Source organism: Ranitomeya imitator, chromosome 3 (genome assembly GCF_032444005.1).
Source record: "Ranitomeya imitator isolate aRanImi1 chromosome 3, aRanImi1.pri, whole genome shotgun sequence".
Classification (NCBI taxonomy): Eukaryota; Metazoa; Chordata; class Amphibia; order Anura; family Dendrobatidae; genus Ranitomeya; species Ranitomeya imitator.
Genome location: NC_091284.1, coordinates 843,813,738 through 843,935,633, shown reverse-complemented (window position 1 = coordinate 843,935,633; position 121,896 = coordinate 843,813,738). Strand labels below are relative to the sequence as shown.

The 121,896-nt window shown below is 52.8% G+C and overlaps 1 protein-coding gene across 2 annotated transcripts; it reads right to left on the bottom strand.

The window, feature by feature from the left end:
• Positions 1–6,251: 6,251 nt before the first annotated feature.
• TRIM3 (tripartite motif containing 3) lies at positions 6,252–98,070 on the bottom strand. Of its 2 annotated transcripts, XM_069759612.1 has the most exons (12): positions 97,940–98,070; positions 64,543–64,685; positions 55,644–55,878; positions 45,499–45,650; positions 42,716–42,896; positions 41,774–42,497; positions 34,207–34,310; positions 19,486–19,653; positions 17,169–17,349; positions 17,014–17,084; positions 16,654–16,794; positions 6,252–7,880 (listed from the first exon to the last, which is right to left on the bottom strand). In XM_069759612.1, the coding sequence occupies exons 2-12, from the start codon at positions 64,653–64,655 to the stop codon at positions 7,728–7,730; spliced, it is 2,223 nt and encodes a 740-aa protein (XP_069615713.1). In that variant the 5' UTR covers positions 64,656–64,685; positions 97,940–98,070; the 3' UTR covers positions 6,252–7,727. The 2 variants fall into 2 exon arrangements, with proteins under 2 accessions (XP_069615713.1, XP_069615714.1); XM_069759613.1 differs by lacking the exon at positions 64,543–64,685 and having other exon boundaries at positions 97,940–98,063.
• Between the last annotated feature and the right edge of the window lie 23,826 nt (positions 98,071–121,896).

The window sequence follows — 121,896 nt, the reverse complement described above, 5'->3', positions numbered from 1 at the left end:
TTGGGAGATGGTGAGTATCGCCTGGTACGGGGGCAGTGGGACTACCAGCCCCGGGAAGGAGACCTTGTGGACTGGGGCAATGTATTTTGACTATCCACCCGCAGTTAGAAAACCATGGATGTAAGGAATAACAAATAGTTGCAAAAGCAAATGTTTAAGGGGAAGGGTGTGTACACTTCTGCCCATTCAGGGGGCTGATCCCAGGGAGGAGGGAAGAAGCCACATGTTTATTCATGGAGTGGGGGAGAGTGACTTAGAAGGGAGAGGATCTAGGATGAGGTCCTAGAGATCAGTTGCCAGCTGGGCTGGACACACGTGCTACTGTTGAAGGATTTGTCATCTAAATTTCAGAAACTATTAAGGATTGTGCTGCTAGATGAATGCACTTCGGGTGTGTAACCTGTGGCCTAGAGGAACGTGCACTGTGACTAAAGACTATACTGGAGGGAGATACAAAATCTGTGGGTCAACCAAAATTTAGGATACAGCGAGTGTTACAGAACCCCCAGCACCAAGAATATGTTATGCAGTATATATTATGTATAATAGGTTCCATGTGAAATGCATCAGTCCACAGGCTGCGCCCCTGGACAGAGGGGACAAGATATCCCCCACCTTTGTAATTCCCACAGTAAATATCAGCAGGCTCCGGCCCCCTGCGGCGATTGTAATGTATGTCTGGCCTGTTTTTTTCTATTGGCCTACCCTGTGTATCTGTGTTATATATTCTGTGTGCGGTAAATAAAGTGAGTTCTTTTACACTGGAAATACGTGGGGTAGCAGTCAGCTTTTATATGCTCTCACGTAACCAAGGAATTCCAGCCAGCGTCTTTCATTTAGACTCAAGCCAAAACAGAGTGGACCTCCTGAAACACGGGGTGGATGATGACAAAGATCTGCAGCATGAACCTGCTCGATGACAACAAAGATCTGCAGCATGAACCTGCTCAATGACGGCAAAGATCCACAACATGAACCCGTGCGATGACGACAAAGATCCACAGCATGAACCCACACGATGACGACAAAGATTCACAACTTGAACCCGTGCGATGACGACAAAGATCCTCAGCATGAACCCACGTGATGCCAACAAAGATCCTCAGCATGAACCGACGTGATGCCAACAAAGATCCTCAGCATGAACCCACACAATGATGACAAATATCCACAGCAACCCACGTGATGACGACAAAGATCCACAGCATGAACCTTCTCGATCACGACAAAGATCCACAGCATGGACCCACACGATGACGACAAAGATTTACAACACGAACCCGCGCGATGACGACAAAGATCCGCAGCATGGACCCACACCATGACGACAAAGATTCACAACATGAACCCACGCGATGATGACAAAGATCCGCAGCATGAACCTGCGTGATGCCAACAAAGATCCTCAGCATGAACCCGCGCGATGATGACAAATATCCACAGCATGAACCTGCTCGATGACGACAAAGATCTACAGCATGAACCCACACGATGACGACAAAGATCCATAACATGAACCCATGCGATGACGACAAAGATCAGCAGCATGAACCTGCTCAATGACGACAAAGATCCACAGCATGAACCCGCGTAATGCCAACAAAGATCTTCGGCATAAACCCACACAATGACGACAAACATCCACAGCAACCCACGTGATGACCACAAAGATGAACCTGCGCGATGATAACAAGAATCCACATCATGAAACCACAAGATAACAACAAACAGCCGTGACATAAACCTGTGACATGATGACAATGATCCGTGGTATGAACCCACGTGATGACAACAAAGATTCGCAGCATGAACAATCGCGATGATGACAAAGATGCGGAGCATACACCTGCACGATGACCACAAAAATCCACGTCATGAAACCGCAAGATGACAACAAAAATAGTAACAGTTATTAAGGTTGAAGGAAGACTTTAAGTCAATCCAGTTCAACCCATAGCCTAACCTAACATGCCCTAACATGTTGATCCAGAGGAAGGCAAAAAAAAACCATGTGGCAAATTGTAAGCTCCACATTGGGGAAAAAATTCCTTCCTGACTCCACAAACGGCAATCAGACTAGTTCCCTGGATCAACACCCCATCAAGGAATCTAGTGTATATAGCCTGTAACATTATACTTTTCCAGAAAGGCATCCAGTCCCCTCTCAAATGTAAGTAATGAATCACTCATTACAACATCATACGGCAGAGAGTTCCATAGTCTCACTGCTCTTACAGTAAAGAACCCACATCTGTTATTATGCTTAAAGGGCCACTGTCACCCCCCTCCAGCCGTTCTAAACTAAAAGAGCCACCTTGTGCAGCAGTAATGCTGAATTCTAACAAGGTAGCTCTTTTAGTTTTTGGTTCATGTATTCCCAAAATAAAGCGTTTTGAAACTTATCCAAAATACCTGTCTCTAGCCAGGGAGGCGGGTCCTCACTCCCCAGCTTGAACCGCTACACTGCCGTCACTCAAATCTTCAGGGGCTTTCGGCGCCGCCCCCTCTGCGGTTTTCGCTTCAAAACCGGCGCCTGCGCTGTGTATTACTGTGTTGCGCAGACGCAGTAAGCTCTGGCTGTCTGACGTCCCAGCCAGGCTTGCAGACTACGCCTGTGCGGGCAGTGCGGCCACCCACCTTGGGAATCCCTGCCCCGCAGTGTGTTATGCATTATGCACAGTGCGGGGCTGGGATTCCTGGGCATGCGCACTGCGTGTGCCAGCGGGGGGACCTGGGTGAGTGGCTGACACGCAGTGCGAATGCCCAGGAATCCTAGCCCCGCACTGTGCATAATGCATAACACAGTGCGGGGCGGGGATTCAGCAACAGGGTGGCCGCACTGCCTGCACAGGTGCTGTTAGGAACCCGGCATCCGAGCTATGACGGACAATACTCAATGCGCCTGCCCCTGGCAGGCACGCACAGCGCAGGCGCCGGATTTCAGACGAAAACAGCGCTGAGGGGGCGGTGAACATCGCCACAGAAGAGATGACTGACGGCAGTTGGGCACTTCAAAGAGGGGGCTCAGACCTGCCTCCATGTCTAGGTATTTGGGGAAAATGATAAAACGCTTTATTGAGGGAATAACAGAAGCAAAAACGAAAATAGCCACCTTGTTAGAATGCAGCATTACTGCTGCACAAGGTGGCTCTTTTAGTTTATAACGGCTGGAGGGGGTGTCAGAGTCCCTTTAAACCTTTTTTTCCTCCAGACGTAGAGGATGCCCCCTTGTCCCTGTCTCAGGTCTATGATTAAAAAGATCATCAGAAAGGTCTTTGTACTGTCCCCTCATATATTTATACATTAACATAAGATCACCCCTTAGTCTTCGTTTTTCCAAACTAAATAGCCCCAAGTGTAATAACCTATCTTGGTATTGCAGACCCCCCAGTCCTCTAATAACCTTGGACGCTCTTCTCTGCATCCGCTCCAGTTCAGCTATGTCTTTCTTATACACCGGAGACCAGAACTGTGCACAGTATTCTAAGTGTGGTCGAACTAGTGACTTGTATAGAGGTAAAATTATGTTCTCCTCATGAGCATCTATGCCTCTTTTAATGCATCCCATTATTTTATTTGCCTTTGTAGCAGCTGCCTGACACTGGCCACTGAATATGAGTTTGTCATCCACCCATACACCCAGGTCTTTTTCATTGACGGTTTTGCCCAGAGTTTTAGAATTAAGCACATAATTATACATCTTATTACTTCTACCCAAGTGCATGACCTTACATTTATCCCCATTAAAGCTCATTTGCCATTTATCAGCCCAAGCTTCTAGTTTACATAAATCATCCTGTAATATAAAATTGTCCTCCCCTGTATTGATTACCCTGCAGAGTTTAGTGTCATCTGCAAATATTGAAATTCTGCTCTGAATGCCCCCTACAAGGTCATTAATAAATATGTTAAAAAGAGGGCCCAATACTGACCCCTGTGGTACCCCACTGCTAACCGCGACCCAGTCCGAGTGTGCTCCATTAATAACCACCCTTTGTTTCCTATCCCTGAGCCAGCTCTTAACCCACTTACACATATTTTCCCCTATCCCCATTATTCTCATTTTATGTATCAACCTTTTGTGTGGCACCGTATTAAAAGCTTTTGAAAAGTCCATATACACTACATCCACTGGGTTCCCTTGGTCCAGTCCGGAACTTACCTCTTCATAGAAGCTGATCAGATTAGTCTGACATGAACGGTGCCTAGTAAACCCGTGCTGATACTGGGTCATGAGGTTCTTCCTCTTCAGATACTCCAGTATAGCATCCCTTAGAATGCCCTCCAGGATTTTACCCACAGTAGAGGTTAAGCTTACTGGCTAATAATTTCCAAGTTCAGTTTTTGTTCCCTTTTTGAATATTGGCCCCACATTTGCTATACGCCAGTCCTGTGGTACAGATCCTGTTATTAGGGAGTCTTTAAAGATTAAAAATAATGGTCTATCAATGACTGTACTTAATTCTTGCAGTACTCGAGGGTGGATCCCATCCGGGCCCGGAGATTTGTCAATTTTAGTGATTTTTAGACGCCGCCGTACTTCCTGCTGGGTTAAGCCGGTGATATTTAATGTGGAATTGGGATTTTCTTTTGTAAATACTGATGAAAAAAAGTCATTTAGCATATTGGCTTTTTCCTCACCCTCATCCACCATTTCACCCATACTATTTTTAAGGGGCCAACACTATTATTTTTTAGTTTCTTACTATTTATGTAGTTAAAGAATATTTTAGGATTATTTTTCCTCTCTCTGGCAGAGTCTCTCTGTCTCAATCTTTGCTGCCTTGATTTGCTTTTTACAGACTTTATTTAATTTTTTGTATTTATTTAATGCCTCATCACTACCTACTTCCTTTAATTCTCTAAATGCTTTCTTTTTGTCCCTTATTGCGCCCCTTACAGCTCTATTTAGCCATATCGGTTTCCTCCTATTTCTAGTATGTTTATTCCCATACGGTATATACTGTGCAAAGGTCTTATCCAGGATGCTAATAAACGTCTCCCATTTTCTTTGTGTATTTTTGTGTCTCAGGATATCGTCCCAGTTAATTGCACCAAGATCCTCTCTCATCCGTTGGAAATTTGCCCTCCTGAAGTTTAGTGTCCGTGTAACCCCTCTACTACACATCTTATTAAAGGATACATGAAAACTTATTATTTTGTGATCGCTATTTCCCAAGTGACCCCCAACCCTTATATTTGCTATGCGGTCTGCCCTGTTGGTTAATATTAGGTCTAGCAGTGCCCCCCTCCTTGTTGGGTCCTGAACCAGTTGTCAGAGGTAATTGTCTCTCATAGTTGTCAGACACCAATCACCTTTGCTGGAACTGCAGGTTTCATCTATTTGCTTTACGAGGATATTCTCCATTGCTTCCATTATTTTTGGAGATTTATAACAAACCCCTATCAGTAATTAATATTTTTTCCCCCTCCCCTTATCTCCACCCTGGCAACCCCCCTCATCTGCCAACTTAGCAAACTTATTGGGGTGTGCCAGATCAGGACTAGCCTCCCTGGCACTCTACCCGGCCTTCTAAGTGTCACCCAACTTGCTACTTCACTGTCCTGCGGCTCCATCCCCCCCCTCATCTATCCCATTGAGCGTCTGCTCAGTGAGCAGAAGACTCCTTTCCATATTGTCAATGGATCTCAGTGTTGCCAGCTTCACATTTAGATCTCGAATCTGGGCTTCCAAATGCCTGAGATCCAAAGATCGGAGTCATGAAACCGCACAGTTGACAAAAATTGGAGGCAGACTTATAGCGCACAACAATGACAATGTTGCAGCAAAAATCCACACAAATCTAATGAAAAGCCATATGGCGCATGAATCCGAGTGGCACAAATAAAAAGCTCCAGCATAGGTCAATTACTGCAGCTTTACGGAGTATGTGGATGAGATTGCAGGGTCCCATAAGCCCCTGCGGATTTTGCAGCTGTGTCTAGCATGTGTGATTGTACCCGATACGTGGCACCACCATACAAGTTCCCAGTCTGCACACGACTAAACATTGCTCTCACCGTTATAAATGCAACTCTGGGCACCCGGAGGCCCCACATCCATGTAGCGGTGGCTCAGGCTGCGGCGGCTCAGGCTGCAGCGGCAGTGTAGAAGTTACCAGGAGATCTCCGCATTGGCCACAGTCTGAGGCATGGTGTGCAGATCATTATTACTCTACAATTCCCACAATGCACCCCAGCAGAGCACATGGCCTCACTGGCCCGCTGAGGAGAAGGCACCAGACAGGACGTGGTGGGGGATGGGTTTATTTGCAGCGAGCTGTTCAAACTTGTCATCATCCATCATGTATTATACAAAGATCAGGCCCATGCAACAGATCCACAGGTCGTCCTGCACCCTCCTCACATTCATACATCGCTGAACCTCAGGTCTGTGACCCTGTCCTACATGAGGAGGCATAGTGGGGCTGGGTAATATGGCCACCGGGGCTTCTGTTCTGCATCATACCTGCACACAGCTCTCCGCATGGATTATGGCACATTATCATCACCTCCCGGCAGAAGGTTTTCCAGCAATAGCTCCCCCTAAAATATGGCAGGCGATTTGAAGACGAGATCCGGCCAGTTGTTGTCAGGAGCAGAGACGAGCGATACCAGCCGGGCGGACATCACTCCGGCCTCCTGGAGACCAGGGCTCCAATCCCACTGACCCCATGGCAGGATTACTGCTACCTGTGAGCGCCTAGTGCTGCTCCGAAACAGGATCACACAGCTGGCGCTGAGCCGCTTACATGGGGCTGCACATCTCCATGTAGGGCAATGACACACTCACCCCACCACATGGGGCCCCGGCTCGGCCGTTCATGCTTGTGATATGGCGAGGAGCGGGAAGTTACATTCATGGTGTGTGGACAAAGTAAAAAAAGTAAATACAAAAACAGTGAAAATGTAATAAAACAAAAGTAAAAAAAAATAACAACAGACAGATGGCAATACCCCCAAATACTGACCTCCCCCACCCCATAAGGCCGAGGAGAAGACCACCTGGTGGAGGTGAACATGGCAACTGAAACGCCATCGATAACTTACCGACGTCACTAGGACCAGGCACACATTCACTACCACAGCTTCCATAACCGCGGGCCCACTGACCCCAGAGCTCACGACAGATGCCACAGCCACCACGAAGGTGGAACATCTGAGAACTGCATGCTGGGAAACCCTGTAACCAGCCGAGACCCTGTTTACCTGGCGGGAGCTCCTGTGTTCTTGTGGCCACCTCGTCAGAGAGGTGACCCTGGGGTGTAGCCCCTTCCAGAGCATATCCTACCGGCAGACATAACAGCATCCATCATAAAACATAAACAGTGCAAATATCAGAGAGCCGCCATCATTGTCCGCAGCCACGCGATGCAGCGAGCAGGGGCCGATCCATCCTCCACCATCATTCCCATCAGCCTGTAAACCGCGCGGAGGAGACATCGGCACGTCCACCGTCCTCTCTGGCATGTAGTAAACATTGAGCAGCGTCCATGGCAGAGTTCTCCGGAGAGATTAGAGCACGGGGAGAAAGCGGAGCAGGAAATTCTCTGAGCAGAGGGCACAGGAAAGCGGAGCACACAGACGGCACCGCAGCGTCGGGCACTAGGGACAAGGAACTGGCGGCGTAGAATGGACAAGGAAACACCACTGCAGGATGAATAAACAGAGCGGGCAGACATCATGTACACGCCGCGGGCTGCTATGCCCGAGACTCCTGTCCCACATCACTGCAGATACCTGTAGACCTTGAAACAATGGTTTCCCGAGTCAGCAACCACCACATGACCATCAGAGGTGAGCGCCAGCCCCTGAGGACCGTACAGAGGGTCAGCCATGGTGTTAATGTAGGACAGAAATGAGCCGGAGCTGTCAAAAACCTGGAAGAGGACAAGATGAAGGATGGGAGAGAAAAGAGAAGGCGTTAAAGGACGAGTGCACTGTGCAGGCGCTACACCACCGCAGAGACTGTGCTGCCTGCTCCTACATATAAAGGGAGGGGGTGTTACTGGATGTGTGGGCTGCACAGGCGCTACACCGCTGCCGAGACTGTGCTTTCTGCTCCATCATATAAATGGAGAGGGTGTTACTGGATGTGTGCCCTGCGCAGGCGCTACACCGCTGTAGAGACTGTGCTGCCTGCTCCTACATATAAAGGGAGAGGGTGTTACTGGATGTGTGCCCTGCGCAGGCGCTACACCGCTGTAGAGACTGTGCTGCCTGCTCCTACATATAAAGGGAGAGGGTATTACTGGATATGTGCGCTGCGCAGGCGCTACACCACCGCAGAGACTGTGCTGCCTGCTCCTACATATAAAGGGAGAGGGTGTTACTGGATGTGTGCACTGCGCAGGCGCTACACCGCTGCTGAGACTGTGCTGCCTGCTCCTATATATAAAGGGAGGGGGTATTACTGGATGTGTGCCCTGCACAGGAGCTACACCGCTGCCGAGACTGTGCTTTCTGCTCCTACATATAAAGGGAGGGGGTGTTACTGGATGTGTGTGCTGTGCAGGCGCTACACTGCTGCCGAGACTGTGCTGCCTGCTCCTATATATAAAGGGAGGGGGTATTACTGGATGTGTGCCCTGCACAGGAGCTACACCGCTGCCGAGACTGTGCTTTCTGCTCCTACATATAAAGGGAGGGGGTGTTACTGGATGTGTGTGCTGTGCAGGCGCTACACTGCTGCCGAGACTGTGCTGCCTGCTCCTATATATAAAGGGAGGGGGTATTACTGGATGTGTGCCCTGCACAGGCGCTACAGCGCTGCCGAGACTGTGCTACCTGCTCCTATATATAAAGGGAGAGGGTATTACTGGATGTGTGCGCCGCGCAGGCGCTACACCGCTGCTGAGACTGTGCTGCCTGCTCCTACATATAAAGGGAGGGGGTGTTACTGGATGTGTGGGCTGCGCAGGCGCTACACCGCTGCCGAGACTGTGCTTTCTGCTCCATCATATAAAGGGAGAGGGTGTTACTGGATGTGTGCGCTGCGCAGGCGCTACACCACTGCTGAACTGTGCTGCCTGCTCCTACATATAAAGGGAGGGGGTGTTACTGGATGTGTGCCCTGCGCAGGCGCTACACCGCTGCCGAGACTGTGCTGCCTGCTCCTATATATAAAGGGAGAGGGTATTACTGGATGTGTGCGCTGCGCAGGCGCTACACCGCTGCCGAGACTGTGCTGCCTGCTCCTATATATAAAGAGAGAGAATATTACTGGATGTGTGCGCTGCGCAAGCTCTACACAGCTGCTGAGACTGTGCTGCCTTCTCCTACATATAAAGGGAGAGGGTGTTACTGGGTGTGCGCTGCACAGGTGCTACACCGCTGCTGAGACTGTGCTGCCTGCTCCTATATATAAAGCGAGGGTATTACTGCATGGGTGCCCTGCGCAGGCGCTACACCGCTGCTGAGACTGTGCTGCCTGCTCCTACATATATAGGGAGAGGGTGTTACTGGATGTGTGCACTGCGCAGGCGCTACACCGCTGCCGAGACTGTGCTGCCTGCTCCTATATATAAAGGGAGAGGGCATTACTGGATGTGTGCCCTGCGCAGGTGCTATACTGCGGCTGAAACAGTTTCTGCCTGCTTCTGTGTATAAAGAGAGGGGGTGTTACTTAATCGCTGCCAAGACTGTTCTGCCTGCTTCTATGTATAAAGAAGGAGCGTGTGATGACACAGCATTTCTTCTTAATTATGCCAGACGTAAATTCAGTAGGACCAGAATCATACTGTTGTCTTAAGTATTTACTAAATTGGTAATTGCAAATGAAGAAATGGTTATTTACCTCTTATGTCAGCTCCTATAGTTTATTGTATTGCTATCTTTGCAAAACAGGGATGCAAGGTAACAGAACAATTATGTTTGCTGATATGTTGATTGCACATTGCACCGGGCAATGCAGTTTGTTGACTTGCAATCATTGATGGATAAACTATATATAAACAATCAATGTGAGTTAACTTCATAACATCTTTCTCTTGACCTTTGGATGCTGGCTTGAAGGATAATTGTGAACTATATAAGGAGATTTGTTCCTTTGTTCCAAGAGACTCTACAGGATGTGCTTCATTGACCATCACTAAACCCTCAAAGACGACTTGAAGAATCCAGGTTGGGACAATCACCTGGCTACATACCTCACTGCCCTCTATTAGCTTCAGACGCTTATCATTACAGCCTCTCTGTGTGGGCCCACCAAAAGAGGGGTGCCACTGCTGGGGGTAGTCGGCCCTCGAAGCAGCTCTAATCACAGTGAGTCAGCGGGAAGAGCAAGACTCTAATTTGCACCATGTTGGGTATTTGCTGGGACTCTTCTATATGCTATTGTTTGTTGGTGGTTCAATAAATTATTGCCACACTGTTTTACCCTCACTCTGTGTTATCTGAGTAGTGTTCTGCCCACGGGAAGACAGAGAGGACATTCAGTAGAATGAGCCCTGGTCCATGCAGTCTTTCTAAAGAAAGCCGGGCCAGCAGACGAGGACACCCACTGATCCTGTGTCTCCACATATGGTGGCTGCAGTGGGACACCACTCAGCCCGGCGGATGCGGGGGAGCTGCAGGGGACTGGTATTCGTAGACAGTGATCTAGGGCTCTACAACTATGGAGGCATATAGACAGACCCAACAAACCATAGGTGAGGCATACAAAGCAGGTTTCGGACGTCACAATGTCCAACCCCACCAACTTGGCCTTGGGAAGAAGACCAGAGTGGATGTATAGCCGCATCAAGAAACGATAACCACAGGAGCTTGTGCCAGCTTTGACGGACTGAATACCGGACCACCGACACTTTGTTGGCTTTGAGTAAGTTATTGGTCCAATAGGATGTCCAGAAAGTCTTGGAGGACAATGAAAACTCTGCTAAGATGGACCCAGAGAAATTGCCAGAGTAAGGACCGAGTGCTGGTCTAATATCAACCCAGTCCTCAGCAGCCAAATCCAGGAGTTGTTTGTTGCATTGGGACCTGGAACCTCAAGTGGGGAAAGGGCTTTTGTTGTGGAATCCATTTTGGGAGGTCAAGTAAGCCCAACATAGTCCCCCACTAAGGAGCTTATCTCCGCTACAGAGACGTGCCAATGTTTAATGAGTCCAACATCGAAGTCTATGAGCAGCTGCAAGATTTTGAGACTCTAATGCTGAAGCACCAGGTGCCCACAGCTGATTGGGCTAAATACTTGAGGACTAGTTTGGGTTGTCGGGCACAGGTTGCTGCCCGGTCACTTGGGCCTGAGGACTGCATGGACTATGGAACTATTAAGGACACCCTGCTGACCGTTTTTTACAATCACCCCTGAGAGATATAGCACCAAGTTCTGGACATTGTCTCCCTAAGGTGGTCTCCTGTGTAGAATTTGGCAGTCAACTCCGGCGACACTGCAACCGCTGGCTTGACTGTATTGCTGCCCACTCTGCTGATGCCCCTCGGGATATGATTGTGCTTGAGTAACTTAAAGAGAAAATGGCTCCAGAAATATGAGAGTGGGTAGCTGACCGGAAGCCCGAGACCTCAGAGCAAGCAGCCCAATTGTCTGACAAGTTTAAAGCCAACCGACCCCACTGGAGACTCAATATGCTCACTGATCCATGAAGACCAATCAACGAAAGATTCGACCGGTCACCAGTCAGTCAAGCAGGATTATGCCGCTACCCAGCAGAAAACCCAGCAGAACAAAGGTTTACGAACAGTACCCGCGATTTGCCCAACCCACAGCACTGTTACACATGAGTGCGCCGTACATACGTTCCCAAAGATTGTCCCCATGGCCGGGTATCCATACCTGGAGCCGATCTGCCAGCCCAGCAGGTCAAAATCTGCCAAAAAGAGCCAGCAGAGTCTGAGGGATTCTATCCCCAGGATACCAGTAGCGGAGAACGTGATATATTCTGTCCATACTCTATGGCGGGTGGGCTGGCCACCCTACACCAGCCAACCTCCATCGCCACATCCGGCCAGTCAAAGTCGGTGATATCCAGGCCCAGGGACTTCGGAAATGATGCTGGGTCCTCCACCACCCTGGTCAGCCCTGATATTGTCTCACCAGAACACAATATACCCGGCCGCCAAGTGACAATCTCCCTGGCTGGAGGTCAGTGCTCGGACATCCCCTCTAGCATGTATGCAGCTGGTCTCGGGTACCGACTAAGGAGAGGTTAAAGTGGGACTCATGGACGACCTCCCCACATCTGTTATTTTGTTGAACTATCTAGGACAAGGACTGTCCAGCCAATTTGTCAGAGTCATCACCGTAACCAAGCCAAGCAACACCCTGATGTGGATCCTTCTGCCACCCATCCCAAGCATAACCCACACTCCAAGCTTCCATAATCCTACTTTGAGCCGACAGCAGTGTGTACACACCTGACCAGACTACGGCCATTGACTGGGGGAGGACTGATGGCAAGGAATTTAGGGAAGCCAAACTCACAGACTTGCTCACAGACTTGCCCACAGTATGACCGCTCAACCCAGGAAAAGAAATCAGGGGAGGTGGAGGTGTATAGATGGGAAAATGGACTGATATCAGAAAAAGCCTGCATCCTGCCCAGAGAAACCCTGGACCCTTGTCCATCAGCTTGTGGTGCCCCAGCAGTATTGACCTCAACTCCTGTGCTTGGTCCATTACGTCCCTGCAGCTGGGCACATGGGGGTCAGAAAGACCCGGGCCCGACTGCTGGGTAGTTTCTTTTGGCCAAGGGTCGCTCAACAGGTGCAGAAATACCAAGCCTCTTGTCCAATTTGTTAACAGATGGGAGGGGCACCCTGTCATGCCCCGCTCCAATCCATGCCCTTGATAGGTGAACCATTCCAGAAGGTTGCCATCAATTTAGTGGGTCCATCAGCTGTCCCCATCCGCAGCGGAAAAAGGGTCATCCTCACCCTGGTCGACTTTGCCACCAGCTACCCGGAGGCCGTTGCGCTGTCATCATTAGATGCATAACATGTGGCTCAAGTTCTACTGGACATTTTTAGTTGAGCAGGGTTTACACGGAAGGTATTGACAGACCAGGGGACCCAGTTCAAAAGCAAGCTGATTCAGACCCCTGGGAGGAACATGGTGTCTTCCCCATGTGTACTGTCCCCTACCAATCCGAAACTAATGGGTTGTGTGAGTGTTTCAACGGAACGCTCAAGCAGCTCATTAGTTGGTATGTGAAGTCCAATGGGAGAGTGTCATAGAAAATATTAAACATCCTTGAGGTCCCTCATATCTCCCCTCCCTTTTTCTCTTTCATCTACCATATGTCACGAGGAGACAGGAGCTAGCACTCAAACCTGTCTTTATGTAAAACGGCAGTGACAGATGTGAAGATTAATTAAAATGTGAGGATTCCTCTTTATGTCCAGATGACTGAAGATGATGTGTATTGACCACAGAGAGAAGGGAAAAGTCTTATTAGGGTCTGAAGTGAAATAGAAGCGTTCTCCGTCGGCTAAACTGAATCGTCTCTGCAATCGGTGTAGTAAGTTCTCTTGTTAATCCCTTTTATTTTATGAAACCATTTATGATGTATTATTTTGTCCCCCTTGTAAAATCTTTTGCATATTTTTTCACAAACACTGCCTCCCTTTGGATTAAATATAACATTTAATAGTTCTGTTCTGTAAACTACGCCTCAAAGCCATAAGCTAACTGTGCCATTTGACCGAAACAGAGTGGTGGTGGCAGCCTTCTCCGTTGATCATCGGCCAATCGTGTAATTGTCCGGATGGTAGGGGACAGCAGAGAGCTGTTCGTTCCAGAGATCACAGCGGGTGGTACTCGTGACCTTACCGGCCTGTCATATCAGGAATTTGTGGGATTAAGAAAGTCCTGACAGGGAGACTGTGAGAAAAAACTGCTGCAGCTCCTCTTTGCCTACTGGGAGGTACCGCAGGATTCTACCGGGTACTCTTGTCTTGAATTACTATAAGGCCAAAAAATCCGAAGGCCGTTGGAGGTAGTAAGAGAGAGTTGGGAGGGCACTTTCCACAGAAAAGAGGTTCCCATTCTGGGAGTATGTAAAACAAGTTTAGGGAGAAGATGAGGTAGAACATAAACCAGCTCACCCGTGATGCATAAACTGAATTTCGAGAGCACGGACCCGCTGTGTCCAGGCGTCCAAAAGAAGAAAATGTCCAGCTTCACCAAATTCGTGAAAAAAAGTTCTCTTTATTCACAAATTTAAATATGGAGGATTCAAACTTCAGCACAAATGATATGGGTACGAATCTCAACGCGTTTCTGGAGACTAAGCTCCCTTTGTCATGAGTCTGCATTCCTTCAGTTGAAAACCCAGGTAGCCCAAAGTCCAGTCCTGACTGCCCCTGACTCCCACCGCTGATTCATTGTCCAAAGAGACGCAACGGACACTATATTGGGAGCCAAGTGGGGAGCGATGGTCAGGAACACCAGAAAGCCTGTGTCTCCTGGGAGCTGCTGGACCGGGAGAGGGCATATGCCACAAGAGAAAAAGTATGCTTGGCCATAGTCTGGGCACTAAATTGAAGCCCTACGGCAACGAATTCACGGTCTTAACCGACCACAATCCTTTAAGCTGGCTAAATCAAACTGCTGGGGACAATCGACGTTTACTCAGGAGTCTGGCCGTACAGTCCTATAATTGTTCTGTCTCCCATAAAAAAGGGCAAAGATCATGGAAAAGCCGATGGATTGTCCCAACAAGGAGAGAAGAATTGACCGGAAGCCTATGATGTCTAGAAGCCCCATCAACAGCGACCCACACAGGTTCTAGCAGTCTTCGGGGCTAATTAAGAAGGGGGAGGAATGTGAAAACACAGCATTTCTTCTTAATTACGCCAGACAAATTCAGTAGGCCTACAATCAAACTGATAACTGAAGTATTGACTCTTCCTGTAGGTCGAATTGATATTTGCAAATGGACGAATGGTTATTTACTTCCTATATCAGCTCCTATAGTTCATTGTACTGTTATCTTTGCAAAATAGGGATGCAGGGTCACTGAACAATGATGCATGCTGATATGTTGAGTACACATTGTACCGGGCCATGCAACTTGTTGTCATGCAAACATTGAAAGATCGACTATATAAAGATCGACTATATATAAACAATGTGAGCTAACTTCATCATATTTTTCTCTTGACCTGTGGATGACGGCTTGAAATACAACTGTGAACTATATAAGGAGACTTTTTCCACTGTTCCAAGAGACTCTACAGGATGTCAGCTTAGGGGATCGCGGGTACAGCTGGAAGAAAACAGAACCGCTTCATTGACCATCACTGAACCCTCAGAGACGTCTTGAAGAATCCAAGTTGGAACAATCAGGTCATCTGGCCACATAACTCACTGCCCTCTGTTACCATCCTAAGCTTGTCGTTAGGACACAGCGCATGTCTGCTGCCGTCTATTGAACGCAGGTGCCTCCTCTGTGATCACTGAGCCGTGTGGATTCACGACATCAATACATTCAATCAATGTAATTTCTCAAGCGGAGATGCTAATAAGTAGACATGCAAAGGTCTGGAGAGAGGCGCCACATGTCTGTGGGTGAGCCGCGGGTGTCTGTGGATGCATAGTAAGCATGGGATTTCTTAAAATCTCATCCACAATGCTGTAACATCTGGACGCTACGGGTCAGACGCTGCACAAGTATGCACCTTCCGACTCTCTGCGTTTACTGATCGTGGGCACGTACTCTTAATCATCATGCAGATGATACAAAATTATGTAAAGCAGTCAATACAAGAGAAGATAGTATTCTGCTACAGATGCATCTGGATAAGTTAGAAACTTGGGCCGAGTGGTGGCAGATGAGGTTTAACAATGATAAAGGTAAGGTTATACACATGGGAAGAAGGAATCAATATCACCATTACACACTGAACGGGAAACCACTGGGTAAATCTGACAGGGAGAAGGACTTGGGGATCCTAGTTAATGATAAACTTACCTGGAGCAGCCAGTGCCAGGCAGCAGCTGCCAAGGCAAACAGGATCATGGGGTGCATTAAAAGAGGTCTGGATACACATGATGAGAGCATTATACTGCCTCTGTACAAATCCCTAGTTAGACCGCACATGGAGTACTGTGTCCAGTTTTGGGCACCGGTGCTCAGGAAGGATATAATGGAACTAGAGCGAGTATAAAGGAGGGCAACAAAATTAATAAAGGGGATGGGAGAACTACAATACCCAGATAGATTAGCGAAATTAGGATTATTTAGTCTAGAAAAAAGATGACTGCGGGGCGATCTAATAACCATGTATAAGTATATAAGGGGACAATACAAATATCTCGCTGAGGATCTGTTTATACCAAGGAAGGTGACGGGCACAAGGGGGCATTCTTTGCGTCTGGAGGAGAGAAGGTTTTTCCATCAACATAGAAGAGGATTCTTTACTGTTAGGGCGGTGAGAACCTGGAATTGCTTGCCTGAGGAGGTGGTGATGGCGAACTCAGTCGAGGGGTTCAGGAGAGGCCTGGATGTCTTCCTGGAGCAGAACAATATTGTATCATACAATTATTAGGTTCTTTAGAAGGACGGAGATCTGGGGGTTTATTCTGTCGGAATATAGGCTGAACTGGATGGACAAATGTCTTTTTTCGGCCTTGCTATGTTACTTATCACATAGCCTGAAGCATGATCGGACCGCCACCCCACCCTCACACACCTGAATCCGGCTGTTTCCCCAGTCGGCCACAATGATGTTTCCATTGGAATCCACGGCAACTCCGGTCGGAGCGTTAAACTGACCGTTCCCTTCTCCATGAGAGCCGAACTTATAGAGGAACTCTCCCTCTGCGCTGTACACCTGCAGGAGGTAAACGAGAGCGCCGCAGTCACAAGTGACCTTATTACCGTCACAGCGCCGAGAGCGAACACTGAAAGAGGTGTGAGAACTGGGGAGATCAGGCACATGAAGGCGAGCGCCACTCATCTGGTGACCACCTAGGTGAGATCAGGGGTGACGGAGTCTAGATGGGCCAGATAAAACATTCCGTGGGGTGCAACATATCGGCACATCGCTCACCTTCACAGAGTGGTTGTGGAAATCAGTCACAATAATCTCATTCTTGTTATTAACAGCCACAAAGTGGGGACCTGGAAAGAGAGTGCACAGTCAACATCCTGTGCTGACAGGCCCCGCCCTCACAGGCGCCTCCCACCAATCACAGCCACACATACCATCCAGACTGCCCGTCTGCTGCTTGTCCCCAGGGCCACGGCCGCCAAACCTGCCCACGAGCTTCCCGTTAGACTGGAAGATGAAGATACAGCAGGACTTGTTGTCCACCACGATCAGGTGGCCGTTCCGGTCCACGGCCACGCCCTTAGGACCCATGAGGCGCCCGACGCCCACCTTGTTCTATAGACACAGTAACAGTGAGGTAAACCGCACACAGAACACAGCCAGCACCATGGAGAGACACAGGCAGGAGAGAGAGAGATACAGGCAGGGGAGAGAGAGACACAGGCAGGAGAGAGAGAGACAGGCAGGGGAGAGAGAGACACAGGCAGGAGAGAGAGACACAGGCAGGAGAGAGAGAGACACATGCAGGGGAGAGAGAGAGACACAGGCAGGGGAGAGAGAGACAGGCAGGAGAGAGACACACATACAGGGGAGAGAGAGACACATGCAGGGGAGAGAGAGACACAGGCAGGAGAGAGAGAGAGACACAGGCAGGAGAGAGAGAGACACATGCAGGGGAGAGAGACACATGCAGGGGAGAGAGACACATGCAGGGGAGAGAGAGACACAGGCAGGAGAGAGAGACACAGGCAGGAGAGAGAGAGACACATGCAGGGGAGAGAGACACATGCAGGGGAGAGAGAGACAGGCAGGAGAGAGACACACATACAGGGGAGAAAGACACAGGCAGGGGAGAGAGAGACACAGGCAGGGGAGAGAGAGGCAGGAGAGACAGGCAGGAGAGAGAGACACACAGGCAGGAGAGAGAGACACAGGCAGGAGAGAGAGAGACACAGGCAGGGGAGAGAGAGACACAGGCAGGAGAGAGAGAGACACATGCAGGGGAGAGAGAGACACATGCAGGGGAGAGAGAGACAGGCAGGGGAGAGAGAGACAGGCAGGGGAGAGACAGGCAGGGGAGAGAGAGACAGGCAGGAGAGAGAGAGACAGGCAGGAGAGAGAGACACAGGAAGGAGAGAGAGAGACACAGGCAGGAAAGAGAGAGACACATGCAGGGGAGAGAGAGACAGGCAGGGGAGAGAGAGACAGGCAGGAGAGAGACACATACAGGGGAGAGAGACAGGCAGGGGAGAGAGAGACACAGGCAGGGGAGAGAGAGGCAGGAGAGACAGGCAGGAGAGAGAGACACAGGCAGGAGAGAGAGAGACACAGGCAGGAGAGAGAGACACAGGCAGGAGAGAGAGACACAGGCAGGAGAGAGAGACACAGGCAGGAGAGAGAGACAGGCAGGGGAGAGAGAGACAGGCAGGGGAGAGAGAGACAGGCAGGGGAGAGAGAGACAGGCAGGGGAGAGAGAGACAGGCAGGGGAGAGAGAGACAGGCAGGGGAGAGAGAGACAAGCAGGAGAGAGAGAGACAGGCAGGAGAGACAGGCAGGAGAGAGAGACAGGCAGGAGAGAGAGACACATACAGGGGAGAGAGAGACACAGGCAGGGGAGAGAGAGACACAGGCAGGGGAGAGAGACAGGCAGGAGAGAGAGAGACACAGGCAGGAGAGAGCCACAGGCAGGGGAGAGAGAGACAGGCAGGGGAGAGAGACAGGCAGGGGAGAGAGACAGGCAGGGGAGAGAGACAGGCAGGGGAGAGAGACAGGCAGGGGAGAGAGACAGGCAGGAGAGAGAGAAAGGCAGGAGAGAGAGACACATACAGGGGAGAGAGAGACAGGCAGGGGAGAGAGACAGGCAGGAGAGAGAGACACCAGCAGGAGAGAGCCACAGGCAGGAGAGAGAGACACACAGGCAGGAGAGAGAGACACACAGGCAGGAGAGAGAGAGACAGGCAGGAGAGAGAGAGACACAGGCAGGAGAGAGAGACACATGCAGGGGAGAGAGAGACACAGGCAGGAGAGAGAGAGAGACACAGGCAGGAGAGAGAGAGACACATGCAGGGGAGAGAGACACATGCAGGGGAGAGAGAGACAGGCAGGGGAGAGAAAGACAGGCAGGAGAGAGACACACATACAGGGGAGAAAGACACAGGCAGGGGAGAGAGACACAGGCAGGAGAGAGAGACACACAGGCAGGAGAGAGAGACACAGGCAGGAGAGAGACAGGAGAGCGAGAGAGAGACAGAAGAGAGAGACAGCTGGCACCAAGGAGAGAAATACAGCTAGGGAAAACAGAAAGAGAGAGACACCCGGCACAACAGAGAGACAGCCAGCATCGTGGAGAGACAACCGACACCATGGAGAGACAGAGACAGGCAGGACTGAATATACACATGTGACATGGCAGATGAGAGACAGCATCCAGAGAGCACTGGTGAGAGGACGAGACACCGGTTCACATCTCACCTTGAACTTCCCCTCGGGAGAGAAGATGCTGACCCAGCGATTGTCGTAATCTGCCACAATGATGTCCCCATTCATGTCCACAGCCACACCGGTGGGGCGCTGCAGCTGCCCCGGAGACCGGCCCCGCACTCCAAAGCGCAGCCTAAACTGCCCCTCATTAGAGAAGACCTGCGGATGATGAGAGTGGCAGAACCCATACATAGCGGATAGAACACCCGACAGCAATCCGTACATGGCGGCCCCTACGGCAGCGATCTGTATATGGCGGCGGCACATATATATACATATACATATACATATATATATACAGTGGGGCAAAAAAGTATTTAGTCAGTCAGCAATAGTGCAAGTTCCACCACTTAAAAAGATGAGAGGCGTCTGTAATTTACATCATAGGTAGACCTCAACTATGGGAGACAAACTGAGAAAAAAAAATCCAGAAAATCACATTGTCTGTTTTTTTAACAATTTATTTGCATATTATGGTGGAAAATAAGTATTTGGTCAGAAACAAACAATCAAGATTTCTTGCTCTCACAGACCTGTAACTTCTTCTTTAAGAGTCTCCTCTTTCCTCCACTCATTACCTGTAGTAATGGCACCTGTTTAAACTTGTTATCAGTATAAAAAGACACCTGTGCACACCCTCAAACAGTCTGACTCCAAACTCCACTATGGTGAAGACCAAAGAGCTGTCAAAGGACACCAGAAACAAAATTGTAGCCCTGCACCAGGCTGGGAAGACTGAATCTGCAATAGCCAACCAGCTTGGAGTGAAGAAATCAACAGTGGGAGCAATAATTAGAAAATGGAAGACATACAAGACCACTGATAATCTCCCTCGATCTGGGGCTCCACGCAAAATCCCACCCCGTGGGGTCAGAATGATCACAAGAACGGTGAGCAAAAATCCCAGAACCACGCGGGGGGACCTAGTGAATGAACTGCAGAGAGCTGGGACCAATGTAACAAGGCCTACCATAAGTAACACACTACGCCACCATGGACTCAGATCCTGCAGTGCCAGACGTGTCCCACTGCTTAAGCCAGTACATGTCCGGGCCCGTCTGAAGTTTGCTAGAGAGCATTTGGATGATCCAGAGGAGTTTTGGGAGAATGTCCTATGGTCTGATAAAACCAAACTGGAACTGTTTGGTAGAAACACAACTTGTCGTGTTTGGAGGAAAAAGAATACTGAGTTGCATCCATCAAACACCATACCTACTGTAAAGCATGGTGGTGGAAACATCATGCTTTGGGGCTGTTTCTCTGCAAAGGGGCCAGGACGACTGATCCGGGTACATGAAAGAATGAATGGGGCCATGTATCATGAGATTTTGAGTGCAAACCTCCTTCCATCAGCAAGGGCATTGAAGATGAAACGTGGCTGGGTCTTTCAACATGACAATGATCCAAAGCACACCGCCAGGGCAACGAAGGAGTGGCTTCGGAAGAAGCATTTCAAGGTCCTGGAGTGGCCTAGCCAGTCTCCAGATCTCAACCCTATAGAAAACCTTTGGAGGGAGTTGAAAGTCCGTGTTGCCAAGCGAAAAGCCAAAAACATCACTGCTCTAGAGGAAATCTGCATGGAGGAATGGGCCAACATACCAACAACAGTGTGTGGCAACCTTGTGAAGACTTACAGAAAACGTTTGACCTCTGTCATTGCCAACAAAGGATATATTACAAAGTATTGAGATTAAATTTTGTTTCTGACCAAATACTTATTTTCCACCATAATATGCAGATAAATTGTTAAAAAAACAGACAATGTGATTTTCTGGATTTTTTTTTCTCAGTTTGTCTCCCATAGTTGAGGTCTACCTATGATGTAAATTACAGACGCCTCTCATCTTTTTAAGTGGTGAAACTTGCACTATTGCTGACTGACTAAATACTTTTTTGCCCCACTGTATATATATGCAGTGGACTATGTATAGATTTATTGCGTCACTGGCAATAATGTAAAATCTGTCTTGAAAAGCTGCAGGTTCGCACCCAGGTGTTAATATGTCTTTTTCTGGGACAAGTAGACTTCTGTCCCCAATCTCACCAGGGGTCCTGCTGGAAGACAAGAAGAAAGGGAACATTTGACACCTCCTAGCTCTTGGAAGAGAGATGTTAATTATGGCCTGATAGCCTAAGGTGTGTGAGCCTTATGAATGGTAGACAGTAGTAGTAATATTTCCGGGACTCATCGCCCGTGTATTCGGTGATTGGTGGCAGCGCGTATGAGCGGGTGTGTGGTCTGGGTCGGTGTGTGATTTATGCTCCCATTACAGCATAGGACAGAGGTTGAATGCAGGGCTGAGAGTGGGGAGATAGATTAACTCTTGCAGGCACAACCCCAAGTCATGTGTGAGAGCAGGCACGTGACGAATAAGTGACACCACGGAGCAGCGATCCGTGACAATTGGTGGCACAGCGGTGGGATAGAATTATTTCTATTAGAGCATTAGTGCATGGTTTAAGCAATTATTCCCTGTACTAAAGAATTGGTATCCTTGCGAGGAGTGCACCAGTTCTTCAAGGTTCAGCTCAGTGCTTACTTAGACATACTTGCAAACAGTTTCCCCTCCCCGTTTTTCTTTTGTATCTTTTATTTGGCAAAGGCTGTTCATCGATATGGCAGCCCAGTACAAGAAGCAGAACAAAGAAGCTCTGACCGACCTCTGTGAGCAGAGAGGAATAGAGAAAGCCGACAGATCCAAGGAACTGCTAATACGCACCTTGGTCGAGCAGGACATAGAGCAAAGTGCTAGAACATCTGGGCAAGGAGAGAGCCCACCTCAGAGAGACCCAGCAATGCCAGCTCTTGCACCGGAGGAAATGCCAGTGCTGAGGAGCCTATGGACTGTACTTTACAAATGGACTTACAACGGCTGGAAACAAGTGATCCCAATCTGCGCATGCAGCTGATTCTACAGTACCGACAGGCTGAGAGAGAGGCTGCAGAACGCCGGGACCAACAGGCTGAGAGAGAGGCTGCGGAACGCCGGGACCAACAGGCTGAGAGAGAGGCTGCAGAACGCCGGGACCAACAGGCTGAGAGAGAGAGGCTGCGGAACGCCGGGACCAACAGGGCGAGAGGCTGCAGAACGCCAGGCTGATAGAAAGGCTGCAGAACGCCGGGACCGACAGGCTGAGAGAGAGGCTGCAGAACGCCGGGACCAACAGGCTGAGAGAGAGGCTGCGGAACGCCGAACCGACAGGCCGAGAGGCTGCAGAACGCCAGGCTGATAGAAAGGCTGCAGAACGCCGGGACCGACAGGCTGAGAGAGAGGCTGCAGAACGCCAGGATCGGGAGGATAGAGAGGCTGCAGAACGCCGGGAGGAGAGAGAGGCTGAAGAACACCGGGCTGAGAAAGAGGCTGCAGAACGCCGGGAGCACAGAGATTTCCAGCTTCAGATGGCTCAAATAGAATGGGGTATCAGTCCTCAGATAACCCCCTCCCAGGACATAAATCCAAGGAGACCACGTCTGGAAAACTTCCCTGTGATGGAGAAGGATACGGACTTAGATACTTTCCTTCAGGGGTTTGAAAAAACCTGCAGGCAATACCATCTACCCAGTGAGCAGTGGGCACAGTATCTAACCCCAGGGTTGAGAGGCAAAGCCCTGGAAGTTTTTGCTGGCCTCCCACCAGAGCTAGATGTGAATTATGAGGCCATAAAGGAGGCCCTGATCAGGAAATACAACCTGACACCAGAAGTGTATCATAGAAAGTTCCGGAACCTACAACGTGGATCAACTGACAGCTATACGGATGTTGTTAGCACCTTGAGGACCACGTTCCACCAATGGATTAGGGGACTTTTTGTTAACAGTTTTGAGGACTTAACAGATCTTATGGTCAAGGATCAATTTCTTCACATGTGCCCCACGGATGTACGACAATTTGTGTGTGATCGGGAGCCACAAACTGCGGATCAGGCTGCAAGGATTGCGGACTGCTATGTGGCTAACACGATGCCTGAGGTGCGGAAGCCATCGGGATTCAGCTGGAGGGGAGGTAAGCCAAACGGGGATCCATCTCCCTCTGCCGGCCGATCACCAGTGCTGTCCAAGCCCACCTCCTATGGGGCCCCGGGAAATAGACATTCTCTAGGCGATGCACGCTGGGGCTTCTCCTGCAACAAAGTGGGACATGTTAGCGCTGTCTGCCCTGATAGGGAGAAATGCCCAACTACCACCGCAAAACCGTCTGTGCCCCACCGTCTGTCCTCATTGTGGCCGGCTCTGATGCGAGGGCTAATGAGAACTGTCAATCTGTCACTGTTGGCAATAAAGTCACCATTGGTCTCAGAAACACTGGGGCAGAGGTGACCCTGGTGCGTCCAGCCATGATAACCCCTGCCGATATCATACCAGGAAAGACTGTCTATAACCGGGATTGGCGGGGTCAGCCCTGCCGTGCCCATGGCCCGTGTGTACCTGGACTGGGGAGCAGGGAAAGGACTGAGAGAAGTGGGAGTATCAGAGGCTATTCCCACCAATGTGTTGCTAGGCACGGACCTGGGGAGGATGGTGTCCCACTATGTTCCTCCCTTGCAAGTAAATGATACAGAGAAGGTGGAAGAAAGTGACCCACCTGAGATCCCGTGCGAGGAGGGAAAATGTCCCAATGCACAGGACTGTAATTATGTGGCAGCTGTGACCCGGAGTCAGGCTGCCGCTCAGACTCAGGCCCGGAGATTAGAGGATGAGTCTCAGACAGAACTGCCAGGACAGGAGGCCCATACTGTGGTCCCGGAGCCTCCTTACATGGCAGACCCACCAAGGTCCCTGATAACAGACACTGAAGACTCAGCTTCAGACCAGTGCCTGGCAGTCACACTAGGCCGGGGCCTGCAGGCTGACAGTCAGAGCTTCCAGGAGGCCCATACTGTGGTCCCGAAGCCTCCATACATGGCAGACCACCAAGGTCCCTGACAACAGACACTGAAGACTCAGCTTCAGACCAGAGCCTGGCAGTCACACCAGGCCGGGGCCTGCAGGCTGACCGTCAGAGCTTCCAGGAGGCCTATACTGTGGTCCCGGAGACTCCATACATGGCAGACCCACCAAGGTCCCTGATAACAGACACTGAAGACTCAGCTTCAGACCGGGGCCTGGTAGTCACACTAGGCCGGGGCCGGCAGGCTGACAGTCAGAGCTTCCAGGAGGCCCTGCGGACAGATGCCAGTCTGGAGGAGCTCAGATGTCTTGCACACCGACCCCCTGCTGCTTCTGACAAAGAGAGAGTATACTGGGACCAGGGCAGACTGTATACAGAGACTATCCCCACGGATACTACAGAATCTTGGGACTATGAACGGCAGGTGATCGTCCCTTATCCATTTAGGGAACAATTATTGAGGATTGCCCATGAAATTCCTTTGGCCGGACACCTTGGAATACAAAAGATTAAAGCTCGCCTGACACATAACTTCTATTGGCCCAAGATGGGGACAGATATTGCCAATTACTGCCGATCATGTGTAGTTTGTCAGCGAGTTGGAAAGTCCGGGAATATACAGAAAGCTCCATTGATACCACTGCCTGTGATCGATGAACCTTTCCAGCGAGTGGCTGTGGATATCATAGGGCCACTTGAAATCCCCAGCAGCTCTGGCAAAAAGTACATCCTCACAGTGGTGGACTATGCTACACGATACCCGGAAGCTGTGGCACTATCCTCCATCCCAGCAGACAAAGTGGCGGATGCTTTACTGACTGTGTTCTCTTGTGTGGGTTTCCCCAGGGAAATGTTGACCGATCAGGGAACCCAGTTCATGTCTGATCTGATGGAAAGCCTCTGTGAAAGAATACAAGTACAGCATTTTGTGGCCAGCGCCTGTCATCCCCAAACCAACGGACTCTGCGAGCGTTTTAATGGAACATTAAAGCAAATGCTGAATATGCTGGTGGAGACTGAAGGGAGAGACTGGGAGCGGTACCTCCCCCATCTGTTTGCCTACAGAGAGGTACCCCAGGCGTCTACTGGATTCTCCCCCTTTGAACTGGTTTATGGGAGGAGGGTCAGGGGGCCACTTGATCTGATTAAGGACTGTTGGGAGGACGACCCCAGAAGTACTGGAGTCTCAGTGGTCGAATATGTACTGCGGCTCAGAGAGAGAATGCAAAAACTGAGCAACCTGGCCCATGAGAATGTGGCCCAGGCACAAACCAACCAGAAGGTCTGGTACGACCATAATGCCAGACTGAGGGCCTACGAGGAAGGGCAGAAGGTTTGGGTGTTGGTCCCTATGTTACAGAATAAATTGCAGGCCGCATGGGAAGGACCATATACTGTACATAAGCGGCTGAATGATGTTAATTATGTGGTGACCCTAGATGAGCATGCAAAGAGTCAGAAAGTGTTTCATGTAAATATGTTGAAGGCTCATCATGGCAGGGAGGCCTGTGTCTTACCTGTCTGTAGCCGGCCTGAAGAGGGGGAGGCTGATCTGTTACTGGATGTGGGGGCCGGGACTCAGTGCATGGAGTCCCTGGAGTCAGCAGAGTTTAACCCTGAGCTATCCCACAGTCAGAGGTCTGAGCTGATGGGGGCGCTCAGCGAGTTCACCGAAGTCTTCACAGCAGAGCCTGGGAGGACACACTTAGCAGTTCACCATGTGGACACTGGTACTAATCCCCCAGTACGGCAGTCTGCACACCGTGTGTCAGCAGAGGTGAAGGCCCACATGAGGGGACAGGTAGAGGAGATGCTGAAACTCAAGGTGATACAAAAATCCCAGAGTGCCTGGGCCTCGCCTGTGGTTCTTGTCCCAAAAAAGGACCGTACTACCCGGTTCTGTGTAGACTACAGGAAATTAAATGTATTGACTACATGTGAGGTCTACCCCATGCCGAGGATAGATGAGCTGTTAGAGCAGCTAGCTAAAGCATCGTACCTCACCATCATGGACCTGAGTAGGGGATATTGGCAGATACCCCTGACCAGAGAAATGGCTTATGCCACCATTGAAAAGGAATGTTTGGCAATTGTGTGGGCTCTGCAGAAACTACAACCATACCTCTATGGGCGCAACTTCACCGTGATCACAGATCATAACCCATTGAGTTGGCTCAGCAGAGTAGCTGGGGACAACGGGAAATTGCTTAGATGGAGTCTGAAATTACAGCAATACGATTTCACAATTCAGCATAAGAAGGGAGTTGATCATGGCAATGCGGATGGCCTGTCTCACCAAGGCGGGGCGGAACCAGATACGTGCTCGGGAGCTGATCTGTAAGTCAACCCCCATGCACGTTCATAAGGAGGGAGGTGTGGTGGAATACGTTGGCGCTATATAAATAAAATTATTATTATAGTGAAATATGTGTGTATATACAGTACAGACCAAATGTTTGGACACACCTTCTCATTTAAAGATTTTTTCTGTATTTTCAAGACTATGAAAATTGTACATTCACACTGAAGGCATCAAAACTATGAATTAACACATGTGGAATTATATACAGGTCCTTCCCAAAAAATTAGCATATAGTGTTAAATTTCATTATTTACCATAATGTAATGATTATAATTAAACTTTCATATATTATAGATTCATTATCCACCAACTGAAATCTGTCAGGTCTTTTATTGTTTTAATACTGATGATTTTGGCATACAACTCCTGATAACCCAAAAAACCTGTCTCAATAAATTAGCATATTTCACCCATCCAATCAAATAAAAGTGTTTTTTTAATAACAAACAAAAAAACCATCAAATAATAATGTTCAGTTATGCACTCAATACTTGGTGGGGAATCCTTTGGCAGAAATGACTGCTTCAATGCGGCGTGGCATGGAGGCAATCAGCCTGTGACACTGCTGAGATGTTATGGAGGCCCAGGATGCTTCAATAGCGGCCTTAAGCTCATCCAGAGTGTTGGGTCTTGCGTCTCTCAACTTTCTCTTCACAATATCCCACAGATTCTCTATGGGGTTCAGGTCAGGAGAGTTGGCAGGCCAATTGAGCACAGTAATACCATGGTCAGTAAACCATTTACCAGTGGTTTTGGCACTGTGAGCAGGTGCCAGGTCGTGCTGAAAAATGAAATCTTCATCTCCATAAAGCATTTCAGCCGATGGAAGCATGAAGTGCTCCAAAATCTCCTGATAGCTAGCTGCATTGACCCTGCCCTTGATGAAACACAGTGGACCAACACCAGCAGCTGACATGGCACCCCACACCATCACTGTCTGTGGGTACTTGACACTGGACTTCAGGCATTTTGGCATTTCCTTCTCCCCAGTCTTCCTCCAGACTCTGGCACCTTGATTTCCGAATGACATGCAAAATTTGCTTTCATCAGAAAAAAGTACTTGGGACCACTTAGCAACAGTCCAGTGCTGCTTCTCTGTAGCCCAGGTCAGGCGCCTCTGCCGCTGTTTATGGTTCAAAAGTGGCTTTACCTGGGGAATGCGGCACCTGTAGCCCATTTCCTGCACACGCCTGTGCACGGTGGCTCTGGATGTTTCCACACCAGACTCAGTCCACTGCTTCCTCAGGTTCCCCAAGGTCTGGAATCGGTCCTTCTCCACAATCTTCCTCAGGGTCCGGTCTCCTCTTCTCGTTGTACAGCGTTTTCTGCCACATTGTTTCCTTCCAACAGACTTACCATTGAGGTGCCTTGATACAGCACTCTGGGAACAGCCTATTTGTTGAGAAATTTCTTTCTGGGTCTTACCCTCTTGCTTGAGGGTGTCAATGATGGCCTTCTTGACATCTGTCAGGTCGCTAGTCTTACCCATGATGGGGGTTTTGAGTAATGAACCAGGCAGGGAGTTTATAAAAGCCTCAGGTATCTTTTGCATGTGTTTAGAGTTAATTAGTTGATTCAGAAGATTAGGGTAATAGGTCGTTTAGAGAACCTTTTCTTGATATGCTAATTTATTGAGACAGGTTTTTTGGGTTATCAGGAGTTGTATGCCAAAATCATCAGTATTAAAACAATAAAAGACCTGACAAATTTCAGTTGGTGGATAATGAATCTATAATATATGAAAGTTTAATTGTAATCATTACATTATGGTAAATAATGAAATTTAACACTATATGCTAATTTTTTGAGAAGGACCTGTACTTAACAAAAAAGTGTGAAACAACTGAAATTATGTCTTATATTCTAGGTTCTTCAAAGTAGCCACCTTTTGCTTTGATGACTGCTTTGCACACTCTTGGCATTCTCTTGATGAGCTTCAAGAGGTAGTCACCGGGAATGGTCTTCCAATAATCTTGAAGGAGTTCCCAGAGATGCTTAGCACTTGTTGGCCCTTTTGCCTTCACTCTGCGGTCCAGCTCACCTCAAACCATCTCGATTGGGTTCAGGTCTGGTGACTGTGGAGGCCAGGTCATCTGGCGTAGCACCCCATCACTCTCCTTCTTGGTCAGATAGCCCTTACACATCCTGGTGTTTGGGGTCATTGTCCTGTTGAAAAATAAATGATGGTCCAACTAAACGCAAACCGGATGGAATAGCATGCCGCTGCAAGATGCAGTGGTATCCATGCTGGTTCAGTATGCCTTCAATATTGAATAAATCCCCAACAGTGTCACCAGCAAAGCCCCCCCACACCATCACACCTCCTCCTCCATGCTTCACGGTGGGAACCAGGCATGTAGAGTCCATCCGTTCACCTTTTCTGCGTCGCACAAAGACACGGTGGTTGGAACCAAAGATCTCAAATTTGGACTCATCAGAGCAAAGCACAGATTTCCACTGGTCTAATGTCCATTCCTTGTGTTCTTCAGCCCAAACAAGTCTCTTCTGCTTGATGCCTGTCCTTAGCAGTGGTTTCCTAGCAGCTATTTTACCATGAAGGTCTGCTGCACAAAGTCTCCTCTTAACAGTTGTTGTAGAGATGTGTCTGCTGCTAGATCTCTGTGGGGCATTGACCTGGTCTCTAATCTGAGCTGCTGTGAACCTGCGATTTCTGAGGCTCGTGACTCGGATAAACTTATCCTCAGAAGCAGAGGTGACTCTTGGTCTTCCTTTCCTGGGGCGGTCCTCATGTGAGCCAGTTTCTTTGTAGCGCTTGATGGTTTTTGCCACTGCACTTGGGTACACTTTCAAAGTTTTCCCAATTTTTCAGACTGACTGACCTTCATTTCTTTAAGTAATGATGGACACTCGTTTTTCTTTTGCTGTTTTCTTGCCATAATACAAATTCTAACAGTCTCTTCAGTAGGACTATCAGCTGTGTATCCACCAGACTTCTGCACAACACAACTGATGGTCCCAACCCCATTTATAAGGTAAGACATACCACTTATTAAACCTGACAGGGCACACCTGTGAAGTAACATAGTAACATAGTTAGTAAGGCCGAAAAAAGACATTTGTCCATCCAGTTCAGCCTATATTCCATCATAATAAATACCCAGATCTACGTCCTTCTACAGAACTTAATAATTGTATGATACAATATTGTTCTGCTCCAGGAAGACATCCAGGCCTCTCTTGAACCCCTCGACTGAGTTCGCCATCACCACCTCCTCAGGCAAGCAATTCCAGATTCTCACTGCCCTAACAGTAAAGAATCCTCTTCTATGTTGGTGGAAAAACCTTCTCTCTTCCAGACGCAAAGAATGCCCCCTTGTGCCCGTCACCTTCCTTGGTATAAACAGATCCTCAGCGAGATATTTGCATTGTCCCCTTATATACTTATACATGATTATTAGATCGCCCCTCAGTCGTCTTTTTTCTAGACTAAATAATCCTAATTTCGCTAATCTATCTGGGTATTGTAGTTCTCCCATCCCTTTTATTAATTTTGTTGCCCTCCTTTGTACTCTCTCTAGTTCCATTATATCCTTCCTGAGCACCGGTGCCCAAAACTGGACACAGTACTCCATGTGCGGTCTAACTAGGGATTTGTACAGAGGCAGTATAATGCTCTCATCATGTGTATCCAGACCTCTTTTAATGCACCCCATGATCCTGTTTGCCTTGGCAGCTGCTGCCTGGCACTGGCTGCTCCAGGTAAGTTTATCATTAACTAGGATCCCCAAGTCCTTCTCCCTGTCAGATTTACCCAGTGGTTTCCCGTTCAGTGTGTAATGGTGATATTGATTCCCTCTTCCCATGTGTATAACCTTACATTTATCATTGTTAAACCTCATCTGCCACCTTTCAGCCCAAGTTTCCAACTTATCCAGATCCATCTGTAGCAGAATACTATCTTCTCTTGTATTAACTGCTTTACATAGTTTTGTATCATCTGCAAATATCGATATTTTACTGTGTAAACCTTCTACCAGATCATTAATGAATATGTTGAAGAGAACAGGTCCCAATACTGACCCCTGCGGTACCCCACTGGTCACAGCGACCCAGTTAGAGACTATACCATTTATAACCACCCTCTGCTTTCTATCACTAAGCCAGTTACTAACCCATTTACACACATTTTCCCCCAGACCAAGCATTCTCATTTTGTGTAGCAACCTCTTGTGCGGCACGGTATCAAACGCTTTGGAAAAATCGAGATATACCACGTCCAATGACTCACCGTGGTCCAGTCTATAGCTTACCTCTTCATAAAAACTGATTAGATTGGTTTGACAGGAGCGATTTCTCATAAACCCATGCTGATATGGAGTTAAACAGTTATTCTCATTGAGATAATCCAGAATAACATCCCTCAGAAACCCTTCAAATATTTTACCAACAATAGAGGTTAGACTTACTGGCCTATAATTTCCAGGTTCACTTTTAGAGCCCTTTTTGAATATTGGCACCACATTTGCTATGCGCCAGTCCTGCGGAACAGACCCTGTCGCTATAGAGTCACTAAAAATAAGAAATAATGGTTTATCTATTACATTACTTAGTTCTCTTAGTACTCGTGGGTGTATGCCATCCGGACCCGGAGATTTATCTATTTTAATCTTATTTAGCCGGTTTCGCACCTCTTCTTGGGTTAGATTGGTGACCCTTAATATAGGGTTTTCATTGTTTCTTGGGATTTCACCTAGCATTTCATTTTCCACCGTGAATACCGTGGAGAAGAAGGTGTTTAATATGTTAGCTTTTTCCTCGTCATCTACAACCATTCTTTCCTCACTATTTTTTAAGGGGCCTACATTTTCAGTTTTTATTCTTTTACTATTGATATAGTTGAAGAACAGTTTGGGATTAGTTTTACTCTCCTTAGCAATGTGCTTCTCTGTTTCCTTTTTGGCAGCTTTAATTAGTTTTTTAGATAAATTATTTTTCTCCCTATAGTTTTTTAGAGCTTCAATGGTGCCATCCTGCTTCAGTAGTGCAAATGCTTTCTTTTTACTGTTAATTGCCTGTCTTACTTCTTTGTTTAGCCACATTGGGTTTTTCCTATTTCTAGTCCTTTTATTCCCACAAGGTATAAACCGCTTACACTGCCTATTTAGGATGTTCTTAAACATTTCCCATTTATTATCTGTATTCTCATTTCTGAGGATATTGTCCCAGTCTACCAGATTAAGGGCATCTCTAAGCTGTTCAAACTTTGCCTTCCTAAAGTTCAATGTTTTTGTGACTCCCTGACAAGTCCCCCTAGTGAAAGACAGGTGAAACTGCACAATATTGTGGTCGCTATTTCCTAAATGCCCGACCACCTGCAGATTTGTTATTCTGTCAGGTCTATTAGATAGTATTAGGGCTAAAAGTGCTGCTCCTCTGGTTGGATTCTGCACCAATTGTGAAAGATAATTTTTCTTGGTTATTAGCAGAAACCTGTTGCCTTTATGGGTTTCACAGGTTTCTGTTTCCCAGTTAATATCCGGGTAGTTAAAGTCCCCCATAACCAGGACCTCATTATGGGTTGCAGCTTCATCTATCTGCTTTAGAAGTAGACTTTCCATGCTTTCTGTTATATTTGGGGGTTTGTAACAGACCCCAATGAGAATTTTGTTACCATTTTTCCCTCCATGAATTTCAACCCATATGGACTCGACATCCTCATTCCCTTCGCTAATATCCTCCCTTAAAGTGGACTTTAGACAAGACTTTACATAGAGACAAACCCCTCCTCCTCTCCGATTTTTACGATCCTTTCTAAACAGACTGTAACCCTGTAAGTTAACTGCCCAGTCATAGCTTTCATCTAACCATGTCTAACCAAGTGAAAACCATTACCGGTGACTACCTCTTGAAGCTCATCAAGAGAATGCCAAGAGTGTGCAAAGCAGTCATCAAAGCAAAAGGTGGCTACTGTGAAGAACCTAGAATATGACATATTTTCAGTTGTTTTACACTTTTTTGTTAAGTATATAATTCCACATGTGATAATTCATAGTTTTGATGCCTTCAGTGTGAACTTACAATATTCATAGTCATGAAAATACAAAAAATATTTAAATGAGAAGGTGTGTCCAAACTGGACTATGTATAGATTTATTGTGTCCCTGGCAATAATGTAACATCTGTCTTTAAAAGCTGCAGGTCGCACCCAGGTGTTAATACGTATTTTCCTGGGACAAGTAGACTTCTGTCCCCAGTCTCACCAGGGGGTCCTGCTGGAAGCCAAGAAGAAAGGGAACATTTGACACCTTTTAGCTCTTGGAAGAGAGATGTTAATTACGGCCTGATAGTATCTCTGTGAGAGCTTTTACACAAAGGATCCCAAGAGAAAATAATATATTCATTGGGGGGTGCGGCCGTGGTCCAATCAAAAAACAAGCAGTTATGATATTAACCTGAGGGGCTGCTCTAGAAACCTGACCTCCAGACCAAAGCTATAAATTAGGGCTGTATACAGAGAGACGTGTTCACATGTGAGGGCAGCCTGAGACGCTGATGTGTTCCACCAACTCCATTCACCCCCCCCTCAGGGAGCAGAAAGCAAACTACAAGTTAAATGATTTCTGTAAGTTTTCTCCTGTTATTTTATATTGTTTTGCATAAGTTGTATGTCTTATTATTATCAGATTTTTATAACTTTTCTAACTGTAAGCACTGAACCTTTTTTGTATTTAAGTATAAAACTCAAGTTGAACCTTGAATGTTCTAAAAGAATCCATAGCCTAAGGTGAGTGGTAGACATTATTAGTATTAATATTTCCGGGACTCATCGCCCGTGTATTCGGTGAGTGGTGGCAGCGCGTATGAGCGGGTGTGTGGCCTGGGTCCGTGTGTGATTTATGCTTCCATTACAGCATAGGACAGAGGTTGAATGCTGGACTGAGAGAGGGGAGATAGATTAACCCTTGCAGGCGCAACCCAAGTCACGTGCTGAGAGGGGATACGTGACAAATTAGTTGCACCACGGAGGAAGGATCCGTGACAGCAGCGATCTGTACACAGCGGCAGCCCCACGGCAGCGATCCGTACATGGCGCCCCCACAGCAGCACACCGTACGTGGCGGCCCTCATGGAAGTGATCCGTACATGGTGGCCCCCATGGTAGCGATTCGTACGTGACGACGGCCCCCATGGCAACGATCCGTACGTGGTGGTGGCCCCCATGGCAGCGATCCGTACGTGGCATCCGCCCCCACAGCAGCGAGCCGTATGTGGCGGCGGCCCCCACGGTAGCGATCTGTACGTGACGAAGACCCCCATGGCAACTATCCGTATGTGGCGGCGGCCCCCATGGCAACTATCCGTATGTGGCGGCGGCCCCCATGGCAGCGATCCGTATGTGTCAGCGGCCCCCACGGCAGAGATCTATACTCGGCGGCCCCCATGGCAGCAATCCGAATGTGGCAGCGGCCCCCACGGCAGTGATCCATACGGTCCCGTTACCTGTATACACTGGTTGTTGCTGTCCGCCACTACAATGCGGTTGTTGCCGGACGTGGAGATCCCCTGGAGGTTGGAGAATTCTCCTTTATCTCGGCCGCGGGATCCTGAAAGATTACGAGAGCGGACATCACTGGCAGAAGAAGTAGCGGTGACTGTCGGCAGCGCTGCACACAGGATTGTCACTCACTGTCCTCACACTGGCGGGATCAACAGGACGTGTCAGAGGAAAAACATCCAAACACCATGCATAACATCACACATACCACTGCCAGAGCACACAGTATCACTCCCATCATCCCTGACCCCAGAGCACAGTATCACTCCCATCATCCCTGACCCCAGAGCACAGCATCACTCCCATCATCCCTGACCCCAGAGCACAGTATCACTCCCATCATCCCTGACCCCAGAGCACAGTATCACTCCCATCATCCCTGTCCCCAGAGCACAGTATCGCTCCCATCATCCCTGACCCCAGATCACAGTATCACTCTCACCGTCCCTGACCCCAGCGCACGGTATCACTCTCACCGTCCCTGACCCCAGAGCACAGTATCACTCCCATCATCCCTGACCCCAGAGCACAGTATCACTCTCACCGTCCCTGACCCCAGAGCACAGTATCACTCTCATCGTCCCTGACCCCAGCGCACAGTATCACTCCCATCATCCCTGACCCCAGCGCACAGTATCACTCCCATCATCCCTGACCCCAGCGCACAGTATCACTCTCACCGTCCCTGACCCCAGAGCACAGTATCACTCTCACCGTCCCTGACCCCAGCGCACAGTATCACTCTCATCGTCCCTGACCCCAGCGCACAGTATCACTCCCATCGTCCCTGACCCCAGCGCACAGTATCACTCCCATCATCCCTGACCCCAGAGCACAGTATCACTCTCACCGTCCCTGACCCCAGAGCACAGTATCACTCCCATCATCCCTGACCCCAGAGCACAGTATCACTCTCACCGTCCCTGACCCCAGAGCACAGTATCACTCCCATCATCCCTGACCCCAGAGCACAGTATCACTCTCACCGTCCCTGACCCCAGAGCACAGTATCACTCTCACCGTCCCTGACCCCAGCGCACAGTATCACTCCCATCATCCCTGACCCCAGCGCACAGTATCACTCCCATCATCCCTGACCCCAGCGCACAGTATCACTCTCACCGTCCCTGACCCCAGAGCACAGTATCACTCTCACCGTCCCTGACCCCAGCGCACAGTATCACTCTCATCGTCCCTGACCCCAGAGCACAGTATCACTCCCATCATCCCTGACCCCAGCGCACAGTATCACTCCCATCATCCCTGACCCCAGCGCACAGTATCACTCTCACCGTCCCTGACCCCAGAGCACAGTATCACTCTCACCGTCCCTGACCCCAGAGCACAGTATCACTCCCATCATCCCTGACCCCAGAGCACAGTATCACTCTCACCGTCCCTGACCCCAGCGCACAGTATCACTCTCACCGTCCCTGACCCCAGAGCACAGTATCACTCCCATCATCCCTGACCCCAGCGCATAGTATCACTCCCATCGTCCCTGACCCCAGAGCACAGTATCACTCTCACCGTCCCTGACCCCAGCGCACAGTATCACTCTCATCGTCCCTGACCCCAGCGCACAGTATCACTCCCATCATCCCTGACCCCAGCGCACAGTATCACTCCCATCATCCCTGACCCCAGCGCACAGTATCACTCCCATCGTCCCTGACCCCAGCGCACAGTATCACTCTCACCGTCCCTGACCCCAGAGCACAGTATCACTCTCACCGTCCCTGACCCCAGAGCACAGTATCACTCTCACCGTCCCTGACCCCAGAGCACAGTATCACTCTCACCGTCCCTGACCCCAGAGCACAGTATCACTCCCATCATCCCTGACCCCAGCGCACAGTATCACTCCCATCATCCCTGACCCCAGCGCACAGTATCACTCCCATCATCCCTGACCCCAGCGCACAGTATCACTCTCACCGTCCCTGACCCCAGAGCACAGTATCACTCTCACCGTCCCTGACCCCAGAGCACAGTATCACTCCCGTCGTCCCTGACCCCAGAGCACAGTATCACTCTCACCGTCCCTGACCCCAGAGCACAGTATCACTCCCATCATCCCTGACCCCAGAGCACAGTATCACTCCCGTCGTCCCTGACCCCAGAGCACAGTATCACTCTCACCGTCCCTGACCCCAGCGCACAGTATCACTCTCACCGTCCCTGACCCCAGAGCACAGTATCACTCTCACCGTCCCTGACCCCAGAGCACAGTATCACTCTCACCGTCCCTGACCCCAGCGCACAGTATCACTCTCATCGTCCCTGACCCCAGCGCACAGTATCACTCCCATCATCCCTGACCCCAGCGCACAGTATCACTCCCATCATCCCTGACCCCAGCGCACAGTATCACTCCCATCATCCCTGACCCCAGCGCACAGTATCACTCTCACCGTCCCTGACCCCAGAGCACAGTATCACTCTCACCGTCCCTGACCCCAGAGCACAGTATCACTCTCACCGTCCCTGACCCCAGAGCACAGTATCACTCTCACCGTCCCTGACCCCAGAGCACAGTATCACTCCCGTCGTCCCTGACCCCAGAGCACAGTATCACTCTCACCGTCCCTGACCCCAGCGCACAGTATCACTCTCACCGTCCCTGACCCCAGAGCACAGTATCACTCTCACCGTCCCTGACCCCAGAGCACAGTATCACTCTCACCGTCCCTGACCCCAGCGCACAGTATCACTCTCATCGTCCCTGACCCCAGCGCACAGTATCACTCCCATCATCCCTGACCCCAGCGCACAGTATCACTCTCACCGTCCCTGACCCCAGCGCACAGTATCACTCTCATCGTCCCTGACCCCAGCGCACAGTATCACTCTCACCGTCCCTGACCCCAGAGCACAGTATCACTCCCATCATCCCTGACCCCAGCGCACAGTATCACTCTCACCGTCCCTGACCCCAGCGCACAGTATCACTCTCATCGTCCCTGACCCCAGCGCACAGTATCACTCCCATCATCCCTGACCCCAGAGCACAGTATCACTCCCATCATCCCTGACCCCAGCGCACAGTATCACTCCCGTCGTCCCTGACCCCAGAGCACAGTATCACTCTCATCGTCCCTGACCCCAGCGCACAGTATCACTCCCGTCGTCCCTGACCCCAGATCACACAGTATCACTCTCACCGTCCCTGACCCCAGAGCACAGTATCACTCCCATCATCCCTGACCCCAGCGCACAGTATCACTCCCGTCGTCCCTGACCCCAGAGCACAGTATCACTCTCATCGTCCCTGACCCCAGCACACAGTATCACTCCCATCATCCCTGACCCCAGAGCACAGTATCACTCTCATCGTCCCTGACCACAGAGCACACAGTATCACTCCCATCATCCCTGACCCCAGAGCACAGTATCACTCTCATCGTCCCTGACCACAGAGCACACAGTATCACTCCCATCATCCCTGACCCCAGAGCACAGTATCACTCCCATCATCCCTGACCCCAGCGCACAGTATCACTCCCATCATCCCTGACCCCAGCGCACAGTATCACTCTCACCGTCCCTGACCCCAGCGCACAGTATCACTCCCATCATCCCTGACCCCAGAGCACACAGTATCACTCCCATCGTCCCTGACCCCAGCGCACAGTATCACTCTCATCATCCCTGTCCCAGCGCATAGTATCACTCTCACCGTCCCTGACCCCAGAGCACAGTATCACTCCCATCGTCCCTGACCCCAGCGCACAGTATCACTCTCATCATCCCTGTCCCAGCGCATAGTATCACTCTCACCGTCCCTGACCCCAGAGCACAGTATCACTCCCATCATCCCTGACCCCAGAGCACAGTATCACTCCCATCATCCCTGACCCCAGCGCACAGTATCACTCCCATCATCCCTGACCCCAGAGCACAGTATCACTCCCATCATCCCTGACCCCAGCGCACAGTATCACTCTCATCGTCCCTGACCCCAGCGCACAGTATCACTCCCATCGTCCCTGACCCCAGCGCACAGCATCACTCATCATCCCTGACCCCAGAGCACAGTATCACTCCCATCATCCCTGACCCCAGCGCACAGTATCACTCTCACCGTCCTTGACCCCAGCGCACAGTATCACTCTCATCGTCCCTGACCCCAGCGCACAGTATCACTCCCATCGTCCCTGACCCCAGCGCACAGCATCACTCTCATCATCCCTGACCCCAGAGCACAGTATCACTCCCATCATCCCTGACCCCAGAGCACAGTATCTCTCACCGTCCCTGACCCCAGCGCACAGTATCACTCTCATCGTCCCTGACCCCAGCGCACAGTATCACTCCCATCGTCCCTGACCCCAGCGCACAGCATCACTCTCATCATCCCTGACCCCAGAGCACAGTATCACTCCCATCATCCCTGACCCCAGCGCACAGTATCACTCTCATCGTCCCTGACCCCAGCGCACAGTATCACTCCCATCATCCCTGACCCCAGATCACACAGCATCACTCCCATCATCCCTGACCCCAGCGCACAGCATCACTCCCATCATCCCTGACCCCAGAGCACAGTATCACTCCCATCATCCCTGACCCCAGAGCACAGTATCACTCCCATCGTCCCTGACCCCAGCGCACAGTATCACTCCCATCGTCCCTGACCCCAGCGCACAGCATCACTCTCATCATCCCTGACCCCAGAGCACAGTATCACTCCCATCATCCCTGACCCCAGAGCACAGTATCTCTCACCGTCCCTGACCCCAGCGCACAGTATCACTCTCATCGTCCCTGACCCCAGCGCACAGTATCACTCCCATCGTCCCTGACCCCAGCGCACAGCATCACTCTCATCATCCCTGACCCCAGAGCACAGTATCACTCCCATCATCCCTGACCCCAGCGCACAGTATCACTCTCATCGTCCCTGACCCCAGCGCACAGTATCACTCCCATCATCCCTGACCCCAGATCACACAGCATCACTCCCATCATCCCTGACCCCAGCGCACAGCATCACTCCCATCATCCCTGACCCCAGAGCACAGTATCACTCCCATCATCCCTGACCCCAGAGCACAGTATCACTCCCATCGTCCCTGACCCCAGCGCACAGTATCACTCTCATCATCCCTGTCCCAGCGCATAGTATCACTCTCACCGTCCCTGACCCCAGAGCACAGTATCACTCCCATCATCCCTGACCCCAGAGCACAGTATCACTCCCATCATCCCTGACCCCAGCGCACAGTATCACTCCCATCATCCCTGACCCCAGAGCACAGTATCACTCCCATCATCCCTGACCCCAGAGCACAGTATCACTCTCATCGTCCCTGACCCCAGAGCACAGTATCACTCTCACCGTCCCTGACCCCAGCGCACAGTATCACTCTCACCGTCCCTGACCCCAGAGCACAGTATCACTCCCATCATCCCTGACCCCAGCGCACAGTATCACTCCCGTCGTCCCTGACCCCAGAGCACAGTATCACTCTCATCGTCCCTGACCACAGAGCACACAGTATCACTCCCATCATCCCTGACCCCAGAGCACAGTATCACTCCCATCATCCCTGACCCCAGCGCACAGTATCACTCCCGTCGTCCCTGACCCCAGAGCACAGTATCACTCCCGCCGTCCCTGACCCCAGCGCACAGTATCACTCCCATCATCCCTGACCCCAGCGCACAGTATCACTCCCATCATCCCTGACCCCAGAGCACAGTATCACTCTCATCGTCCCTGACCCCAGCGCACAGTATCACTCCCATCGTCCCTGACCCCAGAGCACAGTATCACTCTCATCATCCCTGACCCCAGAGCACAGTATCACTCCCATCATCCCTGACCCCAGAGCACAGTATCACTCCCATCATCCCTGACCCCAGCGCACAGTATCACTCCCGCCGTCCCTGACCCCAGAGCACAGTATCACTCCCGCCGTCCCTGACCCCAGCGCACAGTATCACTCCCATCATCCCTGACCCCAGCGCACAGTATCACTCCCATCATCCCTGACCCCAGAGCACAGTATCACTCTCATCGTCCCTGACCCCAGCGCACAGTATCACTCCCATCGTCCCTGACCCCAGAGCACAGTATCACTCCCATCATCCCTGACCCCAGCGCACAGTATCACTCTCATCGTCCCTGACCCCAGCGCACAGTATCACTCTCATCATCCCTGACCCCAGAGCACACAGTATCACTCTCATCATCCCTGACCCCAGAGCACAGTATCACTCTCATCATCCCTGACCCCAGAGCACAGTATCACTCCCATCATCCCTGACCCCAGCGCACAGTATCACTCTCATCGTCCCTGACCCCAGCGCACAGCATCACTCTCATCATCCCTGACCCCAGAGCACAGTATCACTCTCATCATCCCTGACCCCAGAGCACAGTATCACTCCCATCATCCCTGACCCCAGCGCACAGTATCACTCTCATCGTCCCTGACCCCAGCGCACAGTATCACTCTCATCGTCCCTGACCCCAGCGCACAGTATCACTCTCATCATCCCTGACCCCAGAGCACAGTATCACTCCCATCATCCCTGACCCCAGCGCACAGTATCACTCTCACCGTCCCTGACCCCAGCGCACAGTATCACTCCCATCATCCCTGACCCCAGAGCACAGTATCACTCTCACCGTCCCTGACCTCAGAGCACAGTATCACTCCCATCGTCCCTGACCCCAGCGCACAGTATCACTCCCATCATCCCTGACCCCAGCGCACAGTATCACTCCCATCATCCCTGACCCCAGAGCACAGTATCACTCCCATCATCCCTGACCCCAGAGCACAGTATCACTCCCATCATCCCTGACCCCAGAGCACAGTATCACTCTCACCGTCCCTGACCCCAGAGCACAGTATCACTCCCATCATCCCTGACCCCAGAGCACACAGTATCACTCCCATCATCCCTGACCCCAGAGCACACAGTATCACTCCCGCCGTCCCTGACCTCAGCGCACAGTATCACTCCCATCATCCCTGACCCCAGAGCACACAGTATCACTCTCACCGTCCCTGACCCCAGCGCACAGTATCACTCCCATCATCCCTGACCCCAGAGCACAGTATCACTCCCACCGTCCCTGACCCCAGCGCACAGTATCACTCTCATCGTCCCTGACCCCAGAGCACACAGTATCACTCTCATCATCCCTGACCCCAGCGCACAGTATCACTCCCGTCGTCCCTGACCCCAGAGCACAGTATCACTCCCATCATCCCTGACCCCAGAGCACACAGTATCACTCTCATCATCCCTGACCCCAGCGCACAGTATCACTCCCATCATCCCTGACCCCAGAGCACACAGTATCACTCCCGCCGTCCCTGACCCCAGCGCACAGTATCACTCCCATCATCCCTGACCCCAGAGCACACAGTATCACTCCCGCCGTCCCTGACCCCAGCGCACAGTATCACTCCCATCATCCCTGACCCCAGAGCACACAGTATCACTCCCATCATCCCTGACCCCAGCGCACAGTATCACTCCCGTCGTCCGTACCTACTCGCAGGATCATCTCATCCTCTATGGGGTTCTCCTTCTTCTTGTTGGTGCTGTACATGCTGGACGGCCTCCTCACGGCCTTCTGGCGGATGTGGCCTCCGCTGGGGGACTTCACCCTGCGCTTCACGTCCTCGGGGGAGGCCGGTACGTCTCCGGGCTTCACGGCCCGCACCCGGTAGGGGCTCCCGCGGAGAGGCTGGCCGTAGAGCCGCAGGGAAAGGTGGTGCTCGCCTTCATGGCGCGGGGTGTAGACGACCTCGTAGGTGCCGTTCTTATTGTCGGCCACCTCCCCGTCCTGGGCCCCTCCGTCCGGAGCAGTCAGCTGGGCCTGCAAGGTGGCATTGCCGCTTCTCACCAGCTCGCCATCTTTGTCCTTGGTGGTGACGGTGACGGAGGTTTGGTGTCCCACCAGTGCCTGGCGCAGACCCTCCCCCGTGGCCACCGAGGCATGGGCCACCGCGCTGGTGGTGAGCAGCGCTCCCAGGTTCTGCAGGGAGCGGCGCAGCCCGTCCGTCTCCACTCGGAACTCCAGCTGTGGGTTCTGCTGTGGGTGGAGGGGGAAGTCTCGGGAGGCCAGCTCGCTCAGCCGCTCGCTCATCTGCTTCCTCACCAGCAGGACCTCCGTCTCCGAGCCATGGCCGAGCGCCTGCTCCGTGAAGCGCACGCTGCTCTCCATGTTATCCAGCCCCTGTCTGAGGGACGAAAGCTGCACCTGCAGCACCTGCGGAGGGAGAAGAAGTCAGCCCCTGCTCCGCGCAGCCCCCTTCTCTGTACAGCCCCTGCTCTGCACAGCCCCGCACTGCAGCCCCCTGCTCCGCACAGCCCCGCTCTACAGCCCCCTGCCCTGCACAGCTCCGCAGCCCCTACTCTGCACAGCCCCGCTCAGCAGCCCCCTGCTCTGTACAGTCCTGCTCCACAGCCCCCTGCTCTGCTCCGCACCTTCTGCTTGCTGACTGAGATGGCGTCCAGGTCCTGGAGTAGCGCGTTCTTCCTCTGCTGCAGTGCCCGCTCCAGCTCCTCGAAGGTGGCGCAGATCTCATTCACGGCGGCATTCTTTCTCTCGCTGAGCTGCCGGCTGATCTCCCCCACCAGGTCAATGGCCGAGGTTAGCTGAGGGATTCTGGGGGCAGAAGCACATGGCTGGTTACACTCTGCGGACACCACCCTGCCCTGGCCCATAATGATTCTGCTCCCGGAGTGTAACCTGAGGACAAAGACGCTGCGGCTCTTGAAGAGGCGGCCATGTTTTCTAATACCAGAAAACCCTAACAACGCTCTGTGGAGGGTCCTCCAATATGGATACCTACAGGACTGACAATACAGGTCCCAGCAATCCTCCTGACAGGTGAGACCACTAGTACCGCGCTCCGCTCCCCCGGACCACAGGCTGCTGTCTCTTCATATCACACTAATTACCACCAAGTGCAGTGTATAGATATATATATATATATGCAGTGGACTATGTATAGATTTATTGTGTCACTGGCAAATGTAACATCTGTCTTGAAAGCTACAAGTCGCACCTAGGTGTTAATATGTACTTCCCTGAGACAAGTAGACTTCTGTCTCCAAATCTCACCAGGGGGTCTAGCTAGGGCCAAGAAGAAAGGGAACATTTGACACCTCCTAGCTCTTGGAGGGGAAATGTTAATTGTGGCCTGATGGTATCTATTAGTGAGAACCTTTACACAGGGTGTCTCAAGAGAAAAAGAATATATTACTTAGTAGCGCGGCCGTGGCCCAATCAAAAAGCCAGCAATTATTATATTAACCTGAGGGGCCGGTCTAGAAACCTGACCTCCAGACCAAAGCTATAAATTATAGCTGTATGTGTTATGATCCGGTGACCTTGGAGCAGCATGAGAACTTTCACTGGAGAAGGTGGCCACTATACTGACCGCAATCCTGAACTTAACACCGCACTAGAAGTAGCCGTGGGGTGAACCTAACAAGCCCTAGACACCTCGTCACAGCCGGAGGACTAAACACCCCTAAAGATGGAAATAGGAATACTATCTTGCCTCAGAGCAGATCCCCAAAGGATAGGCAGCCCCCCACAAATATTGGCGGTGAGTCGGAGAGGAAAAAACATACACAGGCAGAAAAACAGGATTTAGCACAGGAGGCCACTTCTAGCTAAATAGGACAGGATAGGACAGAGTTCTGTGCGGTCAGTATACAACCCTTCAAAAATATCCACAGCAGAATATACAAAAAACTTCCTACATCTAACTAAAGATGTAGGAGCGTATATCTGCAACTCCAGCGAATCCTACAATCAGAGCAGGAATACAAACAGAAACTAGCACACAGCAGTGTGCCACAGACACAAAAACCAAACACTGATCTTTGCTGAATTTGGCAGCTAGCAGGAGAAGCCAGAAAGTGATCCAACACTTCACATGGAACATTGACAACTGGCAAGGGCTAATGAATCCTGCACACCTAAATATCCCAGTCAGAATTGTAATCAGCAGATACACCTGGCCAGGACTGCGACTCAGAGACAACTGCATTCCCACCTACATCCACCGGAGGGAACCCAAGAGCAGAATTCACAACATGTATGTAGAGAATTGTGTTCACATAATGGGGGCAGCCTGAGAAGCTGGTGTGATCCAATCTACATTCATCCTACCCTCAGGGAGCAGAAAGCAACTACAAGTTAGATAATTTCTGTAAGTTTCTCCTGTTTATTTTTATATTGTTTTGCATAAGTTGTGTGTCTTTTTATTATCATATTTTTATAACTTTTCTTACTGTAAGCACTGACCATTTTTGTATTAAAGTATAAAACTGTATCAAGTTGAACCTTGAATGTTCTAAAAGAATCCATAGCCTAAGGTGAGTGGTAGACATTATTAGTAATATTTCTGGGACTCATCGCCCGTGTGTTCGGTGAGTGGTGGCAGCGTGTATGAGCGGGTGTGTGGCCTGGGTCGGTGTGTGATTTATGCTCCCATTACAGCATAGGACAGAGGTTGAATACTGGACTGAGAGTGGGGAGATAGATTAACCCTTGCAGGCACAACCCCAAGTCACGTGCTGAGAGGGGATACGTGACACCAATAGTACCACGCTCCTCTCCTCCGAACCACAGGCTGCCGTCTCTTCATATCATACTAATTACCACCAAGTGCAGCAATAAATAGATTATACTGGAGTCTTACAGGACTGACACTACAGGTCCCAGCAATCCTCCTGACAGGTGAGGCCACTAGCACTGTGCTCCCCTCCCCCGGACCACAGGCTGCAGTCTCTTCATATTTCACTAATTACCAAGTGCAGCAATAAATAGATTATACTGGAGTCCTACATGACTGACTGCAGCCTGTGGTCCGGGGGAGGGGAGCACAGTGCTAGTGGCCTCACCTGTCAGGAGGATTGCTGGGACCTGTAGTGTCAGTCCTGTACGACTCCAGTATAATCTATATATTGCTGCACTTGGTGGTAATTAGTGTGATATGAAGAGACGGCAGCCTGTGGTCCGGGGGAGGGGAGTGCGGTACTAGTGGCCTCACCTGTCAGGAGGATTGCTGGGACTTGTAGTCTATTTATTGCTGCACTTGGTGGTAATTAGTGCGATATGCTGTAGTTTCGTTACTCGATTTAGATTATGGTTTATCCGTCCAGTATTCTTGCCGTCTCTTCCTTTCCTTCACCCCCCCCCCCCCCCATACTGTTATTCCCAGCCTGTAGTGAGATGATGGGGGGAGTAGTACCTGCTGCGGATGCTGTCCAGTTGGCAGCGCAGAGACGCTTTGTGCTGCTCCAGGACGTCTCTCAGCGGCACAGTGCAGTGCTCCCGATGCTCGCCCTCCGTACACTCCACACACATGGCCGTCTCACAGGGTCCGCAGTAATACTCCATCGTCTGTGGAGAGAGTGACAGGGAAACTGCAGGATAAGGGGGCGACTGCTCACCTCACCCCGGGATCGGTGCAGGATAATGGGGCGACTGCTCACCTCACCCCGGGGTCGGTGCAGGATAATGGGGCGACCGCTCACCTCACCCCGGGGCCGGTGCAGGATAATGGGGCGACTGGTCACCTCACCCCGGGGCCGGTGCAGGATAATGGGGCGACTGGTCACCTCACCCCGGGGTCGGTGCAGGATAAGGGGGCGACTGCTCACCTCACCCCGGGGCCGGTGCAGGATAAGGGGGCGACTGCTCACCTCACCCCGGGGCCGGTGCAGGATAATGGGGCGACTGCTCACCTCACCCCGGGGTCGGTGCAGGATAATGGGGCGACTGCTCACCTCACCCCGGGGCCGGTGCAGGATAATGGGGCGACTGCTCACCTCACCCCGGGGCCGGTGCAGGATAAGGGGGCGACTGCTCACCTCACCCCGGGGCCGGTGCAGGATAATGGGGCGACTGGTCACCTCACCCCGGGGTCGGTGCAGGATAAGGGGGCGACTGCTCACCTCACCCCGGGGTCGGTGCAGGATAATGGGGCGACTGCTCACCTCACCCCGGGGTCGGTGCAGGATAATGGGGCGACTGCTCACCTCACCACGGGGTCGGTGCAGGATAATGGAGCGACTGCTCACCTCACCCCGGGGTCGGTGCAGGATAAGGGGGCGACGGCTCACCTCACCCCGGGATCGGTGCAGGATAATGGGGCGACTGCTCACCTCACCCAGGGGTCGGTGCAGGATAGGAGGCGACTGCTCACCTCACCCCGAGGTCGGTGCAGGATAATGGGGCGACTGCTCACCTCACCCAGGGGTCGGTGCAGGATAGGAGGCGACTGCTCACCTCACCCCGGGGTCGGTGCAGGATAATGGGGCGACTGCTCACCTCACCCAGGGGTCGGTGCAGGATAATGGGGCGACTGCTCACCTCACCCAGGGGTCGGTGCAGGATAATGGGGCGACTGCTCACCTCACCCCAGGGCCGGTGCAGGATAATGGGGCGACTGCTCACCTCACCCCGGGGTCGGTGCAGGATAATGGGGCGACTGCTCACCTCACCCAGGGGTCGGTGCAGGATAGGAGGCGACTGCTCACCTCACCCCGGGGTCGGTGCAGGATAATGGGGCGACTGCTCACCTCACCCCGGGATCGGTGCAGGATAATGGGGCGACTGCTCACCTCACCCAGGGGTCGGTGCAGGATAGGAGGCGACTGCTCACCTCACCCCGGGGTCGGTGCAGGATAATGGGGCGACTGCTCACCTCACCCAGGGGTCGGTGCAGGATAATGGGGCGACTGCTCACCTCACCCAGGGGTCGGTGCAGGATAATGGGGCGACTGCTCACCTCACCCCAGGGCCGGTGCAGGATAATGGGGCGACTGCTCACCTCACCCCGGGGTCGGTGCAGGATAATGGGGCGACTGCTCACCTCACCCCGGGATCGGTGCAGGATAATGGGGCGACTGCTCACCTCACCCAGGGGTCGGTGCAGGATAATGGGGCGACTGCTCACCTCACCCCGAGGTCGGTGCAGGATAATGGGGCGACTGCTCACCTCACCCCGAGGTCGGTGCAGGATAATGGGGCGACTGCTCACCTCACCCCGAGGTCGGTGCAGGATAATGGGGCGACTGCTCACCTCACCCCGAGGTCGGTGCAGGATAATGGGGCGACTGCTCACCTCACCCCGGGATCGGTGCAGGATAGGAGGCGACTGCTCACCTCACCCAGGGGTCGGTGCAGGATAATGGGGCGACTGCTCACCTCACCCAGGGGTCGGTGCAGGATAGGAGGCGACTGCTCACCTCACCCCGAGGTCGGTGCAGGATAATGGGGCGACTGCTGACCTCACCCCGGGGTCGGTGCAGGATAATGGGGCGACTGCTCACCTCACCCCGGGATCGGTGCAGGATAGGAGGCGACTGCTCACCTCACCCCGGGGTCGGTGCAGGATAATGGGGCGACTGCTCACCTCACCCAGGGGTCGGTGCAGGATAGGAGGCGACTGCTCACCTCACCCCGAGGTCGGTGCAGGATAATGGGGCGACTGCTGACCTCACCCCGGGGTCGGTGCAGGATAAGGGGGCGACTGCTCACCTCACCCCGAGGTCGGTGCAGGATAATGGGGCGACTGCTCACCTCACCCCGGGGTCGGTGCAGGATAAGGGGGCGACGGCTCACCTCACCCCAGGGCCGGTGCAGGATAAGGGGGCGACTGCTCACCTTACCCCAGGGCCGGTGCAGGATAATGGGGCGACTGCTCACCTCACCCCAGGGTCGGTGCAGGATAAGGGGGCGACTGCTCACCTCACCCCAGGGCCGGTGCAGGATAATGGGGCGACTGCACACCTCACCCCGAGGTCGGTGCAGGATAATGGGGCGACTGCTCACCTCATCCCGGGGTCGGTGCAGGATAATGGGGCGACTGCACACCTCACCCCGAGGTCGGTGCAGGATAATGGGGCGACTGCTCACCTCACCCCGGGATCGGTGCAGGATAGGAGGCGATGGCTCACCTCACCACGAGGTCGGTGCAGGATAATGGGGCGACTGCTCACCTCACCCCGGGGTCGGTGCAGGATAATGGGGCGACTGCTCACCTCACCCCGGGGTCGGTGCAGGATAATGGGGCGACTGCTCACCTCACCCCGGGGTCGGTGCAGGATAATGGGGCGACTGCTCACCTCACCCCGTGGTCGGTGCAGGATAATGGGGCGACCGCTCACCTCACCCCGGGGTCGGTGCAGGATAATGGGGCGACTGCTCACCTCACCCCGGGGTCGGTGCAGGATAATGGGGCGACTGCTCACCTCACCACGGGGTCGGTGCAGGATAATGGGGCGACTGCTCACCTCACCCCGGGGTCGGTGCAGGATAATGGGGCGACTGCTCACCTCACCCCGGGGTCGGTGCAGGATAATGGGGCGACTGCTCACCTCACCCCGGGGTCGGTGCAGGATAATGGGGCGACCGCTCACCTCACCCCGTAGTCGGTGCAGGATAATGGGGCGACCGCTCACCTCACCCCGGGGTCGGTGCAGGATAATGGGGCGACCGCTCACCTCACCCCGGGGTCGGTGCAGGATAATGGGGCGACTGCTCACCTCACCACGGGGTCGGTGCAGGATAATGGGGCGACTGCTCACCTCACCCCGTGGTCGGTGCAGGATAATGGGGCGACCGCTCACCTCACCCCGGGGTCGGTGCAGGATAATGGGGCGACTGCTCACCTCACCCCGGGGTCGGTGCAGGATAATGGGGCGACTGCTCACCTCACCACGGGGTCGGTGCAGGATAATGGGGCGACTGCTCACCTCACCCCGGGGTCGGTGCAGGATAATGGGGCGACTGCTCACCTCACCCCGGGGTCGGTGCAGGATAATGGGGCGACTGCTCACCTCACCCCGGGGTCGGTGCAGGATAATGGGGCGACCGCTCACCTCACCCCGTAGTCGGTGCAGGATAATGGGGCGACCGCTCACCTCACCCCGGGGTCGGTGCAGGATAATGGGGCGACCGCTCACCTCACCCCGGGGTCGGTGCAGGATAATGGGGCGACTGCTCACCTCACCACGGGGTCGGTGCAGGATAATGGGGCGACTGCTCACCTCATCCCGTAGTCGGTGCAGGATAATGGGGCGACTGCTCACCTCACCCCAGGGCCGGTGCAGGATAATGGGGCGACTGCTCACCTCACCCCGGGGTCGGTGCAGGATAATGGGGCGGTGCAGTTAATAATTTAAGAAATAGAAGTACAGAGAGGAACATAAAGTGCATGTATACTAATGCCAGAAGCCTCGCCAACAAAATGGAGGAATTAGAACTAGTGTTGTTGGAGCATAATTATGACATGGTGGGGATATCTGAAACGTGGCTGGATGAGAGCCATGACTGGGCTGTTAACTTGCAGGGCTATAGCCTGTTCAGAAATGACCGTATAGATAAGCGAGGGGGAGGGGTGTGTCTATATGTAAAATCATCCTTAAAACCCATCCTGCGCGATAATATAGGTGAATTTAATGAAAATGTAGAATCCCTGTGGGTGGAGATAAGGGGAGGGGGAAAAAATAATAAATTACTGATAGGGGTTTGTTATAAATCTCCAAAAATAATGGAAGCAATGGAGAATATCCTCGTAAAGCAAATAGATGAAGCTGCGACTCAAGGAGAAGTCATTATTATGGGGGACTTCAACTACCCTGAAATAGATTGGGGAACAGAAACCTGCAGTTCCAGCAAAGGTGATCGGGGTCTGACAACTATGAGAGACAATTACCTCTGACAACTGGTTCAGGACCCAACAAGAAGGGGGGCACTGCTAGACCTAATATTAACCAACAGGCCAGACCGCATATCAAATATAAGGGTTGGGGGTCACTTGGGGAATAGCGATCACAAAATAATAAGTTTTCATGTATCCTTTGAAAAGATGTGTAGTAGAGGGGTGACAAGGACACTAAACTTCAGGAGGGCAAATTTCCAACGGATGAGAGAGGATCTTGGTGCAATTAACTGGGACGATATCCTGAGACACAAAAATACACAAAGAAAATGGGAGACATTTATTAGCATCCTGGATAGGACCTGTGCACAGTATATACCGTATGGGAATAAACATACTAGATATAGGAGGAAACCAATATGGCTAAATAGAGCTGTAAGGGGCGCAATAAGGGACAGAAAGAAAGAATATAGAGAATTAAAGGAAGTAGGTAGTGAGGAGGCATTAAATAAATACAGAAAATTAAATAAATTCTGTAAAAAGCAAATCAAGGCAGCAAAGATTGAGACAGAGAGACTCCTTGCCAGAGAGAGTAAAAATAATCCTAAAATATTCTTTAACTACATAAATAGTAAGAAACTAAAAAATGATAGTGTTGGCCCCCTTAAAAATAGTCTGGGTGAAATGGTGGATGAGGATGAGGATAAAGCCAATATGCTAAATGACTTTTTTTCATCAGTATTTACACAAGAAAATCCCATGGCGACAAAATGACTAGTGATAAAAATTCCCAATTAAATGTCACCTGCTTAACCCAGCAGGAAGTGCGGCGGCGTCTAAAAATCACTAAAATTGACAAATCTCCGGGCCCGGATGGGATACACCCTCAAGTACTGCAGGAATTAAGTACAGTCATTGATAGACCATTATTTTTAATCTTTAAAGACTCCATAATAACAGGGTCTGTGCCACAGGACTGGCGTATAGCAAATGTGGGGCCAATATTCAAAAAGGGAACAAAAACTGAACTCGGAAATTATTGGCCAGTAAGCTTAACCTCTACTGTGGGTAAAATCCTGGAGGGCATTCTAAGGGACGCTATACTGGAGTATCTGAGGAGGAATAACCTCATGACCCAGTATCAGCACGGGTTTACTAGGGACCGTTCATGTCAGACTAATCTGATCAGTTTCTATGAACAGGTAAGTTCCGGATTGGACCAAGGGAACCCAGTGGATGTAGTGTTTATGGACTTTTCAAAAGCCTTTGATACGGTGCCACACAAAAGGTTGATACATAAAATGAGATTAATGGGGATAGAGGAAAATATGTGCAAGTGGGTTGAGAGCTGGCTCAGGGATAGGAAACAAAGGGTGGTTATTAATGGAGCACACTCGAACTGGGTTGTGGTGAGCAGTGGGGTACCACAGGGGTCAGTATTGGGCCCTCTTCTTTTTAACATATTTATTAATGACCTTGTAGGGGGCATTCAGAGCAGAATTTCAATATTTGCAGATGACACTAAACTCTGCAGGGTAATCAATACAGAGGAGGACAATTTTATATTACAGGATGATTTATGTAAACTAGAAGCTTGGGCTGATAAATGGCAAATGAGCTTTAATGGGGATAAATGTAAGGTCATGCACTTGGGTAGAAGTAATAAGATGTATAACTATGCGCTTAATTCTAAAACTCTGGGCAAAACCGTCAATGAAAAAGACCTGGGTGTATGGGTGGATGACAAACTCATATTCAGGGTCCAGCGTCAGGCAGCTGCTACAAAGGCAAATAAAATAATGGGATGCATTAAAAGAGGCATAGATGCTCATGAGGAGAATATAATTTTACCTCTATACAAGTCACTAGTGCGACCACACTTAGAATACTGTGCACAGTTCTGGTCTCCGGTGTATAAGAAAGACATAGCTGAACTGGAGCGGGTGCAGAGAAGAGCGACCAAGGTTATTAGAGGACTGGGGGGTCTGCAATACCAAGATAGGTTATTACACTTGGGGCTATTTAGTTTGGAAAAACGAAGACTAAGGGGTGATCTTATTTTAATGTATAAATATATGAGGGGACAGTACAAAGACCTTTCTGATGATCTTTTTAATCATAGACCTGAAACAGGGACAAGGGGGCATCCTCTGCGGTTGGAGGAAAAAAGGTTTAAGCATAATAACAGACGCGGATTCTTTACTGTAAGAGCAGTGAGACTATGGAACTCTCTGCCGTATGATGTTGTAATGAGTGATTCATTACTTACATTTAAGAGGGGACTGGATACATTTCTGGAAAAGTATAATGTTACAGGGTATATACACTAGATTCCTTGATAGGGCGTTGATCCAGGGAACTAGTCTGATTGCCGTATGTGGAGTCGGGAAGGAATATTTTTTCCCCAAGGTGGAGCTTACTCTTTGCACATGGGTTTTTTTTGCCTTCCTCTGGATCAACATGTTAGGGCATCTTAGGTTAGGCTATGGGTTGGACTAGATGGACATATAGTCTTCCTTCAACCTTAATAACTATGTAACTATATAACTATGACTGCTCACCTCACCCCGAGGTCGGTGCAGGATAATGGGGCGACTGCTGACCTCACCCCGGGGTCGGTGCAGGATAATGGGGCGACTGCTCACCTCACCCCGGGGTCGGTGCAGGATAATGGGGCGACTGCTGACCTCACCCCGGGGTCGGTGCAGGATAATGGGGCGACTGCTCACCTCACCCCGGGGTCGGTGCAGGATAATGGGGCGACTGCTCACCTCACCCCACCCCGGGATCGGTGCAGGATAATGGGGCGACTGCTCACCTCATAGTAACATAGTAACATAGTAACATAGTTAGTAAGGCCGAAAAAAGACATTTGTCCATCCAGTTCAGCCTATATTCCATCATAATAAATCCCCAGATCTACGTCCTTCTACAGAACCTAATAATTGTATGATACAATATTGTTCTGCTCCAGGAAGACATCCAGGCCTCTCTTGAACCCCTCGACTGAGTTTGCCATCACCACCTCCTCAGGCAAGCAATTCCAGATTCTCACTGCCCTAACAGTAAAGAATCCTCTTCTATGTTGGTGGAAAAACCTTCTCTCCTCCAGACGCAAAGAATGCCCCCTTGTGCCCGTCACCTTCCTTGGTATAAACAGATCCTCAGCGAGATATTTGTATTGTCCTCTTATATACTTATACATGGTTATTAGATCGCCCCTCAGTCGTCTTTTTTCTAGACTAAATAATCCTAATTTCGCTAATCTATCTGGGTATTGTAGTTCTCCCATCCCCTTTATTAATTTTGTTGCCCTCCTTTGTACTCTCTCTAGTTCCATTATATCCTTCCTGAGCACCGGTGCCCAAAACTGGACACAGTACTCCATGTGCGGTCTAACTAGGGATTTGTACAGAGGCAGTATAATGCTCTCATCATGTGTATCCAGACCTCTTTTAATGCACCCCATGATCCTGTTTGCCTTGGCAGCTGCTGCCTGGCACTGGCTGCTCCAGGTAAGTTTATCATTAACTAGGATCCCCAAGTCCTTCTCCCTGTCAGATTTACCCAGTGGTTTCCCGTTCAGTGTGTAATGGTGACATTGATTCCTTCTTCCCATGTGTATAACCTTACATTTATCATTGTTAAACCTCATCTGCCACCTTTCAGCCCAAGTTTCCAACTTATCCAGATCCATCTGTAGCAGAATACTATCTTCTCTTGTATTAACTGCTTTACATAGTTTTGTATCATCTGCAAATATCGATATTTTACTGTGTAAACCTTCTACCAGATCATTAATGAATATGTTGAAGAGAACAGGTCCCAATACTGACCCCTGCGGTACCCCACTGGTCACAGCGACCCAGTTAGAGACTATACCATTTATAACCACCCTCTGCTTTCTATCACTAAGCCAGTTACTAACCCATTTACACACATTTTCCCCCAGACCAAGCATTCTCATTTTGTGTACCAACCTCTTGTGCGGCACGGTATCAAACGCTTTGGAAAAATCGAGATATACCACGTCCAATGACTCACCGTGGTCCAGCCTATAGCTTACCTCTTCATAAAAACTGATTAGATTGGTTTGACAGGAGCGATTTCTCATAAACCCATGCTGATATGGAGTTAAACAGTTATTCTCATTGAGATAATCCAGAATAACATCCCTCAGAAACCCTTCAAATATTTTACCAACAATAGAGGTTAGACTTACTGGCCTATAATTTCCAGGTTCACTGTTAGAGCCCTTTTTGAATATTGGCACCACATTTGCTATGCGCCAGTCCTGCGGAACAGACCCTGTCGCTATAGAGTCACTAAAAATAAAAAAAACCTCACCCCAGGGCCGGTGCAGGATAATGGGGCGACTGCTCACCTCACCCCGGGGTCGGTGCAGGATAATGGGGCGACTGCTCACCTCACCCCGGGGTCGGTGCAGGATAATGGGGCGACTGCTCACCTCACCCCGGGGCCGGTGCAGGATAATGGGGCGACTGCTCACCTCACCCAGGGGTCGGTGCAGGATAATGGGGCGACTGCTCACCTCACCCCGGGGTCGGTGCAGGATAATGGGGTGACTGCTCACCTCACCCAGGGGTCGGTGCAGGATAATGGGGCGACTGCTCACCTTACCCCGGGGTCGGTGCAGGATAATGGGGCGACTGCTCACCTCACCCCGGGGTCGGTGCAGGATAGGGGGCGACTGCACACCTGACCCCGGGGTCGGTGCAGGATAATGGGGCGACTGCTCACCTCACCCCGGGGTCGGTGCAGGATAATGGGGCGACTGCTCACCTCACCCCGGGGTCGGTGCAGGATAATGGGGCGACTGCTCACCTCACCCCGGGGTCGGTGCAGGATAAGGGGGCGACCGCTCACCTCACCCCGGGGTCGGTGCAGGATAAGGGGGCGACCGCTCACCTCACCCCGGGGTCGGTGCAGGATAATGGGGTGACTGCTCACCTCACCCCGGGGTCGGTGCAGGATAAGGAGGCGACTGCTCAACTCACCCCAGGGTCGGTGCAGGATAATGGGGCGACTGCTCACCTCACCCCGGGGTCGGTGCAGGATAAGGGGGCGACTGCTCACCTCACCCCGGGGTCGGTGCAGGATAAGGGGGCGACTGCTCACCTCACCCCGGGGTCGGTGCAGGATAATGGGGCGACTGCTCACCTCACCCCAGGGTCGGTGCAGGATAAGGGGGCGACTGCTCACCTCACCCCGGGGTCGGTGCAGGATAATGGGGCGACTGCTCACCTCACCCCGGGGTCGGTGCAGGATAATGGGGCGACTGCTCACCTCACCCCAGGGTCGGTGCAGGATAATGGGGCGACTGCTCACCTCACCACAGGGTCGGTGCAGGATAGGGGGCGACTGCTCACCTCACCCCGGGGTCGGTGCAGGATAATGGGGCGACTGCTCACCTCACCCCGGGGTCGGTGCAGGATAATGGGGCGACTGCTCACCTCACCCCGGGGTCGGTGCAGGATAATGGGGCGACTGCTCACCTCACCCCGGGGTCGGTGCAAGATAACGAGGCGACTGCTCACCTCACCACGGGGTCGGTGCAGGATAATGGGGCGACTGCTCACCTCACCCCGGGGTCGGTGCAGGATAATGGGGCGACTGCTCACCTCAACCCAGGGTCGGAGCAGGATAATGGGGCGACTGCTCACCTCAACCCAGGGTCAGTGCAGAATAATGGGGCGACTGCTCACCTTGCCTTGGTGATTGGGGCAGGATAAGGGGGTGGCAGTCGTGTGCCCGTCACACGGGAGGGCGCTTTGCTCCTGTCGCCCACTCTCCGGGCTCCGCTGCAGAACTTCCATGAGGTTGGTGATGAAGAAGTTGTTCTGTAGAGCGGAGACCCCGCGCTCTGGGAGGATGGACGTCTGCCGGCACACGGGGCAGGACAGGGTGAGGCTCTGAGGGGGGATGTAGCTCTGCAGACACCTGGTGGTCGGGAGAGGGAAAGGATTAGTGGAGAAGGGTGGTGCAAAATGTCGGCAGCCCCCCACTGCCCTGATGTGCGATAATCCCGGTGTGACACTGACGTGTGATAATCCCAGTGTGGTACTGTCGTGTGATAATCCCGGTGTGGTACTGTCGTGTGATAATCCCGGTGGGGTACTGTCGTGTGATAATCCTGGTGTGACACTGATGTGTGATAATCCCGGTGTGGTACTGTCGTGTGATAATCCCGGTGGGGTACTGTCGTGTGATAATCCCAGTGTGGTACTGTCGTGTGATAATCCCAGTGTGGTACTGTCTTGTGATAATCCCAGTGTGGTACTGTCGTGTGATAATCCCAGTGTGGTACTGTCGTGTGATAATCCTGGTGTGACACTGATGTGTGATAATCCCAGTGTGGTACTGTCGTGTGATAATCCCGTTGGGGTACTGTCGTGTGATAATCCTGGTGTGACACTAATGTGTGATAATCCCGGTGGGGTACTGTCGTGTGATAATCCCAGTGTGGTACTTGTTATGAAGGCAATCCAGTAACACAGTGTGCAGTAATCAGAGCACATACAGTGATCTGACAATAACCCAAAAACAATAGAACGAGCTCTGAGACGTGGAATCTCTGTAGACCGCAATACCTGAACCTATCCTAAACACAACTAAAGGCAGCTGTGGATTGCGCCTGACACTACCTATGCAACTCGGCACAGCCTGAGGAACTGACTAGCCTCAAGATAGAAATACAAGCCTGACTTGCATCAGAGAAATACCCCAAAGGAAAAGGCAGCCCCCCACATATAATGACTGTTAGCAAGATGAAAAGACAAAACGTAGGGATGAAATAGATTCAGCAAAGTGAGGCCCGATATTCTAGATAGAGCGAGGATAGCAAAGAGAACTTTGCAGTCTACAAAAAAACCCTAAAGCAAAAAACCACGCAAAGGGGGCAAAAAGACCCACCGTGCCGAACTAACGGCACGGCGGTACACCCTTTGCGTCTCAGAGCTTCCAGCAAAAACGAATAGACAAGCTGGACAGAAAAAACAGCAACAAAAGCAAAGAAGCACTTATCTAAGCAGAGCAGCAGGCCACAGGAAAGATCCAGAAGCTCAGATCCAACACTGGAACATTGACAAGGAGCAAGGAAGACAGAATCAGGTGGAGTTAAATAACAAGGCAGCCAACGAGCTCACCAGAACACCTGAGGGAGGAAGCCCAGAGGCTGCAGTACCACTTGTGACCACAGAAGTGAATTCAGCCACAGAATTCACAACAGGTACTGTCGTGTGATAATCCCAGTGTGGTACTGTCGTGTGATAATCCCGGTGTGGTACTGTCGTGTGATAATCCCGGTGGGGTACTGTCGTGTGATAATCCCGGTGTGACACTGACGTGTGATAATCCCGGTGTGGTACTGTCGTGTGATAATCTCAGTGTGGTACTGTCGTGTGATAATCCCAGTGTGGTACTGTCGTGTGATAATCCCGGTGTGGTACTGTCGTGTGATAATCCCGGTGTGGTACTGTCGTGTGATAATCCCGGTGTGGTACTGTCGTGCGATAATCTGTTGTGAATTCTGTTGTCAAGCTCCCTCCTGTGGTCATGAATGGTACTTCGGCTGGTTCTGTCCATGGGCTTCCTCTGGTAGTTGTGAGTGGGGCTGCGGCTTCTGAGGTTCCTTCCACAGGTGACGAGGTTAATTTGTTAGCTGGCTGCTCTATTTAACTCCACTTAGATCTTTGCTCCATGCCACCTGTCAATGTTCCAGTATTGGTCTAGTTCTCTCCTGGATCGTTCTTGTGACCTGTCTTCCCAGCAGAAGCTAAGTTCCAGCTTGTTTTTCTCTGGTTTGCTATTTTTCTGTCCAGCTTGCTATTTTGATTGTTGTCTTGCTTGCTGGAAGCTCTGGGACGCAGAGGGAGCGCCTCCGCACCGTGAGTCGGTGCGGAGGGTCTTTTTGCGCCCTCTGCATGGTCTTTTTGTAGTTTTTTGTGCTGACCGCAAAGCTGCCTTTCCTATCCTCAGTCTGATCAGTAAGTCGGGCCTCACTTTGCTAAATCTATTTAATCTCTGTGTTTGTAATTTTCATCTTTACTCACAGTCATTATATGTGGGGGGCTGCCTGTTCCTTTGGGGAATTTCTCTGAGGCAATGTAGGCTATATTTTTCTATCTTTAGGGCTAGCTAGTTCCTTAGGCTGTGACGAGGCGCCTAGGGAGCGTTAGGAGCAATCCACGGCTATTTCTAGTGTGTGTGATAGGATTAGGGATTGCGGTCAGCAGAGTTCCCACGTCTCAGAGCTCGTCCTATATTATTAGTAACTATCAGGTCATTCTGTGCGCTCTTAACCACAGGTCCATTATTGTCCTGACCACCAGGTCATAACAGTACAGGTGGCCCAATAGAGGGATCTCAATAGAGGTGCATCTCAATAGAGGGATAAGAGAAGTTCTGAGACCATTTTTTTTTCTTTGCACTGTGTTTTGTCTCTCTTTTCCCCTTTACCTCTGGGTGGTTCAGGATACAGGTGTAGATATGGACACTCAAGGTCTGTCCTCTTGTATGGATAATCTCACTGCAAGGGTACAAAACATTCAAGATTTTGTGGTTCAGAATCCAATGTTAGAGCCTAGGATTCCTATTCCTGATTTGTTTTTTGGGGATAGATCTAAGTTTCTGAATTTCAAAAATAATTGTAAATTGTTTCTTGCTTTGAAACCTCACTCCTCAGGTGACCCTGTTCAACAAGTGAAAATCATTATTTCTTTGTTACGTGGCGACCCTCAAGACTGGGCATTTTCCCTTGCGCCAGGAGATCCGGCATTGCGTGATGTTGATGCGTTTTTTCTGGCGCTCGGATTGCTTTATGATTAACCAAATTCAGTGGATCAGGCAGAGAAAATCTTGCTGGCTCTGTGTCAGGGTCAGGATGAGGTAGAGATATATTGTCAGAAGTTTAGGAAGTGGTCTGTACTCACTCAGTGGAATGAATGTGCCCTGGCAGCAATTTTCAGAAAGGGTCTCTCTGAAGCCCTTAAAGGGAACCTGTCACCTGAATTTGGCGGGACTGGTTTTGGGTCATATGGGCGGAGTTTTCGGGTGTTTGATTCACCCTTTCCTTACCCGCTGGCTGCATGCTGGCTGCAATATTGGATTGAAGTTCATTCTCTGTCCTCCATAGTACATGCCTGCACAAGGCAAGATTGCTTTGTGCATGTGTGTACTATGGAGGACAGAGAATGAACTTCAATCCAATATTGCAGCCAGCATGCAGCCAGCAAGTAAGGAAAGGGTGAATTAAACACCCGAAAACTCCGCCCATATGACCCAAAACCAGTCCCGCCAAATTCAGGTGACAGAGTCCCTTTAAGGATGTCATGGTGGGATTTCCCATGCCTGCTGGTCTGAATGAGTCTATGTCTTTGGCCATTCAGATCGATCGACGCTTACGTGAGTGTAAAGCTGTGCACCATTTGGCGGTATTATCTGAGCATAGACCTGAGCCTATGCAATGTGATAGGACTTTGACCAGAGCTGAACGGCAACAACACAGACGTCGGAATGGGCTGTGTTTTTACTGTGGTGATTCCACTCATGCTATCTCCGATTGTCCTAAGCGCACTAAGCGTTTCGCTAGGTCTGCCACCATTGGTACGGTACAGTCGAAATTTCTTTTGTCCGTTACTCTGATCTGCTCTTTGTCATCCTATTCTGTTATGGCATTTGTGGATTCAGGCGCTGCCCTGAATTTGATGGACTTGGAGTATGCTAGGCGCTGTGGTTTTTTCTTGGAGCCCTTGCAGTATCCTATTCCATTGAGAGGAATTGATGCTACGCCTTTGGCCAAGAATAAGCCTCAGTATTGGACCCAATTGACCATGTGCATGGCTCCTGCACATCAGGAGGATATTCGCTTTTTGGTGTTGCATAATCTGCATGATATGGTCGTTTTGGGGTTGCCATGGCTACAGGTCCATAATCCAGTATTGGATTGGAAATCTATGTCTGTGTCCAGCTGGTGTTGTCAGGGAGTACATGGTGATGTTCCATTTTTGTCTATTTCGTCATCCACCCCTTCTGGAGTCCCGGAGTTTTTGTCGGATTATCGGGATGTATTTGATGAGCCCAAATCCAGTGCCCTACCTCCTCATAGGGATTGCGATTGTGCTATTGATTTGATTTCTGGTAGTAAGTTTCCTAAGGGCCGACTGTTCAATTTATCTGTGCCAGAGCACGCCGCTATGCGGAGTTATGTAAAGGAATCCTTGGAGAAGGGTCATATTCGCCCGTCGTCGTCACCATTGGGAGCAGGGTTCTTTTTTGTGGCGAAGAAGGATGGTTCGTTGAGACCTTGTATTGATTACCGCCTTCTTAATAAGATCACAATCAAATTTCAGTACCCTTTGCCGCTGCTGTCTGATTTATTTGCTCGGATTAAGGGGGCTAGTTGGTTCACCAAGATAGATCTTCGTGGTGCGTATAATCTTGTGCGTATTAAACAGGGCAATGAATGGAAAACAGCATTTAATACGCCCGAGGGCCATTTTGAGTACCTGGTTATGCCATTCGGGCTTTCCAATGCTCCATCAGTATTTCAGTCCTTTATGCATGACATCTTCCGAGACTACCTGGATAAATTCCTGATTGTATATTTGGATGATATTTTGGTCTTTTCGGATGATTGGGAGTCTCACGTGAAGCAAGTTAGAATGGTGTTCCAGGTCCTGCGTGCGAATCGCTTGTTTGTGAAGGGGTCAAAGTGTCTCTTTGGAGTTCAGAAGGTTTCATTTTTTTTCCCTTCTACTATCGAGATGGACCCTGTTAAAGTCCAGGCCATTTATGATTGGACTCAGCCGACATCTGTGAAAAGTCTGCAAAAGTTCCTGGGCTTTGCTAATTTTTATCGTCGCTTCATCAGTAATTTTTCTAGTGTTGCTAAACCTTTGACTGATTTGACCAAGAAGGGTGCTGATGTGGTCAATTGGTCTTCTGGGGCTGTGGAAGCTTTTCAGGAGTTGAAGCGTCGTTTTTCTTCTGCCCGTGTTGTGCCAGCCAGATGTTTCGCTTCTGTTTCAGGTCGAGGTTGATGCTTCTGAGATTGGAGCAGGGGCTGTTTTGTCGCAAAGAAGTTCTGATGGCTCGGTGATGAAACCATGTGCCTTCTTTTCTAGAAAGTTTTCGCCTGCTGAGCGCAATTATGATGTTGGCAATCGAGAGTTGTTGGCCATGAAGTGGGCATTTGAGGAGTGGCATCATTGGCTTGAAGGAGCCAAGCATCGCGTGGTGGTCTTGACGGATCACAAGAATTTGACTTATCTCGACTCTGCCAAACGGTTGAATCCTAGACAGGCTATTTTTCTCCCGTTTTGATTTTGTGGTTTCGTACCTTCCAGGCTCTAAGAATGTGAAGGCTGATGCCCTGTCAAGGAGTTTTGTGCCCGACTCTCCGGGTGTTCCTGAGCCGGCGGGTATTCTCAAAGAGGAGGTAATTTTGTCTGCCATCTCCCCTGATTTGCGGCGGGTGCTGCAAAAATTTCAGGCTGATAGACCTGACCGTTGCCCAGCAGAGAAACTGTTTGTCCCTGATAAATGGACTAGTAGAGTTATCTCTGAGGTTCATTGTTCAGTGTTGGCTGGTCATCCGGGAATCTTTGGCACCAGATATTTGGTGGCTAGATCCTTTTGGTGGCCGTCTTTGTCGCGGGATGTGCGTTCTTTTGTGCAGTCCTGTGGGACTTGTGCTAGGGCTAAGCCCTGCTGTTCTCGTGCCAGTGGGTTGCTTTTGCCCTTGCCGGTCCCGAAGAGGCCCTGGACGCATATCTCTATGGATTTTATTTCGGATCTCCCTGTCTCTCAAAAGATGTCGGTCATTTGGGTGGTTTGTGATCGCTTCTCTAAGATGGTCCATTTGGTACCCTTGTCTAAATTGCCTTCCTCCTCTGATTTGGTGCCATTGTTTTTCCAGCATGTGGTTCGTTTACATGGCATTCCGGAGAACATTGTTTCGGACAGAGGTTCCCAGTTTGTTTCGAGGTTTTGGCGAGCCTTTTGTGCTAGGATGGGCATTGATTTGTCTTTTTCCTCGGCTTTCCATCCTCAGACAAATGGCCAAACCGAACGAACAAATCAGACTTTGGAAACTTATCTGAGATGCTTTGTTTCTGCTGATCAGGATGATTGGGTGTCCTTTTTGCCTTTGGCTGAGTTCGCCCTTAATAATCGGGCCAGCTCGGCTACTTTGGTTTCGCCGTTTTTCTGCAATTCTGGTTTCCATCCTCGTTTCTCTTCAGGGCAGGTTGAGTCTTCGGACTGTCCTGGTGTGGATACTGTGGTGGATAGGTTGCAGCAGATTTGGACTCATGTGGTGGACAATTTGACATTGTCCCAGGAGAAGTCTCAACGTTTTGCTAACCGCTGGCGCTGTGTGGGTCCCCGACTTCGTGTTGGGGATTTGGTTTGGTTGTCGTCTCGTTATGTTCCTATGAAGGTTTCCTCTCCTAAGTTTAAGCCTCGTTTCATTGGTCTGTACAAGATTTCTGAGGTTCTCAATCTTGTGTCGTTTCGTTTGACCCTTCCAGCTTCTTTTGCCATCCATAATGTGTTCCATAAGTCATTGTTGCGGAGATACGTGGCACCTATGGTTCCATCTGTTGATCCTCCTGCCCCGGTGATGGTTGAGGGGGAGTTGGAGTATGTGGTGGAGAAGATTTTGGATTCTCGTATTTCGAGACGGAAACTCCAGTACCTGGTCAAGTGGAAGGGTTATGGTCAGGAAGATAATTCCTGGGTCTTTGCCTCCGATGTTCATGCTGCCGATCTGGTTCGTGCCTTTCATTTGGCTCGTCCTGGTCGGCCTGGGGGCTCTGGTGAGGGTTCGGTGACCCCTCCTCAAGGGGGGGGTACTGTTGTGAATTCTGTTGTCATGCTCCCTCCTGTGGTCATGAATGGTACTTCGGCTGGTTCTGTCCATGGGCTTCCTCTGGTAGTTGTGAATGGGGCTGCGGCTTCTGAGGTTCCTTCCACAGGTGACGAGGTTAATTCGTTAGCTGGCTGCTCTATTTAACTCCACTTAGATCTTTGCTCCATGCCACCTGTCAATGTTCCAGTATTGGTCTAGTTCTCTCCTGGATCGTTCTTGTGACCTGTCTTCCCAGCAGAAGCTAAGTTACTGCTTGTTTTTCTCTGGTTTGCTATTTTCTGTCCAGCTTGCTATTTTGATTGTTGTCTTGCTTGCTGGAAGCTCTGGGACGCAGAGGGAGCGCCTCCGCACCGTGAGTCGGTGCGGAGGGTCTTTTTGCGCCCTCTGCGTGGTCTTTTTGTAGTTTTTTGTGCTGACCGCAAAGCTGCCTTTCCTATCCTCTGTCTGTTCAGTAAGTCGGGCCTCACTTTGCTCAATCTATTTCATCTCTGTGTTTGTAATTTTCATCTTTACTCACAGTCATTATATGTGGGGGGCTGCCTGTTCCTTTGGGGAATTTCTCTGAGGCAAGGTAGGCTTTATTTTTCTATCTTCAGGGCTAGCTAGTTCCTTAGGCTGTGACGAGGCGCCTAGGGAGCGTCAGGAGCGCTCCACGGCTATTTCTAGTGTGTGTGATAGGATTAGGGATTGCAGTCAGCAGAGTTCCCATGTCTCAGAGCTCGTCCTATATTATTAGTAACTATCAGGTCATTCTGTGCGCTCTTAACCACCAGGTCCATTATTGTCCTGACCACCAGGTCATAACAATAATCCCAGTGTGGTACTGTCGTGTGATAATCCCGGTGTGGTACTGTCGTGTGATAATCCCGGTGTGGTACTGTCGTGTGATAATCCCGGTGTGGTACTGTCGTGTGATAATCCCAGTGTGGTACTGTCGTGTGATAATCCCAGTGTGGTACTGTCGTGTGATAATCCCAGTGTGGTACTGTCGTGTGATAATCCCGGTGTGGTACTGTCGTGTGATAATCCCGGTGTGGTACTGTCGTGTGATAATCCCGGTGTGGCACTGACGTGTGATAATCCCGGTGTGACACTGACGTGTGATAATCCCGGTGTAGTACTGTCATGTGATAATCCCGGTGTGGTACAGTCGTGTGATAATCCCGGTGTGACACTGACATGTGATAATCCCGGTGTGGTACTGTCGTGTGATATTCCCGGTGTGACACTGACGTGTGATAATCCCGGTGTGACACTGACGTGTGATAATCCCGGTGTGGTACTGTCGTGTGATAATCCCAGTGTGGTACTGTCGTGTGATAATCCCAGTGTGGCACTGACGTGTGATAATCCCGGTGTGACACTGACGTATGATATTCCCGGTGTGGTACTGTCGTGTGATAATCCCGGTGTGACACTGACGTGTGATAATCCCGGTGTGACACTGACGTGTGATAATCCCGGTGTGGTACTGTCGTGCGATAATCCCGGTGTGGTACTGTCGTGCGATAATCCCGGTGTGGTACTGTCGTGCGATAATCCCGGTGTGACACTGTCATGTGATAATCCCGGTGTGGTACTGACATGTGATAATCCCGGTGCGACACTATCGTGCGATAATCCCAGTGTGGTACTGACGTGTGATAATCCCAGTGTGGCACTGTCGTGTGATAATCCCGGTGTGGTTGATGTGACACTTACGTCGGCCTTACGTTAGGACCCTGGACACTCACTTTTCGCAGAAGGTGTGCAGACATGGCAGGACCTTGGGCACATGGTAGCGCTCCAGGCAGATGCTGCAGACAAGGAACTGCTTGTCAATCTGACGCACCACCGGACTCGCCATGATCGCAACGCAGAGGCTCCACAGGAAAACCTGCAGTGAGAAAGAAGCATGGTGGAAAAGGGCGATACAGGGGCCGCCGCGGGGTAACAGGCAGGACGCGGCCCAGGAGGCGCTGCGGGGTAACAGGCAGAACGCAACCCAGGAGGCGCCGCGGGGTAACAGGCAGGACGCGGCCCAGGAAGCGCTGCGGGGTAACAGGCAGAACGCAACCCAGGAGGCGCCGCGGGGTAACAGGCAGGACGCGGCCCAGGAAGCGCTGCGGGGTAACAGGCAGGACGCGGCCCAGGAGGCGCCGCGGGGTAACAGGCAGGACGCGGCCCAGGAGGCGCCGTGGGATAACAGGCAGGACGCGGCCCAGGAGGCGCCGTGGGATAACAGGCAGGACGCGGCCCAGGAGGCGCCGCGGGGTAACAGGCAGGACGCGGCCCAGGAAGCGCCGCGAGTTAACAGGCAGGACTTAGCCCAGGAGGCGCCGCGGGGTAACAGGCAGGATGCGGCCCAGGAGCCGCCGCTGGGTAACAGGCAGGACGCGGCCCAGGAGGCGCCGCGGGGTAACAGGCAGGACGCGGCCCAGGAAGCGCCGCGAGGTAACAGGCAGGACGTGGCCCAGGAGGCGCCGCGGGGTAACAGGCAGGATGCGGCCCAGGAGCCGCCGCTGGGTAACAGGCAGGACGCGGCCCAGGAGCCGCCACAGGGTAAGATAGCATCAATGAGTGGTGGAGTGAGTGATGGAGTTATACACAGGAAGCTACCAATAAGAGGTGGGGTTATTCACAGGAAGCAACCAATCAGGGGTGAGGGCAAGGTTATGCACAGGAAGTCACCAATCAGGGCTGGGGTTATACAGACAAAGCCACCGATCACGGATGAAGGCGAGGTTATACACAGGAAGCCACCAATCAGGGGTGGGGTTATACACAGGAAGCCACCAATCACGGATGAAGGCGAGGTTATACACAGGAAGCCACCAACCACGGATGAAGGCGAGGTTATACACAGGAAGCTACTAATCAGGGGTGGGGTTATACACAGGAAGCTACTAATCAGGGGTGGGGTTACGCACAGGAAGCCACCAATCAGGGGTGGGGTTATACACAGGAAGCCACCAATCACGGATGAAGGCGAGGTTATACACAGGAAGCCACCAACCACGGATGAAGGCGAGGTTATACACAGGAAGCTACTAATCAGGGGTGGGGTTATACACAGGAAGCTACTAATCAGGGGTGGGGTTACGCACAGGAAGCCACCAATCAGGGGTGGGGTTATACACAGGAAGCCACAAATCAGGTGTGGGGCGGTGTTAATATTGAGGAAAATAAGGATTTGTTACACTGCCAATTTTGCCTTCTCACAAGCTGCTTGATTATTGTCCAGTAGCTCATCTGAGCCTTGTGCAGGTCTACAATTTTTGATTCTGTCTCTCACAGGTGAAGTGTACTTACGATAAAAAGTACAGACCTCCCCATTCTTTTTAGGTGGGAAAATCTGCAAAATCGCAGTGTATCAAATAGTTATCCCCCACCTATAGACAGATTAAGCCTCCTATAGTGATAATCTCCTGCTGATACCATACTGATTGTATAGAACCTTCAGACCTGGCACAAACTAGGCACACATATATATCGGAGGAGCAGCCCCACAAGGTCCCCCGCATATTGGGAGCAGTCCTACAAGGTCCCCCGCATCCCGGGAGCAGTCCTACAAGGTCCCCCTGCATCCCGGGAGCAGCCCTACAAGGTCTCCCGCATCCTGGGAGCAGCCCTACAAGGTCCCCCGCATCCTAGGAGCAGCCCCACAAGGTCTCCCGTATCCTGCGAGCAGTCCCACAAGGTCCCCCGCACCCTGGGAGCAGCCCTACAAGGTCCCCCGCACCCTGGGAGCAGCCCTGCAAGGTCCCCCGCACCCTGGGAGCAGCCCTGCAAGGTCCCCCGCACCCTGGGAGCAGTCCTACAAGGTCCCCCTGCATCCCGGGAGCAGCCCTACAAGGTCTCCCGCATCCTGGGAGCAGCCCTACAAGGTCCCCCGCATCCTAGGAGCAGCCCCACAAGGTCTCCCGTATCCTGCGAGCAGTCCCACAAGGTCCCCCGCACCCTGGGAGCAGCCCTACAAGGTCCCCCGCACCCTGGGAGCAGCCCTACAAGGTCCCCCGCACCCTGGGAGCAGCCCTGCAAGGTCCCCCGCACCCTGGGAGCAGCCCTACAAGGTCCCCCGCACCCCGGGAGCAGCCCTACAAAGTCCCCCGTATCCTGGGATCACCCCACATGTAGTATAGTTTTTCTGATTCGCTATGTTTCTTTCTCATGTGCAGGTATTGCAGGACCTTAGGTATCTATGGTTGCAACCACTGATATAGTGACAGCTAGTTGCTAGTGGTCGTAATCATGGATACCTAAGGTCCTGCATATGAGGAAGGAGACGGTAAATCAGAAAAACTATGCTACATTTCTAATTGGAGGTACTGTATGTGGCAATAATATTATGATTACTTCACCTAGTACACATTGGGCCAGGATCGTGGAGATGGGATTATTCCTTTATCCCCTGACATCAGATGTAATAATCGTCCATGTTACCAGGACCTATCTGAACAAGGACGGATTATTACATCTGTGCGATCGCCCGCATACACACGGGGTGTGCGGGCGATCGCAGCCAGGTATCAACTGATTCTGACAGCTGACACCCAGCACTAAAGGTACCTTCACACTCAGCGACGCTGCAGCGATACCGACAATGATGTCGATCGCTGCAGCGTCGCTGTTTGGTCGCTGGAGAGCTGTCACACAGACAGCTCTCCAGCGACCAACGATCCCGAGGTCCCCGGTAACCAGAGTAAACATCGGGTTACTAAGCGCAGGGCCGCGCTTAGTAACCCGATGTTTACCATGGTTACCAGCGTAAACGTTAAAAAAACAAACACTACATACTTACCTTCAGCTGTCTGTCCTCCGGGGCTCTGCTTTCCTCTGCACTGTCAGCGCCGGTCAGCTGGAAAGCAGAGCGGTGACGTCACCTCTGTGCTTTCTGGCTGGCCGGCGCTGACACAGGATGCAGGAGGAGTGCAGAGAAGCAGAGCGCTGGAGACAGACAGCTGAAGGTAAGTATGTAGTGTTTGTTTTTTTAACGTTTACGCTGGTAACCATGGTAAACATCGGGTTACTAAGCGCGGCCCTGCGCTTAGTAACCCGATGTTTACCCTGGTTACCAGTGAAGACATCGCTGGATCGGCGTCACACACGCCGATCCAGCGATGTCAGCGGGAGATCCAGCGACGAAATAAAGTTCCAGACTTTCCCCAGCGACCAACGATCTCCCAGCAGGGGCCTGATCGTTGGTCGCTGTCACACATAACTATTTCATTAACGATATCGTTGCTACGTCACAAAAAGCAACGATATCGTTAACGATATCGTTATGTGTGAAGGTACCTTAAGTGCCAGGAGCAGTCACGCACCACTCCCGGCACTTTAACCCCTGAAATGCTGCGTTCGAACGATATCACAGCATTCCGGGAACCAGAAGAGGGTTGATACCCCCCTCTGCCTTTGGATTGGGGGCCCCACGGAGTGATGTGGGGTCCCGATCTTTGCCATGACGAGTTATAGCCCTCAGAATAAAGCCATGCAAAAATAATTGTGTCTATAAAATAGTTTATATTGTGTAAAAGCACCAAAACATAAAAAACGATATAAATGAGGTATTGCTGTAATCGTACTGACCCGAAGAATAAAACTGCCTTATCAATTTTACCACACACGGAATGGCATAACCCCCCTCCCAAAAAAAAAAAATTCTGAATGGCTGGATTTTGCTCATTCTGCCTCCCAAAAATCAATAGAAAGCGATAAAAATGTCATGTGCCCGAAAATAGCAGCTCGCCCCGCAAAAAACAAGCCCTCACATGACTCTGTGGGACAAAATATGGAAAAACTATAGCTCTCAAAATGTGATGACACAAAAACTATTGTTTGCAATAAAAAGCGTCTTTTAGTGTGTGACGGCTGCCAATCAAAAAAACCCGGTAAAAATCTGGTATCGCTGTAATCGCACAGACCCGAAGAATAAAGTCGCCTAATCACTTATACCGCACGAGGAACGGAATAAAAAAAAATAAAACCAAATATTCACATGCTGTTGATTTTTCCATTCTGCCTCCCAAAGATTGTAGTAAGACTCGTAGCACATTTATCCTGCACTCTGCGCTGAGCGCTTACACCGGGGTTTCCGCATAAATCTCTGAAATACGTGATTCAGACGGAACCTCTGGCAGAAGATTCCCTATAATGAGGTAGATGGAGGCACTGTGGATGCTGTCTGACCTGTAGGATTGCATAAAAGTTATTGTATCAAAAAACTTGGCACTCAATAATGCTTGTAGAAAATTAAGTCATTTATTTTGCATCAGGACAAACAGATCAGCTGTAGCTCGTATCTTGCTAAACGTTTTCGGTCCTTTGTGGACCTTCCTCAGAGCAAGTTTATCTGGAGCGTAGGATCTGGACATATAACCAGATGCATGAGTATGCTGACACTATATGTAGAGGCAAATTTCAGAGGCACTGAGGCGCTGGTGGCGTGCTGAGACGCTGAGGGAGTCACTCAGCGTCTCAGCACGCCACCAGCGCTCCAGGCAACAGAATGTGCACAGTTTGGGCACATCGTATGTCCAAGCAGCTTAATCTGCTCAGTCACGGTCTCCATTAGTGCCTCTGAAATTTGCCTCTACATATAGTGTCAGCATACTCATGCATCTGGTTATATGTCCAGATCCTACGCTCCAGATAAACTTGCTCTGAGGAAGGTCCACAAAGGACCGAAAACGTTTAGCAAGATACGAGCTACAGCTGATCTGTTTGTCCTGATGCAAAATAAATGACTTAATTTTCTACAAGCATTATTGAGTGCCAAGTTTTTTGATACAGTTGATTTAAGGGGCTGGAAACCCTACTTGAACACCTCTACTCACAAATCTATAGAGTGCCGTGTATCTTGTTCTTGTTGCATAAAAGTTATGTCGGCCAAAGATTTGAAAAGAAGGACACCGCTGAACAGAGGCAAGCCGGAGTCCATAGGAACTCTGCTGCCTCATCGGAGGTCTCATCTGAATCACATCACTCCAAGAGTTAGATGGAAACCCCAAAGTAAGTGCTCAGCGGAGAGCACCGGATAACTGTGATCCCAAACGTGATGTAAAACGTTCCCTACAAAAGCTTCAACTCAAACCACAAAAAAAGCAAATCACCACTCAGATCTGTCATCTGTTAACGGATATATAGGGGGCTTCCACGTTACTGGTAGCACAATGTCTCTGGAAAAGCAAAATGGGGTTCTGCTGTTCTGGCTCCTCAGGGGCTCTGCCAGGGGGTCATGGCACCCGCAAATCATAATGGTAAAATCTGGCGCTCCTTGCCTTTTGAGCTTTGCGCTGTGCCTGCAAAAAATAATTCCGGATTACACGTAGGGTATTGGCGCACTCAGAAAAAAATGGAGCTCAGTTTGTTGTAACAAAATGTCCTATCAGCCCTTAGAAGAATTAAAGACTTGGGGCTAAAACAACATTTTAGAGGCAGAAATGTAATTTATTCTATAAAATTCTGTGAGGCACATGTGTCAATATGATCACTGCAGCCCTAGGTGAATTCATTGGAGAGTGTAGTTTGTAAAATGGGGTCACAAAGAGGGGGCTTCTGCTGGTCTGGCTCCTCAGGGGCTCTGACAATGACATGGCCCCTCACCGAGTACATTCACACTGAAGGCATCAAAACTATGAATTAACACATGTGGAATTATATACTTAACATAAAAGTGTGAAACAACTGAAAATATGTCTTAGATTCTAGGTTCTTCAAAGTAGCCACCTTTTGCTTTGATGACTGCTTTGAACACTCTTGGCATTCTCTTGATGAGCTTCAGGAGGTAGTCACCGGGAATGGTCTTCCAACAATCTTGAAGGAGTTCCCAGAGATGCTTAGCACTTGTTGGCCCTTTTGCATTCACTCTGTGGTCCAGCTCACCCCAAACCATCTCGATTGGGTTCAGGTCTGGTGACTGTGGAGGCCAGGTCATCTGGCGTAGCCCCCCATCACTCTCCTTCTTGGTCAAATAGCCCTTACACAGCCTGGAGGTGTTTGGGGTCATTGTCCTGTTGAAAAATAAATGATGGTCCAACTAAACGCAAACCGGATGGAATAGCATGCCACTCCAAGATGCTGTGGTAGCCATGCTGGTTCAGTATGCCTTCAGTTTTGAATAAATCCCCAACAGTGTCACCAGCAAAGCCCCCCCCACACCATCACACCATCTCCTCCATGCTTCACGATGGGAACCAGGCATGTAGAGTCCATCCGTTCACCTTTTCTGCGTCGCACAAAGACATGATGGTTGGAACCAAAGATCTCAGATTTGGACTCATCAGACCAAAGCACAGATTTCCACTGGTCTAATGTCCATTCCTTGTGTTCTTTAGCCCAAACAAGTCTCTTCTGCTTGTTGCCTGTCCTTAGCAGTGGTTTCCTAGCAGCTATTTTACCATGAAGGCCTGCTGCACAAAGTCTCCTCTTAACAGTTGTTGTAGAGATGTGTCTGCTGCTAAAACTCTGTGTGGCATTGACCTGGTCTCTAATCTGAGCTGCTGTTAACCTGCGATTTCTGAGGCTGGTGACTCGGATAAACTTATCCTCAGAAGCAGAGGTGACTCTTGGTCTTCCTTTCCTGGGGCGGTCCTCATGTGAGCCAGTTTCTTTGTAGCGTTTGATGGTTTTTGCCACTGCACTTGGGGACACTTTCAAACTTTTCCCAATTTTTCAGACTGACTGACCTTCATTTCTTTAAGTAATGATAGCCACCTGTTTTTCTTTACTTAGAATTTGTATTATCGCAAGAAAAAAGCAGCTAACAGTCTATTCAGTAGGACTATCACCTGTGTATCCACCAGACTTCTGCTCAACACAACTGATGGTCCAAACCCCATTTATAAGTCAAGAAATGCAACTTATTAAACCTGACAGGGCACACCTGTGAAGTGAAAACCATTCCCGGTGACTACCACTTGAAGCTCATCAAGAGAATGCCAAGAGTGTGCAAAGCAGTCATCAAATCAAAAGGTGGCTACTTTGAAGAACCTATAATATAAGACACTAGATGGTGGCCCGATTCTAACGCATCGGGTGTTCTAGAATATGTACAGTTGTGGCCAAAAGTATTGACACCCCTGCAATTCTATCAGATAATACTCAGTTTCTTCCTGAAAATGATTGCAACACAAATTCTTTGGTATTATTATCTTCATTTAATTTGTCTTAAATGAAAAAAACACAAAAGAGAATGAAGCAAAAAGCAAAACATTGATCATTTCACATAAAACTCCAAAAATGGGCCAGACAAAAGTATTGGCACCCTCAGCCTGATACTTGGTTGCACAACCTTTAGCCAAAATAACTGCGACCAACCGCTTCCGGTAACCATCAATGAGTTTCTTACAATGCTCTGCTGGAATTTTAGACCCTTCTTCTTTGGCAAACTGTTCCAGATCCCTGATATTTGAAGGCTGCCTTCTCCAAACTGCCATTGTTAGATCTCTCCACAGGTGTTCTATGGGATTCAGGTCTGGACTCATTGCTGGCCACCTTAGAAGTCTCCAGTGCTTTCTCTCAAACCATTTTCTAGTGCTTTGTGAAGTGTGTTTTGGGTCACTGTCCTGCTGGAAGACCCATGACCTCTGAGGGAGACCCAGCTTTCTCACACTGGGCCCTACATTATGCTGCAATATTTGTTGGTAGTCTTCAGACTTCATAATGCCATGCACACGGTCAAGCAGTCCAGTGCCAGAGGCAGCAAAGCAACCCCAAAACATCAGGGAACCTCCACCATGTTTGACTGTAGGGACCGTGTTCTTTTCTTTGAATGCCTCTTTTTTTCTCCTGTAAACTCTATGTTCATGCCTTTGCCCAAAAAGCTTTACTTTTGTCTCATCTGACCAGAGAACATTCTTCTAAAACGTTTTAGGCTTTTTCAGGTAAGTTTTGACAAACTCCAGCCTGGCTTTTTTATGTCTCGGGGTAAGAAGTGGGGTCTTCCTGGGTCTCCTACCATACAGTCCCTTTTCATTCAGACGCCGACGGATAGTACGGGTTGACACGATTGTACCCTCGGACTGCAGGGCAGCTTGAACTTGTTTGGATGTTAGTCGAGGTTCTTTATCCAACATCCGCACAATCTTGCGTTGAAATCTCTTGTCAATTTTTCTTTTCCGTCCACATCTAGGGAGGTTAGCCACAGTGCCATGGGCTTTACACTTCTTGATGACACTGCGCACGGTAGACACAGGAACATTCAGGTCTTTGGAGATGGACTTGTAGCCTTGAGATTGCTCATGCTTCCTCACAATTTGGTTTCTCAAGTCCTCAGACAGTTCTTTGGTCTTCTTTCTTTTCTCCATGCTCAATGTGGTCACACAAGGACACAGGACAGAGGTTGAGTCAACTTTAATCCATGTCAACTGGCTGCAAGTGTGATTTAGTTATTACCAACACCTGTTAGGTGCCACAGGTAAGTTACAGGTGCTGTTAATTACACAAATTAGAGAAGCATCACATGATTTTTCCAACAGTGCCAATACTTTTGTCCACCTCCTTTTTTATGTTTGGTGTGGAATTATATCCAATTTGGCTTTAGGACAATTCTTTTTGTGTTTTTTCATTTAAGACAAAGTAAATGAAGATAATAACAACAAATAATTTGTGTTTGCAATTATTTTCAGGAAGAAACTGAGTATTATCTGACAGAATTGCAGGGGTGTCAATACTTTTGGCCACAACTGTAGAAGGTAGAGGACAGGTCTAGGAGGAGCACAGAGTAATGTAGAAGGCAGAGGACAGGGCTAGGAGGAGGAGCACAGAGAAATGTAGAAGGCAGAGGACAGGTCTAGGAGGAGCACAGAGTAATGTAGAAGGTAGAGAACAGGGCTAGGAGGAGGAGCACAGAGTAATGTAGAAGGCAGAGGACAGGTCTAGGAGGAGCACAGAGTAATGTAGAAGGCAGAGGACAGGTCTAGGAGGTGCACAGAGTAATGTAGAAGGTAGAGAACAGGGCTAGGAGGAGGAGCACAGAGTAATGTAGAAGGCAGAGGACAGGTCTAGTAGGAGCACAGAGTACTGTAGAAGGCAGAGGACAGGTCTAGGAGGAGCACAGGGTAATGTAGAAGGTAGAGGACAGGTCTAGGAGGAGCACAGAGTAATGTAGAAGGCAGAGGACAGGTCTAGGAGGAGGAGCACAGAGTAATGTAGAAGGCCAAGGACAGGTCTAGGAGGAGGAGGACAGAGTAATGTAGAAGGCAGAGGACAGGTCTAGGAGGAGGAGCACAGAGTAATGTAGAAGGCCGAGGACAGGATTAGGAGGAGGAGCACAGAGTAATGTAGAAGGCCGAGGACAGGTCTAGGAGGAGGAGCACAGAGTAATGTAGAAGGCAGAGGATAGGTGTAGGAGGAGGAGCACAGAGTAATGTAGAAGGCAGAGGACAGGTCTAGGAGGAGGAGCACAGAGTAATGTAGAAGGCAGAGGACAGGTCTAGGAGGAGGAGCACAGAGTAATGTAGAAGGCAGAGGACAGGTCTAGGAAAAGGAGGAGCACAGAGTAATGTAGAAGGCAGAGGACAGGTCTAGGAGGAGGAGCACAGAGTAATGTAGAAGGCAGAGGACAGGTCTAGGAGGAGGAGCACAGAGTAATGTAGAAGGCAGAGGATAGGTGTAGGAGGAGGAGCACAGAGTAATGTAGAAGGCAGAGGACAGGTCTAGGAGGAGGAGCACAGAGTAATGTAGAAGGCAGAGGACAGGTCTAGGAGGAGGAGCACAGAGTAATGTAGAAGGCAGAGGACAGGTCTAGGAGGAGGAGCACAGAGTAATGTAGAAGGCAGAGGACAGGTCTAGGAGGAGGAGCACAGAGTAATGTAGAAGGCAGAGGACAGGTCTAGGAGGAGGAGCACAGAGTAATGTAGAAGGCAGAGGACAGGTCTAGGAGGAGGAGCACAGAGTAATGTGGAAGGCAGAGGATAGGTCTAGGAGGAGGAGCACAGAGTAATATAGAAGGCGGAGGACAGGTCTAGGAGGAGCACAGAGTAATGTAGAAGGTAGAGGACAGGTCTAGGAGGAGGAGCACTGAGTAATGTAGAAGGCAGAGGACAGGTCTAGGAGGAGGAGCACAGAGTAATGTAGAAGGTAGAGGACAGGTCTATGAGGAGCACAGAGTAATGTAGAAGGCAGAGGACAGTTCTAGTAGGAGAAGTGTTATGAAAGGTAATTCAGTACCACAATGGACATAGAGGTCAGCGCACATACAGTGACCTGGCAATAACCCAAAAAACAAGAACGAGCTCTGAGACGTGGGAACTCTGTTGACCGCAATCCCTAATCCTCTCCAACCACACTAAAGGCAGCCGTGGATTGCGCCTAACGCTGCCTATGCAACTCGGCACGGCCTGAGAAACTAGCTAGCCTGAAGATAGAAAATAAGCCTACCTTGCCTCAGAGAAATACCCCAAAGGAAAAGGCAGCCCCCACATATAATGACTGTGAGTTAAGATGAAAAGACAAACGTAGAGATGAAATAGACTTAGCAAAGTGAGGCCCAACTTTCTGAACAGAGCGAGGATAGGAAAGGTAACTTTGCGGTCAACACAAAACCCTACAAAAACCACGCAAAGGGGGCAAAAAGACCCTCCGTACCGAACTAACGGCACGGAGGTACACCCTCTGCGTCCCAGAGCTTCCAGCAAGCAGAAAAAAAACAAATTGACAAGCTGGACAGAAAAAAAACAGCAAACAAATAGCAAAGAGGAACTTAGCTATGCAGAGCAGCAGGCCACAGGAACGATCCAGGAGGAAACAGGTCCAATACTAGAACATTGACTGGAAGCCAGGATCAAAGCACTAGGTGGAGTTAAATAGAGAAGCACCTAACGACTTCACCACATCACCTGAGGAAGGAAACTCAGAAGCCGCAGTACCACTTTCCTCCACCAAAGGAAGCTCACAGAGAGAACCAGCCGAAGTACCACTTGTGACCACAGGAGGGAGCTCTGCCACAGAATTCACAACAGTACCCCCCCCTTGAGGAGGGGTCACCGAACCCTCACCAGAGCTCCCAGGACGACCAGGATGAGCCATATGAAAGGCACGAACAAGATCGGGAGCATGGACATCAGAGGCAAAGACCCAGGAATTATCTTCCTGACCATAACCCTTCCACTTAACCAGATACTGGAGTTTCCATCTTGAAACACGAGAATCCAAAATCTTCTCCACAATATACTCCAACTCCCCTTCCACCAAAACCGGGGCAGGAGGATCAACAGATGGAACCATAGGTGCCACGTATCTCCGCAACAATGACCTATGGAATACGTTATGTATGGAAAATGAATCTGGAAGGGTCAGACGAAAAGACACAGGATTAAGAACCTCAGAAATCCTATACGGACCAATAAAACGAGGTTTAAACTTAGGAGAGGAAACCTTCATAGGAATATGACGAGAAGATAACCAAACCAAGTCCCCAACCCGAAGTCGGGGACCCACACAGCGTCTGCGATTAGCGAAACGTTGAGCCTTCTCCTGGGACAAAGTCAAATTGTCCACCACATGAGTCCAAATCTGCTGCAACCTGTCCACCACAGTATCCACACCAGGACAGTCCGAAGACTCAACCTGCCCTGAAGAGAAACGAGGATGGAACCCAGAGTTGCAGAAAAACGGTGAAACCAAGGTAGCCGAGCTGGCCCGATTATTAAGGGCGAACTCAGCCAAAGGCAAAAAGGACACCCAGTCATCCTGATCAGCAGAAACAAAGCATCTCAGATATGTTTCCAAGGTCTGATTGGTTCGTTCGGTCTGGCCATTAGTCTGAGGATGGAAAGCCGAGGAAAAAGACAAGTCAATGCCCATCCTACCACAAAAGGCTCGCCAAAACCTCGAAACAAACTGGGAACCTCTGTCAGAAACGATATTCTCCGGAATGCCATGCAAACGAACCACATGCTGGAAAAACAATGGCACCAAATCAGAGGAGGAAGGCAATTTAGACAAGGGTACCAAATGGACCATCTTAGAGAAGCGATCACAGACCACCCAAATGACTGACATCTTTTGAGAGACGGGAAGATCTGAAATAAAATCCATAGAGATATGTGTCCAAGGCCTCTTCGGGACTGGCAAGGGCAAAAGCAACCCACAGGCACGAGAACAGCAGGGCTTAGCCCGAGCACAAATCCCACAGGACTGCACAAAAGTACGCACATCCCGCGACAGAGATGGCCACCAAAAGGATCTAGCCACCAACTCTCTGGTACCAAAGATTCCAGGATGACCAGCTAACACCGAACAATGAACCTCAGAGATAACTTTATTCGTCCACCTATCAGGGACAAACAGTTTCTCCGCTGGGCAACGATCAGGTTTATTAGCCTGAAATTTTTGCAGCACCCGCCGCAAATCAGGGGAGATGGCAGACAAAATTACTCCCTCTTTGAGGATTCCTGCCGGCTCAGATACACCCGGAGAGTCGGGCACAAAACTCCTAGACAGAGCATCCGCCTTCACATTTTTAGAGCCCGGAAGGTATGAAATCACAAAGTCAAAACGGGCAAAAAACAACGACCAACGAGCTTGTCTAGGATTCAACCGCTTGGCGGACTCGAGATAAGTCAAGTTCTTATGATCAGTCAAGACCACCACGCGATGCTTAGCTCCTTCAAGCCAATGACGCCACTCCTCGAATGCCCACTTCATGGCTAGCAACTCTCGATTGCCCACATCATAATTACGCTCAGCAGGCGAAAACTTCCTGGAAAAGAAGGCGCATGGTTTCATCACCGAGCAATCAGAACTTCTCTGCGACAAAACAGCCCCCGCTCCAATCTCAGAAGCATCAACCTCGACCTGGAACGGAAGCGAAACATCTGGTTGACACAACACAGGGGCAGAAGAAAAACGACGCTTCAACTCTTGAAAAGCTTCCACCGCAGCAGAAGACCAATTGACCAAATCAGCACCTTTCTTGGTCAAATCGGTCAATGGTTTAGCAATACTAGAAAAATTGCAGATGAAGCGACGATAAAAATTAGAAAAGCCCAGGAACTTTTGCAGACTTTTCAGAGATGTCGGCTGAGTCCAATTATGGATGGCTTGGACCTTAATAGGATCCATCTCGATAGTAGAAGGGGAAAAGATGAACCCCAAAAATGAAACCTTCTGAACACCAAAGAGACACTGCAAGGACTCCAAGAAAAACCCACAACGCCTAGCATACTCCAAGTCCATCAAATTCAGAGCAGCGCCTGAGTCCACAAATGCCATGACAGAATACGATGACAAAGAGCAGATCAAGGTAACGGACAGAAGAAATTTTGACTGTACCGTACCAATGGTGGCAGACCTAGCGAACCGCTTAGTGCGCTTAGGACAATCAGAGATAGCATGAGTGGAATCACCACAGTAGAAACACAGCCCATTCAGATGTCTGTGCTCTTGCCGTTCAACTCTGGTCAAAGTCCTATCGCACTGCATAGGCTCAGGTTTAAGCTCAGGTAATACCGCCAAATGGTGCACAGATTTACGCTCCCGCAAGCGTCGACCGATCTGAATGGCCAAAGACATAGACTCATTCAGACCAGCAGGCATAGGAAATCCCACCATGACATCTTTAAGGGCTTCAGAGAGACCTTTTCTGAAAATAGCTGCGAGCGCACCTTCATTCCACTGAGTGAGTACGGACCACTTTCTAAATTTCTGACAATATACCTCTATTTCATCCTGACCCTGACACAGAGCCAGCAAATTCTTCTCTGCCTGATCCACAGAATTAGGCTCATCGTACAGCAATCCGAGCGCCAGGAAAAATGCATCGATATTACTTAATGCAGGATCCCCTGGCGCAAGGGAAAATGCCCAGTCCTGAGGATCGCCACGCAAAAAAGAAATAACGATCCTAACTTGTTGAACTGGGTCACCAGAGGAGCGAGGTTTCAAAGCCAGAAATAGTTTACAATTATTTTTGAAACTCAGAAATTTAGTTCTATCTCCAAAAACAAATCAGGAATAGGAATTCTCGGTTCTAACATAGAATTCTGAACCACAAAGTCTTGAATACTTTGCACTCTTGCCGTGAGCTGATCCACACATGAAGACAGACCTTTAATGTCCATGTCCACACCTGTGTCCTGAACCACCCAAATGTCTAGGGGAAAAAAAAAGGCAAAACACAGTGCAAAGAAAAAAAAATGGTCTCAGAACTTCTTTTTTCTCTCTATTGAGAATCATTAGTACTTTGGCTTCCAGTACTGTTATGAAAGGTAATTCAGTACCACAATGGACATAGAGGTCAGCGCACATACAGTGACCTGACAATAACCCAAAAAACAAGAACGAGCTCTGAGACGTGGGAACTCTGCTGACCGCAATCCCTAATCCTCTCCAACCACACTAAAGGCAGCCGTGGATTGCGCCTAACGCTGCCTATGCAACTCGGCACGGCCTGAGAAACTAGCTAGCCTGAAGATAGAAAATAAGCCTACCTTGCCTCAGAGAAATACCCCAAAGGAAAAGGCAGCCCCCCACATATAATGACTGTGAGTTAAGATGAAAAGACAAACGTAGAGATGAAATAGATTTAGCAAAGTGAGGCCCAACTTTCTGAACAGAGCGAGGATAGGAAAGGTAACTTTGCGGTCAACACAAAACCCTACAAAAACCACGCAAAGGGGGCAAAAAGACCCTCCGTACCAAACTAACGGCACGGAGGTACACCCTCTTCGTCCCAGAGCTTCCAGCAAGCAGAAAAAAACAAATTGACAAGCTGGACAGAAAAAAAACAGCAAACAAATAGCAAAGAGGAACTTAGCTATGCAGAGCAGCAGGCCACAGGAACGATCCAGGAGCAAACAGGTCCAATACTAGAACATTGACTGGAAGCCAGGATCAAAGTACTAGGTGGAGTTAAATAGAGAAGCACCTAACGACTTCACCACATTACCTGAGAAAGGAAACTCAGAAGCCGCAGTACCACTTTCCTCCACCAACGGAAGCTCACAGAGAGAACCAGTCGAAGTACCACTTGTGACCACAGGAGGGAGCTCTGCCACAGAATTCACAACAGAGAAGCACAGAGTAATGAAGAAGGCAGAGGACAAGTTTAGGATGGGGAGGAGCACAAAGTAATGTAGAAGGCAAAGGACAGGTCGAGGAGGAGGAGGACAGAGTAATGTAGAAGGCAAAGGACAGGTCGAGGAGGAGGAGGAGGACAGAGTAATGTAGAAGGCAAAGGACAGGTCGAGGAGGAGGAGGAGGACAGAGTAATGTAGAAGGCAAAGGACAGGTCTAGGAGGAGGAGGACTGAGTAATGTAGAACGCAAAGGAGAGGTCTAGGAAGTGGAGCACAGAGTAATGTAGAAGGCAGAGGACAGGTCTAGGAGGAGAAGGACAGAGTAATGTAGAAGGCAAAGGACAGGTCTAGGAGGAGCACAGAGTAATGTAGAAGGCAGAGGACAGGTCTAGGAAGTGGAGCACAGAGTAATGTAGAAGGCAGAGGACAGGTCTAGGAGGAGCACAGAGTAATGTAGAAGGCAAAGGACAGGTCGAGGAGGAGGAGGACAGAGTAATGTAGAAGGAAGAGGACAGGTCTAAGAGGAGGACAGAGTAATGTAGAAGGCAGAGGACAAGTTTAGGATGGGGAGGAGCACAAAGTAATTTAGAAGGCAGAGGACAGGTTGAGAAGGAGGAGGACAGAGTAATGTAGAAGGCAAAGGACAGGTCGAGGAGGACAGAGTAATGTAGAAGGCAGAGGAAAACAGTAATGCAGAAGGCAAAGGACAGGTCGAGGAGGAGCACAGAGTAATGTAGAAGGCAGAGGACAGGTCTAGGAGGAGGAGGACAGAGTAATGTACAAGGCAAAGGAGAGGTCTAGGAGGAGGAGGACAGAGTAATGTACAGTCATGGCCAAAAATTTTGAGACTGAGACAAATATTAATTTTTCCAAAGTCTACTGCTTCATTTTTTCTAATGACAATTTGCATATACTCCTGAATGTCAGAGTGATCAGCTTAACAGCAATTAGGGTCTGTTTCCACGATCAGGAAACGCTGCGTGTCTGACGCTGCATAGAGCCGCAGCGTCAGACACGCAGCGTCCAGATGTTACAGCATAGTGGAGGGGATTTAATGAAATCCCGTCTCCACTATGCGTGGTAACACGCATGCGGCGGCCCTGCGACTCCGGACATGCTGCGCGTCTTTTCAGATCGCAGCATGTCCGTATATCTTGCGGCGACGCTGCGTCGCCGCAAGATATAGCACAGGGCCCTATGGTGGGGAGCGATGATGCCGGATGTGTGCTGTGAACACATCCGGCATCATCGCGTCCCAGAAAGGGGGCGGGGCTACCGCAGAGCGGCTAAGCCGCTCCGGCGATACCGCCGGCCATCCTGACCGTGGAAACATACCCTTACTGTACTTGCAAAGTCAATATTTGCCCAAAAAATGAACTTTAACCCCCAAAACACATTTCAACATCATTGCAGTCCTGCCTTAAAAGGAGCAGCTAACATGGTTTTAGTGCTTGATCCATTAACACAGGTGTGGGTGTTGATGAGGACAGGGCTGGCGATCAATCAGTCATGATTAAGTAAGAATGACATCACTGGACACTTTAAAGGAGGCTGGTGCTTGGTATCATTGTTTCTCTTCAGTTAACCATGGTTATCTCTAAAGAAACACATGCAGCCATCATTGCACTGCACCAAAATGGCCTAACAGGGAAGAGTATCGCAGCTACAAAGATTGCACCTCAGTCAACAATCTATCGCATCATCAAGAACTTCAAGGAGAGAGCTTCCATTGTTGTCAAAAAGGCTCCAGGGCGCCCAAGAAAGACCAGCAAGCGCCAGGACCGTATCTTAAAACTGTTTCAGCTGCGGGATCGGACTACTAGCAGTGCCGAGATTGCTCAGGAATGGCAGCAGGCTGGTGTGAGTGCTTCTGCACTGCGGAGACTCTTTGAGCAAGGCCTGGTTTCAAGGAGGGCAGCAAAGAAGCCACTTCTCTCCAGAAAAAACATCAGGGACCGACTGATATTCTGCAAAAGGTACAGGGAGTGGACTGCTGAGGACTGGGGCAAAGTCATTTTCTCTGATGAACCCCTTTTCGATTGTTTGGGACATCTGGAAAACAGCTTATTCGGAGAAGAAGAGGTGAGCGCTACCACCAGTCTTGTCTCATGCCAACTGTAAAGCATCCTGAAACCATTCATGTGTAGGGTTGCTTCTCAGCCAAGGGAATCGGCCTAAAAACACAGCCATGAATAAAGAATGGTACCAGAATGTCCTCCAAGAGCAACTTCTCCCAACAGTCCAAGAGCAGTTTGGCGCCCAACAATGCCTTTTCCAGCATGATGGAGCACCTTGCCATAAAGCAAAGGTGATAACTAAATGGCTCATGGAACAAAACATAGAGATTTTGGGTCCACGGCCTGGAAACTCTCCAGATCTTAATCCCATTGAGAACTTGTGGTCAGTCATCAAGAGACGGGTGGACAAACAAAAACCAGCAAATTCTGGCAAAATGCAAGAATTGATTATACAAGAGTGGACTGCTATCAGTCAGGATTTGGTCCAGAAGTTGATTGAGAGCATGCCAGGGAGAATTGCAGAGGTCTTGAATAAGAAGTGTCAACACTGCAAATATTGACTTGCTGCATTAACTCATTCTAACTGTCAATATAACCTATTGGTACTCATAATATGATTGCAATTATATTTATGTATGTGATATAAACATCAGACAAACACTAGTAAAAACCAGAGGGCAGCAGATCATTCTCAAAAATTTTGGCCATGACTGTAGAAGGCAAAGGACAGGTCTAGGAGGAGGAGGACAGAGTAATGTAGAAGGCAGAGGCCACGTAGAGAATATGGAGGAGCAAGGAGAAAGAAAGGAGAGGAGGCGGTAGAAGACAGAAAGGAGGAAGACAGGAGGCAGTAGAGGAAAAGAGAAAAAGGGAGTGGAGGAGGAAGAAATGGGGAGAAAGGAGGAGAGGAGGTGGTAGAAGGAAGGGGTGAGAGGGTCCAAGGTGGTGCACCCCATCTGTGTGTACTTGAGGCACCCCTACTTAAGTACATCTCCCACGAATATACCAAGCTCCGGACCGTGCCCCCTGAATATACCAAACTCCAGACCACACCCCCAAAATATACCAAGCTCCGGACCGTGCCCCCGTATATACCAAGCTCCGGACCACACCCCCAGAATATACCAAGCTCCAGACCGCGCCCCCAAAATATACCAAGCTCCACACCGTGCCCCCGAATATACCAAGCTCCAGACCGCGCCCCCAAAATATACCAAGCTCCACACCGTGCCCCCGAATATACCAAGTTCCAGACCGCGCTCCCCGAATATACCAAGCTCCAGACCGCGCCCCCAGAATATACCAAGCTCCGGACCGCGCCCCTTGAATATACCAAACTCCAGACCACACCCCCAGAATATACCAAGCTCCAGACCACGCCCCTTGAATATACCAAACTCCAGACCACACCCCCAGAATATACCAAGCTCCAGACCGCACCCCCAAAATATACCAAGCTCCACACCGTGCCCCCGAATATACCAAGCTCCAGACCACACCCACAGAATATACCAAGCTCCAGATCTCGCCCCCGAATATACCAAGCTCCAGACCACACTCCCAGAATATACCAAGCTCCAGACCACACTCCCAGAATATACCAAGCTCCAGACCGCACTCCCCAAATATACCAAGCTCCAGACCACGCCCCTTGAATATACCAAACTCCAGACCACACCCCCAGAATATACCAAGCTCCAGACCGTGCCCCCAAAATATACCAAGCTCCACACCGTGCCCCCGAATATACCAAGCTCCAGACCACACCCACAGAATATACCAAGCTCCAGATCTCGCCCCCGAATATACCAAGCTCCAGACCACACTCCCAGAATATACCAAGCTCCAGACCGCGCTCCCCAAATATACCAAGCTCCAGGCCGCACCCCCAGAATATACCAAGCTCCAGACCGCGCCCCCAGAATATACCAAGCTCCAGACCACACCCCCAGAATATACCAAGCTCCGGACCACGCCCCTTGAATATACCAAACTCCAGACCACACCCCCAGAATATACCAAGCTCCAGACCACGCCCCTTGAATATACCAAGCTCCACACCGCGCCCCCAGAATATACCAAGCTCCAGACCGTGCCCCCGAATATACCAAGCTCCAGACCACACCCACAGACTATACCAAGCTCCACACCGCGCCCCCAGAATATACCAAGCTCCAGATATCGCCCGCGAATATACCAAGCTCCAGACCACTCCCCCAGAATATACCAAGCTCCACACCGCGCCCCCAGAATATACCAAGCTCCAGACCACTCCCCCAGAATATACCAAGCTCCACACCGCGCCCCCAGAATATACCAAGCTCCAGATCTCGCCCCCGAATATACCAAGCTCCAGATCTCGCCCCCGAATATACCAAGCTCCAGACCACTCCCCCAGAATATACCAAGCTCCACACCGCGCCCCCAGAATATACCAAGCTCCAGACCACTCCCCCAGAATATACCAAGCTCCACACCGCGCCCCCAGAATATACCAAGCTCCAGATCTCGCCCCCGAATATACCAAGCTCCAGACCACTCCCCCAGAATATACCAAGCTCCAGACCACACCCCCAGAATATACCAAGCTCCAGACCACACCCCCAGAATATACCAAGCTCCAGACCACACCCCCAGAATATACCAAGCTCCAGACCACACCCCCAGAATATACCAAGCTCCACACCGCGCTCCCCAAATATACCAAGCTCCAGACCGTGCCCCCGAATATACCAAGCTCCAGATCGTGCCCCCCCCAAATATACCTCCAGACCACGCACCCCGAATATACCAAGCTCCAGACCACACCCTCCGAATATACCAAGCTCCAGACCATGCCCCCGAATATACCAAGCTCCAGACCACTCCCCCAGAATATACCAAGCTCCAGACCACGCCCCTGAATATACCAAACTCCAGACCGCGCCCCTGAATATACCAAGCTCCAGACCATGCCCCGAATATACCAAGCTCCAGACCATGCCCCCGAATATACCAAGCTCCAGACTGTGCCCCCCCAAATATATCTCCAGACCGTGCCCCCCCAAAATATACCTCAAGATCGCGCTCCCCGAATATACCAAACTCCAGACCACACCCCCCGAATATACCAAGCTCCAGACCGTGCCCCCGAATATACCAAGCTCCAGACCGTGCCCCCGAATATACCAAGCTCCAGACCGTGCCCCCGAATATACCAAGCTCCAGACCGTGCCCCCGAATATACCAAACTCCAGACCACACCCCCCGAATATACCAAGCTCCAGACCGTGCCCCCGAATATACCAAGCTCCAGACCGCGCCCCCGAATATACCAAGCTCCAGACCGCGCCCCCGAATATACCAAGCTCCAGACCGCGCCCCCAGAACATACCAAGCTCCAGACCGCGCCCCTGAATATACCAAGCTCCAGACCGCGCCCCCGAATATACCAAGCTCCAGACCGTGCCCCCAGAAAATACCAAGCTCCACACAGCCAATGAATAAAACACCTCCTCTTCTCTCACGTGATGTGCAGAGGTAGGCAGCCATACACGGAGGTAGGTGGGGGACAGGGGCAGTCACACAGTAACTCGGGGGCAGGTGGTGGTCCTGAGAAGTAACTCGGGGGCAGGTGGTGGTCGGGGTAGTTACACTGTTACTCGGGGGCAGGCGGTGGTCGGGGCAGTTACACTGTTACTCGGGGGCAAGCGGTGGTCAGGGGCAGTTACACTGTTACTCGGGGGCAGGCGGTGGTCGGGGGCAGGCGGTGGTCGGGGCAGTTACACTGTTACTCGGGGCAGGCGGTGGTCGGGGCAGTTACACTGTTACTCGGGGCGAGCGGTGGTCGGGGCAGTTACACTGTTACTCGGGGGCAGGCGGTGGTCGGGGCCGTTACACTGTTACTCGGGGGCAGGCGGTGGTCGGGGGCAGTTACACTGTTACTCGGGGGCAGGCGGTGGTCGGGGGCAGTTACACTGTTACTCGGGGGCAGGCGGTGGTCGGGGGCAGTTACACTGTTACTCGGGGGCAGGCGGTGGTCGGGGCAGTTACACTGTTACTCGGGGGCAGGCGGTGGTCGGGGCAGTTACACTGTTACTCGGCGGCAGGCGGTGGTCGGGGGCAGTTACACTGTTACTCGGGGGCAGGCGGTGGTCGGGGCAGTTACACTGTTACTCGGGGGCAGGCGGTGGTCGGGGCAGGCGGTGGTCGGAGGCAGTTACACAGTTACTCGGGGGCAGGCGGTGGTCAGGGGCAGTTACACAGTTACTCGGGGGCAGGCGGTGGTCGGGGGCAGTTACACTGTTATTCGGGGGCAGGCGGTGGTCGGGGGCAATTACACTGTTACTCGGGGGCAGGCGGTGGTCGGGGGCAGTTACACTGTTACTCGGGGGCAGGCGGTGGTCGGGGGCAGTTACACTGTTACTCGGGGGCAGGCGGTGGTCGGGACAGTTACACTGTTACTCGGGGGAAGGCGGTGGTCGGGGGCAGTTACACTGTTACTCGGGGGAAGGCGGTGGTCGGGGGCAGTTACACTGTTACTCGGGGGAAGGCGGTGGTCGGGGCAGTTACACGGTTACTCGGGGGCAGGCGGTGGTCGGGGGCAGTTACACTGTTACTCGGGGGCAGGCGGTGGTCGGGGCAGTTACACTGTTACTCGGGGGTAGGCGGTGGTCGGGGCAGTTACACTGTTACTCGGGGGCAGGCGGTGGTCGGGGCAGTTACACTGTTACTCGGGGGCAGGCGGTGGTCGGGGCAGTTACACTGTTACTCGGGGGCAGGCGGTGGTCGGGGCAGTTACACTGTTACTCGGGGGCAGGCGGTGGTCGGGGCAGTTACACTGTTACTCGGGGGCAGGCGGTGGTCGGGGCAGTTACACTGTTACTCGGGGGCAGGCGGTGGTCGGGGCAGTTACACTGTTACTCGGGGGCAGGCGGTGGTCGGGGCAGTTACACGGTTACTCGGGGGCAGGCGCTGGTCGGGGGCAGTTACACGGTTACTCGGGGGCAGGCGCTGGTCGGGGGCAGTTACACGGTTACTCGGGGGCAGGCGGTGGTCGGGGGCAGTTACACGGTTACTCGGGGGCAGGTGGTGGTCGGGGCAGTTACACGGTTACTCGGGGGCAGGCGGTGGTCGGGGGCAGTTACACTGTTACTCGGGGGCAGGCGGTGGTCGGGGGCAGTTACACTGTTACTCGGGGGCAGGCGGTGGTCGGGGGCAGTTACACTGTTACTCGGGGGCAGGCGGTGGTCGGGGCAGTTACACTGTTACTCGGGGGCAGGCGGTGGTCGGGGCAGTTACACTGTTACTCGGGGGCAGGCGGTGGTCGGGGCAGTTACACTGTTACTCGGGGGCAGGCGGTGGTCGGGGGCAGTTACACGGTTACTCGGGGGCTGGTTGTGGTCGGGGGCAGTTACACGGTTACTCGGGGGCAGGCGGTGGTCGGGGGCAGTTACACTGTTACTCGGGGGCAGGCGGTGGTCGGGGGCAGTTACACTGTTACTCGGGGGCAGGCGGTGGTCGGGGGCAGTTACACTGTTACTCGGGGGCAGGCGGTGGTCGGGGCAGTTACACTGTTACTCGGGGTCAGGCGGTGGTCGGGGCAGTTACACTGTTACTCGGGGGCAGGCGGTGGTCGGGGCAGTTACACTGTTACTCGGGGGCAGGCGGTGGTCGGGGGCAGGCGGTGGTCGGGGCAGTTACACTGTTACTCGGGGGCAGGCGGTGGTCGGGGCAGTTACACTGTTACTCAGGGGCAGGCGGTGGTCGGGGCAGTTACACGGTTACTCGGGGGCAGGCGGTGGTCGGGGCAGTTACACTGTTACTCGGGGGCAGGCGGTGGTCGGGGCAGTTACACTGTTACTCGGGGGCAGGCGGTGGTCGGGGGCAGTTACACGGTTACTCGGGGGCTGGTTGTGGTCGGGGGCAGTTACACGGTTACTCGGGGGCAGGCGGTGGTCGGGGGCAGTTACACTGTTACTCGGGGGCAGGCGGTGGTCGGGGGCAGTTACACGGTTACTCGGGGGCTGGTTGTGGTCGGGGGCAGTTACACGGTTACTCGGGGGCAGGCGGTGGTCGGGGGCAGTTACACTGTTACTCGGGGGCAGGCGGTGGTCGGGGGCAGTTACACTGTTACTCGGGGGCAGGCGGTGGTCGGGGGCAGTTACACTGTTACTCGGGGGCAGGCGGTGGTCGGGGGCAGTTACACTGTTACTCGGGGGCAGGCGGTGGTCGGGGGCAGTTACACTGTTACTCGGGGGCAGGCGGTGGTCGGGGCAGTTACACTGTTACTCGGGGGCAGGCGGTGGTCGGGGGCAGTTACACTGTTACTCGGGGGCAGGCGGTGGTCGGGGGCAGTTACACTGTTACTCGGGGCAGGCGGTGGTCGGGGCAGTTACACTGTTACTCGGGGGCAGGCGGTGGTCGGGGCAGTTACACTGTTACTCGGGGGCAGGCGGTGGTCGGGGCAGTTACACGGTTACTCGGGGGCAGGCGGTGGTCGGGGCAGTTACACTGTTACTCGGGGGCAGGCGGTGGTCGGGGCAGTTACACTGTTACTCGGGGGCAGGCGGTGGTCGGGGGCAGTTACACTGTTACTCGGGGGCAGGCGGTGGTCGGGGGCAGTTACACGGTTACTCGGGGGCAGGCGGTGGTCGGGGCAGTTACACGGTTACTCGGGGGCAGGCGGTGGTCGGGGCAGTTACACTGTTACTCGGGGGCAGGCGGTGGTCGGGGGCAGTTACACTGTTACTCGGGGCAGGCGGTGGTCGGGGGCAGTTACACTGTTACTCGGGGGCAGGCGGTGGTCGGGGGCAGTTACACTGTTACTCGGGGCAGGCGGTGGTCGGGGCAGTTACACTGTTACTCGGGGGCAGGCGGTGGTCGGGGCAGTTACACGGTTACTCGGGGGCAGGCGGTGGTCGGGGCAGTTACACTGTTACTCGGGGGCAGGCGGTGGTCGGGGCAGTTACACTGTTACTCGGGGGCAGGCGGTGGTCGGGGGCAGTTACACGGTTACTCGGGGGCAGGCGGTGGTCGGGGCAGTTACACTGTTACTCGGGGGCAGGCAGTGGTCGGGGGCAATTACACGGTTACTCGGGGGCAGGCGGTGGTCGGGGCAGTTACACTGTTACTCGGGGGCAGGCGGTGGTCGGGGGCAGTTACACGGTTACTCGGGGGCAGGCAGTGGTCGGGGGCAGTTACACGGTTACTCGGGGCAGGCGGTGGTCGGGGCAGTTACACGGTTACTCGGGGGCAGGCGGTGGTCGGGGCAGTTACACTGTTACTCGGGGGCAGGCGGTGGTCGGGGGCAGTTACACTGTTACTCGGGGGCAGGCGGTGGTCGGGGGCAGTTACACTGTTACTCGGGGCAGGCGGTGGTCGGGGCAGTTACACTGTTACTCGGGGGCAGGCGGTGGTCGGGGCAGTTACACGGTTACTCGGGGGCAGGCGGTGGTCGGGGCAGTTACACTGTTACTCGGGGGCAGGCGGTGGTCGGGGGCAGTTACACTGTTACTCGGGGGTAGGCGGTGGTCGGGGCAGTTACACTGTTACTCGGGGGCAGGCGGTGGTCGGGGCAGTTACACTGTTACTCGGGGGCAGGCGGTGGTCGGGGCAGTTACACTGTTACTCGGGGGCAGGCGGTGGTCGGGGCAGTTACACTGTTACTCGGGGGCAGGCGGTGGTCGGGGCAGTTACACTGTTACTCGGGGGCAGGCGGTGGTCGGGGCAGTTACACTGTTACTCGGGGGCAGGCGGTGGTCGGGGCAGTTACACTGTTACTCGGGGGCAGGCGGTGGTCGGGGGCAGTTACACGGTTACTCGGGGGCAGGCGGTGGTCGGGGCAGTTACACTGTTACTCGGGGGCAGGCGGTGGTCGGGGGCAGTTACACTGTTACTCGGGGGCAGGCGCTGGTCGGGGGCAGTTACACTGTTACTCGGGGGCAGGCGGTGGTCGGGGCAGTTACACTGTTACTCGGGGCAGGCGGTGGTCGGGGCAGTTACACTGTTACTCGGGGCAGGCGGTGGTCGGGGCAGTTACACGGTTACTCGGGGGCAGGCGCTGGTCGGGGCAGTTACACTGTTACTCGGGGCAGGCGGTGGTCGGGGCAGTTACACGGTTACTCGGGGGCAGGCGCTGGTCGGGGGCAGTTACACGGTTACTCGGGGGCAGGCGCTGGTCGGGGGCAGTTACACGGTTACTCGGGGGCAGGCGGTGGTCGGGGGCAGTTACACGGTTACTCGGGGGCAGGTGGTGGTCGGGGCAGTTACACGGTTACTCGGGGGCAGGCGGTGGTCGGGGGCAGTTACACTGTTACTCGGGGGCAGGCGGTGGTCGGGGGCAGTTACACTGTTACTCGGGGGCAGGCGGTGGTCGGGGGCAGTTACACTGTTACTCGGGGGCAGGCGGTGGTCGGGGCAGTTACACTGTTACTCGGGGGCAGGCGGTGGTCGGGGCAGTTACACTGTTACTCGGGGGCAGGCGGTGGTCGGGGCAGTTACACTGTTACTCGGGGGCAGGCGGTGGTCGGGGGCAGTTACACGGTTACTCGGGGGCTGGTTGTGGTCGGGGGCAGTTACACGGTTACTCGGGGGCAGGCGGTGGTCGGGGGCAGTTACACTGTTACTCGGGGGCAGGCGGTGGTCGGGGGCAGTTACACTGTTACTCGGGGGCAGGCGGTGGTCGGGGGCAGTTACACTGTTACTCGGGGGCAGGCGGTGGTCGGGGCAGTTACACTGTTACTCGGGGGCAGGCGGTGGTCGGGGCAGTTACACTGTTACTCGGGGGCAGGCGGTGGTCGGGGCAGTTACACTGTTACTCGGGGGCAGGCGGTGGTCGGGGGCAGGCGGTGGTCGGGGCAGTTACACTGTTACTCGGGGGCAGGCGGTGGTCGGGGCAGTTACACTGTTACTCGGGGGCAGGCGGTGGTCGGGGCAGTTACACGGTTACTCGGGGGCAGGCGGTGGTCGGGGCAGTTACACTGTTACTCGGGGGCAGGCGGTGGTCGGGGCAGTTACACTGTTACTCGGGGGCAGGCGGTGGTCGGGGGCAGTTACACGGTTACTCGGGGGCTGGTTGTGGTCGGGGGCAGTTACACGGTTACTCGGGGGCAGGCGGTGGTCGGGGGCAGTTACACTGTTACTCGGGGGCAGGCGGTGGTCGGGGGCAGTTACACGGTTACTCGGGGGCAGGCGGTGGTCGGGGCAGTTACACGGTTACTCGGGGGCAGGCGGTGGTCGGGGCAGTTACACTGTTACTCGGGGGCAGGCGGTGGTCGGGGGCAGTTACACTGTTACTCGGGGCAGGCGGTGGTCGGGGGCAGTTACACTGTTACTCGGGGGCAGGCGGTGGTCGGGGGCAGTTACACTGTTACTCGGGGCAGGCGGTGGTCGGGGCAGTTACACTGTTACTCGGGGGCAGGCGGTGGTCGGGGCAGTTACACGGTTACTCGGGGGCAGGCGGTGGTCGGGGCAGTTACACTGTTACTCGGGGGCAGGCGGTGGTCGGGGCAGTTACACTGTTACTCGGGGGCAGGCAGTGGTCGGGGGCAGTTACACGGTTACTCGGGGGCAGGCGGTGGTCGGGGCAGTTACACTGTTACTCGGGGGCAGGCAGTGGTCGGGGGCAGTTACACGGTTACTCGGGGGCAGGCGGTGGTCGGGGCAGTTACACTGTTACTCGGGGGCAGGCGGTGGTCGGGGGCAGTTACACTGTTACTCGGGGGCAGGCGGTGGTCGGGGGCAGTTACACGGTTACTCGGGGGCAGGCGGTGGTCGGGGCAGTTACACGGTTACTCGGGGGCAGGCGGTGGTCGGGGCAGTTACACTGTTACTCGGGGGCAGGCGGTGGTCGGGGGCAGTTACACTGTTACTCGGGGGCAGGCGGTGGTCGGGGGCAGTTACACTGTTACTCGGGGCAGGCGGTGGTCGGGGCAGTTACACTGTTACTCGGGGGCAGGCGGTGGTCGGGGCAGTTACACGGTTACTCGGGGGCAGGCGGTGGTCGGGGCAGTTACACTGTTACTCGGGGGCAGGCGGTGGTCGGGGCAGTTACACGGTTACTCGGGGGCAGGCGGTGGTCGGGGCAGTTACACGGTTACTCGGGGGCAGGCGGTGGTCGGGGCAGTTACACGGTTACTCGGGGGCAGGCGGTGGTCGGGGCAGTTACACTGTTACTCGGGGGCAGGCGGTGGTCGGGGGCAGTTACACTGTTACTCGGGGGCAGGCGGTGGTCGGGGGCAGTTACACTGTTACTCGGGGCAGGCGGTGGTCGGGGCAGTTACACTGTTACTCGGGGGCAGGCGGTGGTCGGGGGCAGTTACACTGTTACTCGGGGGCAGGCGGTGGTCGGGGCAGTTACACGGTTACTCGGGGGCAGGCGGTGGTCGGGGCAGTTACACGGTTACTCGGGGGCAGGCGGTGGTCGGGGCAGTTACACGGTTACTCGGGGGCAGGCGGTGGTCGGGGCAGTTACACTGTTACTCGGGGGCAGGCGGTGGTCGGGGCAGTTACACTGTTACTCGGGGGCAGGCGGTGGTCGGGGGCAGTTACACGGTTACTCGGGGGCAGGCAGTGGTCGGGGCAGTTACACTGTTACTCGGGGGCAGGCGGTGGTCGGGGCAGTTACACTGTTACTCGGGGGCAGGCGGTGGTCGGGGCAGTTACACTGTTACTCGGGGGCAGGCGGTGGTCGGGGCAGTTACACGGTTACTCGGGGGCAGGCAGTGGTCGGGGGCAGTTACACTGTTACTCGGGGGCAGGCGGTGGTCGGGGCAGTTACACGGTTACTCGGGGGCAGGCGGTGGTCGGGGCAGTTACACGGTTACTCGGGGGCAGGCGGTGGTCGGGGCAGTTACACGGTTACTCGGGGGCAGGCGGTGGTCGGGGCAGTTACACTGTTACTCGGGGGCAGGCGGTGGTCGGGGCAGTTACACGGTTACTCGGGGGCAGGCGGTGGTCGGGGCAGTTACACTGTTACTCGGGGGCAGGCGGTGGTCGGGGGCAGTTACACTGTTACTCGGGGGCAGGCGGTGGTCGGGGCAGTTACACTGTTACTCGGGGGCAGGCGGTGGTCGGGGGCAGTTACACTGTTACTCGGGGGCAGGCGGTGGTCGGGGCAGTTACACTGTTACTCGGGGGCAGGCGGTGGTCGGGGCAGTTACACGGTTACTCGGGGGCAGGCGGTGGTCGGGGCAGTTACACGGTTACTCGGGGGCAGGCGGTGGTCGGGGCAGTTACACGGTTACTCGGGGGCAGGCGGTGGTCGGGGCAGTTACACTGTTACTCGGGGGCAGGCGGTGGTCGGGGGCAGTTACACTGTTACTCGGGGCAGGCGGTGGTCGGGGCAGTTACACTGTTACTCGGGGGCAGGCGGTGGTCGGAGGCAGTTACACGGTTACTCGGGGCAGGCGGTGGTCGGGGCAGTTACACGGTTACTCGGGGGCAGGCGGTGGTCGGAGGCAGTTACACGGTTACTCGGGGGCAGGCGGTGGTCGGGGGCAGTTACACTGTTACTCGGGGGAGGCGGTGGTCGGGGGCAGTTACACGGTTACTCGGGGGCAGGCGGTGGTCGGGGGCAGTTACACTGTTACTCGGGGCAGGCGGTGGTCGGGGGCAGTTACACGGTTACTCGGGGGCAGGCGGTGGTCGGGGCAGTTACACGGTTACTCGGGGGCAGGCGGTGGTCGGGGGCAGTTACACGGTTACTCGGGGGCAGGCGGTGGTCGGGGCAGTTACACGGTTACTCGGGGGCAGGCAGTGGTCGGGGGCAGTTACACTGTTACTCGGGGGCAGGCGGTGGTCGGAGGCAGTTACACGGTTACTCGGGGGCAGGCGGTGGTCGGGGGCAGTTACACTGTTACTCGGGGCAGGCGGTGGTCGGGGCAGTTACACGGTTACTCGGGGGCAGGCGGTGGTCGGGGGCAGTTACACGGTTACTCGGGGGCAGGCGGTGGTCGGAGGCAGTTACACGGTTACTCGGGGGCAGGCGGTGGTCGGGGGCAGTTACACTGTTACTCGGGGCAGGCGGTGGTCGGGGGCAGTTACACGGTTACTCGGGGGCAGGCGGTGGTCGGGGGCAGTTACACGGTTACTCGGGGGCAGGCGGTGGTCGGGGCAGTTACACTGTTACTCGGGGGCAGGCGGTGGTCGGGGCAGTTACACGGTTACTCGGGGGCAGGCGCTGGTCGGGGCAGTTACACGGTTACTCGGGGGCAGGCGGTGGTCGGGGCAGTTACACGGTTACTCGGGGGCAGGCGGTGGTCGGGGGCAGTTACACGGTTACTCGGGGGCAGGCGGTGGTCGGAGGCAGTTACACGGTTACTCGGGGGCAGGCGGTGGTCGGGGGCAGTTACACGGTTACTCGGGGGCAGGCGGTGGTCGGGGGCAGTTACACGGTTACTCGGGGGCAGGCGGTGGTCGGAGGCAGTTACACGGTTACTCGGGGGCAGGCGGTGGTCGGGGGCAGTTACACTGTTACTCGGGGCAGGCGGTGGTCGGGGGCAGTTACACGGTTACTCGGGGGCAGGCGGTGGTCGGGGGCAGTTACACGGTTACTCGGGGGCAGGCGGTGGTCGGGGCAGTTACACTGTTACTCGGGGGCAGGCGGTGGTCGGGGCAGTTACACGGTTACTCGGGGGCAGGCGCTGGTCGGGGCAGTTACACGGTTACTCGGGGGCAGGCGGTGGTCGGGGCAGTTACACGGTTACTCGGGGGCAGGCGGTGGTCGGGGCAGTTACACTGTTACTCGGGGGCAGGCGGTGGTCGGGGCAGTTACACGGTTACTCGGGGGCAGGCGGTGGTCGGGGGCAGTTACACGGTTACTCGGGGGCAGGCGGTGGTCGGGGCAGTTACACGGTTACTCGGGGGCAGGCGCTGGTCGGGGCAGTTACACGGTTACTCGGGGGCAGGCGGTGGTCGGGGCAGTTACACGGTTACTCGGGGGCAGGCGGTGGTCGGGGCAGTTACACGGTTACTCGGGGGCAGGCGGTGGTCGGGGCAGTTACACGGTTACTCGGGGGCAGGCAGTGGTCGGGGGCAGTTACACTGTTACTCGGGGGCAGGCGGTGGTCGGGGCAGTTACACGGTTACTCGGGGGCAGGCGGTGGTCGGGGCAGTTACACGGTTACTCGGGGGCAGGCGGTGGTCGGGGCAGTTACACTGTTACTCGGGGGCAGGCGGTGGTCGGGGCAGTTACACGGTTACTCGGGGGCAGGCGGTGGTCGGGGGCAGTTACACGGTTACTCGGGGGCAGGCGGTGGTCGGGGCAGTTACACGGTTACTCGGGGGCAGGCGCTGGTCGGGGCAGTTACACGGTTACTCGGGGGCAGGCGGTGGTCGGGGCAGTTACACGGTTACTCGGGGGCAGGCGGTGGTCGGGGCAGTTACACTGTTACTCGGGGGCAGGCGGTGGTCGGGGCAGTTACACGGTTACTCGGGGGCAGGCGGTGGTCGGGGCAGTTACACGGTTACTCGGGGGCAGGCGCTGGTCGGGGCAGTTACACGGTTACTCGGGGGCAGGCGGTGGTCGGGGCAGTTACACGGTTACTCGGGGGCAGGCGGTGGTCGGGGCAGTTACACGGTTACTCGGGGGCAGGCGCTGGTCGGGGCAGTTACACGGTTACTCGGGGGCAGGCGGTGGTCGGGGCAGTTACACGGTTACTCGGGGGCAGGCGGTGGTCGGGGCAGTTACACTGTTACTCGGGGGCAGGCGGTGGTCGGGGCAGTTACACGGTTACTCGGGGGCAGGCGGTGGTCGGGGCAGTTACACTGTTACTCGGGGGCAGGCGGTGGTCGGGGCAGTTACACTGTTACTCGGGGGCAGGCGGTGGTCGGGGCAGTTACACGGTTACTCGGGGGCAGGCGGTGGTCGGGGCAGTTACACGGTTACTCGGGGGCAGGCGGTGGTCGGGGCAGTTACACGGTTACTCGGGGGCAGGCGGTGGTCGGGGCAGTTACACTGTTACTCGGGGGCAGGCGGTGGTCGGGGCAGTTACACTGTTACTCGGGGGCAGGCGGTGGTCGGGGGCAGTTACACGGTTACTCGGGGGCAGGCGGTGGTCGGGGGCAGTTACACGGTTACTCGGGGGCTGGTTGTGGTCGGGGGCAGTTACACTGTTACTCGGGGGCAGGCGGTGGTCGGGGCAGTTACACTGTTACTCGGGGGCAGGCGGTGGTCGGGGCAGTTACACGGTTACTCGGGGGCAGGCGGTGGTCGGGGGCAGTTACACTGTTACTCGGGGGCTGGTTGTGGTCGGGGGCAGTTACACTGTTACTCGGGGGCAGGCGGTGGTCGGGGCAGTTACACTGTTACTCGGGGGCAGGCAGTGGTCGGGGCAGTTACACGGTTACTCGGGGGCAGGCGGTGGTCGGGGGCAGTTACACGGTTACTCGGGGGCAGGCGGTGGTCGGGGGCAGTTACACTGTTACTCGGGGGCAGGCGGTGGTCGGGGCAGTTACACTGTTACTCGGGGGCAGGCAGTGGTCGGGGCAGTTACACGGTTACTCGGGGGCAGGCGGTGGTCGGGGGCAGTTACACGGTTACTCGGGGGCAGGCGGTGGTCGGGGGCAGTTACACGGTTACTCGGGGGCAGGCAGTGGTCGGGGCAGTTACTCGGTTACTCGGGGGCAGGCGGTGGTCGGGGGCAGTTACACGGTTACTCGGGGGCAGGCGGTGGTCGGGGGCAGTTACACGGTTACTCGGGGGCAGGCGGTGGTCGGGGGCAGTTACACGGTTACTCGGGGGCTGGTTGTGGTCGGGGGCAGTTACACTGTTACTCGGGGGCAGGCGGTGGTCGGGGCAGTTACACTGTTACTCGGGGGCAGGCAGTGGTCGGGGCAGTTACACGGTTACTCGGGGGCAGGCGGTGGTCGGGGGCAGTTACACTGTTACTCGGGGCAGGCGGTGGTCGGGGGCAGTTACACGGTTACTCGGGGGCAGGCGGTGGTCGGGGGCAGTTACACGGTTACTCGGGGGCAGGCGGTGGTCGGGGGCAGTTACACTGTTACTCGGGGGCAGGCGGTGGTCGGGGGCAGTTACACGGTTACTCGGGGGCAGGCGGTGGTCGGGGGCAGTTACACTGTTACTCGGGGGCAGGCGGTGGTCGGGGCAGTTACACTGTTACTCGGGGGCAGGCAGTGGTCGGGGGCAGTTACACTGTTACTCGGGGGCAGGCGGTGGTCGGGGGCAGTTACACTGTTACTCGGGGGCAGGCGGTGGTCGGGGGCAGTTACACTGTTACTCGGGGGCAGGCGGTGGTCGGGGCAGTTACACTGTTACTCGGGGGCAGGCAGTGGTCGGGGCAGTTACACGGTTACTCGGGGGCAGGCGGTGGTCGGGGGCAGTTACACTGTTACTCGGGGGCAGGCGGTGGTCGGGGGCAGTTACACTGTTACTCGGGGGCAGGCAGTGGTCGGGGCAGTTACACGGTTACTCGGGGGCAGGCGGTGGTCGGGGGCAGTTACACTGTTACTCGGGGGCAGGCGGTGGTCGGGGCAGTTACACTGTTACTCGGGGGCAGGCAGTGGTCGGGGCAGTTACACGGTTACTCGGGGGCAGGCGGTGGTCGGGGGCAGTTACACTGTTACTCGGGGGCAGGCGGTGGTCGGGGCAGTTACACTGTTACTCGGGGGCAGGCAGTGGTCGGGGCAGTTACACGGTTACTCGGGGGCAGGCGGTGGTCGGGGGCAGTTACACGGTTACTCGGGGGCAGGCGGTGGTCGGGGGCAGTTACACGGTTACTCGGGGGCAGGCGGTGGTCGGGGGCAGTTACACGGTTACTCGGGGGCAGGCAGTGGTCGGGGCAGTTACACGGTTACTCGGGGGCAGGCGGTGGTCGGGGGCAGTTACACGGTTACTCGGGGGCAGGCGGTGGTCGGGGGCAGTTACACGGTTACTCGGGGGCAGGCGGTGGTCGGGGGCAGTTACACGGTTACTCGGGGGCAGGAGGTGGTCGGGGCAGTTACACGGTTACTCGGGGGCAGGCGGTGGTCGGGGCAGTTACACGGTTACTCGGGGGCAGGCGGTGGTCGGGGCAGTTACACGGTTACTCGGGGGTGGTCACGTGCTGTCGGGCACGGATTTCGGGCACAGGGAGCGGTAGGTGTCGGCGTCTCCCTACGGCAGGTCTCACTCACCCTCGGGCGCGGTCCCGGCGGCGCGCACTCTCCCTCGGGCGCGGTCCCGGCGGCGCGCACTCTCCCTCGGGCGCGGTCCCGGCGGCGCGCACTCTCCCTCGGGCGCGGTCCCGGCGGCGCGCACTCTCCCTCGGGCGCTGTCAGGCCGCGGCCTCCCCGTCTCCGGCCGCCATTGTACAGAGAACAGCTGAGAGTGGTGACGTCACCTCAGCGACTCCCATAACTGCCCCGCCCCTGGTGACGTCACCAGCTGCAGCCACCACGTGACGGTGAGTAGCCGAATGATTGCCATGGTAACTGGAGCTGTTCCCTCCGCTCATCCGTACATAGATATCGGCGGCAGGGCGGAGGGAGGAGCCGCTGCCTGTCTGAGGGGCGGGGTCTGCTGTCTGAGGGACGGGGTCTGCTATGTGAGGGGCGGGGTGTGCTGTGTGAGGGGCGGGGTGTGCCGTGTGAGGGGCGGGGTGTGCTGTGTGAGGGGCGGGGTCACCTGTGTGAGGGGCGGGGTTTGCCTGTGTGAGGGGCGGGGTTTGCCTGCGTGAGGGGCGGGGTCAGCTGTGTGAGGGGCGGGGGTTTGCCTGTGTGAGGGGCGGGGTTTGCCTGTGTGAGGGGCGGGGTCAGCTGTGTGAGGGGCGGGGTGTGCTGTGTGAGGGGCGGGGTTTGCCTGTGTGAGGGGCGGGGTCGCCCGGCCCGCACTGCCTGTACATTGGGCTGGAGATGAGGACTCGGCGGTTACACTGAGGGGACGTGTATTATCTCTTACTAGATTGTGGCCCAATTCTAACGCATCGGGTATTCTAGAATATGTATGTCCCCGTAGTATATTCGCGGCACACTGTGCCCGTCGCTGATTGGTCGAGGCAACCTTTATGACATCATTGTCACCATGACAACCATTATGACATCTACGTCGATACTGTGCCCGTCGCTAAATCAGAAACGTGGGATTTCTACGTCCTTTATGACATCATCATCGCTGTGCCCGTTGCTGATTGGTCGAGGCAACCAGGCCTCGACCAATCAGAGACGTTGAATTTCCAGGACAGACAGAAAGACAGACAGACGGAAAAACCCTTAGGCAATTATATATATAGATTACTCCCACATGTGGTGACTACAGCGGCCATAACCTATATAGCAGAAACCCGGCGGAGAGGGGACATGATGGAGGTGGGGTGGAGTGATGGTGGTAGTGATAGGACATGATGGAGGTGGAGTGATGGTGGTAGTGATGGGACATGATGGAGGTGGGGTGGAGTGATGGTGGTAGTGATAGGACATGATGGAGGTGGAGTGATGGTGATAGTGATGGGACATGATGGAGGTGGGGTGGAGTGATGGTGATAGTGATGGGACATGATGGAGGTGGGGTGGAGTGATGGTGATAGTGATGGGACATGATGGAGGTGGGGTGGAATGATGGTGGTAGTGATAGGACATGATGGAGGTGGAGTGATGGTGGTAGTGATGGGACATGATGTAGGTGGGGTGGAATGATGGTGGTAGTGATAGGACATGATGGAGGTGGGGTGGAATGATGGTGGTAGTGATAGGACATGATGGAGGTGGGGTGGAATGATGGTGGTAGTGATAGGACATGATGGAGGTGGGGTGGAATGATGGTGGTAGTGATAGGACATGATGGAGGTGGGGTGGAGTGATGGTGGTAGTGATAGGACATGATGGAGGTGGGGTGGAGTGATGGTGGTAGTGATAGGACATGATGGAGGTGGAGTGATGGTGGTAGTGATGGGACATGATGGAGGTGGGGTGGAATGATGGTGGTAGTGATAGGACATGATGGAGGTGGGGTGGAGTGATGGTGATAGTGATAGGACATGATGGAGGTGGAGTGATGGTGGTAGTGATGGGACATGATGGAGGTGGGGTGGAATGATGGTGGTAGTGATAGGACATGATGGAGGTGGAGTGATGGTGGTAGTGATGGGACATGATGGAGGTGGGGTGGAGTGATGGTGATAGGACATGATGGAGGTGGGGTGTAGTGATGGTGATAGTGAGGGGACATGATGGAGGTGGAGTGGAGTGATGGTGGTAGTGAGGGGACATGATGGAGGTGGAGTGGAGTGATGGTGATAGTGATAGGACATGATGGAGGTGGGGTGGAGTGATGGTGGTAGTGATAGGACATGATGGAGGTGGGGTGGAGTGATGGTGATAGTGATAGGACATGATGGAGGTGGGGTGGAGTGATGGTGGTAGTGATAGGACATGATGGAGGTGGGGTGGAGTGATGGTGGTAGTGATAGGACATGATGGAGGTGGGGTGGAGTGATGGTGATAGTGATAGGACATGATGGAGGTGGAGTGATGGTGGTAGTGATGGGACATGATGGAGGTGGGGTGGAATGATGGTGGTAGTGATAGGACATGATGGAGGTGGAGTGATGGTGGTAGTGATGGGACATGATGGAGGTGGGGTGGAGTGATGGTGATAGGACATGATGGAGGTGGGGTGGAGTGATGGTGATAGTGATAGGACATGATGGAGGTGGAGTGATGGTGGTAGTGATGGGACATGATGGAGGTGGGGTGGAATGATGGTGGTAGTGATAGGACATGATGGAGGTGGAGTGATGGTGGTAGTGATGGGACATGATGGAGGTGGGGTGGAATGATGGTGGTAGTGATAGGACATGATGGAGGTGGAGTGATGGTGGTAGTGATGGGACATGATGGAGGTGGGGTGGAGTGATGGTGATAGGACATGATGGAGGTGGAGTGATGGTGGTAGTGAGGGGACATGATGGAGGTGGGGTGGAATGATGGTGGTAGTGATAGGACATGATGGAGGTGGGGTGGAGTGATGGTGGTAGTGATAGGACATGATGGAGGTGGGGTGGAGTGATGGTGGTAGTGATAGGACATGATGGAGGTGGGGTGGAGTGATGGTGATAGTGATAGGACATGATGGAGGTGGAGTGATGGTGGTAGTGATGGGACATGATGGAGGTGGGGTGGAATGATGGTGGTAGTGATAGGACATGATGGAGGTGGAGTGATGGTGGTAGTGATGGGACATGATGGAGGTGGGGTGGAGTGATGGTGATAGGACATGATGGAGGTGGGGTGTAGTGATGGTGATAGTGAGGGGACATGATGGAGGTGGAGTGGAGTGATGGTGGTAGTGAGGGGACATGATGGAGGTGGAGTGGAGTGATGGTGATAGTGATAGGACATGATGGAGGTGGGGTGGAGTGATGGTGGTAGTGATAGGACATGATGGAGGTGGGGTGGAGTGATGGTGATAGTGATAGGACATGATGGAGGTGGGGTGGAGTGATGGTGGTAGTGATAGGACATGATGGAGGTGGGGTGGAGTGATGGTGGTAGTGATAGGACATGATGGAGGTGGGGTGGGGTGATGGTGGTAGTGATAGGACATGATGGAGGTGGGGTGGGGTGATGGTGGTAGTGATAGGACATGATGGAGGTGGGGTGGAGTGATGGTGGTAGTGATAGGACATGATGGAGGTGGGGTGGGGTGATGGTGGTAGTGATAGGACATGATGGAGGTGGGGTGGAGTGATGGTGATAGTGATGGGACATGATGGAGGTGGGGTGATGGTGGTAGTGATAGGACATGATGGAGGTGGGGTGGAGTGATGGTGGTAGTGATAGGACATGATGGAGGTGGGGTGGAGTGATGGTGATAGTGATAGGACATGATGGAGGTGGGGTGGAGTGATGGTGGTAGTGATAGGACATGATGGAGGTGGGGTGGGGTGATGGTGGTAGTGATAGGACATGATGGAGGTGGGGTGGAGTGATGGTGGTAGTGATAGGACATGATGGAGGTGGGGTGGAGTGATGGTGATAGTGATGGGACATGATGGAGGTGGGGTGATGGTGGTAGTGATAGGACATGATGGAGGTGGGGTGGAGTGATGGTGGTAGTGATAGGACATGATGGAGGTGGGGTGGAATGATGGTGGTAGTGATAGGACATGATGGAGGTGGGGTGGGGTGATGGTGGTAGTGATAGGACATGATGGAGGTGGGGTGGAGTGATGGTGATAGTGATGGGACATGATGGAGGTGGGGTGATGGTGGTAGTGATAGGACATGATGGAGGTGGGGTGGGGTGATGGTGGTAGTGATAGGACATGATGGAGGTGGGGTGGAATGATGGTGGTAGTGATAGGACATGATGGAGGTGGGGTGGGGTGATGGTGGAAGTGATAGGACATGATGGAGGTGGGGTGGAATGATGGTGGTAGTGATAGGACATGATGGAGGTGGAGTGATGGTGGTAGTGATGGGACATGATGGAGGTGGGGTGGGGTGATGGTGGTAGTGATAGGACATGATGGAGGTGGGGTGGAATGATGGTGGTAGTGATAGGACATGATGGAGGTGGGGTGGGGTGATGGTGGTAGTGATAGGACATGATGGAGGTGGGGTGGAATGATGGTGGTAGTGATAGGACATGATGGAGGTGGAGTGATGGTGGTAGTGATGGGACATGATGGAGGTGGGGTGGGGTGATGGTGGTAGTGATAGGACATGATGGAGGTGGGGTGGAGTGATGGTGATAGGACATGATGGAGGTGGGGTGTAGTGATGGTGATAGTGAGGGGACATGATGGAGGTGGAGTGGAGTGATGGTGATAGTGATAGGACATGATGGAGGTGGGGTGGAGTGATGGTGGTAGTGAGGGGACATGATGGAGGTGGGGTGGAGTGATAGTGATAGGACATGATGGAGGTGGGGTGTAGTGATGGTGATAGTGAGGGGACATGATGGAGGTGGGGTGGAGTGATGGTGGTAGTGATAGGACATGATGGAGGTGGGGTGGAGTGATGGTGGTAGTGAGGGGACATGATGGAGGTGGAGTGATGGTGATAGTGATGGGACATGATGGAGGTGGGGTGGAGTGATGGTGATAGTGAGGGGACATGATGGAGGTGGGGTGGAGTGATGGTGATAGTGATAGGACATGATGGAGGTGGGGTGGAGTGATGGTGATAGTGAGGGGACATGATGGAGGTGGGGTGGAGTGATGGTGATAGTGATAGGACATGATGGAGGTGGGGTGGAGTGATGGTGATAGTGAGGGGACATGATGGAGGTGGAGTGGAGTGATGGTGATAGTGATAGGACATGATGGAGGTGGGGTGGAATGATGGTGGTAGTGATAGGACATGATGGAGGTGGGGTGGGGTGATGGTGGTAGTGATAGGACATGATGGAGGTGGGGTGGAATGATGGTGGTAGTGATAGGACATGATGGAGGTGGGGTGGGGTGATGGTGGTAGTGATAGGACATGATGGAGGTGGGGTGGAGTGATGGTGATAGTGATAGGACATGATGGAGGTGGGGTGGAGTGATGGTGATAGTGAGGGGACATGATGGAGGTGGAGTGGAGTGATGGTGATAGTGATAGGACATGATGGAGGTGGGGTGGAATGATGGTGGTAGTGATAGGACATGATGGAGGTGGGGTGGGGTGATGGTGGTAGTGATAGGACATGATGGAGGTGGGGTGGAATGATGGTGGTAGTGATAGGACATGATGGAGGTGGGGTGGGGTGATGGTGGTAGTGATAGGACATGATGGAGGTGGAGTGGAGTGATGGTGGTAGTGAGGGGACATGATGGAGGTGGAGTGGAGTGATGGTGGTAGTGAGGGGACATGATGGAGGTGGAGTGGAGTGATGGTGGTAGTGATAGGACATGATGGAGGTGGGGTGGAGTGATGGTGGTAGTGATAGGACATGATGGAGGTGGGGTGGGGTGATGGTGATAGTGATGGGACATGATGGAGGTGGGGTGGAGTGATGGTGATAGTGATAGGACATGATGGAGGTGGGGTGGAGTGATGGTGATAGTGAGGGGACATGATGGAGGTGGAGTGGAGTGATGGTGATAGTGATAGGACATGATGGAGGTGGGGTGGAATGATGGTGGTAGTGATAGGACATGATGGAGGTGGGGTGGAGTGATGGTGATAGTGATAGGACATGATGGAGGTGGGGTGGAGTGATGGTGGTAGTGAGGGGACATGATGGAGGTGGAGTGGAGTGATGGTGATAGTGATAGGACATGATGGAGGTGGGGAGAAGTGATGGTGGTAGTGAGGGGACATGATGGAGGTGGGGTGGAGTGATAGTGATAGGACATGATGGAGGTGGGGTGTAGTGATGGTGATAGTGAGGGGACATGATGGAGGTGGGGTGGAGTGATGGTGGTAGTGATAGGACATGATGGAGGTGGGGTGGAGTGATAGTGATAGGACATGATGGAGGTGGGGTGTAGTGATGGTGATAGTGAGGGGACATGATGGAGGTGGGGTGGAGTGATGGTGGTAGTGATAGGACATGATGGAGGTGGGGTGGAGTGATGGTGGTAGTGAGGGGACATGATGGAGGTGGAGTGATGGTGATAGTGATGGGACATGATGGAGGTGGGGTGGAGTGATGGTGATAGTGAGGGGACATGATGGAGGTGGGGTGGAGTGATGGTGATAGTGATAGGACATGATGGAGGTGGGGTGGAGTGATGGTGATAGTGAGGGGACATGATGGAGGTGGGGTGGAGTGATGGTGATAGTGATAGGACATGATGGAGGTGGGGTGGAGTGATGGTGATAGTGAGGGGACATGATGGAGGTGGAGTGGAGTGATGGTGATAGTGATAGGACATGATGGAGGTGGGGTGGAATGATGGTGGTAGTGATAGGACATGATGGAGGTGGGGTGGGGTGATGGTGGTAGTGATAGGACATGATGGAGGTGGGGTGGAATGATGGTGGTAGTGATAGGACATGATGGAGGTGGGGTGGGGTGATGGTGGTAGTGATAGGACATGATGGAGGTGGGGTGGAGTGATGGTGATAGTGATAGGACATGATGGAGGTGGGGTGGAGTGATGGTGATAGTGAGGGGACATGATGGAGGTGGAGTGGAGTGATGGTGATAGTGATAGGACATGATGGAGGTGGGGTGGAATGATGGTGGTAGTGATAGGACATGATGGAGGTGGGGTGGGGTGATGGTGGTAGTGATAGGACATGATGGAGGTGGGGTGGAATGATGGTGGTAGTGATAGGACATGATGGAGGTGGGGTGGGGTGATGGTGGTAGTGATAGGACATGATGGAGGTGGGGTGGAGTGATGGTGATAGTGAGGGGACATGATGGAGGTGGAGTGGAGTGATGGTGGTAGTGATAGGACATGATGGAGGTGGGGTGGAGTGATGGTGGTAGTGATAGGACATGATGGAGGTGGGGTGGGGTGATGGTGATAGTGATGGGACATGATGGAGGTGGGGTGGAGTGATGGTGGTAGTGAGGGGACATGATGGAGGTGGAGTGGAGTGATGTTGGTAGTGAGGGGACATGAAGGAGGTGGGGTGGAGTGATGGTGATAGTGATAGGACATGATGGAGGTGGGGTGGAGTGATGGTGGTAGTGATAGGACATGATGGAGGTGGGGTGGAGTGATGGTGGTAGTGAGGGGACATGATGGAGGTGGGGTGGAGTGATGGTGATAGTGATAGGACATGATGGAGGTGGGGTGGAGTGATGGTGGTAGTGAGGGGACATGATGGAGGTGGAGTGGAGTGATGGTGATAGTGATAGGACATGATGGAGGTGGGGTGGAGTGATGGTGGTAGTGATAGGACATGATGGAGGTGGGGTGGAGTGATGGTGGTAGTGAGGGGACATGATGGAGGTGGAGTGGAGTGATGGTGATAGTGATAGGACATGATGGAGGTGGAGTGGAGTGATGGTGGTAGTGAGGGGACATGAAGGAGGTGGGGTGGAGTGATGGTGATAGTGATAGGACATGATGGAGGTGGGGTGGAGTGATGGTGGTAGTGATAGGACATGATGGAGGTGGGGTGGAGTGATGGTGGTAGTGAGGGGACATGATGGAGGTGGAGTGGAGTGATGGTGATAGTGATAGGACATGATGGAGGTGGGGTGGAGTGATGGTGGTAGTGAGGGGACATGATGGAGGTGGGGTGGAGTGATGGTGATAGGACATGATGGAGGTGGGGTGTAGTGATGGTGATAGTGAGGGGACATGATGGAGGTGGAGTGGAGTGATGGTGATAGTGATAGGACATGATGGAGGTGGGGTGGAGTGATGGTGGTAGTGAGGGGACATGATGGAGGTGGGGTGGAGTGATAGTGATAGGACATGATGGAGGTGGGGTGTAGTGATGGTGATAGTGAGGGGACATGATGGAGGTGGGGTGGAGTGATGGTGGTAGTGATAGGACATGATGGAGGTGGGGTGGAGTGATGGTGGTAGTGAGGGGACATGATGGAGGTGGAGTGATGGTGATAGTGATGGGACATGATGGAGGTGGGGTGGAGTGATGGTGATAGTGAGGGGACATGATGGAGGTGGGGTGGAGTGATGGTGATAGTGATAGGACATGATGGAGGTGGGGTGGAGTGATGGTGATAGTGATAGGACATGATGGAGGTGGGGTGGAGTGATGGTGATAGTGAGGGGACATGATGGAGGTGGAGTGGAGTGATGGTGATAGTGATAGGACATGATGGAGGTGGGGTGGAATGATGGTGGTAGTGATAGGACATGATGGAGGTGGGGTGGGGTGATGGTGGTAGTGATAGGACATGATGGAGGTGGGGTGGAGTGATGGTGATAGTGAGGGGACATGATGGAGGTGGGGTGGAATGATGGTGGTAGTGATAGGACATGATGGAGGTGGGGTGGGGTGATGGTGGTAGTGATAGGACATGATGGAGGTGGGGTGGGGTGATGGTGGTAGTGATAGGACATGATGGAGGTGGGGTGGGGTGATGGTGATAGTGATAGGACATGAGGGAGGTGGGGTGGAGTGATGGTGATAGTGAGGGGACATGATGGAGGTGGAGTGGAGTGATGGTGGTAGTGATGGGACATGATGGAGGTGGGGTGGAGTGATGGTGGTAGTGAGGGGACATGATGGAGGTGGGGTGGAGTGATGGTGGTAGTGATAGGACATGATGGAGGTGGGGTGGAGTGATGGTGATAGTGAGGGGACATGATGGAGGTGGAGTGGAGTGATGGTGATAGTGATAGGACATGATGGAGGTGGGGTGGAGTGATGGTGGTAGTGAGGGGACATGATGGAGGTGGGGTGGAGTGATGGTGATAGTGAGGGGACATGATGGAGGTGGGGTGGAGTGATGGTGATAGTGAGGGGACATGATGGAGGTGGGGTGGAGTGATGGTGGTAGTGAGGGGACATGATGGAGGTGGGGTGGAGTGATGGTGGTAGTGATAGGACATGATGGAGGTGGGGTGGAGTGATGGTGATAGTGATAGGACATGATGGAGGTGGGGTGGAGTGATGGTGATAGTGAGGGGACATGATGGAGGTGGAGTGGAGTGATGGTGATAGTGATAGGACATGATGGAGGTGGGGTGGAATGATGGTGGTAGTGATAGGACATGATGGAGGTGGGGTGGGGTGATGGTGGTAGTGATAGGACATGATGGAGGTGGGGTGGAGTGATGGTGATAGTGAGGGGACATGATGGAGGTGGAGTGGAGTGATGGTGATAGTGATAGGACATGATGGAGGTGGGGTGGAGTGATGGTGATAGTGATAGGACATGATGGAGGTGGGGTGGAATGATGGTGGTAGTGATAGGACATGATGGAGGTGGGGTGGGGTGATGGTGGTAGTGATAGGACATGATGGAGGTGGGGTGGAGTGATGGTGATAGTGAGGGGACATGATGGAGGTGGAGTGGAGTGATTGTGGTAGTGATGGGACATGATGGAGGTGGGGTGGAATGATGGTGGTAGTGATGGGACATGATGGAGGTGGGGTGGAGTGATGGTGATAGTGAGGGGACATGATGGAGGTGGAGTGGAGTGATGGTGATAGTGATAGGACATGATGGAGGTGGAGTGATGGTGGTAGTGATAGGACATGATGGAGGTGGGGTGGAGTGATGGTGGTAGTGAGGGGACATGATGGAGGTGGGGTGGAGTGATGGTGGTAGTGATGGGACATGATGGGGGTGGGGTGGAGTGATGGTGATAGTGAGGGGACATGATGCAGGTGAGGTGGAGTGATGGTAGTGATAGGACATGATGGAGGTGAGGTGGAGTGATGGTGGTAGTAATGTGACATAATGGAGGTGGGGTGGAGTGATGGTGGTAGTGATGGGACATGATGGAGGTGGGGTGGAGTGATGGTGATAGTGATGGGACATGATGGAGGTGGGGTGGAGTGATGGTGATAGTGATGGGACATGATGGAGGTGGGGTGGAGTGATGGTGGTAGTGATAGGACATGATGGAGGTGGGGTGGAGTGATGGTGGTAGTGATAGGACATGATGGAGGTGGGGTGGAGTGATGGTGGTAGTGATAGCACATGATGGAGGTGGGGTGGAGTGATAGTGAGGGGACATGATGGAGGTGGGGTGGAGTGATGGTGGTAGTGATAGGACATGATGGAGGTGGGGTGGAGTGATGGTGGTAGTGATAGGACATGATGGAGGTGGGGTGTAGTGATGGTGATAGTGAGGGGACATGATGGAGGTGGGGTGGAGTGATGGTGATAGTGAGGGGACATGATGGAGGTGGGGTGGAGTGATGGTGATAGTGATAGGACATGATGGAGGTGGAGCGATGGTGGTAGTGATAGGACATGATGAAGGTGGGGTGGAGTGATGGTGGTAGTGATGGGACATGATGGAGGTGGGGTGGAGTGATGGTGATAGTGATGGGACATGATGGAGGTGGGGTGGAGTGATGGTGGTAGTGAGGGGACATGATGGAGGTGGGGTGGAGTGATGGTGGTAGTGATGGGACATGATGGAGGTGGGGTGGAATGATGGTGGTAGTGAGGGGACATGATGGAGGTGGGGTGGAATGATGGTGGTAGTGATGGGACATGATGGAGGTGGGGTGGAGCGATGGTGATAGTGATAGGACATGATGGAGGTGGGGTGGAGTGATGGTGGTAGTGATAGGACATGATGGAGGTGGGGTGGAGTGATGGTGGTAGTGATAGGACATGATGGAGGTGGGGTGTAGTGATGGTGATAGTGATAGGACATGATGGAGGTGGGGTGGAGTGATGGTGGTAGTGATAGGACATGATGGAGGTGGGGTGGAGTGATGGTGGTAGTGATAGGACATGATGGAGGTGGGGTGTAGTGATGGTGATAGTGAGGGGACATGATGGAGGTGGGGTGGAGTGATGGTGATAGTGAGGGGACATGATGGAGGTGGGGTGGAGTGATGGTGATAGTGATAGGACATGATGGAGGTGGAGTGATGGTGGTAGTGATAGGACATGATGAAGGTGGGGTGGAGTGATGGTGGTAGTGATGGGACATGATGGAGGTGGGGTGGAGTGATGGTGATAGTGATGGGACATGATGGAGGTGGGGTGGAGTGATGGTGGTAGTGAGGGGACATGATGGAGGTGGGGTGGAGTGATGGTGGTAGTGATGGGACATGATGGAGGTGGGGTGGAGTGATGGTGATAGTGATGGGACATGATGGAGGTGGGGTGGAGTGATGGTGGTAGTGAGGGGACATGATGGAGGTGGGGTGGGGTGATGGTGGTAGTGATAGGACATGATGGAGGTGGGGTGGAGTGATGGTGGTAGTGATGGGACATGATGGAGGTGGGGTGGAGTGATGGTGGTAGTGATGGGACATGATGGAGGTGGGGTGGAGTGATGGTGATAGTGATGGGACATGATGGAGGTGGGGTGGAGTGATGGTGGTAGTGATGGGACATGATGGAGGTGGGGTGGAGTGATGGTGATAGTGATGGGACATGATGGAGGTGGGGTGGAGTGATGGTGGTAGTGAGGGGACATGATGGAGGTGGGGTGGAGTGATGGTGGTAGTGAGGGGACATGATGGAGGTGGGGTGGAGTGATGGTGGTAGTGAGGGGACATGATGGAGGTGGGGTGGAGTGATGGTGGTAGTGATAGGACATGATGGAGGTGGGGTGGAGTGATGGTGGTAGTGATAGCACATGATGGAGGTGGGGTGGAGTGATGGTGGTAGTGATGGGACATGATGAAGGTGGGGTGGAGTGATGGTGGTAGTGATGGGACATGATGGAGGTGGGGTGGAGTGATGGTGATAGTGATGGGACATGATGGAGGTGGGGTGGAGTGATGGTGGTAGTGAGGGGACATGATGGAGGTGGGGTGGAGTGATGGTGATAGTGAGGGGACATGATGGAGGTGGGGTGTAGTGATGGTGGTAGTGATAGGACATGATGGAGGTGGGGTGGAGTGATGGTGGTAGTGATAGGACATGATGGAGGTGGAGTGGAGTGATGGTGATAGTGATAGGACATGATGGAGGTGGGGTGGAGTGATGGTGATAGTGAGGGGACATGATGGAGGTGGGGTGGAGTGATGGTGGTAGTGATGGGACATGATGGAGGTGGGGTGGAGTGATGATGGTAGTGATAGGACATGATGGAGGTGGGGTGGAGTGATGGTGGTAGTGAGGGGACATGATGGAGGTGGGGTGGAGTGATGGTGGTAGTGATAGGACATGATGGAGGTGGAGTGGAGTGATGGTGATAGTGATAGGACATGATGGAGGTGGGGTGGAGTGATGGTGATAGTGAGGGGACATGATGGAGGTGAGGTCGAGTGATGGTGATAGTGATAGGACATGATGGAGGTGGGGTGGAGTGATGATGGTAGTGATAGGACATGATGGAGGTGGGGTGGAGTGATGGTGATAGTGATAGGACATGATGGAGGTGGGGTGGAGTGATGGTGATAGTGAGGGGACATGATGCAGGTGAGGTGGAGTGATGGTGGTAGTGATAGGACATGATGGAGGTGAGGTGGAGTGATGGTGGTAGTGAGGGGACATGATGGAGTTGGGGTGGAGTGATGGTGATAGTGAGGGGACATGATGGAGGTGGGGTGTAGTGATGGTGGTAGTGATAGGACATGATGGAGGTGGGGTGGAGTGATGGTGGTAGTGATAGGACATGATGGAGGTGGGGTGGAGTGATGGTGGTAGTGAGGGGACATGATGGAGGTGGGGTGGGGTGATGGTGGTAGTGATAGGACATGATGGAGGTGGGGTGGAGTGATGGTGGTAGTGATAGGACATGATGGAGGTGGGGTGGAGTGATGGTGGTAGTGAGGGGACATGATGGAGGTGGGGTGGAGTGATGGTGGTAGTGATGGGACATGATGGAGGTGGGGTGGAGTGATGGTGATAGTGATGGGACATGATGGAGGTGGGGTGGAGTGATGGTGGTAGTGAGGGGACATGATGGAGGTGGGGTGGAGTGATGGTGATAGTGAGGGGACATGATGGAGGTGGGGTGTAGTGATGGTGGTAGTGATAGGACATGATGGAGGTGGGGTGGAGTGATGGTGGTAGTGATAGGACATGATGGAGGTGGAGTGGAGTGATGGTGATAGTGATAGGACATGATGGAGGTGGGGTGGAGTGATGGTGATAGTGAGGGGACATGATGGAGGTGGGGTGGAGTGATGGTGGTAGTGATAGGACATGATGGAGGTGGAGTGGAGTGATGGTGATAGTGATAGGACATGATGGAGGTGGGGTGGAGTGATGGTGATAGTGAGGGGACATGATGGAGGTGGGGTGGAGTGATGGTGGTAGTGATGGGACATGATGGAGGTGGGGTGGAGTGATGATGGTAGTGATAGGACATGATGGAGGTGGGGTGGAGTGATGGTGGTAGTGAGGGGACATGATGGAGGTGGGGTGGAGTGATGGTGGTAGTGATAGGACATGATGGAGGTGGAGTGGAGTGATGGTGATAGTGATAGGACATGATGGAGGTGGGGTGGAGTGATGGTGATAGTGAGGGGACATGATGGAGGTGAGGTGGAGTGATGGTGATAGTGATAGGACATGATGGAGGTGGGGTGGAGTGATGGTGGTAGTGATAGGACATGATGGAGGTGGGGTGGAGTGATGGTGATAGTGATAGGACATGATGGAGGTGAGGTGGAGTGATGGTGGTAGTGATAGGACATGATGGAGGTGAGGTGGAGTGATGGTGGTAGTAATGTGACATGATGGAGGTGGGGTGGAGTGATGGTGATAGTGAGGGGACATGATGGAGGTGGGGTGGAGTGATGGTGGTAGTGATAGGACATGATGGAGGTGGGGTGGAGTGATGGTGGTAGTGAGGGGACATGATGGAGGTGGGGTGGAATGATGGTGGTAGTGATAGGACATGATGGAGGTGGGGTGGAGTGATAGTGGTAGTGAGGGGACATGATGGAGGTGGGGTGGAGTGATGGTGGTAGTGAGGGGACATGATGGAGGTGGGGTGGAGTGATGGTGGTAGTGAGGGGACATGATGGAGGTGGGGTGGAGTGATGGTGGTAGTGAGGGGACATGATGGAGGTGGGGTGGAGTGATGGTGGTAGTGAGGGGACATGATGGAGGTGGGGTGGAATGATGGTGGTAGTGATAGGACATGATGGAGGTGGGGTGGAGTGATAGTGATGGGACATGATGGAGGTGGGGTGGAGTGATGGTGGTAGTGAGGGGACATGATGGAGGTGGGGTGGAGTGATGGTGGTAGTGATGGGACATGATGGAGGTGGGGTGGAGTGATGGTGGTAGTGAGGGGACATGATGGAGGTGGGGTGGAGTGATGGTGATAGTGATGGGACATGATGGAGGTGGGGTGGAGTGATGGTGATAGTGATGGGACATGATGGAGGTGGGGTGGAGTGATGGTGGTAGTGATAGGACACGATGGAGGTGGAGTGATGGTGGTAGTGATAGGACATGATGGAGGTGGGGTGGAGTGATGGTGATAGTGAGGGGACATGATGGAGGTGAGGTGGAGTGATGGTGATAGTGATAGGACATGATGGAGGTGGGGTGGAGTGATGGTGGTAGTGAGGGGACATGATGGAGGTGGGGTGGAGTGATGGTGGTAGTGAGGGGACATGATGGAGGTGGGGTGGAGTGATGGTGGTAGTGATAGGACATGATGGAGGTGGGGTGGAGTGATGGTGATAGTGATGGGACATGATGGAGGTGGGGTGGAGTGATGGTGGTAGTGATAGGACACGATGGAGGTGGAGTGATGGTGGTAGTGATAGGACATGATGGAGGTGGGGTGGAGTGATGGTGGTAGTGAGGGGACATGATGGAGGTGGGGTGGAGTGATGGTGATAGTGATAGGACATGATGGAGGTGGGGTGGAGTGATGGTGGTAGTGATAGGACATGATGGAGGTGGGGTGGAGTGATGGTGGTAGTGAGGGGACATGATGGAGGTGGAGTGATGGTGATAGTGATAGGACATGATGGAGGTGGGGTGGAGTGATGGTGGTAGTGAGGGGACATGATGGAGGTGGGGTGGAGTGATGGTGATAGTGATAGGACATGATGGAGGTGGGGTGGAGTGATGGTGGTAGTGATAGGACACGATGGAGGTGGAGTGATGGTGGTAGTGATAGGACATGATGGAGGTGGGGTGGAGTGATGGTGGTAGTGATAGGACATGATGGAGGTGGGGTGGAGTGATGGTGGTAGTGAGGGGACATGATGGAGGTGGGGTGGAGTGATGGTGGTAGTGAGGGGACATGATGGAGGTGGGGTGGAGTGATGGTGATAGTGATAGGACATGATGGAGGTGGGGTGGAGTGATGGTGATAGTGATGGGACATGATGGAGGTGGGGTGGAATGATGGTGGTAGTGAGGGGACATGATGGAGGTGGGGTGGAGTGATGGTGGTAGTGAGGGGACATGATGGAGGTGGGGTGGAATGATGGTGATAGTGAGGGGACATGATGGAGGTGGGGTGGAGTGATGGTGATAGTGAGGGGACATGATGGAGGTGGGGTGGAGTGATGGTGATAGTGATAGGACATGATGGAGGTGGAGTGATGGTGGTAGTGATAGGACATGATGGAGGTGGGGTGGAGTGATGGTGGTAGTGATAGCACATGATGGAGGTGGGGTGGAGTGATGGTGGTAGTGATGGGACATGATGGAGGTGGGGTGGAGTGATGGTGGTAGTGATGGGACATGATGGAGGTGGGGTGGAGTGATGGTGATAGTGATGGGACATGATGGAGGTGGGGTGGAGTGATGGTGGTAGTGAGGGGACATGATGGAGGTGGGGTGATGGTGGTAGTGATAGGACATGATGGAGGTGGGGTGGAGTGATGGTGGTGATAGGACATGATGGAGGTTGGGTGGAGTGATGGTGGTAGTGATAGCACATGATGGAGGTGGGGTGGAGTGATGGTGGTAGTGATGGGACATGATGGAGGTGGGGTGGAGTGATGGTGGTAGTGATGGGACATGATGGAGGTGGGGTGGAGTGATGGTGATAGTGATGGGACATGATGGAGGTGGGGTGGAGTGATGGTGGTAGTGAGGGGACATGATGGAGGTGGGGTGGAGTGATGGTGGTAGTGATAGGACATGATGGAGGTGGAGTGGAGTGATGGTGATAGTGATAGGACATGATGGAGGTGGGGTGGAGTGATGGTGATAGTGAGGGGACATGATGGAGGTGGGGTGGAGTGATGGTGGTAGTGATAGGACATGATGGAGGTGGAGTGGAGTGATGGTGATAGTGATAGGACATGATGGAGGTGGGGTGGAGTGATGGTGATAGTGAGGGGACATGATGGAGGTGGGGTGGAGTGATGGTGGTAGTGATGGGACATGATGGAGGTGGGGTGGAGTGATGATGGTAGTGATAGGACATGATGGAGGTGGGGTGGAGTGATGGTGGTAGTGATAGGACATGATGGAGGTGGGGTGGAGTGATGGTGATAGTGATAGGACATGATGGAGGTGGGGTGTAGTGATGGTGGTAGTGATAGGACATGAGGGAGGTGGGGTGGAGTGATGGTGATAGTGAGGGGACATGATGGAGGTGGGGTGGAGTGATGGTGGTAGTGATAGGACATGATGGAGGTGGGGTGGAGTGATGGTGATAGTGAGGGGACATGATGGAGGTGAGGTGGAGTGATGGTGATAGTGATAGGACATGATGGAGGTGGGGTGGAGTGATGGTGGTAGTGATAGGACATGATGGAGGTGGGGTGGAGTGATGGTGATAGTGATAGGACATGATGGAGGTGGGGTGGAGTGATGGTGATAGTGATAGGACATGATGGAGGAGGGGTGGAGTGATGGTGGTAGTGATAGGACATGATGGAGGTGGGGTGGAGTGATGGTGGTAGTGATAGGACATGATGGAGGTGGGGTGGAGTGATGGTGATAGTGATAGGACATGATGGCGTTGGGGTGGAGTGATGGTGGTAGTGATAGGACATGATGGAGGTGGGGTGGAGTGATGGTGATAGTGATAGGACATGATGGAGGTGGGGTGGAGTGATGGTGATAGTGAGGGGACATGATGCAGGTGAGGTGGAGTGATGGTAGTGATAGGACATGATGGAGGTGAGGTGGAGTGATGGTGGTAGTAATGTGACATGATGGAGGTGGGGTGGAGTGATGGTGATAGTGAGGGGACATGATGGAGGTGGGGTGGAGTGATGGTGATAGTGAGGGGACATGATGGAGGTGGGGTGGAGTGATGGTGGTAGTGAGGGGACATGATGGAGGTGGGGTGGAATGATGGTGGTAGTGATAGGACATGATGGAGGTGGGGTGGAGTGATAGTGATGGGACATGATGGAGGTGGGGTGGAGTGATGGTGGTAGTGAGGGGACATGATGGAGGTGGGGTGGAGTGATGGTGGTAGTGATGTGACATGATGGAGGTGGGGTGGAGTGATGGTGGTAGTGAGGGGACATGATGGAGGTGGGGTGGAGTGATGGTGATAGTGATGGGACATGATGGAGGTGGGGTGGAGTGATGGTGGTAGTGATGTGACATGATGGAGGTGGGGTGGAGTGATGGTGGTAGTGAGGGGACATGATGGAGGTGGGGTGGAGTGATGGTGATAGTGATAGGACACGATTGAGGTGGAGTGATGGTGGTAGTGATAGGACATGATGGAGGTGGGGTGGAGTGATGGTGATAGTGAGGGGACATGATGGAGGTGAGGTGGAGTGATGGTGATAGTGATAGGACATGATGGAGGTGGGGTGGAGTGATGGTGGTAGTGAGGGGACATGATGGAGGTGGGGTGGAGTGATGGTGGTAGTGAGGGGACATGATGGAGGTGGGGTGGAGTGATGGTGGTAGTGATAGGACATGATGGACGTGGGGTGGAGTGATGGTGATAGTGATGGGACATGATGGAGGTGGGGTGGAGTGATGGTGATAGTGATGGGACATGATGGAGGTGGGGTGGAGTGATGGTGGTAGTGATAGGACACGATGGAGGTGGAGTGATGGTGGTAGTGATAGGACATGATGGAGGTGGGGTGGAGTGATGGTGGTAGTGAGGGGACATGATGGAGGTGGGGTGGAGTGATGGTGATAGTGATAGGACATGATGGAGGTGGGGTGGAGTGATGGTGGTAGTGATAGGACATGATGGAGGTGGGGTGGAGTGATGGTGGTAGTGAGGGGACATGATGGAGGTGGGGTGGAGTGATGGTGATAGTGATAGGACATGATGGAGGTGGGGTGGAGTGATGGTGGTAGTGATAGGACACGATGGAGGTGGAGTGATGGTGGTAGTGATAGGACATGAAGGAGGTGGGGTGGAGTGATGGTGGTAGTGAGGGGACATGATGGAGGTGGGGTGGAGTGATGGTGATAGTGATAGGACATGATAGAGGTGGGGTGGAGTGATGGTGATAGTGATAGGACATGATGGAGGTGGAGTGGAGTGATGGTGGTAGTGATAGGACATGATGGAGGTGGAGTGATGGTGATAGTGATAGGACATGATGGAGGTGGGGTGGAGTGATGGTGGTAGTGAGGGGACATGATGGAGGTGGGGTGGAGTGATGGTGATAGTGATAGGACATGATGGAGGTGGGGTGGAGTGATGGTGGTAGTGATAGGACATGATGGAGGTGGGGTGGAGTGATGGTGGTAGTGAGGGGACATGATGGAGGTGGGGTGGAGTGATGGTGATAGTGATAGGACATGGTGGAGGTGGGGTGGAGTGATGGTGGTAGTGAGGGGACATGATGGAGGTGGGGTGGAGTGATGGTGGTAGTGATAGGACATGATGGAGGTGGGGTGGAGTGATGGTGGTAGTGAGGGGACATGATGGAGGTGGGGTGGAGTGATGGTGATAGTGATAGGACATGATGGAGGTGGGGTGGAGTGATGGTGGTAGTGATAGGACATGATGGAGGTGGGGTGGAGTGATGGTGGTAGTGAGGGGACATGATGGAGGTGGGGTGGAGTGATGGTGGTAGTGATAGGACATGGTGGAGGTGGGGTGGAGTGATGGTGGTAGTGAGGGGACATGATGGAGGTGGGGTGGAGTGATGGTGATAGTGATAGGACATGATGGAGGTGGAGTGGAGTGATGGTGGTAGTGATAGGACATGATGGAGGTGGGGTGGAGTGATGGTGGTAGTGATAGGACATGATGGAGGTGGGGTGGAGTGATGGTGGTAGTGAGGGGACATGATGGAGGTGGAGTGATGGTGGTAGTGATAGGACATGATGGAGGTGGAGTGATGGTGATAGTGATAGGACATGATGGAGGTCGGGTGGAGTGATGGTGGTAGTGAGGGGACATGATGGAGGTGGAGTGATGGTGATAGTGATAGGACATGATGGAGGTGGGGTAGAGTGATGGTGATAGTGATAGGACATGATGGAGGTGGAGTGGAGTGATGGTGGTAGTGATAGGACATGATGGAGGTGGGGTGGAGTGATGGTGGTAGTGAGGGGACATGATGGAGGTGGGGTGGAGTGATGGTGATAGTGATAGGACATGATGGAGGTGGGGTAGAGTGATGGTGATAGTGATAGGACATGATGGAGGTGGAGTGGAGTGATGGTGGTAGTGATAGGACATGATGGAGGTGGGGTGGAGTGATGGTGGTAGTGATAGGACATGATGGAGGTGGGGTGGAGTGATGGTGGTAGTGAGGGGACATGATGAGGTGGGGTGGAGTGATGGTGGTAGTGAGGGGACATGATGGAGGTGGAGTGATGGTGATAGTGATAGGACATGATGGAGGTGGGGTGGAGTGATGGTGGTAGTGATAGGACATGATGGAGGTGGGGTGGAGTGATGGTGGTAGTGAGGGGACATGATGGAGGTGGAATGATGGTGGTAGTGATAGGACATGATGGAGGTGGGGTGGAGTGATGGTGGTAGTGATAGGATATGATGGAGGTGGAGTGATGGTGATAGTGAGGGGACATGATGGAGGTGGAGTGATGGTGATAGTGATAGGACATGATGGAGGTGGGGTGGAGTGATGGTGGTAGTGAGGGGACATGATGGAGATGGAGTGATGGTGGTAGTGATAGGACATGATGGAGGTGGAGTGATGGTGATAGTGATAGGACATGATGGAGGTGGAGTGGAGTGATGGTGGTAGTGAGGGGACATGATGGAGGTGGAGTGATGGTGGTAGTGATAGGACATGATGGAGGTGGAGTGATGGTGATAGTGATAGGACATGATGGAGGTGGAGTGGAGTGATGGTGGTAGTGAGGGGACATGATGGAGGTGGAGTGATGGTGGTAGTGATAGGACATGATGGAGGTGGAATGATGTTGATAGTGATAGGACATGATGGAGGTGGAGTGATGGTGATAGTGATAGGACATGATGGAGGTGGAGTGGAGTGATGGTGATAGTGATAGGACATGATGGAGGTGGGGTGGAGTGATGGTGGTAGTGATAGGACATGATGGAGGTGGGGTGGCGTGATGGTGGTAGTGAGGGAACATGATGGAGGTGGAGTGATGGTGATGGTGATAGTGATGGGACATGATGGAGGTGGAGTGGAGTGATGGTGGTAGTGATAGCACACGATGGAGGTGGAGTGGAGTGATGGTGGTAGTGATAGGACATGATGGAGGTGAGGTGGAGTGATGGTGGTAGTGATAGGACATGATGGAGGTGGAGTGATGGTGATGGTGATAGTGATAGGACATGATGGAGGTGGAGTGGAGTGATGGTGGTAGTGATAGGACACGATGGAGGTGGAGTGGAGTGATGGTGGTAGTGATGGGACACGATGGAGGTGAGGTGGAGTGATGGTGGTAGTGATAGGACATGATGGAGGTGGGGTGGAGTGATGGTGGTAGTGAGGGGACATGATGGAAGTGGAGTGATGGTGATAGTGATAGGACATGATGGAGGTGGGGTAGAGTGATGGTGATAGTGATAGGACATGATGGAGGTGGAGTGATGGTGATAGTGATAGGACATGATGGAGGTGGAGTGGAGTGATGGTGGTAGTGAGGGGACATGATGGAAGTGGAGTGATGGTGATAGTGATAGGACATGATGGAGGTGGGGTAGAGTGATGGTGATAGTGATAGGACATGATGGAGGTGGAGTGGAGTGATGGTGATAGTGATGGGACATGATGGAGGTGGGGTGGAGTGATGGTGATAGTGATAGGACACGATTGAGGTGGAGTGATGGTGGTAGTGATAGGACATGATGGAGGTGGGGTGGAGTGATGGTGATAGTGAGGGGACATGATGGAGGTGAGGTGGAGTGATGGTGATAGTGATAGGACATGATGGAGGTGGGGTGGAGTGATGGTGGTAGTGAGGGGACATGATGGAGGTGGGGTGGAGTGATGGTGGTAGTGATAGGACATGATGGACGTGGGGTGGAGTGATGGTGATAGTGATGGGACATGATGGAGGTGGGGTGGAGTGATGGTGATAGTGATGGGACATGATGGAGGTGGGGTGGAGTGATGGTGGTAGTGATAGGACACGATGGAGGTGGAGTGATGGTGGTAGTGATAGGACATGATGGAGGTGGGGTGGAGTGATGGTGGTAGTGAGTGGACATGATGGAGGTGGGGTGGAGTGATGGTGATAGTGATAGGACATGATGGAGGTGGGGTGGAGTGATGGTGATAGTGATAGGACATGATGGAGGTGGGGTGGAGTGATGGTGGTAGTGATAGGACATGATGGAGGTGGGGTGGAGTGATGGTGGTAGTGAGGGGACATGATGGAGGTGGGGTGGAGTGATGGTGATAGTGAGGGGACATGATGGAGGTGGGGTGGAGTGATGGTGATAGTGATAGGACATGATGGAGGTGGGGTGGAGTGATGGTGGTAGTGATAGGACATGATGGAGGTGGGGTGGAGTGATGGTGGTAGTGAGGGGACATGATGGAGGTGGAGTGATGGTGATAGTGATAGGACATGATGGAGGTGGGGTGGAGTGATGGTGGTAGTGAGGGGACATGATGGAGGTGGGGTGGAGTGATGGTGATAGTGATAGGACATGATGGAGGTGGGGTGGAGTGATGGTGGTAGTGATAGGACACGATGGAGGTGGAGTGATGGTGGTAGTGATAGGACATGATGGAGGTGGGGTGGAGTGATGGTGGTAGTGAGGGGACATGATGGAGGTGGGGTGGAGTGATGGTGATAGTGATAGGACATGATGGAGGTGGGGTGGAGTGATGGTGATAGTGATAGGACATGATGGAGGTGGAGTGGAGTGATGGTGGTAGTGATAGGACATGATGGAGGTGGGGTGGAGTGATGGTGGTAGTGATAGGACATGATGGAGGTGGGGTGGAGTGATGGTGGTAGTGAGGGGACATGATGGAGGTGGAGTGATGGTGGTAGTGATAGGACATGATGGAGGTGGGGTGGAGTGATGGTGGTAGTGAGGGGACATGATGGAGGTGGAGTGATGGTGATAGTGATAGGACATGATGGAGGTGGGGTAGAGTGATGGTGATAGTGATAGGACATGATGGAGGTGGAGTGGAGTGATGGTGGTAGTGATAGGACATGATGGAGGTGGGGTGGAGTGATGGTGGTAGTGAGGGGACATGATGGAGGTGGGGTGGAGTGATGGTGGTAGTGAGGGGACATGATGGAGGTGGGGTGGAGTGATGGTGGTAGTGATAGGAAATGATGGACGTGGCGTGGAGTGATGGTGATAGTGATGGGACATGATGGAGGTGGGGTGGAGTGATGGTGATAGTGATGGGACATGATGGAGGTGGGGTGGAGTGATGGTGGTAGTGATAGGACACGATGGAGGTGGAGTGATGGTGGTAGTGATAGGACATGATGGAGGTGGGGTGGAGTGATGGTGGTAGTGAGGGGACATGATGGAGGTGGGGTGGAGTGATGGTGATAGTGATAGGACATGATGGAGGTGGGGTGGAGTGATGGTGGTAGTGATAGGACATGATGGACGTGGGGTGGAGTGATGGTGGTAGTGAGGGGACATGATGGAGGTGGGGTGGAGTGATGGTGATAGTGATAGGACATGATGGAGGTGGGGTGGAGTGATGGTGGTAGTGATAGGACACGATGGAGGTGGAGTGATGGTGGTAGTGATAGGACATGAAGGAGGTGGGGTGGAGTGATGGTGGTAGTGAGGGGACATGATGGAGGTGGGGTGGAGTGATGGTGATAGTGATAGGACATGATAGAGGTGGGGTGGAGTGATGGTGATAGTGATAGGACATGATGGAGGTGGAGTGGAGTGATGGTGGTAGTGATAGGACATGATGGAGGTGGAGTGATGGTGATAGTGATAGGACATGATGGAGGTGGGGTGGAGTGATGGTGGTAGTGAGGGGACATGATGGAGGTGGGGTGGAGTGATGGTGATAGTGATAGGACATGATGGAGGTGGGGTGGAGTGATGGTGGTAGTGATAGGACATGATGGAGGTGGGGTGGAGTGATGGTGGTAGTGAGGGGACATGATGGAGGTGGGGTGGAGTGATGGTGATAGTGATAGGACATGGTGGAGGTGGGGTGGAGTGATGGTGGTAGTGAGGGGACATGATGGAGGTGGGGTGGAGTGATGGTGGTAGTGATAGGACATGATGGAGGTGGGGTGGAGTGATGGTGGTAGTGAGGGGACATGATGGAGGTGGGGTGGAGTG

Bases quoted from the DNA above. Each gene is read 5' to 3' on its own strand.
- TRIM3 (XM_069759612.1), bottom strand. From the start codon at position 64,655: ATGGCGAGTCCGGTGGTGCGTCAGATTGACAAGCAGTTCCTTGTCTGC. The intron at 45,651-55,643 runs GTGAGCAGTCGC...CTCTCTCCACAG, and splicing joins GCCCCAATCACCAAGGCAAG to ACGATGGAGTATTACTGCGG. The intron at 19,654-34,206 runs GTAACGGGACCG...CATCATCCGCAG, and splicing joins GCAACAACCAGTGTATACAG to GTCTTCTCTAATGAGGGGCA.